This window comes from Trachemys scripta, chromosome 4 (assembly GCF_013100865.1).
Source record: "Trachemys scripta elegans isolate TJP31775 chromosome 4, CAS_Tse_1.0, whole genome shotgun sequence".
Classification (NCBI taxonomy): domain Eukaryota; kingdom Metazoa; phylum Chordata; order Testudines; family Emydidae; genus Trachemys; species Trachemys scripta.
The window spans coordinates 73,735,475-73,879,653 of NC_048301.1; the positions used below are offsets into that span (position 1 = coordinate 73,735,475).

A 144,179-nucleotide genomic window follows, 5' to 3' on the forward strand; every position below is an offset into this window, starting at 1 on the left:
AAAAAAATCCCAGATTGCACATGCTCAGTAGAGGCTTGTTATGGGAAGATAATGGAGCAAGTAATTAAGGAAATCATCTGCAAACACTTGGAAGGTGGTAAGGTGATAGGGAACAGCCAGCATGGATTTGTGAAGAACAAATCATGTCAGACCAATCTGATAGCTTTCTTTGATAGGATAACGAGCCTTGTGGATAAGGGTGAAGCTGAGGATGTGGTATACCTAGACTTTAGTTAGGCATTTGATACGGTCTTGCATGATATTCTTTTCGATAAACTAGGCAAATACAATTTAGATGGGGCTACTATAAGGTGGGTGCATAACTGGCTGGATAACCATACTCAGAGAGTTGTTATTAATGGTTCCCAATCCTGCTGGAAAGGCATAACGAGTGGGGTACCGCAGGGGTCTGTTTTGGGACCGGCTCTGTTCAATATCTTCATCAACGACTTAGATATTGGCATAGAAAGTACGCTTATTAAGTTTGCGGATGATACCAAACTGGGAGGGATTGCAACTGCTTTGGAGGACAGGGTCATAATTCAAAATGATCTGGACAAATTGGAGAAATGGTCTGAGTTAAACAGGATGAAGTTTAACAAAGACAAATGCAAAGTGCTCCACTTAGGAAGAAAAAATCAGTTTCACACATACAGAATGGGAAGAGACTGTCTAGGAAGGAGTATGGCAGAAAGGGATCTAGGGGTTATAGTGGACCACAAGCTAAATATGAGTCAACAGTGTGATGCTGTTGCAAAAAAGGCAAACATGATTCTGGGATGTATTAACAGGTGTGTTGTGAGCAAGACACGAGAAGTCATTCTTCCGCTCTACTCTGCTCTGGTTAGGCCTCAGCTGGAGTATTGTGTCCAGTTCTGGGCACCGCATTTCAAAAAAGATGTGGAGAAATTGGAAAGGGTCCACAGAAGAGCAACAAGAATGATTAAAGGTCTTGAGAACATGACCTATGAAGGAAGGCTGAAAGAATTGGGTTTGTTTAGTTTGGAAAAAAGAAGACTGAGAGGGGACATGATAGCAGTTTTCAGGTATCTAAAAGGGTGTCATAAGGAGGAGGGAGAAAACTTGTTCACCTTAGCCTCTAAGGATAGAACAAGAAGCAATGGGTTTAAACTGCAGCAAGGGAGGTCTAGGTTGGACATTAGGAAAAAGTTTCTAACTGTCAGGGTGGTTAAACACTGGAATAAGTTGCCTAGGGAGGTTGTGGAATCTCCATTTCTGGAGATATTTAAGAGTAGGTTAGATAAATGTCTATCCGGGATGGTCTAGACAGTATTTGGTCCTGCCATGCAGGCAGGGGACTGGACTTGATGACCTCTCGAGGTCCCTTCCAGTCCTAGAATCTATGAATCTATGGTTTGACAGCTAAATTCTCCAAAGGCTCTATCTGCACTGAGCATGCTCCAGTTCAGGGCAAGGCATGGCAAAGAGTATGAGAACTTTCTCTGAAATTGCTGCTGCTGGGGACTGCTGTGATAGTGGCCCCTGAAACTGAGAGTAGGAAGATGGTCTCTCCTGTGCTCTCCATGTTCTCCCTGCTGACACCTAGGCAGAGCGAGGAGGAGAAGGAGGAAACAACTTGACTCAAATGCAAAGATCACAAAAGCTGGATCTTGGGGTGGGGTAGGGAGTAGATTGGGACAAGGAGCCAGAGGGACTGGGGAAAACAATACTGGGACTGGGAATGGACAGTGGAGGGAGGGGAGGAGGACTGGGAGCTGGAGGTGGTGAAACTCGGACTGGCTGGGCAAGGAGTTTGGGACAAGGAGCTTGGGGTGTTTGTGAGGGGGGAAACTGGAATGAGGAGGCCGGGGAGGGATACTGACCAGTATTCAAACCCTGCTCTGAATAAAGAATTAATTATTAATGAATTTATTTTCACAACACCCCTGTGAGATGGGGGGGGGCTGTTGTGATCCCCATTTTACAGAGTGGGAAGTGAGACAGAGAGGAATTAAGGCAACAATTATCCACTAATTTGGGGCGTGCACTTTATATGTTAAAAGCACAGCTCCTGTTTACCTCAGTTAAGCTGTAAGTGCTCAGCCCTTCTGTAAATCAGGCCCCAGGTCTCAAGATTAGTCCTCATTTTTTGGATGCCTCACAGTGGCCACCTGTAATTTGCCTAACATCACACAGGTACTCTACAGTAGAGGTAGGGGTAGAATCCAGTTCTCCAGAGCAGAATTCAACTACCTTAGCCATGAGACCATCCTTTCTCTTCCCACAATCCCGTGCCTCATTCACTACACACCTTTTAACTTCTGTAACAAATGGGCCTGGGGGCCTACAGTTACACAGTCAACAGTCTTCTTCACTAGAAAACACAGATTCATCCCTAAGCAGATCTATCCTATGCACTGAACAAGGCAGGGATCCTGTGGAAAACACTGTATGTGAACATGTAATTAAACACTGTATCATAATACAGTCACAAGGGAACTGAATTAAGATTTCACAAGTAATCTTAAATTCTGGAATGTCCTAACTCTGGAGCATGTGACTTTTTAATCTTAACATACTTTTAATATCTTTTGGGATGCAATTTTATATAATAGGATCTAGCTTTTGCATCTCATGTATTTGTACAGTACCATGTACACCTATAGCATTGTATATATAATATTGATTAATAATCAACTATTAGTGTAAGCTGTAAGAAAAATACTGTTTATCACCTCTGGGTGGCAGCATCTTATAGCTGATATACTCTACAAGTGTTACAGTATCAAACAGATATATCAATAGCTTTTCAGGTTTTTAAAGGTAGTGTGATTAAAAAAGTTAAACGATAAAAGAAATAATCTGGTTTCTTAGCGTTTGTTACTAATCTGGGACATATTTTCCAAGAAGCCTCAGACTCTCTTCCATTTGTGTTTTGAGTGTGAATATCATATCCATATGTTATTTTTGCACAGTTAAATACACATGAATAGTAGGATTTATATGCACAAAACCCTTTATGGTCAGTTTGCTCAAACAAATGATTTGTTTGTGTAAGTTTGATCATCAATGCCTCGTTTTACTGCTCATATTTTTGGCTGAGAAAATAAATTGCATTTTTAATCACATTTTGCTAATAACAAAATGCCTTTTGCTTTACTGTAGATGCTCAGGTTCAAAATTAAACTGTCTTGTTATTTTTAAATGTCATCTGCGATCTGGGCATGGAAAATATTCACAATGAAATGTACAATATTCCCAATTTGATGTCTTCATTTTTATTATGAATGGCAATGTTAAAAAAAAAAAAATCTGTAGAAAAAACTCATTTCCATTTTTTTCCACTTGAAAAAGGGATCTTTTGGATAAAAACCAATAAAAAAAAGATCCAGGAGAAAAGTGCTGATTCTCAAATGAAATGGGGATATTTGGCAGTAAAAATTAGTTCTTTTTGGTGGCTTTGGAGAAAAAACAACAACATTCAAACACTTGCTTTTTTCCAGGTTTCCAATGCAGAAACACTAATTTAGTAGAATTTGGTGGAAAAGCAAATATCTGGGGTGCCCAAATGCCCACAACAATAAAATGAGACCCAATTCAGGAAAATACTTAAGCTTGTGCTTAACTTTAATAGCTATCCTGAATTGGGATGGGCGTAAGCACCTGCTTAACTGCTTTCCTGAAATGGGGCCATGAGACACCTTTGCAACAAACATGTTTTCCCAACTTGCACTCAGCTCTGTCATGAGCCCAGGGTGACTTGTCTTTAGGGTGACCAGATGCCCTGATTTTATAGGGACAGTCCCGATTTTTGGGTCTTTTTCTTATATAGGCTCTTATTACCCCCTACCCCGTCCTGATTTTTCACACTTGCTGTCTGATCACCTTACTTGTCTTTTGGGGGCGCCTAACACTGCAGTGCAAAGATTGCCTCACAAAGCAGCTCTTCCTGTGAAGCGTGGGAGTTACTTTCCTGCTGTACTGTATCCTTATGCTGTGTTAGAAACCTTCTAAAGCATGGCTGACTTCTTCTGTGCAAACACAGATGTCTCTTTTGTTGCTCTCAGTAGAATTGTGATAAAAAAAAAAAGTCTGCCTTACATATTAATGCTTTTATAATCTCCCACGGGCACCTTGTGGGAACAGCAGCTGAGTTTATCACACACTGGATTGGGATTTGGAGCTCTCTCTTGGACATATTTTGGTCATTAAAAAAAAACATTCATGTCAACTCCAATGACTACAGTCATGGCTGCAGCCGTAGCCTCCACACCTGACACACAAATCACATCATTCCTAGTTTTTAGTCCGTTGATCAGCTCACCAATAGAATGGCTTGAAGCCCACATTTCACAGATCAATAGTCTCTGGGGAACATGTGGGACCTTAGCAGGTACTTACAGGTGGTCTTAGGGGGTGACAAGTGGTGGTGGCGGCAGCAGCAACAAACCAGGCTGTTTATTTTGTTTTAAATACGGGAATCAGATGGCTGATATGAAATCAGTGAGACCATGGGGTGGGGTGGGGGAGCAAGGGGGAGAGAAGGGGATTGAAGAAAGTGCCTCTACCCAGGAAATTCTTGTGTGTTCCCTAAGTATATGTCAGAGCAGCGCTAAAGTCATGTTTGCCACACTTTCAGATAATGAGTCACATGACCTCTCCCTGAAACAGCCGCATACTATGAATTTTTTTCTGAGATTCCCAAACCTGGGAGACCCTGTTCTGAGGAAAGGCTAATTTAAAAGTTTTATTGAGAAAAAATAAGCCCTACATCCTTTACATATATCTAACGCTCTCTTTTCACACACTAAATCTTTTTTACCACACCGAGTATATGAGACAGACAAAGGGCCAGATACGCTGCTGGTGTATATCAGTGCAGCTCCCTGGGTTTCAACAGTGCTGCACCATTTTACATCAGCAGGAGAATCGGTCTGAAGGGTCTACACGGCACTCATCATAACCCTGAAGCAATTTTTTCTTGGAACTGATCTCTGCAGTTTGCTTACTTTTTGAAGATCAATCTTTGCTTCTCTCTTAAATCTGTTCATTTTACCGATTTATATCTCAGTGCATAAACAGTGGTTCTGACAAAGATTAGGGGTCAGAATTACCTTCTTTCCACACCCAAATCTCCCTTTGGCTCAGTGACAGTGTGCAGAGACTTCAGGATTGATCCCTACATCTTAATATTCAAATGTTTTTTGGAATATTTCAATGAATTGTTGTATTCTAGTAGTGCTCACAATGCTTTAGGCACGGTTTACATGCACACATAGGAAGATACAGGCCCTGTCCCAAAGAGTTTCCAGTCTTAGAAGACAAACAACATATAAGGGCCTATGGAGAAAGATGCACTCACCATAAACACAAGTTGTTATGTACACTTTTGTTACTTTGATATTTTGTTTGGTGTTAAAGCACAGCAGCTATACCTGCTTGTCCCTCAACTTTAACTTCTCTATGGGCAGGTCTTCACTACGGGGGGGGGGGGGGGGGGGTTTTAAAAACAAAAAAATCCCAGCTATGAGAATAGCATAGCTGAATTTGATGTATTGCAGCCGACTTACCCCGCTGTAGGGACGGCGGCAAAATCGACCTCTGCGGTTTCCCGCCGACGGCGCTTACTCCCACCTCCGCTGGTGGAGTAAGAGCGTCGATTTGGGGATCGATTGTCACGTCCCATCGGGACGCGATAAATCGATTCCCGAGAGTTCGATTTCTACCCGCCGATTCAGGCGGGTAGTGTAGACCTAGCCTATCATTAGCTGGACAATTTCTTATAGGACTCATGAAAAAGTAGTGAGTATGATAGTGCAGCTAACAATTTGCAGGTCAGAATTTGTTACTTACCAGACTATCAAAAACAACACTCCTCGGATACTTTCCTTCTAGCTCTGGACTGAAAGACTGAGTTTCTGTCCTTTAACTGATAACAACAACAACAATACATTCACATGCAACCCAAAAACCCCATACACATAAGGAGTTACTAGCTGCTGTAACGCAATTAGACTTGCAAAAGCCAAAGCTTAAGACATAAAGGAAATGCATTATGCCCCAAGCAGCCAAAAAAAAAGCAAAAAAAAAAAAGCCGCGATCACGATTGCGATCTGCAGCGGCAATTCGGCAGGAGGTCCTTTGCTCCGAACCGGAGTGAGGGACCGTCCGCTGAATTGCCGCCGAATACCTGGACGTGCCACCCCTCTCCGGAGCGGCCACCCCAAGCATCTGCTTGCCAGGCTGGTGCCTGAAGCCAGCCCTGATTATGAAGAAGCAGGACCTTGTAATGCCAAAACTGAAAGATGCTTCCAGCAACACTGTCATAAACATACAGCTACGGGTAGCATAAAATCCCTCTTTACCCTGTAAAGGGTTAATTCCTCTTTTACCTGTAAAGGGTTAAGAAGCTCAGATAAGCTGGGTGGCACCTGACCAAAAGGACCAATAAGGGGAAAAGATACTTTCAAATCTGTGGGGGAAGGTTTTTTGTCTGTGTCTCCCAGAGTCAACAAGGAAGCAGGGCGGGGTAAATATATCTCCCTAAGCCATATCTGAACTAAGCATTAGTCTTGCAAAAATAGTAAGTAATAGCAAAGGAATGCGTTAGGTTACATTTTGTTTTAGCTTTTGAATTTTCCCTGTGCTAAGAGGGAGGTTTATCCCTGTTTTTGTAACTTAAAAGTTTTGCCTAGAGGGGAAATCCTCTGTGTTTTTGAGTCTTTTGTTATTTTGTAAAGTACTTACCATCCTGATTTTACAGAGGTAGTTCTTTTACCTTTTCTTTAATTAAAATTCTTCTTTTAAGAACCCGATTGATTTTTCATTGTTCTTAAGATCCAAGGGTTTGGGTCTGTGTTCACCTGTACCAATTGGTGAGGATATTATTCTCAAGCCTTCCCCAGGAAAGTGGAGTACAGGACTTGGGGGGAATATTTTGGGGGGAATAGGACTCCAAGTGGTCCTTTCCCTGATTCGTTGTCTAAATCACTTGGTGGTGGCAGCATACTGTTCAAGGCAAGATGGAATTTGTGCCTTGGGAAAGTTTTTAACCTAAGCTGGTAAAAATAATCTTAGGGGGTCTTTCATGCGGGTCCCCACATCTGTACCCCAGAGTTCAGAATGGGGAAGGAACCCTGACAAACACATTTTAGTTTAGTAACTGAAATTCTCCTAGAATAATAAAGTCTTGAACAACATAAAAACTGGGCATGTTTACTTTTTAGAAAAGAAATGATAGGGGGACCTAATAACAGTCTTTAAATATACTAAGGGCTGTTATAAAGAGAACGTTGATCAATTGTTCTCCATGTCCACTAAAGGTAGGACAAGAAGTAATGGGCTGAATCTGCTGAAAGGGAGATTTAGGTAACATATTTGAAAAAAAATCCTAACTATAAGGGTAATTAAGCTCTGAACTAGGCTTCAAAGGGGGTTGTGGAATCCCCGTCATTGGAGGTTTTTAAGAACAGGTTGGACAAACACCTGCCAGGGATAGGTTAGGTATACATCATCCTGGCTTAGTGCAGGGGACTGGACTAGATGCCTCTTGAGGTCCCTTCCAGCTCTACATTTCTGTGATTCTACTCCTTGCCACTGATACCAGTATAACTGACACAATTTCTTGGGAATATTAGTCCCTGTGCAAAGTAATGGGGAGCAGCGGAAGGTGCATCCGAAATTGATATTTTGAATGAGTAATTATTCAAAGAAATTATGCATCGCACCTTTAGACTATGATCCTTTTCAGGCTTATCCCCTTTCTGGGTCTTGGCTTCATTGCTAACTCAATAGCAAGGCAATAAAAACACATACCTTAGCTTAAGTATTCTCCCCAAGTTGACTGTTGCAAGGGTTTTCCTGAAGAGACCTTTTCCCCAGACCTTAGTTCCTTCTGTTTGAAGTGCCAATTCCATCTCCTCCTGGCACAATGGCTCAGTATCTCCCCTGCAGTGTTTCAACCCCTGCTAATGGGGTGGGTCAATATAACGAACTTTCTACCCTGTTGTACATAGGCATAAGTGTAACATTTGTGCTAGTGAGGGATTTTGGTAGCTTACTTTGTGGCCGCTAGTGGCAGTGTTAATGCTGCCAAGTTCCTGAGCAGCTTACACTGTTCATTGGGAATTGCAGTAAGTGCCTTTTCTGAGAGGGCACTCGGGGCCTCTCCTTTTGTCCCTCCAGACCCATGAATATGATACAGTTCTGCGGTGACCTAGAATTCTACTTTCGACGTCTCCGACTCAAAGAATATTTCCAACATACCTCTGAACAGCATACTAACCCACAGAATCCTCCCTACCAGCACTACAAAAAAAAAGGATTCTGCATGGACTCCTCCGGACGGTCGAAACAACAGACTGGATTTCTACATAGATTGCTTCCGTCGACGTGCAAAGGCTGAAATTGTGGAAAAGCAACATCACTTGCCACATAACCTCAGCCATGCTGAACACAACGCCATCTACAGCCTCAGAAACAACCCTGACATCATAATCAAAAAGGCTGACAAAGGAGGTGCTGTCGTCATCATGAATAAATTGGAATATGACCAGGAGGCTGCTAGACAGCTCTCTAACACCACATTCTACAGGCCATTATCCTCTGATCCCACTGAGGATTACCTAAAGAAACTACACCATCTGCTAAAAAAACTCCCTGACAAAGCACAGGAACAAATCCGTACAGACACATGCCTAGAACCCCGACCAGGGGTATTCTATTTGCTACCCAAGATCCATAAACCTGGATATCCTGGACGCCCCATCATCTCAGGCATTGGCACCCTAACATCAGGCTTGTCTGGTTATGTAGACTCTGTCCTCAGACCCTACGCTACCAGCACTCCCAGCTATCTTCGAGACACCACTGACTTCCTGAGGAAACTACAATCCATCGGTGATCTTCCAGAAAACACCATCCTGGCCACTATGGACGTAGAAGCCCTCTACACCAATATTCCACACAAAGATGGACTACAAGCTATCAGGAACAGTATCCCTGATAATGTCACAGCTAACCTGGTGGCTGAACTTTGTGATTTTGTCCTCACCCACAACTATTTCACATTTGGGGACAATATATACCTTCAAGTCAGCGGCACTGCTATGGGTACCCACATGGCCCCACAATATGCCAACATTTTTATGGCTGACTTAGAACAACGCTTCCTTAGCTCTCGTCCCCTAACGCCCCTACTCTACTTGCGCTACATTGATGACATCTTCATCATCTGGACCCATGGAAAAGAAGCCCTTGAGGAATTTCACCATGATTTCAATAATTTCCATCCCACCATCAACCTCAGCCTAGATCAATCCACACAAGCGATCCATTTCCTGGACACTACTGTGCTAATAAGCGATGGTCACATCAATACCACCCTATACCGGAAACCTACTGACCGCTACACTTACTTACATGCCTCCAGCTTCCATCCAGGACACACCACACGATCCATTGTCTACAGCCAAGCTCTAAGATATAACCGCATTTGCTCCAATCCCTCGGATAGAGACAAGCACCTACAAGATCTCTATCAAGCATTCTTAAAACTACAATACCCACCTGCTGAAGTGAAAAAACAGATTGACAGAGCCAGACGAGTACCCAGAAGTCACCTCCTACAAGACAGGCCCAACAAAGAAAATAACAGAACACCACTAGCTGTCACCTTCAGCCCCCAACTAAAACCTCTCCAGCGCATCATCAGAGATCTACAACCTATCCTGAAAGATGATCCTTTACTCTCACAGATCTTGGGAGACGGACCTGTCCTCGCTTACAGACAACCCCCCAACCTAAAGCAAATACTCACCAGCAACCACACATCACTGAACAAAACCACTAACCCAGGAACCTATCCTTGTAACAAACCCCGATGCCAACTCTGTCCACATATCTATTCAAGTGACATCATCATAGGACCTAATCACATCAGCCATACCATCAGGGGCTCGTTCACCTGCACATCTACCAATGTGATATATGCCATCATGTGCCAGCAATGCCCCTCTGCCATGTACATTGGCCAAACCAGACAGTCTCTACGCAAAAGAATTAATGGACACAAATCTGACATCAGGAATCAAAATACTCAAAAACCAGTGGGAGAACACTTTAACCTGTCTGGTCATTCAGTGACAGACCTGCGGGTGGCTATATTACAACAGAAAAACTTCAAAAACAGACTCCAAAGAGAGACTGCTGAGCTAGAATTGATATGCAAACTAGACACAATCAACTCCGGTTTGAATAAGGACTGGGAATGGCTGAGCCATTACAAACATTGACTCTATCTCCCCTTGTAAGTACTCTCACACTCATTATCAAACTGTCTGTCCTCGGCTAGCTTGATTTTTCTCAAAAGAAGTTTTTTTTTTTTTTTTTTTCTCTTACTTAATTGGCCTCTCAGAGTTGGTAAGACAACTCCCACCTGTTTATGCTCTCTGTATGTGTGTATATATATCTCCTCAATATATGTTCCATTCTATATGCATCCGAAGAAGTGGGCTGTAGTCCACGAAAGCTTATGCTCTAATAAATTTGTTAGTCTCTAAGGTGCCACAAGTACTCCTGTTCTTCTTTTTGCAGTACAATGCAGTTACTTACAGATCACACAAAAATTTTCTAATGTTTTGTCTCTATTGCACTAGCAAGCAACTAGCAATTATTTCCTTTAATTCAGAGAAGGGCCCTTCCACACTGCTTGATGGACAGAAAGTCTCAAAATGTCACTGGAAGAGCTTAAAGCACCAAAATGGAGTTTTGTAGCACCAAAATATTGTCCAGTGTCTATGTTTTGTCTTTTACCAGGTGTTATCCATATGGGCATATCTGAGGTGACATGAGCTTAAATAAGACTCAGGCTAATGAGGTGCTTAGCTTCTAACATGTACTCCCTCTTGGGCTTGGTGGCCTCTCCACATTAATATAGGACTGGCTTCCCTTGCCTTCTCTGTTTTGCTTATCTCTTTTTACCTTACACCTATATAGATAACTCTCCAAACCTGCACGGTGCACGATCAATTTCTTAGGAGACTGAGGAAGCTAACAGATGGAGTATGAACGGTCTTGTTGAAATGAAGCTTTCTTGATCTATGGTGTCTGTGCCATTCATAACAGAGAGATCTTCTTCTGAACTAGCTGCTGTTTTCTGTGGAGTTTCCAAGGTCTTACTAGTGGCTCTGTCCTTTTCAACATCTCTAAGTTCCCTCGTGGCAGTTCTGTTGTAGGTCAGGGCATGTTTTTCATGCTGACCAGACTTGGATTTCTCTCTCTGTTCTGGTGGTGTCTATTCTCCTTGTTTGGCTCGGTCTGGAGCTCAAGATCATGGACATAGGAACATCTGGAAATTAATGCTGAGCTGATGGAACTTCTATTGATTGCTCCTTATGACCTTTCAAATGCCTTTTGCTTTTACACTGTTCCTTCTGATGGCTTCACTTTGAGTCCAACAGCTGAGGTTGGGAACCTTTGCATTACTTTTGCTTTAGGGCTGTCAAAAGAAGATCAATCTCATTATCTACCAATCCTATTTTTAGTGCAGGAACATCCTCAGGCTTATATTAATGTGCCATTATGCACAGACCTTTGATTGGAATTGAAATATTGTAGTTCACAGCCAACTGGTCTCTCGGTTGTCCCTGTACATTGTCTTCAGTCACGGAGGGAAAAAAAAAATCAGTGGTTAGTGTTATAACAGCAACTAAGTCAATCAATAACATAACACAATTCCATATTTTGGTGAACTATCCCCCTGTCACAGAGTATTGGGGAACTCAGGGCCCTGCACCCCCGGCTTCCTGCGATTCACCATGACTCTCAGCCAGCCAGTAAAGCAGAAGGTTTATTTGGATGACAGGAATACAGTCCAAGACAGGTCTTGCAGGCACNCTGTCAGCATTCACACACCCCAGCAAGAACAGTCCCAGTTCGTCACACCCCCATCATCCCTGAACCCTTGTGACTGGGTATCCCAACACCAGCATTACCATCCCACTTCCCTTCTCAGGCCCCTAACGACTCTAAGACTCTTACCTCCTCATGGCTGATTTATTACAAAAACATAGCATAGATAATCCATAACAAAAGTTCCAATGCAGTCTTTTTGTCACCCACAGCACAAATAGTCCTTAAATCCCATGGCATCAGTCCATCAACACAGAACATACCACACTCCAGCATCTTCCACTACACCTGGGCTCTTTTTTGCTCCTCTCCTGGCTTTCTGTCAGGAGGACCACCCCAGCTCTTCCAGGTGAAGTGCAACCCTGCTCTTCCCAGCAACAACATACACACCCAGCCTCTCTGCTGGAAGTTCATCCTCACTAAGTGAGCATCTATCACACTTCCTCCCATCCCTCTTATGTTAACTTCTTCTCTCAGGGTACGGCTATACTTACCTCCGGGTTCGGCGGTAAGCAATCAATCTTCTGGGATCAATTTATCGCGTCTTGTCTAGACGCGATAAATCGATCCCGGAAGTGCTCGCCGTCGACGCCGGTACTCCTGCTCCACGAGAGGAGTGTGCACAGTTGACGGGGGAGCCTGCCTGCCGCGTATGGACCCGCGGCAAGTACCTTGTATTTCAAACTAAGATACTTCGACTTCAGCTACGTTATTCACGTAGCTGAAGTTGCGTATCTTAGTTCAAACTGGGGGGTTAGTGTGGACCAGCCAGGTCAGCAGCTAGACCCTTCCACTGTTCCCCTGACCCTCAGCCCTCCAGCATGGAAACATCAGGAGTTAAGCCCCTCCACTGCTACTCTCCCTTCAGCCTTCAGCTCTGGCTCACCAACTTGGAAATCAGCAAGCAACTCCCTTTGCTGTCTTCAGCTTTCCCCACAAACCTCACACAGCTTCCTTCAGGGACAGCCTCCTCCTTCTCTGATTCTCCTTGATCCCATATAGCCCTAGGTGCTGCCCCACCCTCTTAACTGGCCAAACTGGGGGCACCTGTACTGGCACAGGGGAGCTGGACCTGCTTCATTTAAAGGGGCCGGTGACCCTGTGACAATCGACATTAGCTTCCAGTGCAGAGAGTTGACCCCCTATTGTGTATAATTGTGGAGTGTCATTTATAGAATTTCTTCTCTCCGGTGAGATTCGCAGAGTGTTAATCTTCTTTTTTAAGGAAACCATGTCTGTTTCACGCTGTCTGATAAAGAGCTACAAATCACTGCCCAGGGTCTGTGCTGACTTCTGCCTTGTCAGAAGTCTCCAGAGGTGCAGGAAAGTCTACTCAGGGGACGAAGTTGTAACAATAGAAAGCTGCCATAAATTGCCATCCACCGGCATCCCCTCAGGGACCAATTGCAGCCAAAAATTTTGTGGCACTGGCTTCAGAGGGTTCACAATCATGCAGCTGGGAGATGAGGCTGACCAGACTTGGATTTACCTCTCTGTTGATTTAAAGTGCAGACATACAGCTGAAACACTTGGCCTCAGTGTTTCATGTGGCCTTAGTGATCCTCTTTCGAAAGGTGGCCAACTTGGTGAAAAATGATGTCATCTTGGACGTCAGTAATGGGGTGCCCATTGTCAGGGGCAATAAGCCAGTTGCTATCCTCTTTTACTGTTGTTTTAACAACCAAACAATTTTCCTCTTTCATGTCAAAACGAACAGTTGATGTTTGTGCAAATACTGCAATTAAATTATGTATCTGCACTATTTGTGTACACCATTGCACACGCGCACTTCTGAAACCTTTGAACACAGTCCCTTATATGGGTTTTTGTACTGCTGATGTCCAGTTTTTTTGCAAGGTTTTTTCCCTCAGCCGAAGGCTGCTGAATGACAATTTCAATTAAAAATGTTATCTTGTACTTTTCACAGTATGTATAGGAGGTGGCAAGAAAACCTTGCTCTTGCCATGTGAATGTACAGAAAACATCACAGAAAAGTATAGTATCAAAGTACCACCTGGAAAACGGATTTTTTTCCCCAGCCTTGCTTCCCCAGTTGATTGTTAACAGTTTTATAAAGTTCTCAGTGGTGCTTGTGTGAAAGGTGTTAAAAAGCTACAACTGATGGGCAGAACTAAATTTCCATTTCAAGTTCCTTTTCATTCAGTTCTGTCCTTGTTGGTATCCCACAGCACTTCTCTGCTCATGGACATGAAGAATGATTCCCAATCACTAAGGCTTTTGATTTGACAGTTGCAGTTTTGTTTAGGACCGTTGGAAGAGGTAAAAGAAAACAGAACATCCTGGGCAATGTTGTTTACCCTGTGCCAGCCTTCCTGCTCATGCACTCCTGTCTTCATGGAGCAGCCCTAGGAACCCCAGGAAACTTCACACATTGTTTAATATGAATGTGAGACAGTGAAAAGAGGAGATCATAAGGAAAGCTTCAAGGACCCATTAGAATTAGGCTTGGTAGAATTTGAATTTTATTTTTATGTAGTTTCGATGGATCATATCGATATTTATTTTTAAGTCTTTATTTCTATTTTTAGCCATTAAAATTCTCAGTTGCACAGAATTGTGGGGTTTCTGCATTTTTTTAAAGTTTGATCAATATGTACAGGGCCAAGTTTGATCTTGGTCCAGTCCTTGCAGGGACAGGTATCCACATTACCGGGGAGGGATAGCTCAGTGGTTTGAGCATTGGCCTGCTAAACCCAGGGTTGTGAGTTCAATCCTTGAGGGGGCCACTTAGGGATCTGGGGCAAAATCAGTACTTGGTCCTGCTAGTGAAGGCAGGGGGCTGGACATGATGACCTTTCAAGGTCCCTTCCAGTTCTAGGAGATGGGATATCTCCATTAATTTATTATTATTACCAAAAACACCCTTGGAGGTGGCACTAATTTTCCCTCTTTATGTCAGTCTCAGCAGAGAGAGCACGGACTGAATGGGACACTGAAAATTAATTGCCCTATCATCCCAAGAGGGGATCCTGCTAGGGATGAGGAATGCTGGCAGGGCAGTAAAGGGAAGCATAACCTGCTGCTGCCCATGTTCTATTCTATTCTTCTCTGCTCTGTTCAGGTTTGTGTGTCACATGTCACTGCAGTACCGGAGATCCTTCCAGTAGGGCATTAAGCAATGTGACTACACATCTGTCGCATGTTTGTTCTCTCCTCAGAGGGAGAAGTGTGTGCACTGGAGTGTCTTGGTTTGGTAGGATTTATATATATATATATATAAAAATAAAATATAATATATATACAGACAGACAGACACACGCACACACACACACAGGATAGATGTGTTTATGTTAAAGCAGGCAGGTCAAACAAATGTGCTTTGCACTTGGAGAAGAAGGTGCTGAGGTTTATGGCGGCCCTTGGTTCCTGGGGTAGTCCATTCTACTGTCTCAGGCTGGCCCCTGAGAAGAACTTCTATCTCCCGCACAAACAAGCTTTGCCCTTATTGTAGAGAGTTCATTGTGCCAGTCTCCAGGGCTGTCAGGTTGGCAGCTTTCATCAACCACTTCATTAACTTTAAGTAAAAAAAACCCTAACCCAATTCCCCCCCCCCCCGCCAAGAATTAAAAACGCAGCCCTCCCAAATCCTGCTAAAGAGCTGATCCAACACTTGGACCTCTCTGTGGGTTAGCCTGCAGGGCCCACCCCTTTCTGCTGACGTCTTCCTTCTATCACACATCAGACTTTTCCCAGTGGAGCTGGAAAACAAGCTTCAATGAAAACTGCCTGCTTGCGGCTGTAAAGGGATTGCAGGCACCACAGCCACTACTACTTCTGCTTTTCCCTGCCTGGCCAGGAACATAAAACCAGAAACTCCATCAGCAGGTTGGAGGGGCTGCCTCATTGCCTGGCAAACCTGGGATAATTTATTTCTCTCTTCAGTCACTTCTTTTCCCTGCTGTTATTGAGGCTCTTTTTCCTACTTCAAAGTGAATGAAACCAGGCTAAACTCTGAAAGGGAATGAATGAAATACATACTGCTTGAGAAGAAGAATCGCATGATTCTTGTGTAACATCTGTACAGCCTGAAACAATGGTTTTGTCTGTCCCAGGTATAGCTCTGGGTGCCACCTTGGGGACTGCAACTAGCATCCTTGCCCTCTGCGGTCTGACCTGCTTGTGCAAATGCAGGCGACCTAGGAAAGGACTCTCGGGAAAGGACCAAGACATGGACACTGAAAACGCTAAGCCCAGTATGCTTCACCCAGTCCAGCAGGTAAACCACCTTCTCTAATTTACTGTGCCACTTTTCTGTAAGTGTAGATGGCAGGAATGCAAAACCCATGCCAGACTGTGGTGGGTGATTTATCACATCCTATTTGTTTGCAGGATTCAGGATGTAGCAACATTTCAGTGGGGGAGGGGAGACTCAGGTGACCTGCAAAATGCACAAAGCAACAGTCAGCTCAGCTGTCATTTTACCAAAGAGGAAGCTCCTGGTGGCAAAAATACAGAAAAACAAGATTTGAAATTCCACTCGAATTGTCAGGCTAGATCCCAGGGGAAATCATTTAGCTAGAACAGAAACTGGACTCTACTAAGAACATAGTTGTATGCAGAGTAGGAGCAGAATATCAGTAGTGTCAGAATCTTTTATAATCTCTCTCTCTCTGCACACACATACACCTATGGCTACTGCAGTATAGTGGAAAGGCTTCTGTGTAAACAGCTGGTTTATTATGAAAACAATCCTCCTCCACATGTGAAACGGATGACGTTTTAGGAAAGTTAAGACATGAAGTTAAAATTAGGTTTATAATATAAATCTAGTAACAACCTTAACTGTGGAGAGTCTACTTTCTCACCATGCCTACTGTGACCTGCTTTTTCTTTTCCTTTACACTTACTATAACAGCTATTTTGAAGTGCTGCAAATGCCAGATATCCCTGGTGATCTGACTTAATTGCTCAAAGGATTCAATCAAAATAGGAGCATAGGGACTGTCAGGCTGGAATAGACTGATGGTCCATTTACTCTTGTGTCCTGTCAGTGGCCAGATGCATCAGCAGTAAAGTGTAACACTTCCCTGATGCACCTAATTATGGACTATTCAATACTGAACCTTGGGGAGAATTGTTTTTTAAAAACTTTTTTCCCTTGGCTGATTATGACCTCAGGTCTGAAACATAAAGCCTGATGGTCACTGAAAGTTTTACCTTAGCTCATGTTACTGTAGACGCTATTCTCATTTATACGGGTCTAATGATTTTTTTCTCATTCTTAGTAAGCCTTAATAATATGTTACATCAGCTAGTTCCAATAGCTGATGATACATTGTATCACAAAGTCTTTATTCATTTGCCTTTAAATTACATGGACTGCTCTATTATTTTTGTATCACTGAAAACTGCAGTAAGAGTCCTAATTGGCTTTCTCTGTGCCATTCATTAGTGCATACTCAGTCCCTGTGTAATGGACTCTCTCTTTCTTTCCAAAGTAAATAGTCCCAGTCTCACCATATTTCTGCCGCAGTTGTTTTGAGACAAGATGGCCAAAGCTGATTATTTGCAGTGTTGTAGCCATGTTGGTCCCAGGATATTAGAGACACAAGGTGGATGAGGTAATATCTTTTATTGGATTGACTTCTGTTGGTGAAAGAGACAAGCTTTCGAGCTACACAGAGCTCTTATTCAGGTCACCTGAGCTGTGTGTAGCTCGAAAGCTTGTCTCTTTCACCAATGGAAGTCAATCCAATAAAAGATATTACCTCACCCATCTTGTCTCTCAAAGATGATAACATTTGTGGTATACACATATAATGGCACCAGGTTTCCATATTATTGATTCTTTTGGACTGCCACTAGGTATTGAGTAGATACCCTTACTTAGATCTTTCCCCCTAGACATTACAGCTATTTCTGAAGCCCTCAGTGAGTAGGGTAGAGTGTGTTTTCCAATGGAGATTTGCCTGTAATTATTCTGAATTTCATCTGTTAATGTGTTGCCCAGTTTCCTAGGTCCTCCTCAGGGTTCTCATTAGCTTTGGCTAACCTAATAGATTATTATCTGCTGATTTTTCCAGTTTACTCTTTGATACAATACTACAACAAGACTGAGATTGTCAAAGTTTACAATTAAAAATGTATCGGAATTAGGTGCCCATGCCCCAAGGCTGCTGTGAAAAATTTCATTCCAAACCTTTATTATGCATCACTTTCACCTGTTTCCAGACTGTTAATATATTGAGCAGCACTATTCACAGAGCACTCCATTATCCACTTCTTCACACAAAGACAATTTCTTTTCTAATGCTACTATTTATTGTTTTAGCTCTAAACCAATTTTTAATTCTTCATACGACTTCACCCTTGGAGTAACCAACTTTCCTGAATAGCCTCTTGAGAAAGACTTTAAGAAAAGCCTTTGGAAAGTATTAATACATTTCTGTAGCTTCTCCCTTAGGGTCCCATCCTGCAAATTGCTAAGCATTCTGATCTACCACTGAAATCAAACTGTGCTCAGGGTGCTCAGAACCTCATAGGTTCAGGCTCTCATAATATTTATTAATTTAGCAAAGCTTGTAATATTTTAATATAGTATGTGACCAATATCTTGTTCAATTATTCACCCAGCTCTTAGTACAACATTAGTCTCCTCCTAGTGCTCCAGGGTAATAATGTTTTGGTCATCAGTTAGTTATTGTGGTTAGCAGCTAATATTTTTTTTGCAAGAATTCCATAAAGATGATGTCTTCAAGATGAACAGAGCATTCTGTCACTGAAGGTGCAAAATGTCCCTACTTCCCATATTCCATATGTTTGCTAGTTCTTTCCAAATTAAAAGGAACCTATTGCCAGGAACATGCACTCCCTAAAATGTCTCTGATTTAAAAGTACTCCATATTCACCATTACACCATTGTAAATCTTCAAATCTAGTTTGTCTGTGAAGTGCTGTACACTCACAGACAAACTGTCTGTTATTATAAATAGTCCTGTCTTTTTTGTTGCTGTTGTCCACTAACAGAAAGCTACTTTAATACGCTGTATGTCCTAGCCAGTGCTTGGAACACTTTATTATTGAGGCTTGTCAATATCAGGGGATTCTGATACACAGAGATGACAAAGAGAGAGGAAGCTAGACTATATTGGATCCACTGTTGTGTTGTTTTCTTTAACACTGACCTAACGTTGTTTAAAATGGGACTACATCAACATGAACTAGTTACCTCTTAGGGTGCGCCAGCCGGGTCTACATGGGGCAGTTAGAGCGCTCTACAAATCACACCTCACTAGTGCACTTTGCCGGAGCTGTGTAGACAAGCTCTATGTTTGCTGTATAGAAAAGCCCCAGGGTTCTGAAAAGCACCTATAACCAGGATTGGGTCTTGTGCAAACAAAGATATATCTACAGAACAAGTAAAACGAGGTGGCTTTTATACTGTCACTTTGAAAAAGCCTCAGAGCATGGGACACAGTAACTACCACAAGTTTGTATTGCTTGTGAGTCAGATACAAGATCAGCCAAGGAAATAATCTAGGCCAGCGTTTTAATGATGTCAAGGAGGAACACAGAAGGGTCAAGAGCAGCGTCCTATCTAATTTGGTCTTATTTCATACAGGATGGATTCAGCTCTCTTGCTCTTCACTTTATTTGAGACTGCTGTAGTTTGATTTGTAAAAGGGACTTTCCGCGGGCAATGCTCAGTAAGAGTATCAGCTGCCAGCACTTGCGAAGCAGAGCTGGCAGCATGAACAATAAACAGAGGCAGATGCAGTTGGAGAAGGGGGTGGATTGGTCCCCACTGGTTTGCATATGTCTCTCATCTCTAATTCTGAAGAGCAGACAGACTAACGTATTATGTAAACCCAGTGGAGCTGTCAGTTGTTGTGTGCTGATGGATTTCCTGACTAAGTGTCTGGCTTTTAGCAAGCAGGGGAAGTGATAGTAATAACAATACTTCATATTTGTATTGCATCTTTCATCTCAAAAGTTCCTCAACTGCTTCACATAGTACAGACTTACACCACTGAAATGCAGCCACCTATGGTCTGGAGGGCAGCAGCCAGGTGGATAGCTACTGCAGAGCACTCTTTGTATAAGAGAGAAGGGAGAGGAGATGTTGGTCACAACCCCCAGAGCATGGGACCTTGTTTTGCAAGATATTGCCCAAAGGGTCCTGCCCACTGCACAGAACACAATTGATTTACTTTGGGAAGAGGAAAGTCTGACCTGACCATGCTGGGATTTGAACCTGTTATTTCAAGGAGTTTAAGTATTTCAGAACTGAGGTTTAAATCTCTAAGGGTAAAATCCCACTCCCTCCTTTTTGCCAGCAACAGGTTTACTCACTGTGCAAGTCCCACTTATGGCCAGGGCTGGTCCTCATCAGAGGGGTGAATTTCTCTCTAAGAGTATAGACCAGAGGTCATAAACTAGAGTGGAGAGAACATGGATAGTGGACTATGGTGAACAATCCTGCACTGGCTACCTGGGGAGATAGAGGCAATGACCTAATGGGACTCTTCCATTGCTAATGGCTATGACACTAGGATTCTGTGGGCATCACATGTAGAGTGTGGTTAAAAACCAAACTATATTATTCTTTTTGCTCTATTGAGCTGCTCCTTGAGGAATGGGAATATTCCCTAAGGACATGGAATCTGGGAGCAAAAGGCTCTAACTCAAGAGACTGCTTCTCCCATGGTACCATCCACATTCATTATTAATATGAATCAAAGTAACTAATGGAAAAACATTAATTACAATTAAGAATATTGTCTTGCTCACTCTCTCTCTCTCAGTCTAAATGTAAAATGAAATAGCTTGACAGTTAATGGGACAATAGATCCTTCCACCACAGCATGCTCCCAATAAAATAGTCTTTTCCACTTCTCCAGCACCGTTCACACAAGATCCTCTAAATGCTTTAGAAGCACAAAAGCAAACTGATCAGAGTTGGGGTAGCTCCTACTCAGTCTCTGTTTTTTCCATGGACAAATCCAAATATATGTTCACACAGAGTGATTTAAATTTCACATAGCTGGGATTTACATTTAGAGTGTAGGTGGGGATGGAATTCAATGTCCCATTGACAGATTTTTTACCTGCCTCGCCTTATCAATGAAGGGTTCCTATGTTGGGTGAGCTATAGCAGCAATCCCACAGCTCTGAGTTCATTGTTGTGCTTTTCGCACTATCCTTCTGTACTCTGTGTTGATTCTTGTGAACCAGCATGGGACTGAAACCATAAAATGAACTCTGACCTATCAGACCAAAATGTCAGACCAGCTAATCAAGGAACTTTTACCTTAATTTGTTGATGCTGTCATCTTGTTTGTTCCCTGGAAAGAGCTCAGACACTATGGTGCTGGATGAGGTATAAACCAGAATCAGTAGCCAATGCCTGATGATTCCAAGAGAAATGGAAAAAACCCATCCTACAGAGGACAGTATTGATAATATTTTCCCATGAAGCTTTGAGAGAAAGGCAGGGCCTGTTGATCTAAAACTGAGATGGACCTGACCCCACTCCAAACTTTGCAACTGGCACCTCTCTGTGTAATCAGCAAAACAAAAAAACAAGATCTGAACAGTTCTGAAACCAAGGCCTGAACTTTGTGACTCAGGCCTGTCTTGAGGTCAAAATCCTTACTGCCAAACTGTTATTATTTATATTACAATAGCACCTGGAGATCCCAGTCAAGATCAAAGCCCCATTGTACTAGACATGACAAATGCATAGTAAGAACCATTACCTGACCTAAAGAGCTTACAGTCTAAATAGAGAAGATGGACAACAGGTGGGAGAGGAAACAGAAGCTCAGAGAGATAATATTATTTGCCCAAGGTTACACAGTTGGTTAGTGACAGAGATTAGAATACAATCTAGGCTTTCCGACTCTTAGTCCAGTGCACTATTCATTAGACCACACTGCTCTCACCATGGACTCTATGTCTTTTTAAAGCTATGCAATTTACTTATTGACAGTCCACTGGATCACCATTCCCCAGGTTTGCCCCTGGACCTCCTCTTGAGCCAGTTACCCTTTAAGCAGTTTCACAGCAATTTTCTTTATAGGAAACATTACATATATTTCCTTTGCTGCTTGTATGAAGTTATTTCGCTGCTCGCTTTCCTGGCTCAATTTAGCTGTCACTCCATTAATTTAGTTTCACAACAGCCAGCAATTTGATTGCAAAATTCCTACTGAAGTTAGGATAAAGCCACTCAGAGGCTAAGCATTAGGATATAGTCAGCAGATAACTCCAACCACAGGAAATATTTAGATGAGAGAGGGTAAATGAATGTTCAGAAGCAGGGAACAGATGTTTAGATAGTTGGCTGTAGATGGGGACAGGAAAGAAGTTTTTCCATTGCTGTCCGGAACACAGAGATAATAAGATTCAATATTTGCAGAGCATGTTGTTGAAAGAACAGTAGACTCTTAGGTCCGGCCTTGTGAGGATGCAATAAGCCTTCCCACTTCTAGCGGCAGTCACAATCCCAGTCCTTGTTTTTCCTGAGTCCAATGACAGGAGAAGTAACACAGCACTGCCAATGGCACTGGACATCCCAAAACATGTGGGGAGGTGTGACTGTCAGGCTGTGGCTGGCAAACCTGTGGGAAATGCATATTACACCTTCCCAAGGAGGCAGTGTGAGCACTAGTCTGCCTGATTGTGTGATCCAAAGGAAGCCAGACATCAGTCACAGCACAGACCCAGCTCCATTCACAGCCTCTTAGCCTAGTGAGGCATTGGCATAGACATATAAAATAGGGGCATATTGCTACTGTGAAGTGGGGCGGGAAATCAACAAATGGGAAAGTTTCCCTTTTCTATTGCAAACAAATGTGTGTTGAGGGGTGAGTCTGAAGAGGACACAAACTGAGAAACTGGGCAACAGGTTTGGCAAGGAGATCTCTTCATGGTAGATCAGCCATGTAACAATGGCATTAGGAATGATTGGATGGATCATTTTTTCCCTTGGTCTGGGCTCAGCTGGTTTTGGGCAAGTTGGTAGCATTAGTCTAAGCTATACAGAATAATGAACAGGCTCTTTATTTCAGTTCAGCGTTAAGAAGACTACTGAACCCATCCAGCCTCGGCCCCTCCTGAAGTTTCCCAACATCTATGGCCCAAAGCCAGTCGTGACTGCCCCAGAAATTGTTAACTATGTGGATTATGCCTTGAAGACAACTGAAGAGCCAACTAGAGGAAAAGATGAAGTTCAGGATCAGAACGGAATGAAGATACAAGTCAATGAGGAGTTATTTGTTCTCCCTCAAAATGGTAGGAGCATTTTCAAGTCCAGTGGAACCATTTCCCCTTCAGACTGGTGACCACTGCTCCAATGCCCAGGTGTCTGATAAACAACATAGGACTAGTACACAGGATTAAAATGCAGTTATAATCAGAATGGTAGATGTAAAAATGACCATTTGGGGCTCCACAGTTCTTCTCTCTCTCAATGATCCCATCACAAATGTGCTCAGTTGGCAAACCACCTGAGGCTTGCTCTGTCCACCATCATTTTAAATGTGGTTGATTAAGATAAAGTCAAGATGGAGCCCATCAGGGGGTTCCATTAGTGAAGCAGAGGCACACACCAGTGGCCTGAATAGTTTTAAATCCAGAGTCCTCTGACCTTAGAGAGTCTAATTCTAACTGTTTGCATCTGGCAGCATTTCATGCTTGTAATAGTTCTGTGCCCATATTGATTTTACTTCCTGAGCTGCCTTTTTAACTGCACAATTGATCCAGGTGGCTATAACATTAATACAGTCTTCCTGGGGATTTTCCAGTGGGAACAATGCATGGTTTATATAGAGATTTATTTTTAATTTGAAAAATCACTTGACAGTTTCTTGGTCTCTTTCTGGGCAGAGGCCCACTCTCCCAACCCCTCGTCACTGGGAAAGAAGGAGGCGGGGGGCATTTAAGCATCAGCCTACAGAGTCAGAAGGAAGGCAATAGGACTGGGCTGCTAAAGCAAGCTGGCTGCACATAGGCTGGCACCAGAGCTTGAGGTGTGTGTATCAATCTCTGTGCACTACCAACTCCACAAGTGCTCTGGCTTCCTGCTGTGCCTGATTCCATAGGTCAAGTGTTATTAAAATAAAACAAGAACTGTTTGCTTTCTCCTCTGTATACCATGTCACACTGATTTTGATTCTGACTGGCATTTGCTTGGGGAATAAGTCCCAGCCCCCTACCATTGCTGCCTTCTGGCACCTGATCCAAACAGATACTGCATGCACCAGTGTTTGGCAATAAAATACCATGGCTTCCTTTTCAGTCCTGCCTGTTACTTTACTTGAAGTAATTAACCTAATATATACCCCCATCCAAACAGCTTCACCACTTTCTACCTAGCCAGGCACTGTGGGAATTAAGGTAACAGTTTCCTTCTGTGTGGGAAAGAGGATCCCCTAAAAAGGATTAATTCCAATTGCTTTAGTAAAATTAGTTAACTATGTAAGTGGGATCAGAGTCAGCTGTGAAGTCCTTACCCCCAAAAACTTACAATCTAATTCAGGGAATATGTGAAAAAGAAATCCAAGAGCAAGAACATGTGTCGTTACCATGGGTGGGTAATGGGGTGAAATGTGTGGCTGGCTTCCTAAAGCCCAGGTAGCACACAGAAAGTGAAGTCTGTCCACATCTGGAAGGAGGTGGAAAGTGAGATGGGGAGGGCAGCGCTACAGAACAGAGTCAGTGAAGCCAGGTGGTGAATTTGGCTTGATGAGGAATGAAGCCTTGTTAACTGGGTTACGTCAGTTCCAGGTGCAGTAAAGGATGTGTGTGTCACTGAGCACCTGAACCCTGAGAAAGCAGCCAGCTGTAACCAGGTCCCTGAACTCCGCTATTCCCTTGGGTATGATCGACAGAAAGCTGAGCTGTGTGTGGCCTTTCTTGAAGGTAAGTGGCTCCCTCTCCTGCATACTTTATATAAACAAGCCTTTATTTGAAAGATACAAGATATCTTCTGACTCAAAGTATTTAATCTCCCACCTAATAATCAACATGTCCCCACAGAACTGAGAGACATTTTATTGGCTATGGGGCTTTCAAACTAGAATTGCCAAGAGATTTCACTGCTTGAAAAGAATGCACCATGGTTTAGCCACAGCTCATGCAGTTCAAAGGCAGTATGAAGGAATTAGAAGGAGTTTGTCCTATTCTACCCATGTTAGAGGTGGGCAGATAAGTATCCTTCTTTCTTACTGTTGTTTTAAGGCGATGCACCCAATGAGGTGACAGGCTCAACATCCCCTTCCTCCTCCTCCCACCCCTCCAGCCAAACATTTTTTTTTTTTTTTTTTTTTTGTTCAGCCCTTCTGTCTGGTCCTGTAAAGCAAATCCAGATGAAGGACAAACAAGCACATGGATTTATGATTCATGTAAGTGACAGGAAAATCTACACAGCTTCCCACAGCTAGACTATCAAAAGAAAGATCTAACACTACATACAACAACCCTCTTACTCAGGCCAAGTTGGAGGAAGAGGTGTTTAAATCACATTCCTCTTATATACCCTGTGGATAAGGTAACTCCCTCCAGCTGAGCCTAGCCATGTGGCTGGGCTCTCTGGCAATCTCACTAAGGACAGACAGTTGAGGGATCCTCCTTACTACTCAGAGATAGAATGCTGTTAACTCTCTCCTTGCTAGTCACAGTCCTCCTGGGAGCATAAAGCAGAGCTGAGTGAGTAATGCAGAGAGAGTACAAGTTCCCCCCGAAAACCAGCCCAGCTATCACCTTCCCAAGCAAGGACTGAAGGGTGTTAAATTGCAGCCACCATCCTGGGCAAGCTGCCTGCAACAAGTCCACAGCCTTGAGTTTCTGAGGTTGAGGTGCATGTTCAGTGAGTGGAGCGCTCATACGCATGCTGTACTCTCCCTGTCAGCTCAGCAGGAGCTCTACTCTCTTAAAGAGACAGAGGAGTCTCCTGGGTAGCAAAGACTTGCCCGCTCACAGCTGCTGAGCCAGTGGGCAAAAGGGCAGCTTTCCACTGACAGACATGCATGCTGACTTTTGCGGTAACAAAGAGGCCTTGTTGCTACATTACCCAGCTGAGGAGTAGAGACATTGCTGCAGCCCTTGGCCTGGAGGGCTGATAGATTCGACACTGTTCATGGAACGTGTGAAATGATACTTTATGTACATTTTTCATTTGAGACCTTTCAGCCTCGGGATGAAAAAGAATAGGAAAATCTGGCGCTGAATATCAGGAGGAAAATCCTACACTAAGCAATTAGACTGTGGAATGGTCTCCCAAAGAAGCCATTTCAAAAAGACTGGACAAAACACTTGGGAATGAACTTTAGGGACATACTGTACTGGTCCCTGGGGGATGGACCAGATGTGCTAAGCAGCCTTGTACACCTCTACCTTCAGTGACTGACCAAGTCCCTTTAATGCATTTTATATGAGGCTCTCTTTCTGATCCAGTGTGAAGATAAATTAAAATCCCCCCTTTCCCCCTGAATATTTCATGTTGTGTCTTCTCAGGCTACTGGTTCAGTGCCCTTGAATGATGCACGTTTACTTGAGTGTGATGCAAAATCTCCCAGACAATAACAATATCCCTGTGCATTTGCTGAAGGACAAGGACAATAATATTCTTGGGTATGTTGAAGGAAAAATAAATAACTTTGGGCCCTGGACTTTGGTCTCTCCAGTGCTAGTTAGAAGGAACAGCAGGTTTTAGCAACATCTTGGATTTCATTTTATGACTATAGTGAGCCAGGCAAAGGCCCCACAGCCTTCTGCCTTTGCATACCTAGCCCTTGTGGTAGGATGTTTCTTTTAATGCAACCTTCCCTCTCCTTGTCCTCCAGCTATGCATGGAAGCATGATAGGGGACCAGGATGCTGGCTGTGACTGCTACATCCTGGGCACTTTGATGAGCAAATCTGGCACCACAGAGGCCCAGACAGTGCTGAAGAAGAAAGTGCACCACATCATCTGGGAGGAAGCTCTGCTGTTCCCGTTAGCTGAGGAGGAGGTGCTAGAAGGGATGCTGACTCTCACCTTGAGGAACTGCGACAGGTTCTCTAGACACAGCATTGTTGGGGAAATTAAACTGAGCCTGGCTAATGTGGGGGAACCCTTCAGAATGGCCCAGTGGGAGAAACTGAAGACCCCTGAGAAGGTATCATGTCAATACTTATCAGTAGCTCAGACAATATAACAAGTTAGTTTCCAAAGTTAGAGACGCTTATTTCAATAGACATGTAATAACCAGGTCTGCATTTACACTGGGCCAGATTCTGAGTGGTGATGAGCCTCCACAACTCCAAAGACTTCAAAAGATCAGCGGCACAACTCAGTATCTGACCATTTCAGCAAGTAATCAAAGTGCTCCAACTCAGCTCCTAACCTTATAGCTCCCAGCACACATCCCTTCCTTCTCTTTGTGTTACCTGATAATCAATCACTGAACTACAGTAAAAACAACAAGGAGTCCTTGTGGCACCTTAGAGACTCACAAATTTATTTGGGCATAAGCTTTCATGGGCTATACCCACTTCATCAGATGCATGGAGTGGAAAATACAGAAAGCAGGTATAAATATACAGCACATGAAAAGATCCGAGTTGCCTTATCAAGTGTGTGTGTGTGTGTGGGGGGGGTCAGTGCTAACTAGGTCAATTCAATCAAGGTGGATGTGGCCCATTTCCCAGCATTTAACAAGAAGGTGTGAGTATCAACAAAGGGAAATTTTTTTTTCTAGTGACCCAGCCACTTCCAGTCTTTATTCAGGTCTAATTTGATGGTGTCAAGTTTGCAAATTAATTCCAGTTCTGCCGTTTCTTGTTGCAGTCTGTTTTTGATTTTTTTTATTGAAAAATGGCCACTTTTAAATCTGTTATTGAGTGTCCAGGGAGATTGAAGTGCTCTCCTACTGGTTTTTGAATGTTACAATTCATGTCATCTGATTTGTGTCCATTTATTCTTTTGCATAGAGACTGTCTGGTTTGGCCAATGTACATGGCAGAGGGGCATTGCTGGGACATGATGGCATATATCACATTGGTAGATGTGCAGATGAATGAGCCCTTGATGGTGTAGCTGATGTGGTTGGGTCCTATGATGGTGTCCCTTGAATAGATATACAGACAGAGTTGGCAACGGGGTTTGTTGCAGGGGTTGGTTCCTGGTTAGTGTTATTGTTGTTTGGTGTGTGGTTGCTGGTGAGTGTTTGCTTCAGGTTGGGGGGCTGTCTGTAAACAAGGACTGGTCTGTCTCCCAAGATCTGCGAGAGAGAGGAATTGTCCTTCAGGATAGGCTGTAGACCCTTGATGATGCACTGGAGAGGTTTTAGTTGGGGGCTGTAGGTGATGGCTAGTGGTGTTCTGTTACTTTCTTTGTTGGGCCTGTCCTGTAGTATGACTTCTGGGTAAAGAAAGTAACAGAACACCACAAGCCATCACCTACAGCCCCCAACTAAAACCTCAGCATGGAGATGCATTGCAGAGCTGTGGGGGGGGTGTGGCAAGCAATGGAATACAGAGAGTGCTGCAAGTTAGGATTGAGTGGAGCTGCATGTTGGAAACATCTGCCTCTATCTTGCATTAATCTAGGCAGTGCTACTATTTTTTGGTTTTTGTGAGTACCGCATGAATTTTGAGCACTTGTGAATTTTTAAAAAAGTAAACCCTGAGCACCAGAATCAAATAGAGACAGGATTGAGACAGAACCCAGGTTCTGGACAGAGCAAACAACACAGCAAGGGACAAGCATTACTGACATTGTTGCTGAAGACTGAAATAAGTAATCATCTGGCCTTGTAATACCTGAGGACTGCACAGTAACTTTATTTGAATCATAGAACTTGGAATCTGCATCACCAGTTTCCCACAATGCTAGTTTACCTGGACAGTACTCAGATACTACAGTGATGAGCACTATAGAAAACCCTGAGATAGACAGATGGATGGTAGGAATTAATGGATGGCTTGGATCAGTTTAGCAGATGGTGTTTATGGCCTTGGCTACAGGGGAAAGTTTTACCAATTACATTGGTAGAACCCCGCCCCCACCCCCACGTGGACACACTTGTTCTAGTATAAGAGTGGCTTTTTTTGGTTTAACTTAACCCCTCCCCACCCAAGCCACACTTCTACTGGAATAAGAGTGTTTACACAGGGGATTAGATCTGTATAATTGTATTGGTCAACATTCACACCTTAGGCTATACCGAAAAAGTTTTTCCATAGAGACGAGACCAAAATCTGCTCCAGTAGCCATTATACAAAAGGTGCCAAGAAGCTCCCTGTATATAGGATTAGGAGACACCAATACATCTTCAAGATGACAGGACCCTAGACATATTGTTCCTTCTGCCATGGTTCGTCTTTACAGCCATTCACTTGATAAGGCAAGACTGATTCCTTTTCTAACCCGCGAGGAGTAGGTTAACATTAACAGTGGCTATGAACAGTGCCCCAGTTTGAGCTGAAAGATGTGCCGTGAAAGCTGTATTTGCGTCATCAGGGACCTGGGCGAACCAATCATTACACAGCCAGCTTAAATACAAGTCATGAATCATTAATTGAGAGCCAGGGCGGGAGGGAATGAGGGAGCAAGAGAGAGAGGATCAGAGATAGGAGCTATTTTTGTCAGCGTACATCCAGGAACAATGTTGCTGGGATTTGTTTAAAGTTGGATATTTCCTTGAAAAGCCGTGAGCTGCAAAAATGTCAAACCCACCCTCTCTGGAATACTCCTACACAAATATAAGAACGGAGATGGGCGCTCACAACTGGCCAGGTAATGTCATTGTTCTTCGGAAACGTGTAGAGTGCTGCCGCTGGTTCAGAGCAACGTTCACCACATTATAAAAACTTCAGATGTTAGACTGGTTCCACTAGTCGTGTCCTCCTCCCCCCCCCCCCACTCGTTTAATGCTCTCTGCTTCCATAGCACTTTCCATCTCAAGATCTCAAAGTGCTTCACACACATTATTAACTGATGAAACCTCACGGTGCGTTGATGTGGCAGGTAGTTAGGGTCCGGCAAATAAGTGATTTTTTTTTTTTAGTTCACTGCAGTTTTGAAAAATTGAAAAAATAATTGGTTCTACCTGAACCAAATCTAAAAATTCAGAAGAATTTTGATGAATCAAAAAAGTCAACCAAAATTTCATTTCCAGTTGAACAAAACATTTCATTCAACCTGAAACAAACGGTTTCATTTAATTTCCAGGTATCTTATAACATTAAAAGCAAAGGAAATGAAGAACTAGATTCACAAAACAGCCAGAGGAGGAGGTTTCACTGGAGCAGGGATTTGAAATTGGGTCTCCCACATTTTAGGAGAGTGTCCTAATTGCAGTGGTGTAGGGTATTTTGGGATAGGGCTTTCTCAATCTTTTCTGTCAAAACTGTTCTATTTTGTATAAAATACTTGGATAGCCAAATAGTCAGTCCTCAATGCTGCAGAGCAAGTCATTGGCTATGTCTTTACTGGGGGGGGGAGAGGAGGGCGGGAGTGCGTGTATGTGTGTGTTTACGGTGAGATAGATAGCTCTCTTGATATGAAATCCTAGTGGAGACAAGTAACAGCAGTTTTTTCCTAGATGTAGCTAGTGGAGGTACCTCAAATAGTTACGCTGAGGTGAGAGCCACCTGTGCCTTATCTCCAGTGGGATTTCACATTAAGAGCGCTATCTTCATGTGTAAATACATAATATTTTCAGTGAAGACATAGCCATTGTCAAGAGTCTGATTAGAATCCATGGCTACTGCCTCTCTTTAGATTAATTTAGATTTAGGACACTTTTTTTTCAGAAGGTGGATGAGTACAAGGTTTTCAATGCTGCCTGCGCACCTTACCCGAGTTCATGAAAAAGTTTTACATTGGCTCCTCTGAGGATTTTGCTTAATCTGAGTTTGGAGTTTCCCTGGTAATGACTTCTTGGCTGGTTTGTGTATGAGTCATTCCAATCAGATAGTTATGAGAGCAACATTTTCTAGAGAGTAAATCTGTTGTTAATGAATGTCTGTTCACATCCACAGCAGCCAGCAAGCAGAAAACTTAATCTGAAATATTTATAGCCTACTTAGAACTGAGAGAGGAAGGCACAAAAAAGGCCTGGATAAGGGATCTCTCTCCTAAAGATTCTAGTCTTTGTTGGGAAGTCCAAAGGGAATCCACTCCATTGAACAGTGGCTTTCAAGGACCTTTCTGGACCATTAACCTCACATTAAAATGGGGTTTCTGTCACAAGTTGGTGCTACTTGAGTGAATGATTACTTCCTCTTTGCTTCCCCCTTTCATATCTCTGTGCACACATATTCTCTCTCTTTCACTCCTCTGACTCCCCACCAGAAAACAATGTCATTTTCAAAGGAAAGATCAGTTGTCAGCGTGATTATTTTCCACTTGTTCTGCCTACAGGTATACATGGGGGCGGGGAAGAGAGAGAGAGAGAGAGGAAGGCCAGAAGGCTAAGAAGCCAATCACTAATGGCAGAAAAGGAATACCTTGCTCATTCAGAGCATCTACCTTAAAGAAACTAGAGCAGGGGTGGGCAAACTTTTTGGCTCAAGGGCCCCATTGGGGTTGCGCAACTGTATGGAGGTCCCAAACAGCCTGGCCTCCACCTCCTCCCACTTCCTGCCCCGACTGCCCCGCTCAGAACTCCCAACCCCTCCCCCCCCCCCCCCCACTCTTTGTCCGCTCACCACCCCCTTCCGGGACCCCCACCCCCATCGAATCCCCCCGCTCCCTGTCACCTAACTGCCCCGACCTCTATCCATACCCCCGTCCCCTGACAACCCCCCCGGGACTCCCACCCCCTATTCAACCGCCTTCTGTTCCTCATCCCCTGACCAGGGCCGGCTCCAGGGTTTTTGCCACCCCAAGTGGTGGGGAAAAAAAAAAGCCACAATCGCGATCGGCGGTAGCTCCACCGCGCCGCTTTCTTCTTCGGCGGCAATTCGGCGGTAGGTCCTTCCCTCTGAGAGGGACCAAGGGACCCTCCGCCGAATTGCCGCCAAAGAGCCCGACGTGCCGCCCCTTCCCCTTGGCCGCCCCAAGCACCTGCTTGCTCAGCTGGTGCCTGGAGCTGGCTCTGCCCCTAACCACCCCACCGGGACTCCCACCCCCTATCCAACAGCCCTCTGCTCCTTGTCCCCTGACCACCCCCTCCCGGGACCTCCATCCCTAACTGCCCCCCAGGATCCCACCCCCTTATTCAACCCCTCTGCTCCCTGACTGCCCTCCCAACCCCTATCCATATCCCCGCCCTCTGACAGGCCCCCTGGGACTCCCACTCCAAACCCTCCTTGTTCCCCATCCCCTGACCACCCCCCCAGAACCTCTGCCCCATCCAACCGCCCCCTCCTCCCTGACTGCCCCCCAGGACCCTCCACTCCCTTACCCAACCCCCCCACTCCCCACCCCCTTACCAGCAGCAGGAACTCACAGCCGCAACACCCAGCCAGAGCCAGCTGCGCTCCCCACGCTGCCCAATGGGAGTGGTGGGCCAGAGCACGGCCTGCACGGTGGCATGGCTGCAGGGGATGGGGGGACAGCAGGGGAGGGGATGGGGACTAGGCTCCCCGGCCGGGAGCTCAAGGGCTGGGCAGGACGGTCCCATGGGCCGGATGTGGCCCATGGGCCGTAGTTTGCCCACATCTGAACTAGAGTTTGGGAAAATAGAAGGAATCACTCTCAGATTTGGCAAAACAAATGGCACACGTGCTGATTTTATACATATATTTTTAAAATACCCTTCCAAGCTTAAGTGACTAGCTCTGGTTCATTCGGTGTATGAGTGTAAGTGTTGTGGTACCCATGGGCATTTTCTTCTCTTTCCCTGGGGATAGCCCATCTGGATTATTTAAAGCCAGGACTTAAAGTTTAGACAGAATGTCCTCACACAAAGGGTAGCTGATATAAAGGAACAAATTACCACCAAAGGAAATAATCAAAGCAAGAGACATGAATTAACTGGAATGGCAGCTGCGGGATAATCTGTCAGAAAAGAATAAAGGCTAAAGGATGCAGCTAAAATTTCTCTGTTTAAATCTTTCTGGTACTGCCCAGCATACTATATCTGTTACATCCCAACTCTCCATTCTCTCGAGTAAATGTCCCACTGAATGATGCTGCTGTTAGGAAACAGTTATTTTCCAGCAGCTATGAAAGGGTTAACCCACAGAGTCAGGTGAATCAGTGAGGAGAGCACTACTGTGAACTTCCTTTCAGCTGAGTTCTGTCCAAGAGCCTCCTCTTTGCTTCGTTCCATCAGACCTCAACTAGTCTAACTGGGGATCCTTGTGTAATAGGGCTAGGATCCAGAGACAACGTGACTTGCTGCATTTGAGAGTTTCTCATTGATCTTTGGCACCACATTGCTCAATGGTATGGACAAGACTGGATTTTGAATTTGCCTCTCTTTCATGTTTTTCTTCTTGACTCTAGGAGCCAGATGCAGGCTATGGGGAGATACTCCTCTCCATCAGCTATCTGCCAGCAGCAAACCGCCTGCTTGTGGTGCTTATAAAAGCCAAGAACCTCCATTCCAAACAGCTGAAAGATCTCCTGGGAAAAGGTGAGTGAAGAACAGCAATAGGGGAACTGGGCAAATTTCTATAGGACACAATGGAACCAGGGTGATCTGATTTATGGTGAGTCAATACAGTAGGGTGACCAGACAGCAAGTGTGAAAAATAGGGACAGAGGATGGGGGGGGGGGTAATAGGAGCCTATATAAGAAAAAGATTGCAAAATCGGGACTGTCCTTATAAAATTGGGACATCTGGTCACCCTACAATACAGTCACAATCTAATCTAATGCCCCTCGTCCCCATATCTAGAAACCCTAGTCATATACTAGGTACACAGTACATAGTCATATATTCACCTGCCTATTCATTGTAACTGTATCATTCTACGACCATTAATGGTCTAATTACAGATAGACGCCAATGGTGGCAAAGACTGCATTGTGTGGTGTGGTTTCAGGACAGGCAAGGAGAGGGTGGAGCAGAGGGGGTTCAGCAAGAGCCAGCAGCCTTGCTACTATATTGCTAAGCAGTGCACAGCAGTTTCAGATGCTTCGCCACACTCTCCTGTGAAAGAAGGAGTTCTGCTTGTGTATAATGATCCTTTCTTGCCCTTGACCCATCTGAAGGCCTTCAAGGAGTAGGGTTGGTAAAGGGAGTCAGTTATATTCTTCCAAGACTTCCCTCCAACCTGCAACCCTGAGGCTACGTTAACTTGCACTGCTTCATCCTCTGCACTGCAGAATGTCCCACCACATCCCCTTATGGGAAGAGTGGGAGAGTCTTTGGAAGCATGCACCTGCAAGACCTGTATAGCCAGGTGGTAGAATGGAGGCAAAGGTCATCACTGTGAATCCTTCTTGCCTCCTGTGATCTCATGGGATCTGTAGGTTGAAGAAGGAATCCATAGGATTCTTTCAACATGGGACGAACCATGTCCACTCTGGCAAAATAATTCATATTAGAATTCAGCAGTTTCCTTTTCCCATTGCAGGTTCTTTCCATGTAGGGAAATGGGACCCATTGCTTTTGTGGATGGAATACTGGATGGAAACCCCAAACTTCGGAGGTGTTCAGAATCCAACCCCATATCTGTGTTCTAAATTCCATCTCTGGCCTTCAGCTCTATCCCAGGGTACACAAAAGCCTTGGATTTAAACTTCCCTGAACGCCAAAGGAGTGTTCTAGATTCAGATGCTGATCTCCGTCTGAATAGATTGTAGCATCTGCTATTTTATAACATCTGCCTGGGCATCTTGGACTTAATAAACTGTGATTAAAAAGCAAAAATAACTAAAATAATTTTAAGAGAGGAAAACAATTAGAAGTTGCTCATATGCTTTTCCTTTGGTCTATAGTCATTAGTTCAGATTCTCTTTTAATGACTGACTGCCCGTGCTCATGACTGTGGTGTCTTTCTTTCCTTCATTTCCCATGCAGATGTATCTGTCAAGGTGACCCTGAAGCACCAGTCTCTGAAACTGAAGAAGAAGCAGACAAAGCGTGCAAAACACAAGATCAACCCAGTCTGGAATGAGATGATCATGTTTGAAGTGCCCCATGAGCTGCTACGCGCCTCCAGCGTGGAGCTAGAAATGCTAAGCCAAGATGGCCTGGGGCAGAGCCAATCACTGGGCAAGTGCAGCCTGGGTCTGCATGCCACAGGCACAGAGAGGAACCACTGGGAGGAGATGCTGAGGAACCCGAGGAGGCAGATAGCCATGTGGCACCAACTTCATATGTAGCCATGCGATCTCTGTCATGACCAGCCAACTGCCTTTCATACTGGGAGGTCTCTGAGTCAGGAGGAGTAAGCCAAGTTATATTTCATCTTGCAGGAATGTGAACCACACCCATCCACAAAATGACCAATCACAGCATTCTGTTATGGACACTGCCTTTTTCGGGTTTCCTGCCACAAGGACTCTCTCAAGCTAGACCAGGCAAAGTCCTGGAGCCTACATTGTAGGGAAGAGTCAGTCCTGAATGCTCTCCTAGGGATGGAATGCATGTCCCCAACAGACCTCTAACTTCTACAAGGACAAGATTCTGACACTGAAAAGCCGCTGGTGAAAATAAATGGGGACTCTCAGATAGGCTTTTGTATGTGTTATATTTAAAGGTGAGCTGAAAAGGGAAAAAATGGGTTTGCGCTATTATTTACTGCTTTATGATGGAGAAAGAAGGCCTGATTTTTATTTATTTAGTTAGTTTTCTGCTTATTTTTTATTTTATATGTTCAGGTCTTATCTACCCTGCTTTCCCTTGAAGACTCTATAGATGACTGGTGAGCTAGCAGGTATACAGCATACTTAATCAGGTTTCCCTTCTATGGTAAGAGGGGAAGTGAGTTTTATTCACAGTGTTCAAACCACTTTGTCTTTTTATTAAGATTTTTAAAATCAAACAGTTGACAAACCATTTAGAAGAAAAATTCTCTTTGTTAAAGGTTTAACACCTCTAGCCCTTCAATTAATGGCAGAGAGAGATCTCCCTGTCTGTCTGTGTCTACCTCTGCTACAGAGACCGCCAGCAAAACCGGGAAGCGCAGATTAACATTTCTAAGGTTAATACATACAAGAAGAATTTTTCTATGAATACAAAATGAAAAAAGGGCATAACCCCCCTTTGTTTGTTTTTGCCACCATAAGTCTCTTTTCAGAAACACTGGATTTCTGAGTTCCTCTTGGGAACGTAGAGTTCAGGCTCAAAACTCAGGCCTTCTCCCATCTCAGAATGTGGTAGCCAAGCTTCTCTAGTGGAAGCAACTGGGCTCTCTGCATGGTTCGACCTCACCAACTTAGAGATGCTAACACACACGCTATCATTTCCACCTGGTATATACTTAAAATCTGTCCCTATACTGTGAAAAAAACAAGTAATGAAAATAGATGGGCCAAAAGGTTATAACTCAGTCCCAGGTTTCTAACCCGTCAACAAACCTTCCTCACCAAAGCCCCCATTGGGGTGGTGGTCTCGGCAATAGTTGTCTTTTGCAGTCAATGTTTTCCATATTGCTTTAGGTGGCCGTATGGAACAAAGAGCAAAAATAAACTGGTTCCTGAGATATGAAAAAGAGAGAAGCTATGTGAAGGGAAAAAGAGGCAGAAACGTAAAAAGACAGTAGAAGAACACAGAGAAAAACAGAGAAAGATGGAGAGAGAGAGTAGATCATATAAAAAGAGCGAGAGAGGCAAAGAAGCAGAGGTATTCTCCTGATAGTGTACTGTACATACCCAGCCTTTGAAGTGAGCACTGCCAAAACCTGTGTCTGGATTCCTTCCTGTTCCTTCGTTGCTGGAGTCTTTGATATCTTGGATTCAGGGTGCTAAAAGCCATTGAAAACATGAAAGCTTCAAGGTCTCTTATCCCAAATCTATATGTGTAAGTAGTGTATCCCTCTTTCTCCCAGTGTTCTTGGGGGAGCTCTCCTCTCTGTCTCTCACATGCAGGTCATGGACATAAGAATGGCCATACTGGGTCAGACCAAAGGTCCATCTAGCTCAGTATCTTGTCTTCCAACAGTGGCCAATGCCAGGGGCCCCAGAGGGAATGAACAGAACAGGAGATCCATCCCACAATTCAGAAAAATCACTGACTGTGTTCTATCCTGTTATTGCCAATGAATTGCCACAAATCCTTCTACTTACTGCCATCCTTTCTGCTTAGAAATAGACTCATTTCTGAAGTGAGCAGGTGTTGGATATTCTGATTATGTTCCAGGAAGCAGATGAGACTGAGTAAATTACATAGGATTGTTTCACCAACAGTTTGGGTTTGATACGGAGGTGCCATATTGAAACCCAATCTTAGTTACCAGCACTGCTTAGAAGAGCAGCCCAGAAGGCTGCCAGGTACTACATCATCTCCGGACTGAATGACTTTCTCTTCACTGGCCCACTAACTCGCCATCACCTTTCTCTTGTGCTTTTGAGATTTGGCATGGCTTAAGTGTAATCATTTACACTCCTTTCCATGTCTGATGATACCCCTTCTGTATCCCAAAAGAGATATTGCTTTGTCCCTATGAGCTCTCTGCTTGTCCTGCCACTCCATTGCAAACAGCGGGCTCACCTTTAAGAGACATGCCTGGGGACAAGGCATTCAAGGGGCTAAAGATATAATCATACTGTCCATAGCTCTGGAATACTTAAGCAATTACCCAATCTCCACCACATTTGGTCACTTTAAACCAGTATTATTCAGTTTGTTCCCTGGCTTACAGAAGATTGCTGCTTAATTAATAAGCAAGAGCCAAAATTCTGAACAAGATGGAAGAAAAGCCCGCACAAGACTCACGGAGATGCTAAAACCATCTATTCGGTTACCAGGGCCGGCTTTAGGCCAATTCCACCAATTCCGGCCCCGCGCCTAAGAGGGCCCCACACCCAGTGGCAGGACCACCCAGAGTGGGGGGCAAGTGGCAGAGAATCCCTTCCCTGGCTAGAGGCGCCTTTTAAATTTTTACTCACCCAGCGGTGCTCCAGGACTTTGGCGGCACTTTGGTGGCAAGTCCTTCAGTGACGCCAAAGACCCAGAGCGAGTGAAGGAACCGCCACCAAAGTCTAGGAGCGCCGCCCAGTGAGTACAAGCCCCACGTGGGTTTTTTTTACGGGGTTTTTTTTTTTTAGTCATCCCTGTGGGGGCCCTGTCAAAACTGTTCGAATCAGGCCCCACACTTCCTAAAGCCGGCCCTGTCTGTTACAATATGTACTGTAACTGTAGGGTGCTGTATCCCAGCTGTGTGGATAATTCTGTTCTCTGTTAGCGCTGAATCAATGTACCAGCGTGGAAGTAAGGGAGGATAGCTGGAAAACATTGTTGGTTATTAAAGTTTCCATGCTATGTTTTGTAAGTCAGTGTTATATTTGGTTTCCTTGCCTAATTCTAATGATGTAGCAGCTATATCCTGTCCTCCCTAAACTGCCCCTGCAATTTCAAACTTCCAGTCCTAAATTGTTCAGTATGTGGCTGTTTCCTGTGTTTGTTATGCAAAGGAATTTCATTTCAGTGATGAATGATCACTATATATCCTCACCAGGGTCAGCATGAGGCTCAGTAAATTGATGGACTCAGTTATGCTTTCACACATTGAAATGCAACTCCATTAAAGTCAATAGACTTGCACCAGTATAAGTGAGAGGAGAATCTGGCCCAATGTTTGGAAAGACTCAGAGGAAAGGAGCTAGAGAAGTGTATGATATTATCACCCATCATCAGGAAGCTGGAACCAGATACAAAGTCCACCCCGCCCCCCAGATGGGAGGAGGTTGTAGTTTGGCTCCATTAGAGAGATAAGCCCAAGAGCTGAAGGCCCTGAATTCAAGTTTCCCCAGTGTTTGCCTGGGATTTGGATCTGAGATGCCAGACTGAGCCCCTCTTTTATCATTAAATGATAACTGAATTTCCTGTGTATCTTACAATTGCAACCAGCATTACTTGATTCCTATTATGACCAGCTGAAGTACATACTGGACTAACTTGTAATTACCTCCACTTCACAATGTAAAGCGTTATTGATTCTCTGTTATGTACTGTGTAGTGCAAGTTGTCAATTGTTATTCACCAGCAAATGCATGATTCATATGTGATTCAATAATGAGGTGGAAAATAGGGTACAATCCACATCAGTAACAGAGGCTAGACTTCAACACAATGACATTTACTAGCACTATGACAAAAATTTAACAAAGGCACTGAACTGATGTGGCTTTGGCCTCATTTCTTGCACTTTTGTGAAGGTCAGTTTAGGTCTAATTAGATCTAATTAAAGAGCTGAGATGGAACATGTTACATGTGTTAAAGTTCAGCTCAATCACAACTGAATTTTGTTCTCTTGAAAGTTAACAGAGTGATGAGCTATCGGAAATAAAAAATACTTAGCAGTCATATAGTTCTTTTCATTGGTAAGTCTCAAAAGGAAGGAAGAATATTGAACAGCGCAGAAAAATGGTGACATGTGGCCTTCCAACAGGAATGACCAAGCTCTTCTGGTTACTCAGCCCCTTTCACTGATGTTTTTATTGTACAGAACCAGCTTTTGGTTGTCTACATTGTACTCACAGTCCAAGGCACAAAAGGAGAGCATGAGACTTGTCAATCGTGTCGGACATTATAGCACAAATGTAAATCTTCAATAGTAAATAAATAATTCCAAACTGTGAACACAGTGTCTGTTTTAATTGTGGTAGGATAAGTCCCCTATGCCTCTAACTCACAAATCAGACATGTAACATTTTTGTGGTGGGTCAGTGGAAATCTGAGGAAGACCTTTTGAGCTATGCCATTGAGTACATAGATATAAGGTTATGTTGTGGCACGAGACAGAGTTCAGGGTCACACCCTTGCCAAGCACAGGAAGATTCCTGCCTTGCTTTTCAGCAAGAAAATGTAAAAGCAGTGCTGGAAAGGCTTTCGTGAAGCTGTGAAGATAAGAATGGACAGATTGGGTCACACCAATGGTCCATCCAGCCCAGTCACCTGTCTTCCAAAAGTGGCCAGTGCCAAATGCTTCAGAGGGCAGAACAGGGAATTATTGAGTGATCCATCCCATCATCCAGTACCAACTAGCAGTCAGTCTAGCAGTCAGAGGTTTAGGTATCCCTAAAAGATCAAGTTGCACCCCTGACCATCTTGGCTAATAACTATTGATGGACCTATCCTCCATGAACTTATCTAATTCTTTTTTTAACTCAGTTATACTTTTGGCCGTCAGAGCATCCCCTGGCAATGAGTACCACTGGTTAACTGTGCATTTTGTGTGAAGAAGTACTGCCTTTTGTTTGTTTTAAACCTGCTGCCTTTTAGTTTCATTGAGTGACCCCTCATGTTTGTGTTATGCAAAAGGGGTAAACAAAACTTCCCTATTCACTTTCTCCACGTGGTTCATGATTTTATAGACCTCTATCATATCCCCCATAGTCACCTCTTTTTTTTTTTTTTAAGATGGACAGTCCTAGGCTTCTTAAACTCTCCTCATATATCAGCTGTTCCATTCCCTTCATCATTTTTGTTGCCCTTCTCAGTACCTTTTGCAAGTCTAATATATCTTTTTTGAGATTGGATGAACAGAACTGCATGCAGTATTCAAGCTATGGGTATATCTTGGATTTATATAATGGCATTATTATATTTTCTGTCTTATTGTATCTCTCTTTCCTAATGGTTCCCAACATAGTTAGATTTTTTGACTACTGCTGCACATTGAGTGGATGTTTTCAGAGAACTATCCATGATGACTGCAAGATGTCTTTCTTGAGTGGTAACAGATAATTTAGATCCCATCATTTTGTATGTATAGTTGGGATTATGTTTTCCAATGCATATTACTTCACCCTTAAAGATGAGAAGGGATGAGCAGATAAGATTTGGAAATTAGGCTTCTTATGGTATTTGGAGCTGACTCTGAATCAAAATTGTAAAGGTGAATTTGGATCTGAATTCCCATCTGAATACCCTAACTGGTGCATGGGATTAGGGGAGCTGCATTTCCAATGTAGTATCTTCTCCTTCCAGAACAGCCAACAGTGGTGTGGATTTGAAGTTCTGGTTTGGGACTGTCCCCAGTTTTAATCCCTTCAGTGCTGACTTCCTCCCAAACATTAGCACTTCAGTGAAATACCAAGTCCATAAGAACACAGGAGGTGTCTTTGTGTCTCAGGGGGTGAGAGCAAAAACAAGAGAGAGGGGAGACAAAAGCATGAAGACTGAGACACAGGAGATTGAGTTCTGAGTCATCCATTTAGAACTGGTGTTCAAGGTTGTAACTAGCATGAGCTGTCACAGAGGGAGAAGAGCAAAAGAGCCAAGGAAATAGCTTTGGGAGAGAAGGTGGGGGAGGCTGTACAGCTCGATTAACAGCAGAGACATTCTGATTAAGATAATTTTAAAACATGGTGGGGAAACGGTATAGTATGTCTCACAGGGGTTCCCACACCCCAGTGCTGGTGTCACAAAGGAGATCAGCAAAATGTTCCCACCTGCAGAAGGCTCAGATGGTCAATCAGGCCAATTCTACTTAATCCCCTTTTTTTACATAAGAGGAAGAGGAGAGGTTCTGAGGATACCCTTACTTCCAAACAAGATTGATGCAATTTGCCATTGGGAATGCCTTCTCACCTATTTGCAGTGGTGTTTATTTTCAGATTAAATTTTTTTTATATATATAAGGAAGCGTCCAGCAAATTTTAATTAAACTGTCATGGAATTCCCAGTCTGCTGCACCAGAGCCTAACAGAATCTAGGGCCCTTGCCATAGATATTGGGACCAACCTGACTCAGAGTACCGGGGGATTTGAAGACTCCTCCTCCCTGCCCACCCAATCCCTAGGAAATTTTGCCCAGGTTACTTCACATTTTCTCATTTAAATCTTGGTGGTTGTGAAAACTGAAGACCAATAGCACTGCCCAGAGCCAGAGAGGGGCTGTGAAATGTCTCTCCAAAGCTCTTGAATCGATATAGGTCTGCTAGTACACCACAACCCAGACCTGCAGCCTACCTGATTCTCCAATCCTGGGCTTTCCAGCACAGCTCTACTGACTCACCAGTCTCTGCACCAACCCCTGCTATTCCAGTCCTTCAGCATCTTCCACAGCTCTGTCAGTGGCACCCTGGCCAATGCAGGACCCAGTGCACCTCAATATTCACCTGCATCACACCCTGCTATAGTATGTCTAATCCCTCATGCACACACCTCTGCTCCTGGCCTGCCCCTCAAACCTGATCTGCAACACTCCATGTGATTGCCAGTCCTGGATCACTTCAGTCCCAACCTGTAGCCCTTTCCCTCTCCTTTTTTGAAGGCCACTCTGCTGAATGTCCCAATCCCTCAGAAATGTGAGGCAGCTGTAAGGAATATGAGGTCAGCAAACTTATTTTTTAACTTGGACTAAAATGGGCTTCAGATCCAGGGCTTCAGAGTGATGAAAAGTCGAGTCACCACATTCTGTTCTACAGCAGCCTTGTGCCTTTGATTTTCTGTCAGATAGATGCTATTTTTAGACACCCCCCACCCTTGTAAATGAATTGCAGCACAATTCATGTGGCAACTGTTCTGTCTGCAAAAACTGGCATCTGCTGCTCTCTCTCGCCCACAGCTCAGTATGTCCATAAGGAGACAGGCACGTGGCACAGCCCACGAAGGCTGCTCTTGCAATTTAACACCCTCGGTGAGGGATCTGTTTATTGAGCCCACTGGGGACAAGTCAGATCATACAGCTGTGTGTTGGGCATGGTGTGCGCCTGCTGGCAAAACCTTCCTTTCAGCCACTGCTTGCCTGAGACATCTTAGGAGGGGGAGGGGAAGAAGGAGACTGATAGGAGAGCAAGGCATCTCCATAGAAACCAATCTGCTTCATTAATAGGAAAGTCACACCATGGTTCCTTGCCTCTCAGCCGCTAACTCATTGAATCAGACACATCATTGCAGACTCAGTCTCCTCATACAGAGCCTGTCCTGAGGTGCCCTGCTGAATTTAAGGAAACTTACAGCATTATAGTCATATCAAAAGGAAATTAACAAGTGAGCTGACTAGGGAAATCTAAGTTTATTAAAGGAAGAAAGAGCTGAGAGAACAGTGTTAACCCATTAACTGCCTCTCTCCCACATAGGCACACACTGCTCCCTTCATTTCACCTATACATTAAAAGAAACAGTTAACAATAGACCCGAAGAAGTGCTGACAGCCTCCCCTGCGTGACTGGGTCAATTTAAAAGCAAGCTGACCCCTTTCCCTCAGTGTGGAATTACAACAGGCCTCATGGGCATATGTAATATTCCTCACCAGGAAGAAACTGCAGGTTTGTTTTTCTGATGCTAGATACCAGCATTTCAGAGCCTCTTGCCAGCAGCAGCCGCCATCTTGATGGACAATGATAATGACACCAACAGAAATAGGAGAGAGTTTGCCAGTGGCTTCAATGCTAATGGAACTATCACAATTATTTCCTCTTTTCCCCCCTTTCGCTGTTTTCATGTACATTTGGTGTTTGTTAAAGACATTAAAATCAGCAGCCCTGGAGACTGAAGTTACCTTTAGTCACAAAGCAGGTAACCAGCAGTGCAAGCTTCCCTTCCACATACTATCTCATCCCCTGTACTCTGCTTCCATGGCCCATGTAGTCCTTGGCCTGAGCTCCCAAGATGGAATTCAATTACAGCTAATTGTGATGGTGATTTTGTGTGCCATGGACACCTGGCTGCCAGGAACTAAACTGAGACTCACCAGTTCAGTTCACATGCTGTACTTGTATTTCACAAATTGGTTTAATAAGCTTGGTTTGAAATGGGGCATTGCACTGGTTCTGCACCACTTCCACAGTATGAAAAGAACCCAGGAGATCAGGGTTCTATTACTGTCCCTTCCACTGACCACTCATGTGACCTTGGACAAGTCACTTAGGCTCTCCGTGTCTTTGTTTTTCCATTTGTAAAATGGAGATAAATATTTACCTACCTCGAAGAGGTGCTGGGTGGCTCATTAATGTTTAAAAAAATCCTTTGAGATGCCTAGGATGAAAGTTTCCAAAGAAGGGCAAATTAATGTAAAACTTGGGTTGCTTGGTGGCCTTGAACAAGTCATTTATGCCAAAATATTCTAAAGTGGCCACTGATTTTGGATGTTTACGATTCTGGGTGCCAAGCTTGAGACACTGTTGGCCCTGATTTCCACAGGTGTTCAGCAGCTGCAACTCCCATTGACTTCAATTAGAAGTGTGGGAGGCCGATGACCTCTGAAAATCAGGCTCCAGAGTGTCTCATGTTGCATACCCCAAAACTGATGCACCCAAAATCAGCAGCCACTTTTGAAAATTTTGGCATTTATTTATTTATGTGGGTAGAGCTTTGCAAATACAAAGCACTAGATAAGTACAATGGGAAAACTACTGACCTGTCAGAATGCAATCACCAGGGAAACAGAATCACACGATTCTTGCTCCTTCATCTGAAATTGGTGGAATTTCCTCAAAGAATTTTGGCCTCCTGATGGCGGCAGTTGTGGGGCAGAGTGGGATCTAGGCCCACCCTGGGCATAAATGCTGCCCTTTGGACTTTCTAGTCAGTTCCTTCTGCTGTGCAGGACATGACGCTCCCAAGATGACAGGACAATTCAAAATGATTAACTAGGACTAAAACAAGAAACAAAAACCAACTCCCTCTCTCCCCAAAAAGCAAGATGCAAGTATTGATACACTTTCAAAGAAGATAATCCCCAAACTCTGAGGGGAGGTGGGTATCCACTTGGAACAGTATCTTTATTGAGGCAGCATTCCAGATAAGTAACTTTCCTTTCTCTAAAGACACCATCCACCAAGATGCTGATTGAGAGGGAGTAAGAAATTAGTCTTCTTCTACACTTAAAAGTAAAGTTAACAAAACTATGTCACAGTCAGGGGTATGAAAAAACTACCCCCCGACTGACATAGCTATGCCGACCTCACCTCCAGTGTAGACGTAGCTATGTTGACAGAAGAATGTTTCCATCGATGTAGCGAACAGGGAGGTGGTGTTCCTACAAGGACGGAAAAACCCCTTGTTGGTGTAGGCTGCACCTATACTACAGGGCTATGTCAGCATAGTTACACCAACATAGCAATGCCGGGACAGTCTCTGTAGTGTACACACAGCCTAAGACAGATATTCAGAAAGAGAACAGGTCCAGACCAATCAGGGCAGCAGTCCATCTAATCTAGGATTTGGCAGTTGTGTAAGAAAGTGTCCCCTTTCAGTAGTTTTACATTTGCTGCTCCTTTGTCTCCATTTGAGTGCCCCTTTTAGTCTTGTATTATAAGATGGGGTAAATACAAGTGCATGAATTACCTGCTCCATACAACTACTTTTTATATGATCTTTATTTGTTTACTCACTAAAATAAATAGTTCCAATCTCTCCTTGTAAAGAAGTCTGTGCAGACCACTGATATGGTCCATCTGTGGACTCTTTCAGATATATCCTGAGACAGGGTGACCAACACAGAATGTAGCATTATGGGTGAGGTTGTATTATTGATTTAAATAATGGCATTATCATTTCTAAACTGTTCTTGGTACATCCTTTTTGTTGCCTTTTTTTGTTAAACTCTTCACAATGATGCCCAGGTCTTTTCACTTGTCCCTAGTCTACCCTACAGAGTTAGTTTAAAAAGTGATTTAAGTTAAACCATTACAAAGCCGTGTGAAAGCACCTATATTGATTTAAAAACTTGAGCAATTGTTTTAACTGATATGAATGTCCACACACAAAGTAGCTCTGGTTTAACTGAACTGGCTTAAAATCATAACTTTAGTTTACCCCGTGCTGCTGTGTGTGTAGATTTGGCCTTAACAAAAATTGCATGCAAAAAATACACCAACTTAAAAGAAGGAGCATCCCAAAATAAAACTTCTTTTGAAGGTGAGAGAGTCTGGTCTCCCCTACCTTGGAAGCATGGAAAGTCCGAAATGGGATTCTGTTCTGCAAGCCAAATCCAACCAATGTTTTGTGAATGTGTGGAGACAGCTGAGCTGGGTATGGTAACACACAGGAAAAGCACCAGTGTGACTGAAACAAAGGTCTCACAATCTAGGTAACTGTAGCAGAAACATTGGAAGGCTGGGGCACTCCATATAAGGAATACAGGAAGACTGTGATAGCTGAAGTGATGCAAGGGCAGAAGGGAGCATCTTTGCTGACCATCCTCAAGAAGCAACAGACTGGATGCAAATTATTGGTGCCCTCCTAGCAAGTTGCCAAAATAGGCCCTTTTTTGGCAGTTTAGGTGTCCCTCCCTTTAGGAAATTAAGTTCTATTAGCCTTAAATAATAAAATAAAGAGAAACTAACCCAATCTGATAAATTTAAATGTTTTTATTAACAATCATCTTACATTACAAGGATAATATGACAAAAGGAAAGTTCTCGTGTACATACTATGATATATCAACATAGCTCTATTCGTATCCAGTGTCCTAGGTCCTTTCACACAGGTACTATAAAGCATAGTCTGCAAAGTAATAACATTTTAACGTTCTCCGAAAGTGTGATATTAACATATTAATACATATGTAATAAAAGACTTCTAGATATTTTTTTCTCTCATTTTGTGTGTGTGTGTGTGTGTGGTTGGAACAAACAGTTCAGCAGGGCTGTGCTTTGGGTGGGGGGAAGGTAGAGACTTTGTTTTCTGTAGGAAGTTAAACAAAAATGTATTGTGTAAAATGGTTGATGAGTCTGAGGAAGCCTGAATGACAGGAACCCTAATAGCCCTCCAATAACATATGGGACGTGGCTCCCCCGCACAGCCCAGTGAGCATTCTGTACATGAGGTGCAGTGTATAAAGGATTCCAATGCCAGGCAGGAAATACTCTATTGGCAGCATGTGGACTGGGGGTTGGTTTGCTAACTGAGTTTAATGTCAGTGGCATTTTCAGGAGAAGGCGAGGGGTGGGGAAACCATCCATGAGGTTCATGAGGAACTGGTACTAGTTTCTCTCTGCTGTATGTGTTTAACTTGGTGCCATTCAGCACAATTGGCAGTCATAGTTCAGAGAGACTCAGGAAAGGCAGGTTTGTGACTGAGGCATATTAGCAGAGTTGTGTGAAGGGAGAGGCCCAGGATAGCAGGGGATTGAGGTTGCATGGGGGAAGTCTGCACAGCATCTGCTAATGCAATACCAGTGTAACTAGTCACTCAACAGTCAGAGCTAAAATGCACCGAACTCTCCCTCCTCCCAAAAGAAATGAAAAATGAAAGCAAACATAAGAAGTTAAGTGGTTGCTAGGCTGACTCTGGAGCTGGAAAGCCAAATCTCCATTCCCTTCCTTTGGCGTTACAACAGCTCTCTCTCAGGGAGGAGCAACAATGAATCCATTACCTTTGAAAGGAAAGCTACTCTTGTCATCCCGTCCTGCCTCACACATGAAAAGCGTCACTATGGAGGCAGGCCAGTGTAATATGCACAGCTCTGTCCACAGCAGCAATTTCGTGTGGAGAGAGGAAGAAGGGAAAGAGGCGCAGACATTAGCACACACTCTGTAAATGTCAATCCATGGAAGCTGTGTCCTGGATCCACCAAGAAGTCCTCAAGTTGGAACTGCCAGTCATAGAAAAATATTTATCTTAGTTTTCTTTTCAAGGGAGGGGGTGAGGTGTTGAGCCCCCTGAATGGCTCAACTCAGCAATCTCAATGCACCTTGTCTATTAGCTTAAGTGTCCATCATGTGTCATTTACAGTGTCCTTCACTTAGCCAAATAATTCTCTTCTCCACCAAGAAAGCCATCTAGATCATCAGTTAACAACTGAGAAATAGCTGCCCTTGGTGAAACACGGCACTCACCGAGGAACATCAGTGCAATTGCACTCATTGGGTCCACTGTAAGGGAAGTGGCCTAACAGCTCAATTTGGTGGAACTGCAGGTATGATTCCCAGTTCAGTATGAACACACACATCTTTATCACTCCTAACTCACGGTCCATTTTCTTTTGTTCTACTCCCTCTCCATACATCATTCCTCCCATCTCTGATTGTACAAGAGCGACTGCACCAACTCTGCATTTTCTCTCGCTCTTGTTTTATTCTAACCCCATCTCTAAAACATTGGCTGATGCTGTGTGTGAAATATACTACATATAAACAAATTCTATTATACTGCGCTGGACTAGTTACTGAAGAGTACTGGTTCCCGCTTACTGCATGTTGGTGGCCACCAAGGAATGCCAACCAGGTGAAGCAGAAAGCCACATCTTCACTGCATTCAGACCCCTGGTCATTGAACATCTCCATGAAGAGAGAGAAAAGTGCATAAAGGGGTGAGATATGTATCAGCCCAAGTGTGAGTACACAGGAGCTATGGTACGCTTATCCAAAAGAAGACAAGGCGTTCATCTTTCTCCATCACCAAGACATAGTCCCAATACTACAGTTCCACAAGCCTTATTTAGCACCTTATTTAACATACAAGGAAAGAACCCCCTTGTCCTGACCACAGCAAAGTCCCTATACACACAAATGTAGACCCCCTCAGCATAAGCTTAAAGCTGTACTGAAGTCCTCAGTCTTCTGTATTACATACCTCTCACTAGAACACAGGGCCAGGGCCAGGTTTATACAAGGGCAATTGATTCTATATTATAGGTTTATATCTATTGAAAACATAGAAATATATAAATATATAGGATTTTATTTATAGATATATAGGCATGTGATTTTTATTTCTTACGCTGTGTGAAAATGTACTGGGATGTGCGTATATACAATATATAGACTGTATGCATAGGTATTGTATACATACACTAGCTTACATGCACACACGTTATACATGTCTCCAAGGGAGACAGGAATTTTGCATAGGCATTACTGGATTGACAGTACAATGGTTGGGGGATCAACGTACCATTTCTTTACTTTTACAACCTCTTTTTATGGGGTTGAGAGAGGAATCTGGCTAAAGCAGATGTTACTGAATGTTTGCCAAGGAAACTGTCCATTGGCCAAGCAAATAGCAATATTAACAAGTTAAGAAAGAAATGTAATTTCAAAGAGCCCCAGTGGCGAACTGGCTGAGTTTGCATTGTGGGATAGAAATGTATTTAGAACCTGAAAAGCATCTGAGAATCCATACCACCAAACATGCAAGGAGTACACCTGCATACCACAGAGATCAATTCATGGTTTAATGCAAAGAACATTCCAGGACAATGCCTTCTTAGGGACACTCTTGCATATTTGGTACATGATTCTTGTAGCATGCATATGTAATCCTTACACTCTTGCTAGTACAGGAAGAGCTTTGGTTTCCTGGGCCATTAGGATTGTCCCTGTTGCGATTAGCCCAGTGGTCAGGAGGCCTAGACTTCATGCAGCTACTGGCAAGCTCTGTAGAAGAAAACATCCGTGTGCTTAGTGGATATCTGCCAACAAGCAGGATAAAGGAGTATAGGAGCCTGAAAGAGGGTAGGATTTCGGCAACCAAAAAACCCAAGGGCTACAAAACCAAGGGTCTTGAGAAGTGCATGTGATTCACGGTCAGCTGCCTTAAAGAAGACGGAAAAGAAAAAAGGCTAAGCTTATTCAAGGAATAACAAACCCATTATTTCTTTGCTCTTGAAGACGTTCAAGATACCATGAACAACACATTCAAAACAATCGCCTGTTGGTTAAAATGGAGCAGGAGGGGAATAATTTAAACCGGATCCCATTAATCTTCCCACCTCAGGAGGAATCTGTCCAAGATGTCTACATCTACCCCATCAGATTTCTGAACGGTAGTACATTATGTGATGCAGCTACAGCTACACTGGAACCCAACCAATGTTGTGAACTGGCACCCTCTGCTGTCCCTCAGTCATCACTACAACCCAGCACATTTCAGCCTCTTTTGCCCGTGAGAGAAACTGGCTAACTAACAGTTAAAAAGATGATAATGAAATAAATCTCCGTAAGTGTGGTTCAGCTAGTTATTGGACTGAACGCTTTTTGCTTTTAACAGCTAAATACTAGGCATCTCTTGCCTTTCCAGTTGACAGAAACAGTAGATCCAGCCACTAGGAGTCACTCATATCACTGATACACAAGTGGGGTATTTTTTGCAAGAGAAGCCCTCGCTGCTTTACAGACAGAATGGGTAGAAAGTAACCCTATACACATTTCATTCTACTGTTGAGAACTCGTTATGAGAGATGTCACCAATGATGAGTTGTGTTTGAGTCACTTTTGAGCCAGTCTCTGGTGGTACTCAATATCGAGGTTGTAAACAGGCTTGTTTGTGGCTTTAACACTGGTTTGAACCAGGACCTAGTGAGCTCTACTATTTAAAAAACTGTTTTGGGGCTGGACCTTTCCAGAAAGACGGCCACGGAGTTTGCAGCTCCAGTTTGAAAAAGGGCCATGTGCCAAATTACTTATTCTACTGCAAATAGAATATACAGATTTTTCATGACGAGGAGTGTGGAACACTCGGATCTTCCAAGTTCTTGTGCTGAGCACAAAAACGGGAGCACAGAAATACAAAAAGGGGAGAGGGGAAAGCTGTCTTTAAAGTCTCCCTCACACTCACAGCCGTCTATATCAAGCACTTTTTCTACTGTTACGATTCACTTTGCAGCAGATTTCCTAGATATTTGTGTGTCATAAGAAAGAGAAATTCCCTGCAGTATGCCCAGTATCCTCCCGCAGTAGCATCCCAGTTCACATTGTCTGGCTATAGCTCAGAGCTCAAGAGTGGCGCAGTGGTTCTTTTGCGGATTTCAATTTTTATCTTCTCACATTTTAATTTAAAAAGATGGCAGAACAGCCCCCAAAAGGAAATTGATCTGATGGTATTGTGACAGTACAATGAGCAGTTTTTTTACTTCCCAGGCCAGTAGGGGCTGTGAACACCTTGGGTCTCTAGCAAGAGCTTCCCCTCTTACAGCTAAGCAATGAGCTGTTTGAGTCTGCCCAATTCCACTGGGCCTCTGGTCTAGAGCTCTCCTCATTTGGGAGGATGGGTCGTCCTGTTGCAAGGCTTTGTTGGGAGTGAAGGGGATTTCAGCAGTTTATTACCATTATTCACTTGCCAGGTATTACATTGCCTTCCCCTGTGCTGATATGGAACAGTGTCATGACCTGACTCACTTGTTGATTTCTAAGGGATTCCAGGGGGAAACATGCCAGTTCCTGATTCTTAATGGTGATTTTGATGTACACTAGACATTACCTATCAAGCTCACTCTGGCACGTCTGCACTAGCACACTCATTCCATATACTGTATGGGGAATGGCAGGGGCAGAAAGGAAGAAGTTAAGTGCTGCAAATTGTATTGCTTTCCTCCCACACTTCACTATTTGAATTCAGAGGTTCCTTGGTCTATTGTAACCCTTTCAAAAGTGACCAGCTAAACATCCTTGCTATATAGTATGTGTGGCAGGATTAGGGTAAGGAACATAGGAAGTCATCACAATTAATGCTTCAAACAGTATCCAACTCCACTCCTCAACACACCCCATAAGGGGTAATGTATGGATAGACAGGATGCACTTTCAAACCCATCAGACATACAAGTTCTGCCGTTTCCCTTGGGCTTAGGAGCTGAGCCGGAATGTGGTGGCTCAGCCACATGCCTCCACATGACCTGTGTGCTGCTGTTCAGCACAAATTAGTTTGGACGGTGCGGCGGGATCCAGGCAGTGGTGTGTGTTTTGTTGGGGAAGACAGTGAGCGAACCCTGGCAGTAGAAGTGACTCCAAGAGAGATAGATTTAAAACATGCTACATCACCATTAAAAACAAAAAAAGTTTAAAAATAAAATAATTATATATATATATATATATTTATATAAATGAAAAACTATCAACTAGCAGCAACGGTTCTAGAGATATCTTAGCACCAAGACCAAGGGCGGAGGGTAGCAGTAGAAAGGAAAGGTTCAGTGTTGCTGACATCACCATCATGTTTCCAAACAACACAGCTTGGCACAAGACGTTTCCCTCTGGGAATTGGGAACATGCCAGCCTGATTCTTCTGGACAACACGGTCTCAACTCCCGTGATGCTCTGGTCAGATTGGTGCTGCCCATACACATCAGAAAGGCAAGGCACTAGCATCTGGGGAGTTTTTGCACCTTTTTTTTCTTTTCTAACCTGAAGCGATAATTGTGTGAACGTGTGAGTCTGTTAAAAAAAAACACTCATTTGCGATTCAAGGTGAAAGTGCTACTTCCACATTTCTGCTGGACTTCGCGCCCTTTCAAGGAGGGACAAAATATTTCACAGGAAGTACAGCATTCTTCATCCTTTTGTCGCCATTCTGCCATGCTGTGAAACATGTCACCTTGGTCACAAGAGAATACATGAACCTTTAAAAATACATCATCACACCATTATAACCCAAGATAGATCTTGCATTGATATTCCCTGCCACGGAATTAGAGCAGGTGTTTTTTCACTCATTCAAGAAAATAAAACCAAAACCACAACAATCTATGATTATAAAGACAGAGTATAAATAATGTAAATCAGAATATAATTTTTAAGCCCTGAAATCTCCACCCTCTGATGGGTCTTGACTCATTGGCTGTCTCACTTCCACAGCAGCCCTGGTTCTGAATGAACAGTTGTATAATTTTTTTAAATCTCCTACAATATAAAAATATAAATGCAAAAAACTCCCCATGCCTTCTCCATTATACTATCTTACAGTCTGCACATGACATTGTTATAATATGTCTGAACGGTAATGGGGTTATCACCAGGGGACCTGAAAGCTTTGCCTTACTCTACAGCCCACCAGTGGGGAGGACTGAGAAACGGGCATCACAGTTTAGCTGATATATTTGTTCTTAAAATAGGGAAAAAAAAATAACCAACACCCTGTATAAGTGAATAAAGCTTCCACTTCTAAACAAGAAAACAAGGTGAAGTTGGGGAACTGGGGAGGGATCCCAATACACATGCACAAGTCACTCTGTTGGAAATCAGACAGCCATCAGTGAATGGCTCAAATGGCTCATAACTAGACTAAACAATGAAAAGAAAGGCAGGGGGTACCCCTCGTCCCCACCGCCACCACACACGCGCACAAACACACAAGGAAAACAACTGTAAGGAGGAGGCTGACAGAGACCCGTCATCTAGCTTATAGATTGATTGTTAGGTTTGAACATGTAGAGTATGGCCCCAGCACATGCTTCTGAGAAATGAAATGTTGCCACCTACGCTGCAGCTGCCATGTTTGGAGAAATCAGTAAATTTCGAATATTGTCTCTTTCTTAAAATTCCACTTAGCTTCTACCAGACGCATATCGCCTTAACTTTTTAATTTTCAGTGTGAGTTTTTTATATATATATAATATATATATTTTATATAATATATCAAAGTTTAGAGTATAGACTAAAAAAATTATTCAACAGCTTTCAGAATTTGAGGCATTCCTTCCTAAATATCGGGGTAAAATTCAGAGCCGTGGTCCATGCTCTGCAACATTGGCTTCTGATCAAGGGAGGACATCCTGCTCAGCATTTCTGCTGACAGCGCATAACTATTGCCTGACTTCTCCTCAAACCAACTATCTAGTGCCCTCTTGGCATCGAAGTTGGCAATGGGTGGCCCATTAACGGCAATCGTCAAAAGATCACTGAGCTGTTCCAGAGTAAGCCGAGAGCGGTTGTTTTTGCGCACTCTCTGCAGGGCGTTGCGCCCCTTCTCGCAGCAGGCTGTTGAGGTGGGAAGGACTTTGAGGATCTGAACTATTTTATTTAAGAGTGGGAATCTCTGTTTGTATTTACAGATGTGACTGATTAAGTCTTTAAAACCATTTTTGGTATAATAATCCACCTTGAGTTCTCTCCATTCCATCAGCAAACTCCCTCTGGTGTCCATTCCCTCTCTGCAAACTTCTCTTGAAAATGATGGAACAGCTTCCAGGTGCTCAAATATTTGTACCATATCCTCCTTTCCATAGTTCATGAGCTCCTCTGTGTTTCTGGGCCAAGTTGCAAGATCAAACACCTGACACGCTTTCACAAATGTTCGGCTACGGGAATCGAACCTTTGGGCCAGGATTACCTGGGTCTTCTGGCAGATCTTTTCTCTGATTGACTGGAATTTGGCTTCAGCCACCCGCAGGTTTTTCACAGCCACTCCATTAAAGCTTTCACGGAAGTTCTCTTCAAATTCCTGCAAGTACTCTCCAGGCGAGTCTGCCAGCCTACTGATCTCCTGGATAGCCTCCTCTATTTTGTCATCCACTTGTGACACAAGGAGGTATTCACCTTGGAAGATGTAGGCGAGGCGCGAAAGCACAGCAATCACATCCAGCAAGAAGTAGATCAGTTTAATTGACTGGTAGTCCATAAGGAACTGCAAGAGAGCCAAGGCAATAGCAGAAGCATCTGCCCGTTGTGTCTGACCACTGACATCTTTGAGATGGGCCACGACTTCAAGGTAATCCTTGATCAGCGCATTGAGGACATTCTGCTCCCCTATGATCCACTTCACTGCTCGGATATCTCCCAAGAACTCTGTCTCTTCACAAAGAGTGGCAGCAGTGACTCTCAGCTCACACATCAGCCTGGGAGAGTAACGATAAAAGCTAAGCAATTGCTTCAAATTGTTTTCTAGCTCCTCCAGACATGGAAGCTCTTTCCCACTGATGGCATCCAAAATTTCCAAGTGGGGCCTGTGTACCATAAAGGGTAAGCAAAGCAACCAAGGCAGAGTCTTTCTGATTGTCATGAACAAGTTGGCTCTCAGGCTGGCAGTAATGTTAGCACCATCTACTCCCAAGCCGATAGTTGGTTTCTCATCCTGCAATCTTATTCCCAAACTGGAAAAAGCCCTGTCTAATGCTTGGAGGTAACTATCTGTTGTACAAAAGCCCAGCTCTTGAAGAGACAGGAATTCAGTTGCTGGAGGTCCATCGCTGCTCGTGTACTGAACGTAAACCGCTACTGTGTCGGCAAGCAAGTCGTCACTCTGCCCATCCAGAATGATGCTGAGAAAGGGAGACTGCCTGATACGTTCTACCAGATCCTCTCGCAGAGCCCGGGCGATATGATGGATTAAGATTTGGCAGTCTCCCTCGTTCATGTACTGATCCACCACTTTGAGTTCACACTTTCTCAGTAGTTCTGCAAGAGGCCTAAAGTCAAAGTAGGGCCTGCCTTCTAGAGCTAAGTGATAGGCTGTGTTGAAGAGCAGGGTCATATTTCGGCACATCTCTTCTGTCTTCTCTGGATGCATCCTGAGCTTGTAGAGCTGCAGGCACTTCTTGTGGAGGTTGCTCTGGCTGTGAAGCTTTATAGTGTGTATCTTAAACTGCTTAGAGCCAATGATAAAGGCTGAAGTCCGAGAGGATTGCACCGTGTACTGCCTGCAGACATGGCACCACATTTCATTCAACGTAGGGGAGTACCGAAGAAACCAAAACTTTTTAAGCCACTCTTGCTTGAAGCGTCGAATCCTCCTGCCAGTTGCAGAAGACATCTTTGAAGGCTCATCTGTCGCAGCTATCATGTCATTGGAAACTGATTCATCAGCAGAGTCCACCTCCTGGTCATCATCCTCCATGATTGTGGGAACAGAGATGATGCTTTCAGAAGCTTAAAAGAAAAAGAAAAGATATTTACAAAGTTCAGAGATGCAGCAAACATTCAAAAGATAACTCAGAATATTGTCTAAACAACTGGCCCAAATTCTACCCTTCATTGGTTGTAGTAGAGTTTGGTCCTCTGAATACAAATTTTCAAAGAAAAATCAACATAATTCTCATAAAAATCTTACACATCAGGCCACCTTGGACAAAAAGAAATGGTATGACATTTTGGCCACTAGCACAATGCATAAGGTACACCACGTACTGCTTTGGGAGAGAAAGTCACTAAGTTCCTGGAGGAAATGAAACATCTTCAGAAAGGGACACATGCTTCCATTAAGGGCATAGAGTGAACAATGAATGCTTCCAGAGGAGGCAAAGTATTCATTATTCTTTATATACATGCAGTGAGCTAGTATATTTCAGACTCAGCATTTCAAGTCATTCAGACTTTCAAGCAGAGCTTCCTGATGCTTCTGCTGAAAAAAAAAAAGAATGCGTCAAGAATACAGCAAACAAACCAGCTGCAATGGAATTCTGTTTTTTTTATTGACAGTGTATTGATTACAATAGAAACAAATAGAGCACGTCATCATTACAGAATCTTCCCCAAACCATGTCTTCTATTCTACTCACAGCAACTGCTTCTGCCCCCTGCAAAACCTAGTCAGCAGGCTTCCATAAAACAAGGCCTTCCTCAGAATATTCAGGGTAAAACATTTTAGATATACACAGCAGATAGTAACTCCATTACTCTCCTTAAGCAGGGTTTGAAGAACATTCTAATTCTGCATGACTTACCTGTGGGGTCAGACAACTCTTGGAGCTCGGGTACCTGAGGTGGTACAAGAGGTGGCTCAGGTAACTTTCCAGATCTCAACATGTCTAGTTCAGCCTGCAGCTCACGGATCTTCTTCTTCAACCGTATGCAGTTGGGACAGAAGGAAGTTGTGGGGATTTCATGTGAGTTGCCTTGAGTCGATGCTAGCGATAGCTCAGTCGGGCTGTCTGCCGTGAGTGACAGAGGCTCTTCGTCTTCATCTTCCAGGAGGCCCATCTCTTTGGCCGCACTGTAAGAGGAACCATGGGGGACCTTCCATTCACCTTCATTTTGGTTTCTGCTGAAGTTTGGGGAGCTATGCTGAATGGCAGCTCCACACCTTTCAAAGATGTCTTCGGCCTGGTATTTGGATGCCTTTCTAATGGAAAGGGGTGTGCTTGTTGTTAGCTGGTGCTCTTGCCGCTTTGCTGATTCTAGGGAAGCCTCCAGCACATCTTTGAAGATGAGATCTATCTTCTTTTTCTTCATCTGGGTGTGGGATTCCCCCTCATCACAGCTGCGCTTGTAGGGGCTCTTCCCTTGCTTTAACGTGGTGAGCTGGAGGGGGCCTCTCATATCCTCTTGATTTTCCACATTTTTTTCTGACTTTTCTCTCTGTAATTTTTTATCTCCTAGAAAGGAAAGTGAGGGGTGTGGATCATCAAAGAGAACTATGAAATATTCCTCAATCCAAAACTAAAAAGAAAAGAAAAAAGCAGGACAAATCCCTGCATATGTGTTTATTGTGTTACAAATAAGGGAACTAAAAGAATTCAGTGGAAATCAAGACTCAGAAGAAGAGGAGCTCTACTAATGGGCAAGCCTTCAACATGGAGAGACAGTATCTAGGTAGCCATACAGGAGTAGGACCCATACATTTTTAAGAGAAGAAAAACTATAGGCAAGTTGCCGAACATAACAGGTATAACCAACCTGTGCTGGAATGAGACTACAGAATTAATTACTGATCACAGTGGAACCCAGAGCCCTGTGCCCAAATACCTATTTCCCTTCTGGAAGTACAGTGACTACTTTGACTTGGTAAAAGGTATCAGGTGAACAACACATGAAGCTTGAGATTCAGAGTTTTCCATCAGAACCCCAGAGTCTGCCCATTTCACAACAGAAAGCTTGGAAGCCTTTTCATTCTGTTTCAGTTTGGAGGCTCTTTCAGAGATGAGAGCGCAAAGAGATCAAAGACTTGCAGTCTTAATCCGTATGGTACATGTTGCCAACTCAGCTAGAACTGGTGAATGCCCTCCAAGGTTGGGACAGCTATCTTGTCCCAATGGATTCTAACAATGTGGCCACTATTCAAAATTAAAAAATAAAAGCAACATTATATAAATGATTAATTGCTTAAAACAAAGGGAATAGCCAGATTTCCTTACCTGGATATTCAAAGGATGATAGGTTTGGTTCAATTTCCATCTTTCTTCTATCTTGTAAATAACTTCAAGTATTGGTGACTTCCCAAACAAGAGGTTGCTTTATGCTGATTTTTTGTTTTTAAAACATATTCATGCTTTCGTAAGTTACAGTGTAGGAGTTACTAGGGTCTTTCTGAGGACAGCAATGCTAAGAATGCAGAAAAGATGCAAGACTCAAAACACTCAGGGTATGCCACTATATGGAGGGCTGGATCGGACAACCAATTTCATGCTGGGCTGTTAGGGTAGGGTTGTATCCCACTTGCCATCTTGTATGAACCAAAACAACAGCCTGTGTTTCAACACATTTCATCAGGGCGTTTCTAAGGGCTTGAATATTTTACCTTATTTTTTTCCCTTTAGTGGAGGACTGCAGCCATGGATAAAGGAACTGACTTAAGACTGATCCTACTTCTTTTATAATTAAATAAATGGTTCAGCCCCATAGAAAGATATCAAACCACGTTAAAAACCCTTATATAATAGGTTTTAAGGCAGAAACTCTGATGATAAAAAACAAAATGAAAAATAATAGCAGCTTTGTTACTTATTGGGACTTTACAAAGTCTGTCTTTTTACTTGGCAGGCTGTAGCGGACTGTGCATGCTTCGGGTATGCGTCTAAATATAATATTATTTAACAGATTTCTATTTTCTACTGATCAGCAAGGTGAAGCACCTTCCAGAGCCACCCTCAGAGCAGATGCTGTAAAATCTGGGAATTCTAAACAAAATCTGCAAGTGATGCTCAGAGCTTGTCTATACTTACCGGGGGATTGACGAGCGGCGATTGATGCATCAGCGGTCGATTTAACGGGTCTACTGAAGAGCCGCTAGATTGACCGCAGATCACTCTCCTGTCGACTCCTGTACTCCACCGGATCGAGAAGAGTAGGGGTAGTCGATGGGAGAGCATATCCCATCGACATCATGTAGTGTGGACCCTGCGGTAAGTAGATCTAAGCTACGTCGACTTGAGTTACGCTATTCACATAACTCAAATTGCGTAGCTTAGATCGAATTTCCCCTGTAGTGTAGACAAGGCCTCAGTATTTGCAACGTCTCCATTTCTGTTTTGCAATACCGAGCCCACTGCAGAGAGTGACTGGCTCCCAGAGATACCTGCAGGTTTCTCGGTAGGCCTTTTCAACCATCTCAATTTCTCCTAAAACAAGATCATGCAGCAGGATTTTGTTGATCCTAGTGAGACACAGACCCAGTTCTTCACTACACATATAGCTTCACTCTGGTCCAATGTGCACTGTGACTTAATCTCTGAATTCATACAAACCCAAAGTCTAAATGCAAGTGTGGTGTTTGTGTGGCAGGGCTATTGATTTCCAGAACCTGTGTCATGGGCACCCAGGCTCAGACCAGCATTGGGGCATACCACTTAACTGCCAGCTGACATGTGGGACACCCAGGACATATTCTTTCCCTTTAGTATCTTCTGAAGGTTTCAAAATATTTGAGCAATTGACGCATGTGTGGGATAAAGCAAATCCCCTAAAGCCTGTATACAGTTTATTAATATAATTGTTCATGGAATAAGTGCATATTCACCAAATATTATCATTGATATATCATATTTCCAATGCGTTAAAACCAGGGTGACAGAATAAACAGATCTTCCAGGAGGTCCTGCCCTACCCATGTTTTAACAGAAGACACCTTTTACCAAGTCAAGGCAGCAGCTGTGCAATAATACACATAGGGTTTTTAATTATAAAATTGTATTTAGTTTGGCGGCCTCTCAGAGGCCCTGCCATTCTGTGGCTGGGCTTGCAAAGAAATTCCCTTGGTCCCCTTTGTGTCATTGCATTGTACAGACAATCAGGTGCATTGAAGGTTTTGTGTTTTGTTTTGTTTTTGTCATCCTCTAAATCTCCCTTATTGGCAACTGAATGCTGGTCCAAAGGACAAATGGATTTGTTCCAGTGTGGCTATTCCTACAGTAAGACAACAATACTAATCCAAGGAAAAAACAATCTGATTCCACTGCCAATTACAAAGCCTGCCATATGCATTACAAGCCATGTAAAGCTGTATGTTTGATGAGTCTCTAGCCAATGCAGTGATATTCCCAAATTAACTCACTGAAGATAGAGAGAAATTATGTCAGGAAATCAGACATATACAAAACACACCAAGGAAACATCCCTTTCACACGCATACAGAACCATCCAAATACTAGATGATCACAATGGTCCCTTCTGATCTTGTAATCTATGGTCTTCAGGGGAGCCATCGACTCAGCAGCCTTCACAACAGAGAGCCTTGTAGAGGGGAAGTTCTGAGATCCCAGTGCTTTGTTTCAATTTCTTACAGTACATAAAGTGAAAATGCCCTTCTGTGATCCTTCATTCCAAAACGTGGGGGTTTTTTACTCATATCTATCCCAGGGAACCAGGCAGGAGGGACTTTGCACTCAGTGGGCTTTGGTTATAGACGTTCAGAACTCCGTATAGAGGTTGAGAATTATTTATTTATATTATGCCTTTGATCGAAAGCACTTGGTGCACAAAGCTTGATCACAGAAAGGGAAAAAAGGGATGATGGGAAGGAAGGAACTCACCTCTTGTGAGGTTTCTGTTGATGGTCTCCTGGGACATACTATGCAACCGCTTCATGTAATCCTCACTGTACCAGACTCTCAGCCTCTCTCCAGGCCGGATGTCCCGACAGGCTCGGAAGTAAATCCTCTCACTATGCTGAAAGGCCATCAGGTTCTGCTCCCTCTCTTCTCGGGATATGACCACATACCTAAGGGTGAGGATAAGGCAGGCTTGAATCACAAACTTCAGTGGGAGTGTGCTCCCTCCCTTTCTTATCAAAGTCAACTGAGACACACCCACAGTCATGCCAGAATGATCTTCAAAGACAGCCACAGAAACGGCAAGATTGGATAGCACTGAATTATGAACAATGATATGCCAGTGTATAGATACAAGAACATGAACAAGGATACTTAAGGACTATTAAACAGGTTCTTGGGTCTGTGGTAACTGTTTCTGCCTGGGAAGGGAGGTTACTACTTCTATTACTGTAACAACATATATGCCATCTTAAGGACTATCAGTATCAGTGCTTGTGACGCGCACACTCACCTTTGACATTTTTCTTGCCTAAAATGTGTTAAACAGAATTGGTGACTTCCTGGACTCTGGACTTCCTGGAATCTGCTACTGCCTGTTCCACCCCAGGAGTCCCTCTCATTCCTGGAAATGACGGAACCTTCTGGCCTCCCACCAACAGCTGCTCAAACACCATTTGACCCTTCAAGATGAGCCGTATTTCTTAGCCTCTCCCTTGCTGGTTAAGCAGTACCTGGATACTCAAAACGGGGACGATCATGGTAGCTGATGATGAGTGCATGAGCCAAACATTTTTAACTGCAGTCTAGGAAACTGAGGGATCATCTACACTGGTGGCTTTTGCACTTGTGCAATTTCATTGGTATCCAGTACAAAAAAAATAGTGTAGACAAACTGTAAATGCTTGAAATCCAATAACACAGGCTAACGATCTGCTAATGACTTTTGACTGAAAGATCGAAGTTCAACAATGAGATTTTTTCCCCCCCTGTTCTCAAGAAGCCCAATTTCAGCACAGTGGGAACACGGAAATTAATCTTGCTAGTCAGCCAATCCTCTACATGCATCTCGATAATATACAGATTTAGAGGTAGACATATAATAGTCAGGCTAGTGCCTCCTTTTCTTTGTCTTGGAGGAGGAAAGAAAGGCATCCTGTAAGCCATAAGGGTCCCATCCATTGCTGCTTAACCATCTTTTGTAGTCCTATAGGACTAGAAGCAAAACCCGAAAACTATGCATATAAAACTGGTTGATGCTATTTAAAAACTATATATTATATATTTTATAATTTACATCTTCTCTCCTTTTTACTCCTCTTCTCTTCAGCTTTAAAGGCTCCATGTCACAATGACCCCAATGTCAGTATGGGAGAGCAGCCAATATGCCTCCTTCTACAGTCTCCTACTATTGTGGTTTGTATGAATCATTGTTAATTCAAAGCACAACTTCTCTTTGGATAGAGAAATGTGTGTATTTTTCTTTGAATTCACATTCTCTCTCTCTTACACACACATGTGTACACACACACACACACACACACACACAAAATTGCAGGGGGAAAAAGTTCACAAACTTGATCAAGTTTTGCAAATACAAGAAACAGGTTTGCAAAGCCTCCGGCAGCATGAGCTTCAATCAGCTCTGGTTTTAATGTTAACCAACTGCCCGTTTGACTGTAATCAGCTATGTTTTATGTACTATTGTGCTATACACAGTACCCACAATGTTCTATAGTCATCAGTAATTATGCAAACACTTTATCACTCCCACCAGCAAAATAATCCAAACAGCCTACGAGACTTTTTAACTAGCCTTTTATAAATGCTAGAAAAACTGAGCCCTCATTCACAGCAATGTAACACTGGGAAGAAGGATACTAGGGTTTGTGCTTGTGCATCAGATGTCACTTCTGTGTTGACCTATTCAGGCATTCAAAAAACAATGCCTAGAACACTCAGGAGATATGCTGCTTTGCTATGATCTGTTCAGTGGTTAGTCCACCTGAGCAGGATAAGTAAGTGCAGGGAATGTTTGCCCCAGCACAAGCAAAGTTACAGAAATGTTCCAGTGACAGTTAAGACCTGATTCTCCAGCTACTCTTCATCCCCAGCTTCCCAGTTCCATGGGAACGTTGATGAGATCAGTCTGCTCCTCTATACAAGCACAATTACTTTTAGATATTTAACATCTCCCACAAAGGCATTCATCCTTTACAGAATGCGTACAGTTCAACCCAGTAGCCAACAACACTGGTATTTATAGGATAGTATCTTGTAGGGCAGGATAATCTTGTATGTGCCCAATAACTAGATTTGTCATAGAGATTTTGAGAATTCAATAAGGTTCAGCTTTGTGTGAGAGTGAACTGGTAACATTATCTATTAGGTCCCTCAAGAACAAGATAATGTTAAAGCCCCGTATTCCTGTTACACGGCTTACTATGCCCGCCAACCCCCCAAACCTCTCAAATTTTCTGCCTGATCCTTAGATACACTAAGGACCCACAATTCCCACTTTATGATTCCCACCCATTTTTCTTTTGCCAGCCTGGCTTTCCCTCCCAGGTACAGTGCTGGCTGCACACTGTTTCTTCCCAGCCACAGCTTCCAGTATAACCTACCTTGTCTGCCACTTCCTGACCTTCCATCACACCAGGAACTAGTGGTGTGTGTTTGAAATACAGAGAAATACAGCAAATGCTATTGTGGATCCAATCAGTGGTGGATCTAATTCAGGCTGTCTGACAGTGGCCAATGCTGGATTCTTCAGAGGAAGGATCAAGAAACCCCATAATGGACAGTTCTGGGATAATCTGCCCATAGGTAAATTTCTTCCTAGCCTGGGGCAATTAGTGGTTGGTTTTGTATTTGCATTTTGTAAAGAAGCATTTCCTTTCACCGGTTTAAAATTACATTGTCACTGAATGTCCCCTTGAGGTGTGAACCATGAGAGGAGGGGGGGAAAACACGAGAACTGGGAGCATGTTTAAATGGCAAGGCAGATTCCTGGAAAAATAATGGAACAAATAATCAATCAATTTGTAAGTACCTAGCAAGTAACAGTCAACATGGATTTGTCAAGAATAAATCATGTCAAACCAACCTAGTATCCTTCTTTGACAAGGTAACAAGCCTTGTGGATGGGGGAGAAGCAGAAGATGTGATATATCCCAATTTATTAAGGCTTTGGATACTGTCTCATATGATCTTCTCATAAGCAAACTACGGAAATGTAGCCTTGACGAATCTGCTACAAGGTGGGTGCACAATTATTTGGAAAACCATACTCGGCATTTATCAATGGTTCAGTCAAGCTGGAAGGGCATATCCAGTGGGGTCCCGCAGGGATCTGTCCTGGGTCTGGCTCTATTCAATATCTTCATCAATGATTTGGATAATGGCATAGACAGTACTGTTATAAAGTCTGCAGATGATACCAAGCTGGGAGAGGTTACAAGTGCTTTGGAGGACAGGATTAGAATTCAGAATGATCTACCGGGAGAAACAGTCTGAAATAAATAGGATGAAATTAAATAAGAACAAATGCAAAGTACTTCACTTAGGATGGAATAATCAACTGCACATATACAAAATAGGAAATGATTGCCTAGGAAGGAGTACTGCAGAAACAGATCTGGGGGTTATAGTGGATCACAAACTAAATGAGACTCAACAATGTAATACTGTTGCCAAAGAAAGCAAACATATTTCTGGGATGTATTAGCAGGAGTGTTGAAAGCAAGACATGAGAAGTAATTCTTCTGCTCTATTCAGCACTGATAAGGCCTCAGCTGGAGTTCTGGGCACCACACTTTGGGAAAGATGTGGACAAATTGGAAAAAGTGCAGAGGAGAGCAACAAAAATGATTACAGGTCTAGAAAACATGGCCTACAAGGAAAGATTGAAAAAACTTGGGTTTGTTTTGTCTGGAGAAGAGACATGATAACAGTCAAATACGTAAAAGTACAGTAAAAAGGTTACTATAAAGAGGAAGGTGACAGATTGTTCTCCTTATCCCCTGACAGGACAGGACAAGAAGCAATGGACTTATATTGCAGAAAGGGAGATTTACGTTAGACATTAGAAAAAAACTTCCTAACTGTCAGGGTAGTTAAGCACTGTATCCAATTACCTAGGGAGGTTGGGGAATCTCCATCATTGGAGGTTTGTGAGAACAAGTCAGACGAACACCTGTCAGGGATGGTCTAGATAATACTTAGTTCTTCCTTGATGCGGGGGACTGAATTAGATAATCTCTTGAGCTCCTTTCCATTCCTACATTACTATGATCAGAGAATTCCTGGCTGAGAAGAAAGGCCAGGTGATCTGCATTTTCCCAGTAGACCTTACCCAAGCCAATCTCCCAGCAGCCAAAAACATTCCCTGTTCCTTTGTAGACAGCTCTCTAGTGGCCCCTGCCTACTCTGGAAAGTGGTTAGTTCCCAGCTGTTAACCACCTAGCATTTAGCCAGTGTCTTTGGCCTGGTCTACACATACAAATTACATTGTTTTAGCCAATATGCCATCATCACTTGACTCCATGGTTATCACTGCTTTGTCTGTTTCGATTTCACATAATGCATCTCCTGCATTTACAGTTTCACCTGGCTCAGGATAATCAGAGGATTGACAGCCCTGGAGACTACAATCCTCTGATTATCCTGAGCCAGGTGAAACTGTAAATGCAGGAGTTGCATTATGTGAAATCGAAATTACATTGGTGTAATTCAACCTGTTTAGGAACTGGTGTAGTTAAGATCAGTACAATCCCATTGTGTAGGGATTTCTGAATTTGTTTAAGAGCGCCTTTTAACCGTACTGAATTATCTTAAAACTGATGGAAGGCTACATCTACACTGCAGTGGCCCAGCTATGGCACTGCAGCTGTAGCACCGTACTGCAGACATTTGCTACGGCAGCGGTTTTTCCATCACTGTAGCTAGGTGGTAGCTAGGCTGACAGAATTCTTCTATCAATCTAGTGGTGTCTACACCAAGGCTTAAGTTAGCTTAACTACATCTCTCATGGGGGCAAATTTTTTCACATCCGTGGGTGATGCAGAATGGTCAACCTACGTTTTAGGTGTAGACACTGCCTAACGTGCTCAAATCAATTTAAGACTGTCTACATGAGAGGGCGGAAGCAATTTAACTATATCTACACTAAAAAGTTAGGTTGACCCAGCTATTTTGCTCAGAGGTGTGAAAAATCCACCCCCCGTGTGACATAGTTGAGCCAACCTAATCCCCGGTGTTGACCTAGCTAGCACCTCTTGGGGAGATGGAGTAACTACAGTGACGGGAGAACTCTTGTCATGGTAGTGAGCGTCCACACTAAAGTGCTATGGGAGTGCAGCTGTAGTGCTGCAACATTTCTAGTGACGACGTAGACACTGGTACAACTTCTGACAAGACCTTAAGGCTGTTTCCCAGCAATATTCCTAAGTGAGGTGAGGTTCCAAAAGGAGAGAGATACTGGTGACCATGGACATGCGACTCAGTCAAACCCATCCATCTGCAATAGTTTCGGGTTCTTAAGAGGTACCTGCAGATTACTGAGTAAAGTGAAAATAATGAATTTTAGCTTTCACATGGGTGATAAAGTCTCTCAGCTGTCCCATGCCCTAGGACAGAGAAGCTAAGGTGTAAAGTCATAGCAAATCCCTCTTCAAATGCTGACAAGGACTTTGCCCAGTCTGTTCCGACCCAGTGAAATGCCAGGTCTCAGATCAACAGCACTGTTCAGATATTACACTGCTCAGAGACATGGGAGCCTGCTGCTCTTGTTGGTGTGTATTGACTGGAATTGATTCCTTAGCTGTCGGAGAGGCAAATAGGCACCAGCAGTGATCCTAGCTATGCAGAAGCTGGCCCTGCAGTATGTGCTTTCCATTTAGTGGCTGAATACTGTTCTGTATTCCCTTTACCCTGCTTCTCTCTTACAGCTGACTCAGGACTCCCAGTGACCAAGAAGCTCTCAGCGTCTCCCTGCTCAGGGGTGGTTGGTGTAGTTATGTCTCTCACACTTCAGAAGTAAGGGAGATCTGGGGGGAACAAGGGGGACCTAGTGGAGATTCAAGTATTGGAGAGCGCCACAGGCCACTGGAGGGTAGGGTGTGTGTGTGTTGTGGGACAGTTGGGAAGCCCAGGAAAAGGTTTGTTGTGGCGGAGCCTCAGTCATTCTGCCCCTCTCCCAGTCAGCCTCCCTAATTCTGTCCTCTTTTCTCCCCCCATTTACATGAACTATCTCCTCCCTCGGGGCTCTGTGCTGGTCTGGTGCCAGTAGAAGCCAAGGGGAGGAAAGAGAGAAGCCCACCTGGCTGCCTGAAGGCATGTGCCACAGCAGATCCAGGAGGAACATCTGCAGCTTGCTGCCTCCATTTCAATGACCACAGGAGATGCCTGCCTGCAGCCCAGCCGCAAGTGACAGGGCTGTCACTTGCGGCTGGGCTGTGGGTCACTCCAGGTTTGTGACACTTGGCAGCCCTGGGATGTCTGGGAATGTCAGACAGCAAATGGATGTGGCTGTTGAGACGGCTGCGTACGCTAGATCTTTAACTTTAGCTCCCTGGCACAAATCCACGCGGAGATGGAGTAGGAAGGACAAATGACCCAACAAGCATGTGTGTTAAAAGTGTTATATATTTATTGTAATTTATTTAACAAAATACTTTTAAAGAAATATTTTTCCAGCATATACAAGAAATGGAAATACTGGCATAAGCACAGCAGTATGCTTCAATATGGGCACTTTGTTTATCAGACTTCAATCACCAGTCAGTGTGATGTGCACAGGAGGAAGTGCCCTTTGCAAGACAGTACAAAGCAACCGTTTCACTGAGGGTCTACACAGGGCAGACAATTCTCCCCGGGAACCAAGCCCCATCTGTAATACCCCACAGAGGAAATTATATATATAAAACTTAATCTAGTCATTGGATTTTATAATACATGGTCCTTTCTTGTCGCCAATCCCCCAAGCCCTGGGTTTGCGCTTTAGACTGTCCCATTAGCAGAACAGAAAACAGGGTCATCAGTGGTGGCTCCAGGCATAAAAAGACTAAGCAAATGCTTAGGGCCCCAAGCAGCTCAAGGGGGCCCCTGATTTAGTATTACCCCCAAAATACTATTTGTCTTATTTAATGTGGAGATTTTAACAAGCATATTAGTATGTGATGTGTTGGTACATCAGAAATAATGCAGTTAGTATTTTTAGGGAGTGGGTAAGGGGTAATGGAGGGCCCCTAAATAATTCTTGCTTAGGTCCCCCAAAGGACTACCACCTCTGAGGGTCATCACTCTTTAAGTGCCTCTGTACATTAAGGGCTTAATCCTAAAACCTTCTGAGTACCCATAACTACCATAAAAGCCACTGGGAACTGTGGATGCTTACCAGCTGCAGCGGTTAGGCCTCCATTGTCTAGCTCTGAGAGTTCCCACGGCAGCTCTCCGAAGACAACATAATCAGGGGGGCTAATCTTGTAGTTATATCAACAAGACATCAGCATGGACCAAATATTATAATAAATATGAACTAAGAATGTTACTAATAATATCCAGCAGTAGCACCATATTTACTCATACAAGCTTTTTAAAACATTTGCCATTTCTCAGTTTCTCCTTAAGCCACATTACAAAAGTTTCTCCAACCTCTGACCAAATACATTCCCCCACCAAAAAAACCAAAAAGAGTATTTTTCTACAGAATACAAATATTGCAACTGAAGCAAAATGGCAGACTAATAGAAAGGAAAGCGAGCATTGCCCTGCTCTGGCCTTGATGCTCTGGGGAAATTCCTCTATGAGAATCCAAAGTTGATTAATTCCTAGAAGAAAGGAGGTTTTCTCCTCACCAGACCTTGGCTTTCTTGAACTAGAGCCCTTTCTCAAGCAATTAAAATTTTACCTATTTGTATTAGGACAGTCAAATAAAAATATACACACCAGGAATGGCTCAACCACTGCAGTAACACTGAACTGAAGTATTTTAGACAATTATCACAGTATATTTTAGAAGAGAAATGGCAAACAGCTGAAAGAAGAAAAGACTCTTAACAGTTTCAGAACAGTAAAGTAGGTCTCACATATTGTGCTGTCTGAATTCCCTGTCCACTAAGGCTTTGCCTACACAACCTTTAGCTGAATTTGCAATTGGCTTGTGACAAGGCTGGCTCTAAACTGGATTTGTGTTCACAAACCCAACATGGTTAGTACTTGGCTAGTAACTGTGGCAGCTTTGTTTCACCATTTCAAGAGATCTAGGATAACACGTGCTGTCTCCGTGCAACCAGGTAGTAACACTTGTGTGTAGATGTGAACCCCCCAACTCTGTTTGTGTCTCCAATTTGGATAATCCTCCTGTTACCCAGCTCTATGAAAAGAAGGACATCCCAGAGAGCACAGGCTCACAAGCTGCTGGTGTCACTCTGCGTGAATGTCCTCTTGGCACACAGGGACAACTGCCCAGATTTTTCTACAGTCTGAGGTGGCATGACAGATGAGGATGTGCAAACCAGGGTAACACCCAGTGGTATTGTGAAAAAGCTGCTGTGCGGATTCAACTCAACAATGTGTGTTGTAGCCAGGTCAGATGAAGGTATTAAAACCTAGTTTCAAAATCAAGATTATACATGTAAAGGCAGATGGAGCCTATGACAACAACAAAGTTTAAAATGCTGAAACATAGTTCTCTCTTGTCTGGACAGAAACAAAGTGTTTGAGGTTTTAGTTTAGATATCTATCAGGAAATTTAGATTGTAAGCTCTTCAGGGCAGAGACCATGCCTCAAATTCTGCCCTAGGATACCCCAGTGTAAATAACTCCACTGAAGTCAATAGAATTATACTGATGTAAAACTAGTGTACATGAGATCAGAATCAGGCACGATGTCTTTACTTGTTTCTGTAGAGTACCTAGCACATTTTTTGGTGTACAAAAACAATAGAGGTTATAACACGCCAGAAAAGAACATGGTACAACCCTGTTTGGCCACAATCATATTACAAAAAACTAGCCATGTTTAACCCTGACTGTGACGTGCAGACAGAGCCTCAGATACACTCAAGGAAATTGATGGATTAGACCCTGCAGTGCAAGTGCGTACAATACCGCAGGGTTCTGGGTAAGTGCAACACCACATCTTTGAGGGTTTAATGGAATCATAGAAATGTAGGGAGGACAGAGTGGTCATCTAGTCCATCCTCCCATGCTAAGGAAGGATTAAGTATACCTAGGCCATCCCAGATAGGTGTTCATCCAACCTTTTCTTAAAAACCTCCAGTGATGGGGATTCCACTATCTCTCAAGCCTGTTCAAGTGCTTAGCTATCCTTATAGTTAAGAAGTTTTCCCTAATATCTAAGTTAAATTTTCCTCTGCTGCAAACTAAACTGGATTACTTCTTATCCTACTCTCAGTGGACACTGAGAACCATCCTCTGTGTCAAACAGTGCCTGGACAGTCTCTTCCAAGTTGCAGTGGGTGGGAGGTTCTCTCTGCATCTACTTTCTCCCCATCTCGGCATTTGCACTTTTATATCCCCATTCCCAAAGCTGCATATAATTATTACAGTAAACCCTGGTCTCCCATTATTGCAGAGCACAAGATGAACTAATGAGCAATTACAGCCTTTAAAGCTATAATGATGCATCACTTAGTTAAGAATCTGCACGGCACATATGCCAATTTGCAGGATAATGGTGGGAGGGCAGAGGCTGGGATATTTTGTGGTTTGGTTTTTAAAGGAAGTTTGCAAATATGTTGCCCTAACAGTGTTTCACAGGCATTCTCCAAGATCAAAGAAATCAATCTAATTGCATCTCTCAGGCCTTGGCTACACTTACCCGGTAGTTCGACGGCTGGAAATCGAACTTCTGGGTTCGACTTATCGCGTCTAGTCTGGACGTGATAAGTCGAACCCGGAAGTGCTCGCCGTCGACTGCGGTACTCCAGCTCGCCGAGAGGAGTACCGCGGAGTCGACGGGGGAGCCTGCCTGCCGCGTGTGGACCAAGGTAAGTTCGAACTAATTCGAACTAAGGTACTTCGAACTTCAGCTACGTTATTCACGTAGCTGAAGTTGCGTACCTTAGTTCGAATTAGGGGGGTAGTGTAGACCAAGCCTTAGTCTCTAGAGCACTTACGCACAGGGGGCCATGATGGCTCGAAATAGCTACAAGACAAAAAGAGTTGAGGTTTAACTTCCCCGCAATCCAGGTTCTAAAAGGCTTGAGACACCTGTTTGTCAGAATATCGCGCAAGGCCTACTACTCAGCTGCCATAACTCATACTGCTTTACAGGTAAGGGGGGCCTGCTGCTCCTCCCCATGTAATACTGATCCTTGGGTGGCAGCCCTGTGAATTCGCAACAGCTCAGGATGGGCCTCCCTTCTTTTATTTAACATGAAGCAGATTAAAAATGGTGTTTTCTCTTTTGTGACCTGGTAGTCCGTGCAGGAGCAGTCTGCTTTGGGGGGCTTTGGTTGGACTCTGCATGGGGCTCAGATGGGTTCCTTGAGCAGGGTGCCTGCAGGACAGTTCTAGAGGTGGCATTAGGGTCCTGCACCCTATGAAAAGCCTGGACCCCATCACGGATTTCTGTCAGGGTCTGGCACATCTGGCTGACTTGCCCAGTCAGGTCAGCCATCCTCTGGCCAATCACATGCATGCTGTCCGCCATGTCTCTATGGATAGCCACCAGCTCCTGGCAGAACTGCCTGAACAGGTCTGTCTGCTGGGTGTGGGAATGGAGTAGTTGCCGATCGAAGCTAGAAAGGGGTGGACTCCTGGTGCGTGGGTGAGGGGGTTTGTAGGATGACTGGGCATGTGGGGACAAGTGCTGCACTTCCTGCCTTTGGTTGGTAGCTTCTGATTGATCAGATGAAGAAGAAGTGCGGAGGAGAGAAGGCCCAGAGAGCTGGCTGGCTTCTTCACCATCCCTCTGCAGTGATGAGAAGTGGTGCTCCTGCGAGGGGCCTGGCATTTCCTCATCTTCATCATCTTTAAACAGAACAAGAAGTGCAAATTATTATGGCAAAACTTTCTCTCCAATGACTTGTTTCAAGAGATCTTAGAGCAGCTGGAAAGCTTTCTCTTCACTATCCTAGCATTAGAGACAAGCCTCCAGATACAGTTTTTGGTGCATAACTTAAACATGCTTGCCCATGTAAAGCAAATATTAGCACCTGAGCAACAAATGTTGTGATTCAGGCATTGAGAGTGAAGGAACCCAATCAGCTGAGGAGGGATCCAACCTGAGAGGGTATTCAGTATAACCACATGGGTCAGGATTTGTTACCAGAAACTAAAATAATTTTAAACAATAGTGGTGACCTACCTTCTCCAAAAGCATGGTTAAGTAAAAAAATTGCATGTTCTGGTTAAATTAAGACAGCTGGCCTTCAGGCTAGTGTCAAAACTCACCAGAGATGTGCAGCTATCTGATGACAAACACCTGGTCATGTACTATTGTTTACATTATATTTTATATAATGGCACCTGGTCCTTGCCAAATTTGACTTGCACTGCAATATTTTTGGTTTGGTGCCAAGGGATGTAATTTGGTAATGCTGCTTTAAAACAACAGGACCTCAAGTTAACTAGGTATGCTAGACTGATGCAAGGAGAAAAGGCCACACAAATAAAACCCCATTTCAATGCAATGACACTGACTGCAATAAAAATGTAGTGATAATCCTGTTCATAGGCATAGGTACATCAAATACAATGATAATTCCTTATACTCCTAGCTACTTACTGATATCCTGACACAGACATAGTAACTATTTTGAAAAAGGCTATAAGTTCAGACCTCAATCGCTGGATGATAAAGACTAGAAACCCTGTATAAATGTGCACATTACCCTTCTGATTCTGAAAGATAAATTACTGATTTCCAAAGGTAGGCGCAAGGAGTTGTCTAAGGGCATGTCTGTCGATCTTGCAAAAAAAAAAAAACAGAGATCATCCCCCTCACAGGATTTCAGAGCCCAAGCTCCACCCCAAGCGGAAATGTCTACACTGATATTTTTAGCCCCACAGCCTGAGGCTTGTGAGCCTGAGTCACTAGATCCAGGTTCTGAGACACGGCATCATGGTTTTTTCTCTGCAGTATAGACATACCCTAACTGAGCCCCACTTTGCCAGTGCTAGTAGAATTCTGTCCTTGCATTTCTGTTAACAACGTTAACTGGTAGAGTACTAAGGGAAGAGACACAACATGGTGGGAGAAGACCAAGAGTGAAACTATACTTAGTCCACTTTCCAGAATAACAGATATCCCTCCTTCTCTACTTCATCTCTCCAAAGGCTTATTGCAAAATAAGTTCCACATCCACACAGAAAAATTCATAAGTAAAGGCAAAAAATCAAACCAAACCAACACAGAATAGAAAGGAGCTTAGGCCTACAGAGCTGGAAGGGGTTAGTGAGTTTCACTATAAGAAGTGTAACTAAAAAGCAGAGTCAATCTTCTGTTTCAGGAAAAAAAAAAAATCATCAACATGCCCTTTCTATTGATATTACTTACACTGAACACTCAAACCACTAGATAAGAAGCCCACAATGGCCTGAGCACAAGTGTCAGTGGTCACCACAAAAAGAGGACCTTGTTGAAGCTGGTTACAGTGCAGCGGATCCATTAGTAATGGGACTTGGTGCAAATCTCCTCCCTACTGGGTTGCATCTTTGGGAACCCTCCCTAGTCCTTCATAACTACCTTTCCACTGACTGGAAGTAGTTGCATCCAGTTCCCCATACCTGGTTGGCTTGGGTAAGGCTTTGATAGCTGCTGCCCACCCCTTAAAAAGGCAGAACCTTATTACTGTCCAGTCATAGGAGGGGCGAGAGACAATAGGGCAAAAGGCTGGGAGAAGTGGACGCTGAATAAAATTTTAATTTGGGATGGGGGAAACTCGCTTCCATCTCACTTCACCATGATCAACAGAGACCTATTAGTGACCAACACCACAGTGAGCAGGAAGGCAACACAATACCTCGTATCATACACAAATGACACCGCTGTGTCAAAACTGAGATATGGGAGCATAAAACAGAGGTTAATGTAGAGATACTTACAGCTCGTTGATGGGCTGTCAACCACGTCCAGATCCGCTCTCCGGAAGCCGTGCATCTGGTGTGACGAATGCAGCGTCGACTCGATGGCTCTCTCGTGGGCGGTCAGGACGATGGCCGAGGGCCGCCCCGTGCTGCCAGGGCTGGAGAGCGACCTCTGCATGAATGCCAGTTTGTCCTTGGTCCTTCTCTTCATGTCGTCCCATCTGTGCTTAATGTCTTTTACAGACCTGGGGACCTGGCTGACTGATGTGATTTTCCTGGCTATGCCTTCCCAGATCTTGTCCCTGTCAGCATGGGATAGACGCATTGTCTCCCTCCCAAACAGCATGGCTTCGTTCCGGGTCACCTCAGTGACCAGAATGTCCAGCTCTTCCTTGGAAAACTTGGGCTTCCTCTTTCGTTCAGTCATATTCCTTGGGTTGAACATCCCACAAAGCACAATTGGGTAAAAAGAAATCAACGCCAAGTACCACACCCCCCACATTCAACCACATGGCCAGTGCTGCACTGGGGCTGATCTCCAGCAAGAGAGAGTTGGTGGGGACCAATTCCGCCCACACCCACAACAAGCTTTCAATATTCCTCAGTTGAGACAGAAAAGGGCAGCCATTTTGTTTTTTAAAACGTAACTTTCAAGCTTGAAACTGGGACTATTACGGAGGTGCTAGTTTGAGCCCCACAATTAAGGTTGAGTTGAGTTCAAAGCAGGGATTCAAAGCCTTTGTTACGTATGAACATTTCAGCATATCCTCACCAATACACTGAGTAGTGAATGAATGTTGTGAGAATTTACAAAGTCCATTAATTAGCTTATGAATTAACAATTTAAAAATGGGACCTTTAAAAAAACCCTTAGTATGCTGTGTCAGATCTTACTTGTGTGTTCTAAATTATTTTAATAAGGGAACACAATGCAGGCTCAATTTCCCTTAAAGTTAAAACTCACTAAAATCTTATCCACAGGCTACCATATGAATACTTTTTTAAAATTTAAGAACTGATTAATGGTAATTTTTTTACTTTATTATCTTAAGTGAAAGTTTCTTCTTTGGTGTAGTTAATGAATACTATTCTTCAGAGAATTCCAACAAACAGCCGTACAGTACACTGAGTAGTGCTGGGTCACTACGCCACTCATCCAAGTTTGGCCCGGTTGCCCCTCTGCCATAGTGAGCAGCAACACGATGAGAACTGGTCCTGGCAGATCCACAACATAGCCAGCCCAGCCATGGCAAGTGTACTTTATAGCTGTTTGTTATTCATGTGCAGAGAGGGGCCCAGAAGTGTATGTTTACGTAGGGCCCAGTGATGGGTTAATCTGGCCCTGGCGGGTGCAGGAGAATGGAAGACTGGAGGGGCAGGGGAAACAGGTGTGCACTGAGAATGCAAAGCACCTGTAAACCCAGCTTACCGAACCAGTATGTTCAGGGTGCTTTGTGTTATTCCAGAGCAGAGTAAAGCAGTCAGAACACATAGGTGACTCTGGCCCCAAAATTTCAAATAAATATGATTTAAGGATGATACTACACATCTTCCAATCATTAAAAATATATGATAATGTTTTCTTTGGGTTTCCTGTTTAGCATTGATGTATGAAGTCTCTGATCATTTAAAAAAGGAAATTCTCACACAAAATCTACATCAAGATGGAGTAACGTTTGAAAGTATATATCTGTAATTTAAGGTAAAAACAAATCAGTGATGATGTAACTAACCCCAAAATCAACAATTACAAACCCAGGAAATTCAGACATATGCTAAAAATTAAAAAAAATCCAAACATATTAAGTATGGAAATGTCCAGTTAGAGCATCCAAACCACCTTAACTCTGTGCCATAGTAGCACCATGGTGGCAGGGGGAAAATGAAAAAAAATCTAACTTGTCTTTAAAAATCAGTTTAATCTAATCTAATCTGGCACCACACATTAAAATGCCTAATTATAATTATATTGTTACTGCTTGGTGTCACTACATGTTCAACCAGAAGTTACAGTCAATGTCATGCAGTTGGGCGGGGGAGTGTTAGTTGAAGGAGATCTTAAACAAAAAGTCCTGTCTGCGCTGCATGGACACTAAAGATCCCAAGATACATTTTAAGGGGTAGGTAATATGTCCCATTTTTTTGTAATCTGCACTAGTTATCAGGAGGTGGCTGCCTCCCAGTGCTGAGAGCTTTGGGATACATTGGCATGAAAGGCACTAGACAAATGTAAACTATGACAAAAACTTATGAAAAAATAAGTGGACTCCTTTCAGGTGTATTTGTTTGTTTTCCTTAGTACTGTTACGTTGAGGGAGGGGCAAAACTTCACTGAAGGCACAACAGCGGCCTTGTTTAGGATCAAGGTAAGAAGCAGCTAAGTTCCTTTACAAAACAGATATCTGAAACAATAGGAGCCACTGTCCAAAACACAGGCCACATAAAAGGCTGGTTAGGAGCTGGGCTATGTGGGCTGAGGGGTTTTACTGGAGGCTGAATGCAAATACCGAGGGGGGGGGATTGTTCTGGTGGAGAGGGTGTGTGTGTGTGTGTGTGTGTGTGTGTTTGTGTGTACCTGCCTGCGCACAGATGATTCCAGAAACACCTCAGAAGCACTCAGAGAAGGCAGCAGAAAGCGGACAGCCAGAGCAGCACATGTAGCGTGATCCTGAGAGACAGCTAAGAGAGAGCTTTGGGGGCAGAATGCTAGCTGGGAAAAGAGGATTGGAATATTTGCAAGGAAACTGTCTCCTGTATGATTCCTACTGCGTTCAGGGAAACTGGACTTTATGCACATTCTTTGTAAATAAGCAGAATTGTATCAAACAGATACCTGACGACATCATCAATTTCTCCTTCTAACTGAAACAACTGGCAAGATTTCCAGTACAGGCTAACTGTTCTGGTCAAAAGGGGTTACAGTATGATAATCTCTCTATAACCGGAAAGCAGGTGAGATTTTAACAGAGAATTCGCTTGGGAGTTGCTCTGAGCAAGGTAAGGTGACAGTGTTAACAAGACTGAGCCCTGTCTACATTACAGCTTCCACGACATCTATCATTGTTGGAGCTGCACCAGTGGTGAATTATGGGTCCCAAATTTGCCATTGCAGCTAATGCCGTACAGGGAATTGCACAGACGCACTTAATCACAGTTTCAGGTCCTAGGGGCTCATACCAATTTTTTCTTCTGAGTCTGTGCATCAAAGTGGAATTTTTCTTTCAGTTTGCCATTTAAGAGAATCCAAACACCCAAAAAACAAAACTCTACCAAAACTGGGAAGTCTGGCCTGATTTTAAGACAAAACATGAAGCCAGCAAGTGTCAGGTTCCCAGCAGACATGGTTTGCACAGACTTGTGACAGGCTCGTGTGGTGTAGTGATAGTTATCAGGAGCCTGGAATGAGTTTTGGGTTGGTATTAAAACCTAGCATTTTGCCCTTTAGAGATTCTTCAGGTCTCTAGTTTTGGCACCTATTGGGTGAATGGAAGGAGAAGGCTTTAACTTTCAAGGTGTTGTGGCCCACGCAGAATGAAATGTGGGATGTTGCCAGGCCCTGCCCACAGGAGCCATAACAGCCTATCCATAGTTTTGAATTCACTCCTCAGCTCAGAAGGGGCAGGTCCCCAGAGACAGCTTAAAGCTGTACAACCTTCACTTTCAGATGCAAAGGAGTATTTGAGACTTGCTAATGTGTGATATACAGAACCATTCTGAACACAAAGCCACCTACACTCTACACTGCTTCTGAGGAGCATATGCACAATGGCCTCAGAGTGCTGTTTGCAGGGAGCTTGTGGTTCCATCAGAGTTTCAGAGTGATACTGCAATATATTACTTCTTACTCCTTCACAGCAATTCACTGAAACAGGAGGACCCATAAGAGCACTCAGGACCCACATGCTGAGAGCTAACAGAAATGGATGTATGCCACCCAACTAAATTAAATGAGCATGGGCACTGAAGCCAGGTATCCATCCCTGGTCATCCCCAAAGGGCTGAAGAAAGTAAGATAGTGCTATTACAAACCCATCCCAACTGTGTGCATATGCGGCCATCATAAACCTGGTAGGAAAATGTTCCCAAGGAGTTGCACCAACAATGCAAAACTTAAAAAAGAAAACACAGAGACATTTCCATGCACATATGTGCATATGGTGAGGTAAATTAAGACTTTCCTATCCCAAGGGTGGGGATTTGGACCAGGTGATACGGTTTTGAGAATTCGAGTGCTCTTTTCTAGCAACAGCTTGGAGACTGTAACCTGCCACAGGAATTCTAAGGGTATGTCTACACCCAGCCGCTAATTCGGCGGCTGGCAATCGAAGTTCTGGGTTCGACTTATCGCGTCTTGTCTGGACACGATAAGTCGAACCAGGAAGTGCTCGCCATCGACTGCGGTACTCCAGCTAGACGAGAGGAGTACCACAGAGTCGACGGGGGAGCCTGCCTGCCGCGTGTGGACCGAGGTAAGTTCGAACTAAGGTACTTCGAACTTCAGCTACGTTATTCACGTAGCTGAAGTTGTGTACCTTAGTTCAATTTGGGGGTTTAGTGTAGACCAAGCCTAGGACTCTCACGTTTGAGACACCACACTGTGATAATCCCCTTAGACACTGCTGCAACTCCAGATGCTTCCCTTCACCATCTTCCAATGAAGACAATGGTGAGTCACCCAGAAGGGTTTCCTAAGGCTCCCTGCCCTATTTCAAAGGCAGTTCTCTTTTCCAGACGTATCCCCTGCCTCATCCCTTATGACAAAGAGTCACCAAGAGCTGTATGAAGTGTCTCCTCCACATCCCAAAAGTAACCCAATACAATCAGGCCGGTTCTCGGTTTTGCGCGAGCCCTTGTAAGATTCGGGATTGGGGTAGATTCATGTTTTTTTTATTAAAGCTGGAGGCAACATAGCCATTTTGACTGAGGTTTGAGTTTAGTCAGGGCATTTGTTCAAAGCCAGTCCCTATGTGAAGTGAGACCGAGATCGTTCACACAAATCCCTACAAACAAACCACTACGTTCCACGCAGTACTAGAGACAACAACCCTTCATGCGAAGAGGAGACTGTTACAGTGACTGGTTCTTGGATCAGTGGCCATCTCAACATGCAGCCCAGCTCCAACAGGTTCTCAGAGACAAAGCATGAGGAGAAGGAAAAATGCAACATTGTATGTGTCATCTGACAGCTGCTCGTCACTTGCCATGTCTTGTGTTCTTCCCTTCCTCCTATCCACTGCGCTAGGTAAAGAGGATGTGGATTCCCCAAAGAGTAAGAACTGGAAGGTGCCAAATTCCACCATTAGGAATATAAAGATGATCAGATTTGGTGGGTCAAACACACATAAAATGACACATAACACAATACAAAGTGAATCAGCTCAGGCTGCTGTCCACGTATTACCCTACACCAGTGAGCAGACCCACTCTGTTCCCAGAGAGAATGCTTTGCAATAGCAAGGAGACAGCTACTCTTTTTTCAGGTGCTGCTACAGCATTCCTAGCAGTATAGCTTTTGAGGGGTAAGATGCTAAGGCAGGACCCTGAATGCCTACCCAAATCTGCAAGTTTCTGAATTCACAAAAACTTTCCCCATCAATCCTTTCTAGTAACACCATGTTTGTTAGCGTGAATACAGTCATAGTCCCCACACTACTACTGTGGGAAGCACTTTTTCCAGGCTGTATGTGGAAGGATCAGAAAGATTTCACTCCATGTAGTGAAACAGGTCAGTTTCCACATGCTGATAAACAACCCCTAAAGGAGTCTGGTGACCTTCTTGCACCTTATCTCCATTGTTGTCCCATTTCTCTCCATCCAACCTTCTATAGTCTACTTACTCTACCAGGCTGAGCAGAACAGATTGGCCATTCCATCAGGACATAACCAAGGCAAATGCTGGTTTATGAAAAGGTTCCTGTGAAGTCATTCTGTCCTATGGTGCTGTACTGGTAACTGGTCCTGGATAGGGCCACTATGAAATTGGTAGTGGTAGGGCCATGCAAGTCAAATCCAGGAGGAAGATATTATTATAAGGTTCTCATTTCATGGGACCATGTTTTCTCTACTCCCACTTTTGCCCCTGATTGGGTTACAAGAAGAGGTAACAATGGCAGAAAAATCTCTCCATGGCTTCTAATCATGAAAATCTCGACTATGGCTTCTGATCTTTGAAATCTTTGCTGTAAGAGCTACATCCAAATATCCATCCATTCCTCCTCCCACCCGTTCTCTTTTCCATGAATTACATAACTCCAGACTAGAGACCAGTCCTACTGGAGTAAAGGTTTCTCACACACAGAAGAGCACATGACAGTATTAAGATCTCCAACCTTTCTTGCCTCATTGGCTGAACATCCTGGATACAAGTGTCAGGATACCCTCCATTCATCAAGCAGACAAAAAGGAAGAGCAGTGCCAGAATATAGGCTGGATTGGCTGCCTTTGTAGTGTCTCCACACATGTTCCACACTATGCCTCTTTCCTTGGTGAAGTTAATAAGGGAAATGTTCATTTGGACCAACAATCCAATTAACCTCAAAGTTATTTTGTTCTTGTCTGGAATGCTTTCCTGACACCAACTATCTAGCTCTTCAAAAATCCACCACTGAAGGCAGTGTTCTTGATTGGTAAGAACACAGAAGTAGCAAGAAACCCACAAGTTCTCATGCCCTCTGTTAACTCTACTACTGATACATCCGTGGCACCTCCTTGGAGGAGCTTCTCCATTTATACAAGGTAAATGCTATCTGCTTATAATATCACAGGGGGCTGCAAAGAGTACATCAATACTTGTAAAGAACTCTGAAACTAAAGAGTGCTGTATAAATGCTAAACATCTTCATTTCTCACTGCTCCATTCAAGAACCAGATCCACTTTTTGTCCAGTACCTACACTGCTCTGTGTTCTGATGCTATGAAGCCACTCAGCCAGTAGAGTTCAATAACAAGTGCTGTACCTATATAATCAATCAGACTAGTGATACATCAAGAAAACAAACAGAAGAGCCCCGTAGCAGATTTTGCTCCATTAGAAACATAAGGAAAAAGTCTCTCTCTCTCTCCCAATGTCTGGAAAATGGGAAAGGATAAAATCAATATGGAATATTTTCTGCAAGATTATTTGCAAACACTGGAAAGTAAAATGAGGGGGGGGGGAATCAAAGAAAACGGGAGTGAGACTTGTTAATGTTTGTAAAAAGGGGGAAGCATATATCTGTTCACTATTTTTACTGTGCTTGCTCATCACAAAGAACAGCCATTCTCTGCACACACCTCTCTGTTGGAGCCGACCATTCAATCTGACAGCAGAGGACTCTCACAAGAGCACATAATGGAAGAACACAAGAGTTGAACCCTGTAAGAAAGGGCCTCTTTTGTAACAGTCATACTGAAGGATGAGAAGCGCATCCTGCCTTTTCTCTGGCTCATAAGCCCCTTCCAGGGTAGTTAGAAGAGAGCCGGACTCACCTCATCCAATTTGCTTTGGTTTCATCTGTCCCATCTATAGATTTGTAGCGGTTGTTCTTATCAACAATCTGTAGAATAATAAAATAAAAGTAACAGGAAGACTGGCTGGCTCTGAGGGAATCACGGAATACAGAACTCTTCACCTCTAGATCATATTTCCATTCTAGCCCCTGGTCAGACGGTCCTGGGATATAAAGCATTTTGCCTCTTTAGGTCATGGTTTCAAATCTATCCTGGACCAGTTGAGTGTCTAGCTTGCTCCCACTGGATATGTATTTGCAGTCTCCTCTGTGAAATGAGCTTGGTGGTATCAGTCCATTGCCCAGAGTACACATATCCACATCACAAACCTATCGCTTCAGCTGGCACTATTTTGTGCATTGCTGACAGCTAAGATGCTAGAGACTGAATTCCCCTCTTCCTCTTCCCCCCCAGAACTGAGACATATCCCCATTTTGCAGATGACTAGACTGAGGCACAGATATAAGGGCTTGGGTCAAGGTCACAAAGCATATCAACAGCAGAGCTGTGAGCAGAACTTGGGAGTCCTCCAGTTCTGTGCTTTAACCTTTAACTGTGGTAGTGGAGCTGCTCCCTGTAGCCCATAGGATTATTTTGCTTACTATTATATCCTACTAATCCAGCCAGCTGTATCAAATAATATGTTTCTCTTTCTGAATTAATCCATTTCATTCTTATATCATATTATATATTCTTTATCAGTATTAATTCCTATGAAATTAGGATGTGTTGAGGAATATGATATATGTTTCCTAATAATTATACATAGAAGAAGTTTTGCTGAAATGCAAGAAGCCTACCAGCCTGTATCCACTAAGATCTGCTAAATAGCTAAAAGTATAATCAGTTAAGAGTAAGTCAGCATAAAAGCTGGCAACCTTTGGCACAGATAGGACTGGTCCCTGAACTTTGGGGAACCAAAGGGAGGAACTATACACAACACTGAACAGGTTAATCCAGCATCTGCAACTGGTTGGTAACCGCAGGGTATACTACAAACCTGGGAGTCGCCAAGAGAGCCTAGGTTGGCAGTTTTGGAGTGAGATAATATGTAGAGAGTAAGTGTCATAATCCACTAACCTATAAGATAAGAGTACCCATAAATTTCGTAGGGTGCGGAAATAAGATTTGGGTATAGTAGTTGGGCCTGAATTGCATAGGGTCAGGATCCTATAAAATACCTTGTAAGGATATCATAGGAGGCTTTTAGTTCTTTCTTTTCTTAGTCTATAGAATATAGTAGGACAATTTTTTATCTACCTATCATTCTATTTTCTATCACGCTATCAGCTCAGCTTGTGTAATATCGTATAACTACTCAACATTCCTAACTATTGGGGAAGCCAGAACCATCGTGTTATCGGGCATGCCAGGAGTAAGGCTGGTCCTTCACCTCCTATTATCGGGTCCTCAAGGAAGGGTGTGAATATGTTAAGTTAAGGTACTTATAATAGGAATGTTACCACCAGGAGTTTTGGAATTCTTTTACTGTTTTGCATTTATAAGTTTCACAGCATTTTTTATTCTTTTGTTAATCTCAATAAAGTTTTTATCAATTTGGTATTGTCCTCAGTGTAAGTGTTTTTGCCAACCACCCTGAGAGTCCTCTCCTGATATAGAACTCTGAGTTCTCGGACCCTGTAGTCTGAATTGGACAAGAACCTATACATCTTCTGGTCGGATGCGATCAGTGGTGAGCCATAACAATTAACCCATAAAATTCAGGTCAACATCCTGGTGGATGACAGATTTAGGAGGTGCTGGGACTGTTGAATCCTGGTTGGTGGACTTCTCCCTCCTTCGCACTTCACAGTGCTCTGCTTCAGGGGAGTGGGAAGTGCTGTTTCAAGAGGCCATGGAAACAGTTCTGTAATCTCCAGAAGTAATCCTCCTCAACTCTTAGAGTCAAGGAAGAAACATTAAGGAGCTTCCTTGGGATTGGCTGGAGGGCATGCCAGAGAGAACAGCAAGAGGCAGAGGAGAGGGAGTAAGCTATTCATTCATTCCTTCTAAGTTCCAGTGACTGTCAGACTTCGAAGGTTTCTCAGCCGGTAGGCTGTGACCCAGAGGGCACCCCCCTTTGTGGACCACTTGTGGGTTTTGTCCCACCAGTTGAGAAGTCCTGCATTAGCCCACATTCCCTCCCAGATCTGAGAATACAATCCAGGAATCTTGACTCCCAGCCCCCTTCTCTAATCTGTATCCCTAAAAAAAAATAATAATTACAATAGGTGGACCTGGAGCTGCTGCACATTTAAATCAACAGAAAGGCACCCATTCTTTTAGCAGAGCTAGCACCATCACCCCGTAACTCACTGCTCTAGGCTGTGTGGTTGGATCGTCATAATTAGGGAGGCAGTTAGGACACTCACCAGCCAAGAGAAGAATCCTGCTGACTTGTCCTGGCTGGAGATCTGCCCCTCATACGGCCCGAAGACATGACCTTTGGGGATAACCTCGTTCACACAGCGTACGTCATTCTCCCCGCTGGGTTCTTTCATTACCTCCATGCCAGGCGGGATGGTCAGTGCTGCCCGGTCAGGGATCCCAACGGGTACCGGAGTGTCTGACACAAACACGGGGGGACCATGGTTTGGACATTCATCCACGAAATACTCCTGGCAGGACTCACAAACTGGAGGAAACAGGAATTAACTTGTGAGCTGAAACTTCCACTGGCAGAAATGCCAACCTCTGAAAGCAATTATTAGCTCAGGGGTCAGCAACCTTTCAGAAGTATGTAATAAGAAAAGCCAAAGAGGAATTTGAAGAACGGCTAGCCAAAAACTCCAAAGGTAATAACAAAATGTTTTTTAAGTACATCAGAAGCAGGAAGCCTGCTAAACAACCAGTGGGGCCCCTTGATGATCGAGATACAAAAGGAGCGCTTAAAGACGATAAAGTCATTGCGGAGAAACTAAATGGATTCTTTGCTTCAGTCTTCACGGCTGAGGATGTTAGGGAGATTCCCAAACCTGAGCTGGCTTTTGTAGGTGACAAATCTGAGGAACTGTCACGGATTGAAGTGTCACGAGAGGAGGTTTTGGAATTAATTAATAAACTTAACATTAACAAGTCACCGGGACCAGATGGAATTCACCCAAGAGTCCTGAAAGAACTCAAATGTGAAGTTGTGGAACTGTTAACTAAGGTTTGTAACCTGTCCTTTAAATCGGCTTCTGTACCCAATGACTGGAAGTTAGCTAATGTAACGCCAATATTTAAAAAGGGCTCTAGAGGTGATCCCGGCAATTACAGACCGGTAAGTCTAACGTCTGTACCGGGCAAATTAGTCGAGACAATAGTTAAGAATAAAATTGTCCAACACATAGAAAAACAAACTGTTAAGTAATAGTCAACATGGTTTCTGTAAAGGGAAATCGTGTCTTATTAATCTATTAGAATTCTTTGAAGGGGTCAACAAACATGTGGACAAGGGGGATCCAGTGGACATAGTGTACTTAGATTTCCAGAAAGCCTTTGACAAGGTCCCTCACCAAAGGCTTTTATGTAAATTAAACTGTCATGGGATAAAAGGAAAGGTCCTTTCATGGATTGAGAACTGGTTAAAAGACAGGGAACAAAGGGTAGGAATTAATGGTAAATTCTCAGAATGGAGAGGGGTAACTAGTGGTGTTCCCCAAGGGTCAGTCCTCGGACCAATCCTATTCAACTTATTCATAAATGATCTGGAGACAGGGGTAAACAGTGAGGTGGCAAAGTTTGCAGATGATACTAAACTGCTAAAGATAGTTAAGTCCAAAGCAGACTGTGAAGAACTTCGAAAAGATCTCACAAAACTAAGTGATTGGGCAACAAAATGGCAAATGAAATTTAATGTGGATAAATGTAAAGTAATGCACATTGGAAAAAATAACCCCAACTATACATACAATATGATGTGGGCTAATTTAGCTACAACAAGTCAGGAAAAAGATCTTGGAGTCATCGTGGATAGTTCTCTGAAGATGTCCACGCAGTGTGCAGAGGCGGTCAAAAAAGCAAACAGGATGTTAAGAATCATTAAAAAGGGGATAGAGAATAAGACTGAGAATATGTTATTGCCCTTATATAAATCAATGGTACGCCCTCATCTCGAATACTGCTTACAGATGTGGTCTCCTCATCTCAAAAAAGATATACTGGCACTAGAAAAGGTTCAGAAAAGGGCAACTAAAATGATTAAGGGTTTGGAACAGGTCCCATATGAGGAGAGATTAAAGAGGCTAGGACTCTTCAGCTTGGAAAAGAGGAGACTAAGGGGGGATATGATAGAGGTATATAAAATCATGAGTGATGTGGAGAAAGTGGATAAGGAAAAGTTATTTACTTATTCCCATAATACAAGAACTAGGGGTCATCAAATGAAATTAATAGGCAGCAGGTTTAAAACAAATAAAAGGAAGTTCTTCTTCACGCAGCGCACAGTCAACTTGTGGAACTCCTTACCTGAGGAGGTTGTTAAGGCTAGGACTATAACAGAGTTTAAAAGAGAACTGGATAAATTCATGGTGGTTAAGTCCATTAATGGCTATTAGCCAGGACGGGTAAGGAATGGTGTCCCTAGCCTCTGTCTGTCAGAGGGTGGAGATGGATGGCAGGAGAGAGATCACTTGATCATTGCCTGTTAGGTTCACTCCCTCTGGGGCACCTGGCATTGGCCACTGTCGGTAGACAGGATACTGGGCTAGATGGACCTTGGGTCTGACCTGGTACGGCCTTTCTTATGTTCTTATGTTCTTAAGTGGTGTGCCGAGTCTTCATTTATTCACCCTAATTTAAGGTTTCGCGTGCCAGTAATACATTTTAACATTTTTAGAAGGTCTCTTTCCGTAAGTCTATAATATATAACTAAACTATCATTGTATGTAAAGTAAATAAGGTTTTAAAAATACTTAAGAAGCTTAGTTTAAAAATTAAATTAAAATGCAGAGCCCCCCCGACCGGTGGCCAGTGTGAGGAGTTACCCATGCAATGCTCCCTTGCCTGAGGATGATGGTTCCAAAACTCCTAAATCTGAACTTTGTAGGCTCTCTATTGGGCTGCCAGGCCTACTCCACGGTTACCCAATCCTTATGCTTCAGAGCCTCTAGAACATTTTCCACCTATTTCCCCACAAAGCCCCACTACAAATCCAGAACTTTGGAGACGGACTGTCACGAATCCCTGCCTGACAGCTTCATCACCAAGTATTTCAGCATCCTCAGGAGTTTAACTAAAGTGACGGGTTTACAAGTAAACTCTGTCCCAGAACCTCCTTTCCTATCCAGGGGGAACAGGTGGACTGGGAGAGGAGGAGAATTCTATCTAGGTGGAGGTGTCTATTCCCTCCAGTGATAAGACACTTACACCAGAAATCCACTTGCTGAAAGCTCTTGGTCATGATCAAATCCCGCTTCCCTTTCAGTTTCTTAGGCTCCACTTCCATGGATTGAGAGTCAGCCCTCCCAGAGCTGGGGAGAGAAAGAAAGAGAATAAAGAACTTAAGAATGTGATATGCTGGAGAAAGAATAGAAAGGAACAGACCATGAGACAAAAGGTGTGTGAACAGCCATAACCTACTTCCCCAGCCTAAAGTGTCAAGCTTGATTTTGCCATCTAAGTTGCTGATACATAGTGCCCCAGGCTGTCCTGCCAGAACAAGGTGCTCCAATGGCATCAAGTGATTACTGCTTACATGGCCTGGGAGCTTTCGGTGGAGAACCACCATGTCTGGCAGAAATCTGCCATGTCTGCTGTGGGTCAGGGAGACTCAAGGGGATCACCATCAATCCAACCCATCTTAAACCTATGGCTGAAATGGAGACAAGATGAAGGAACATATTAGGCAGAGGTACAGTCTCTTACCAGGGTTGCCCATACTCCTGGTCCCGGCACGGAGAGCAGGCCTCAGTCTTTATTGTCACCATCTCCCCTAAGGAAGTGTGGGTCTGGATCAAACAGTCCTTCAGGTTTTCACTCATGTTCTGAAAGAGAATGAAAAAATAGGGACAGGGAGAGAATTATATATCCCGCCACTAGAAACACTTATCTGGGGCACAAACAAAAATCCCTTCTTGGACCAAGAGGCAATAGTAATTCTATCACAGGGCAGGCCTAGGTGCAAGATACAGGGCACTGGGAATAAGGATGCAAGGCAGGAAGACTATGCTACACAAAATCTGCAGAAAAAAAAGCTAATACAGGGCTACACGCTTTGAGATCATCAGATGGAAGACACTACAGTAGTGCAGAGTATGATTATATAACCAAAGACTTGTTTTTAAATAATACTTAGAAACAGAAGGGCAATGAGCCATGACTTATCTAGGTGTATGGATGCACCATATCCCAGTGTGCCACAGAGGGTGGATATGGGCTCAATGAGGATATGGGCTCACTGAAGTCCTCATATGCTTTGGGCACTATGACACAAAGTCACGTGTCCTCAGTGCCAAAGGCATGCAGGAATCCAATAGAACGGCATTATGCCTAGCAGTCATTTCTCTCTCTGCCCTGTGTGATTAACGTGGATCACTTATCACCACCCTCTTAGAGGCGTACTGTTTTAATTAAAATGCTGCTCCCTGTCTCAGCACAAGAATAAGGGAATATTCAATTAAATTAAAAGGTAGCTAATTCAAATGCTTTTCCACACAGCCCATTATCACAGGATCCCACTGAGGAAGATTCACAAAGACACTGGATATTCATATTGATGTCAAGTATATTCAGAGTTGTTATAATTAATGCTAACAAAATTTTTGGAAGGGGGATTAAACTTCATGCTTCAGGACTTCAGCCAATATGTAACTATTAGGGATCAGGATTACCCCACATATGCCTACTGTGGGGTTCTTACACTTTCCTCTGATACATCTGGTGCTGGCCACTATCAGAGAAAGGAGACTGGACTAGACAGAACTCAGTTCTGAGCCAACATGGCAATTCTTTTACATCACAGATTGATATCATCGCACTCATGTCACACTCGGGGCATGTCTACACTACACTATCTTAAATCGACCTAAGTTAGGTCAACTTACAGCCACTGCAATAATTACTGCGGTGGCTGACGTCCACACTACCTTCCTTCTGTCGGTGGTGCACATCCTCACCAGGAGCCCTTCTACCGACTGAAGAGTGGCAGTGTAGGGGATTGAGAGCCAGAATTCTCAGCTCCGCAGCTCACCACCAGGAGCCCAGCTGCCCCCTGGGCTTCTCGCCTCCAGCGGGGAGATCCACGCCTGGAGTCTGGTCGGCAACCATGCTCCCTGCAGGGAACTGAGAGCCCCGGGCGGGGTGGGGAGACCTAGGCTCCGAGCCGGGAGCCTCAGTGCAGCTGGGCTCCTTGCTGGGAGTGAGGAGCCAGGACCCCGGGGGGCAGCGCAAGCCATCAGGCAGTAGCTGGGGAGCTGAGCTCCAGCAGAGCCACGAAATTGACAAGACAGCCAACAGCTGATGTAAGTAATGCAGTGTCTACATTGCCGCTGTGTCACCCTAACTACACCAACATGAGCCCTACACATCTCCAGGAAGTGGAGTTATGTCGACGTAGTGGGGCACTTACATCAACAGGACAAGGCTGTAGTGTGTACACTGACGTAGTTAGGTCAACATAAGCTGTCTTATGTCAACCTAACTGTGTAGGGCAAACCAGGGCTCAGAACACTGGACATCTGCACACAGAATATTCAATAGTCAATCAGAACCCTTCTTTCAGAAGTGCCCACCAAGGAACAGTGGTTTGAGCACAGAATCAGAAACAAGACTCCTGGGTCTTATTCAAGATTACAATGTAAGAATCCAGAACCTAAACGCTTTTCCATAACACGGCACAATGGGATTCTGGTCTAAAACTGGGGTCTGTGTGTGGTACTGCAATACAAATAAATAATAGTATTTCTAGCTTTAAGAGATATTCTTTGTAACTCTGAGGAAGTCACAATCCTTCAGCTTCAATTTCACACCTGTCAATCTAAATTGGAGGAAACATTGATTCGTATTGAGAATTCATGAGTTAATACTCAGTGGATTCTGAAGGTGAAGCCACAATGTAAGTGCTATAATGCACACATGCAACTTTAGGCACAGATACTTTTGTTTCTTTATAAAACATTGCCAATCCCAAACCAACAAAAGAGAGACCTTCCTTCAAGACCTCTGAGCTAATTCCAGGGAAAGCACGACATTGCAAGTCACTGCCCTCAATGGGCTTGGATATTTCTTGGGGCTCAGAGCTCTGTCTGCACATCCACACACAAAGAGGGGAAAGAATTCTAATAACCAACTCTAGGTACCTGGGCTGAAGACAGAGGGTACCAGCCTTCTCCAGAGAAAGAGAAAATATTTTGCCTGAAGAGCTTACTTTAAAAATTCATCAGAGCAAAAAGAAAAAGCAGAACTAATGGGGAGGAAGCAGAGGGCTCTGAGCTCTTTCCCACAAAGCCTCCCTGAGGGGAGGCATGTGCTGCTGTTGGCACTGGGGCAGACATTCAACTTAACTTTCCAGCGATTGCATGCAAGAGGAAGCCCTGAGGAAAGGTCAACACCCACAACTCCAAAGCCCCTCAGCGGGAAAAATTTCAGACTGCCTGCTCTCATGGACCGAGCAGACATATGGCTGCGTGAACAGATATTGTCTTGTCTTTTTCTTTCCACTTCAAGGAGGGATTTGAAGTTCCTTCTCAGATCCAGGATAACTATATGAAGACCTGGCATGTAAACAAAGGAAGCCAGTTTTCTAGTAAGTGCTGTATACCAGCCCTCAGTAACGTGCTGCAGTCACTTGGGTGCACTCAGCAGCACCTTCTTCATGCTGCTTTCCAATGGCTTGTGATCAGACTGCACATCCACCTTGTGCCAATGGTGAAATTGTTCCATTTCAAAGAGCACTGCCAGTAGCTCCTTTTCTATCTGAGCGCATTCCCTTTCTGCGTCTGGCAGGGCTCTACTAGCAAATGTTGTGGGCTGCTCCTAAGCCTCCTTCTGAGGCATCTCTCTAGCTCTTGCTGCTCTGCGGGGTTGTGGTACTTTAGAACTAATGCTTTGCTTAGGATTTTCTTTGCCCTTTCCAATGCCTGTTCTTGGGTCTCTGACCATTCCCGTGTTGTATCATTGCATGTTAGCTGTCTCAAGGGTTTCCAATGGGTGTGTGTAGATTCTGGAAAGATAACTGGCTATTCATATAAGCCACTGGACTCCCTTCAGATCCTTTAGTTTAGGCATTTCCTTAGTGGCGCTCAGTTTTTCAGGGGCTGGCTGGAGACAGCTGAGAAGACTGGGAGAGATTTAAATTACTTGTCCAAAATCATAGTTATTTAAGTAGGGAAGGCAGGAACAGAACTCAGGAGTCCTGAGACTTGCTCCATCCACTGCACCAACATGCCACCTCCTTGGTGTTAGTCCTGGCATCACAGTCAATCACATTCTGCAAACTTTAGATTCCTCTTGTAGTTAAAACTGGATACAAGGTTCATCCTCACTGTCAGTCCTAAGCTGTTATCTATTGTGCTGTGCTGCTGAGCACCTGCCACATCGACCACAGGGCTAGATTTATTTCAGTAAGGGATTAAATAATTCCTGAACGAATTTTTAAGCATCTCTCTCATTACACCCAGGATGGTTCTAGGTAGAGTTGCGTGTGCTGTTGACTTTATGGGATTTGGTACAAAATCCTACATCCTGGTTGACCCATAGCATTTGCTTCCCATTCCTGGCTGACCATAGGCTCCTGCAAGCAGGATTTTTTTATGCATCTCACTTTTAGTGCATTATAGTGCAGCTTTTCTATAGTAAGAGTTGAGGCAGAACACGACTGCACTGCTGTATTCATTTAGAATCTAAATTTTAGATGGACTATATAGGCACAGAGTCAAAGTGTTAACATGACCCAGAAAATGTCCAACATTCAACAGTTTTAAGCAAGGTTTGGTATACAGAGTCCTCAGACTATTTCATACCATGGTGGCAAACACATTAGGAAATTCATGCCAAAGGTTAGAAATGGATTAACTGAAACATACAAAAGGAAAAGAATTAAAATAAGGCAAAAAGCATTGCAATTGAAATTGAGTGATTAAGCAAAACAAACAATTAAAACCTATTAAAAATCGGGGTTTGGAGCGTTTTTTTGAGAGGATGAATATTGCTTTAAAATCTCTTTTTCTGTCAAACAGTCGCCCTTGGTGTGGAAGATGCGTTTAGTTGTGTTGTTTGAGTTGAGAATAATAGTCACTTTCCTGCTTTTGACAAAACAGACACGGAAGGGAGAAAAGAGGTAGGATAGTAAAGACGGGAGAAATACCACTTTTGTTGATGTTTTCAGGATACAGGGCAGCTTGACAATCATGGATGGATGCTTTGGGCTGGCAAGTTGGCCAATGACAGCTATTGCTCTGCACCCTGGCTTGCCTCCCGGGACAGGAACATTATTTGATTGGTTTGGTCAGGTCCCTCTTCTTTACTGGTCCTTTTTAGACCGGGCAGAGTTGGATGGGCGGTCTTATTTCACTATGCTGATGCTATGTAGTGCAGTTGAAAAGCCAAGAGAGAGAGAGAAAAGAGGAAGATAGTGGAGGATGGAAAGGGACACATGAGGGAGGGGAAGACAGAGCAGGATCTCACGTGTATTAGGCTGGGGTCATTGCAACGATGATTGTCAAGCATTCCTACTAGTGTATGGATGTTTGAGGTCACAGCAAAAATCCTTCCTCCACAGCTGTAGTGATGGTAAAAGTTCCTTCCCTCCCCCTCAACCATGCTTTTTTTTTTTTTAAAGAACCCCAAAAAGGGATAATGGGTGGAATGGTCCTCTTATTACTCTGTCTACCACTTAGGCCTAGTTTGTGAAGCACCAATTTTGGTTTATTAATTTTCAATTCCTTACTTCTTTTGTTTACCAGTCATAATTTTAATACAGTCCTAGTTGGATAATATTAGAAAATCCTCTTTGTTTAAATTAGTTTTGTTTTTTGTTTCTTTGAATTTATTTTTTTAAACAACTTTATATAACAGGCTATTGTGATAGTTCGTGGACCTTTACCTACTTTCCACTGGTTAGGCTCACAGTTAAGATAGGCCTTCAACAGACCTGAGCTACTGAAACAGAACACAGGGATGCAGACAAGATAGAGCTCCAGCCAAACAGTCCTTTAAGGTGGTACCATATTCTGTAAATGGAAAAGAGCTGCTCATTGCAGGTGATAGGATTGAGATTTAAAATTTTTTGCCCTTCCAGTATTAAATTTAAACCCTGAACTCACAAGCTGCAAACCGTAGCACTTTGTGTATTCCATCCTGCCCCATATACACTGATCTTGTCTCATTACTTTATTAAGCTAAGAGTCACTGTATCTCAAAGCAGCCCTCTGTGCTTTTTACCTGCCTCAAGGGCAAGCAAGAGGTGGAGAGGAGCAAGCAGGGGGCAGGACTCAGGGGAAGAGGCGGAGCGAGGGTGGAGCCTTATGGGGAAGAGGTGGGGTGGGGCTATAGTTCGGGTGCCAATGGCCCCCCGACTTCTGGGCAGCTTCTGGTGATCTTGCGGCTGAGCATGCCCTGTCCTGAGCACAGCTGCACACAGCTTTGTTTATCTGTAGGACCCACACTACTATATAGTGTCGATTTTAGTTTTACAAATTCCTGAAAAACAACACATGCCTCCCTTACTCCTGCTACCACACACATTGCAGTCCCTGTAGATGGTAATATACACACAATTAGTCAAAGGGAAGTTATGTTTGGGGTCTGTAAGGGCCAGATTTTCAAAAGAGCTGGAATCCAAGAGGCTCAGCTTGTTTGAAAATCTTGTCCTACTAGTCTTTATACTGCTCCACATACCTCCTGCAACACTTGCCAATTTTAATCTTGGTGAGTCCAGGCAGTTCTCACTCATAAAATGTAATGTCTTCAAAATGGGTTTTACATTTTGGTCCTAAGCTAAAAGTTTTCTCCTGACCACCTCCTCTATGAACCATTGTCAAGGCTCAAAGTTCCTTAGCATCAACAGCATTCTCACCTGTGGGGTTTGTGTTTGTTTGTTTTGGGAAGATGGGGCAGGGGAGATTGAGGCCAGAATCAGGGAATGCCTGGTACCAGTACCCTGGGCTAGAGTAATGGATTTCTCTTGTCTAGATTCTTACACTAGGTGTTGGGGTAGGGGAAGGGAGGGCACCCGAGTGCCTTTAGCATTTTATACCACACACGTCAAGTCCAAAAGGCTCCATCAGCCAACCTAGCTGTGAATCTAGGACCCTGCCACATAACACCCAATAAGTTACAGGCCAGGATCAAACTGCTTCCCTGACCCTCAAATGAAATTTCCAATGCATTTCAAAGGCATTTTCATGCAGGTTCTAAACATTCACCCAGTGTGCACTTTTTCTGGCTAGCCAGTGAAATGTCCTAGATAAGTGACACCAGTTCTTGATGTATTTCAACATCTACCCCAAAACAAAGAGTGTGGGCAGGAAGCAGACCCCAGAGATGGAATTTTAAATAGCAGATGTGGCTATCCCAGCTAGTAAACTGCCATTTTAATTTCTTACCCACAGAGATGGGAAGTGATTCATGAAAATCAACAGGAAAGAATTAGCTAGAAGGCACAGAGATAATTCATATGGCCCAACTGTCATGGACAGAACTGCCCGCAGTATCAGCACTCCCTGGTATCTCAACCTCCAGTGCCCATCAGAAGGACACCCAGCCAATGATCAAGATTTCATATGTATTAGTCCCTCTGAAGAGCATATCAGTATTACAAAGAGGTAGCCTTTCACTCTTTCCGTATCTAGAAGTTCAAGCCATTCATTACTTTACCAATAATATTTTCTTTTCCCTTATTTAGTTGAACGTTGAGTGCTGATGAAAGGGATGGACAGAGCACAGGTGAGAGACAAGTGAAGCATTGGCAGATTCTGTGAAAACTTCCCACATAGAGCTTGATCAATTCACTCTATCCATCTTGCTGCTCCGACAATGTACTTCAATGCAGCCTCCCCAGATGTACCACTGCTGGGATCCCACACAATTTTGACAATGTACATAGCCCTGAGTGTACCCTATTTTTTCAGTCTTTGGCTTCTCTTAAGTAGATTGATGATCTTATCGGACTGTGTAGTGGTTTGCCACTAGGGACGAAGTAGAGACTAAGTACAAAACTAACTTCCATTCATGATCCAACCCTCATGTGAAATCAGGTCTCTAGGGGTAGACTATATTATTTACCTATTGCAACCTCAAGCCCTTCATCTTAAAAAGGTGGGGGAGTAGGAAGAGATCTCAGGTCACTTACACAACCATCTACAGGTGCAGAGTTAGTCATACCAATAGACACACAGATATAGAGAAGGGCAGTTCTCAAACACCCAAATCAAAAGTGTACTGTAGGAAAAAATTCTCAGATTTAAAATTTTTTGCAGCAGGGACCATTTCTACTTCGGTTCATACAGCACCTCATGCAGCAGGCTCCCAATCCAATTCAGGCTTCTGGGCACTACTGTAATATAAATATTGAACAACACTACTGGCTCCAGAGAGATTGACTGAGTAGGATCCAACAGAGCTTTTTCGTCTCTGACTTCTAGGATGATGATACTTGATGGGCTCTTTACAGTTATTATAGAGAAAAACCACTATCAATATTACAGGATGTTACATATCATGTAGCTGCCTCCTTTCCAGAGATTTAGGGCTTGTCTACACTTAAAATGCTAAAGCACCACAGCTGCGTAGCTTCAGTGTAGACACTACCTATGTTGATGGGAGGGATTCTCCTGTCATCGTAGGTAATCCATCTCCCTGAGAGGTGGTAGCTAGACTGACGAAACAATTCTTCTGTCAAACTAGTGCAGTGTTTCTCAAAGTTTTTTTTTTACTGCTGACCCCTTTGACATAGCAAGCCTCTGAGTGCGACCCCCCTTATAAATTAAAAACAACTTTTAAACATATTTAACACCATTATAAATGCTGGAGGCAAAGTGGGGTTGGGGTGGAGGTAGACAGCTCATGATCCCCCATGTAATAACCTCATGACCCCCTGAGGGGTCCCGACCCCCAGTTTGAGGACCCCTGAACTAGTGCCTTCACACCCCTGACCTACATAGTTAAACTAACCTAATTTTCTAGTGTTGAGCAGGCCCTAGCATCATTCTCCAAATGAATGGGGGAGGTGTAGCTTTAGAAAGGAAGAGGGCAAAAATAACCAAAACTCCTGACATAACTGACATGAATTTCGAAAATTCTAAGAAACTCACTCAGCTCTATAAAAGCATAACAATAGCAAATAAATTGTTCTATAAAATGGAAACCAAAGCAAGAGTCATATTTGTTCTTCCTCATTTGTACCTTCTTGCAGGCCATTAGGAAGATAAGATCTCACAGTACAACAGACATTATTCAGAGCTGGTAAATCTGCCTGTACGTTAGGGGTTCATGTTACACAGCTTGCATCCGTACTGCCTGAGTGTGGTCATTTTGAACGCCTTTTCCTCAGCGTAGGCTGCAAGCCAGCTACTCCTGGGATCAAATCTGCCAAGAAATCAGATATCCGTGTGCTGAATTCATCAACGCTATAATTCTATCTGCACATTCCCTTCTATATAGAGATGGGGAAGTTTGGGCACTGCATACCCTAACCCAGTTACTCTAATTGCACAGAGCCTCTCACAGAGACAGGGCACTTCTGAAATTATATTCCCTCATACCTCTGCTCTGAGAGTGCATTCTATCCCCAAAGCAAGCAGTTTAAGCAAGAATAGCTGCAGCTAAATTTAAAGAACACACACTAGAGCAAACAAAAACAAAAAAAAGACTCAAAGGGCTTAATCCAATTCATAGCAAAGTTAATGAAAAACCTTACAATACTTCAGAAGAACAAACTATCCCATTGACCACAGAAACCCACATGCTAGCCCAGAATATCCAGAAAAGCCTTTCAAACACATGGCCACAGAATAATCCTACTCAACAAATATCAGCAAAGTCCACAGAATCATGAAGGAAATAGCATTGATTTCCTTGGCGCTAACTCTCAATGCCACAAAGAAAGCAATCCAGCAAGTAGTTACAGCCTCTGGATGTACAAGATAAAGAGAGCACAGCCCCTGCAATTGCTCCATATTGAGCAGACCCTATAGCATTGGAATCCTATCAGTTTCTTTTCCTATACATTTCCACAGTGTACAGTACAGATTTCTCAAGGAACAAAGCAACCCACCACGCACATAGGGATATTTAACCATATATGAATGATGGCTCTGGAGGGATAAAGAATGCATAAGGCTTGAAGAATTCATAAAGTTCCCAATGGCCCAAGGACTTTGCCTACTAGCCAGGATTATGAAAGCTACTTTTGCACTACCACACCCCTTCCCTCCAAAACCTATAAGAAGCAGAAGCCTGGATACCATCAAAATTCAGGTAGACATCAATGCATTGGGTTACATGCTATTCACATTTGGAAGTTTTCTTTATAACCGTAAGTGACAGAAACTCAGTAGTAAAAAAAACTGAAAGCTTAGATTCTGCCAAAGTTGATGGTACCTATTCAGGGATGCTTCCTACTTGCCTAGGAAAGTGGATTTTTCAAGCCCTCATGGGACAAGTACATGTGCAGTCTCTAATATATATTTATATAATGAGAATATATTATGATGAATGAGTAGAATCAATCACCAATATTGATTTCTGTGGAGGTCAGTTTTCCAAGTTTATTGACAGAGTTCAGTAATTGCTTCTTGAGGTGGTTTAAAAGGCCAATCGCTAACTGCAGCCATATCTAACATCTGTCCTGGTACCTTCCAAGCAAAATGTCTCTTTCAAAGAAAATAGCAGACTACAATAAGGAGACAGGCTGCACAGACTGGGTGTAAAAGAGAAGCCAGCAATCAAAGGAGCATTTTGGGAACCCAGAGTGAAAGGTACAAATGATTTTAGAATTTTCATCCTTAAAACAATTGCAACTGAAAACATATTTTCTCCCTTGCATATTCCTCTCTTATTAGTTTCTTATTATTAGTTATTTATTCCTGTCTTATTAGTTATTATTTGATTCTGCAACTATATTTATTTAACTTAATACAGCAGTTTAAGATACAGTTTCTATGAAAGGTGATCAAAATAAAGCTTCATTGTACTGAAAGAGAATGTGCTATACAATGTTTCAGCTGTTGCCTTAAATTGTCAGCATGGAAACATTTGATGTCCCCTAGCAATAATAGCTCCAATTACTGACCTTGAGTGGGTGAACTTAGAAATAGGACTCATCAGGAACTTGTAAAAGTTTCAGGTCTGTAACACTCCTGTTTATTGTTCACAAGTGTGGGATTCCCAAACATATATCTGTGCCCTGGCTCATGAATTCGGATAGGAGTGAAAATAAATAGGTTCACTTTGCTTTATGCTAGTGTAATACGAACAGAAATGTGTGTGGCTTTCAGTGGAAGGTAAGAAAAAATGCCTAAATATGAGATAGTGTTTCATACCATCAGCTCATGCATTGTCACCATGCATCACCCTAGTTACACACAGTTGAGCCTTCAGTGACTTTGGCAATTAATTTGAGAGCTAAGCCAACCACAGGGGCTGCCCAAAATCAGGATCCACAAAACTACAGGCACTCAGCTTTGCCAGTGCAGATTATTTCTGACCCACAGTACCCCCTGCTATACAAGTCTTGGGTTCCCTTCACACACCTCGGATGATGCCCCTAAGTAATGACAGACAGCACAGCATGCCTTTCTATTTTAGTCCTGCTCGCCAATCCATTTGGGAGATCAGCACTTCATATGTGACATACCTGGCACATTAGTTAGCACCCAAGTGGTCACAACATTGTGACTACAAGGGCTAATCCAACTGTCAAGACTACTCTGAAGCTTTAGTTAATGCAGAATATGGCTCTCTACTTGCTCAGCTGGGCATCTTGCCAAGGGGACTGCCATGTGCTCTATGAACTACACCGACTTTCTGTTAAATGTGAGGTGTAAGTCAAACTGCTGGTTTAACTGATAAAGCCTGTTATGATTTGGGTCCCGTGTATCATAGGGTATTTCTATATAGGAACTAGACACCTACGGCTGGCCTGTGCCAGCTGACTCGGGCGAGCAGGGTTTGGGCTGTTTCACTGCTGTGTAAACATCTGGGCTTGGGCTGGCCAGTGGGCTCTACGACCCTGTGAGGTGGGACGATACCAGAACTCGGGCTCCAGCCCCGCAGCCATGAGCCCGAGTCCACAGGCTCGGGCCAGCTGCGGGATTTTCTTTGCTGTGTAGACTAGGGATATAAAATATTAAACGGTTAAACAGTTAACCAATAAGTATTAGCTTACCATTAATATATTGCAGTTAATGTTTAAAACAGATTGGCAGCAGCCTGGACCCTAGACCTCACCGTGTGGGGCCAGGCAACGGCCCCCAACCTCGTCATGTTAACAATCAAATGGTTAACTGATAGAATTGTAATAGTTTAAATGGGTACTTTTTAAAACCATATTTACATCCCTAGTGTAGATATACCCTAAGAAATCTGCCTCTCGCTCCATGTTATACCTCCAGCTGAGGTACTGGAGAAGAGAGGGGACAGGGACATGATGTACTTGGTAGAGAACCTTGATTCTGGAATTTGCTTCCCATCTTGGTCCAACACAACTTCAATTCATTGGCATCCAAGGCAATCCATTGCCAGACCTCTATAGTCTTTTACCAAGGCTTTTAATGAGACAGGGAAGATCTTAGCTCTGTAGGTTAACACTGCGCCAACTTTAATTCCTTTACTGATAGGTTTTTATTAAGAGTTCAAAAGCTTACAACATTTCTGTCAGGCACACTGTATAAACTGACATTACAAATAAATACCATTGTATGGGGCATGCTGTGGTTTGCCTAATAGCAGCTGTAAAATGGTTGGGCTATGTTGCTGATGCAGTCAGACAATTGAAGTAAAATTGTCATCTAAGAAACAGCAGCATAATGAGAGAGGGGTGGAGAAGCTAGTCCTTTTGTGTATGCCCACACAACAGCTGAGAAGTATGGTTCCCAGCTCACACAGACCCATACACTCTAGTTCAGCTCAGGCTAGTGTGCTAAAAATAGTGAGTGGCCACAGCACAAGAGTGGAGGCTCAGGCTAGCTCCCTGAGTAGGCACCCAAGGGATCAGGTGGGATTGTGCTCAGGCAGCTAACCTGAGTCATTGCCTGTACTGCCACGCTACACAACTATTTTTAGCATGCTAGTTCAAGCAGAGCTAGTGTATGTCTACACGAGCTGTGGAGCATACCTCCCAGCTGCTGTGTAGGCGTGCCTTTTGTGTGAAGTGTACTTAAATTAGATGTATGCACCTAGATACCCTGGCGATGGGCACATTATAAAAATGATAGCTATTTGTGACCTATGGGCTGCACTGAGATGGTAGCCTGTAGTATATTTCATTGACATTTCTTTGGAGACCATCAGTTTCCAAAGATTTTAGCTTTCATTACAAAAAAAAATGTTTTCACCTTCTGAATGCAAAGAAAATGTTTTGAATGTGAAACACTTGGAATGTTGTCTTCTGGAGGCTGAAGACACAAAGCTTTTAAGCAATAGTTCTGATAAATGTGAAGTGTGAGACTGGCAGAGACCTGGAGGGTTTTTTGCCTTCTTCTGCAGCATAGGGCGCAGGTCACTTGCTGGTTTAAACTAGTGTAAATGCTGGATTCTCTGTATCTTGACCTCTTTAAATCATGATTTCAGGACTTCAGTAACTCAGCCAGAGGTTATGGGTCTATTACAGGACAGGGTGGGCAAGGTTCTGTGGCTTGCATGTGCAGGAGGTCAGACTAGATAATCATGATGGGCCCTTTTGGCCTTAATGTCTGAGAGACCCATTCCTCACAATGAGGTGTTGACTCTGAAGCCTAAGGGTAACAGTTTAAGCATCAGCATTCTGAACAGCCTCATTCTTTCAGCCAAAAGAACTTGAGATTTTGGGAGTTCAAATACCTTCTCTTTCCCCCCACACTGCCCCTGGCTGTAGCCTGAATCACTTAATGAGCAGTCTGAAGTGTGAAAACTGTTCACAGACCAGTTTCCATGTGTCTACATTATATACAAAGTATTTCCAAATGGTAAATATTTGCACATGCAGCACCTCAGAATTACCACCTTTTCCTTTCCCACTCTCTCACCTACCCAATCTTTCCTATTTTTAATACAGTGCTTGACATGAAATAGGCACTTTGCAGAACAAATAAAACATATGTTCCCTGCCTTGGAAAGCTTTTCTCTTTTTCTCCCTGTTATTCTTTCACCCACCTCTCTGTTCTCACCCTTTCCCTCCAGAGGCCACATGCAAAGCTTTTCTGTGTTCTTTATTTGGCCTTTTCAGTCTGCAGTGTGATTGCTCTCTTGGGGATCGCCTCTATTCTGAAGATTCTCCCAGCATATTCTCCTCTCTGACTTTTCTAGGCAGTGGAATCAAGTGACCAGCCCCCAACCTTCCCTCCATGAGCTCAACCAACAGGGATTCCTTAAACACGACATTGCACTGGGCCAATGTTGTGCCAAAATGGGACCATCGGTATAGAAGGAACTTTTCCACTTGGGGGGGGGGGGAAGCCTTCAGCAGCAAAGAGAAAATGGGGAAGAGAGCCAAAGCCTGTAAAATGAGCACCCACTTGCCCCATTACTAGGGCAAAGGCCAGTGCTAAGGGAGACGCTACAGCCTCCTACAACTGTGCAGGAGTCATTGGTCCATGAAACCGTATGCTTCTCATTCCAAAAGCCAGGGCTGCAGAGGTGACCTTCTTATTTTTCAAGCAAAAACTAGTTAGTGCCCTTTTTGGTGGAATGTGTTGCAAATGTAAATTTAATGAGAAAGAGGGTAGACTGGGATTAGGTGCAGAAAAGCTAAGCAGCCCAACCAAAGCCAGCACAGTCTAGATAGGGCACTGGACTGGGAGTCAGATGACCTGGGTTCTATTCCCCGATCTAACACAGACCTTTCTATGACTCTGTTTCTCCTCCAAGCCCTTGTCTGTCAGGTTGATTTAGCTTGTAAGCACTTTGGGGCAGACACATTCTCTTATTTTGTGTCTGTACAGAGCTTAGCAAAATGAGGGGGCACTAGTCTAATAAATATTACCATGTGGTAATGTTTCTGTGGTTTGCCTAATAATGGCAGTTGCTGAATGCACAGACTGCCTTTATAACAGACAAGGTGCCTTTGGAAGGCACATACCTGGACTCAGAAGAACCTGTACTCACTGCGCCTGACGTTAACCAAAGGGCAAGTATCTGAGACAAGAGAACTCCAATTTTGCACTGGGAAAGCATGTGAATTACATCTAGACAAATGGCAAACAGAATATAAGGGACTACCAACTTCTTAAGATTCCAAAGAGCTGCACTACATATTCAGCAAAATGTCTTTTTGCTTATTTTGGCTTCTCTTGTGAAAGCAATAGATTTTTCTATGTGTTAGATACATGCACCCCCTCATGTGATGCATATGGGCTAAGTTTAGCTTCTCCAGGCAAATCTTCTGGAGAAGATTTTAAGAAGTTCCTTCATTTTATTGCTGGGTATAAAAAACAAATAAAAGTAAAAAATCTCAACAAAAAAACCTTGCATTACTACATTAAATGACAAGCAATAAAATAATTAACTGCAGGAAATCAAGTTTTCTTAAAACTAGAGTTCAATGCAAAAGTGACCGTCACCAAAATCCTTCCTACTGAACTATCCAAAAAGCAAGTGATTGTTGCCAGCCCTAGAGCAGCTAAGTGACTCAGAATCAGAAAGATAAAGAGCAACCCATGAAATGTCAAGACAATAATGTGCTTGATATATGTGTGTGTGAACTATATTTCAGGGAAATGCTGGACTGTTGTTTGTAGGCCAGTAGAGAATAGTGTCTTAGGTAGAAGTGTCCTTTGCCTGAAAATAAATATATATCCTAATACTATGTTTTGTTTCAGATCATAATCTTCAATTTAAAGCAAAAATGCTCTGTCCTAATTTTTATATGTCATTAAGGAGCTTAAAAAATAGAGCCACTTCCATCCCTGCTTTCATTGCTTTGTAACATTTCACTCCATACCAAGATAACATTTAGGGTCTAATTCTGTCAGGTGCCAAGTACCCTTAAGTTCTACTGACTCTAGTGGGAGTTGAAGTTGTTCTTTACTTCCCAGGAACTGCTTAGCAGGTTGGATCCTTAGACTGTAAGCTTTTTGGGGCAGGGATGAATTTTTTTTTTTAAGTACACTGCACCTAATGTAAAACACTCTATGCAGTCACAGTGCTAGAGGAACAATGGTTTGCTGTGATAGGTTTTAGGTTGGTTTTTTTAAGTCAGTCCTTTTTTCTCTTCAATTTATATAAGATCCTAGTCATTGAAAAGAGAAGGGAACACAGGGCCCAACTGTTTTGCGTAGAGGCTGAACTACAGCTTTCCTAATTCAACAAGCCAGGGTTCTACCACTGTTTGATGAAGTTATCTCACTTCGCCAACCGGAATGCCTGGAGAATCAAAGGAATTGATTTCCTCCCAAACTGAGGTCTGGTCTATACTACCCGCCTAAATCGGCGGGTAGAAATTGACCTCTCGGGGATCGATTTATCGCGTCCCGTCGGGACGCGACAATCGATCCCCAAATCGGCGCTCTAACTCCACCAGCGGAGGTGGTAGTAAGCGCCGCCGACAAAAAGCGGCAGAAGTCGATTTTGCCGCCGTCCTCACAACGGGGTAAGTCGGCTGCAATATGTCGAATTCAGCTACGCTATTCACGTAGCTGAATTTGCGTATCTTAAATCGACTCCCCGCTGTAGTGTAGATGTACCCTGAGAAGCCGTATTCCTCACTTCTTGGGGAGGGGGGGTGGAGAGGGGGGTTCAGAAGGAGGCACCAAGGATTTAATAACAAAACTAAAAGGAATTTCACTGCTCATATCAACAATATGCATTCAGCTCAAACAATTTCTACATGGTAAATTACTTCAGCAAAGCACTGCAACAACTTTTCTATTTCCACTGTGTGGAGGACGTAGGGCAGGGGAAAGAGTGTTTCTCAGTTTTAATTTTAAAACCAGACAACATGAACCTTACTAACATTAATACTGGCTAAATGAATATGCAGAGACCAGCTTTGACTCAAAATGGAAAATGCAGATCTTATTCTTTTACATAAGTAGATCCCTGGATAGTACAAGTTTTGGTTCCTCCCAAGGAAATATACTCCACATGGACTTAGCTTTTAGCAAACATATTACAAACCTTGAGGGCTCATCTGTCCAGACAACAGCATAACTCCTAATTCTTGTAGCAAGAGTCAGTTATTTGTTAAAATATTTATCGTGTTTAAATTATTTCAAAATACAGCTGATATAAAAAACAATGTTACGTTGCACTACGTAGCTCTTTGTCTTCTCTCATCCACTCTTACTTTAAATACTATCAAAAACCTTCTTAATCCTAAACAATATTTCACACCTTCCAATTCTGACTTCAAGCCACTCTTCTTTTTTTCTGTATGCAACACAGGATGACCAAGTTCAAAGTTTTTAACCTTGTATTTTGGCCCACCATCGTTTAAATAACTTCTATTTTTTTTAATACGTATATGGAGATATACCTATCTCATAGAACTGGAAGGGACCCCGAAAGGCCATTGAGTCCAGCCCCCTACCTTCACTTGCAGGCCCAAGTACTGATTTTGCCCCAGATCCCTAAGTGGCCCCCTCAAGGATTGAACTCACAACCCTGGGTTTAGCACGCCAATGCTCAAACCATTGAGCTATCCCTCCCCACTAGATATGGATCTAGGGTGACCAGATGTCCCGATTTTATAGGGACAGTCCTGATATTTGGGGCTTTTTCTTATATAGGCACCTATTGCCCCCCCATCCCAATTTTTCACATTTGTTATCTGGTCACCCTATATGGATGGATCAGAATCCAACAGATTGAACTTGGAGCCGGGATCTAACAAATTCTAATCCTGGCTGCTCTGGTGCTGACTTGCTATGAGATCTCGAGTTAGTGACTTCACCTCTGAAACTTGTTTCTCTTAGTAGGGGATAGTGCTTAATTACCTACTGAGGATATGGGGTGGTGAGGCTTACTTTGTAAAATGTAAATTATTTCTAAATGCTAAATCCAGGCACCACACTAACAGGCACTATAAAAGCATGTAGCTAGGCCTTCTTGAATTATTCACTGCAACTATTTTATTGTTAAAGATTTCACACTTTTTCTGGCTTCAAATCATTCACAACCAAATTGTGATTTCTGCAAATCTGTTATTTGGAAGTATCTGACCACTGACTTATGAGAATAAGTTTCAGCCTCTGGGGTGTTTGTGAGCAGCTAATTGGGGCTCTATGCATGATGTGTGGTTTGTCACACAAACCACATGATACTGTGTCTGTTTCCTGAGTAGCAACAAATTGTTTACGCAGAAGTATAAATGAATGATCAATAGCAAATAGTATAGCCAATTGCTGTCTGAATGATCATTTGTAAAAAGTTTGGGATTTGCAGTGGCTGTCTGAATACTCGGGAACACTACATATAACTCCACAAAAACAAAAAAACACTTAACTTTTTATTTGAGAATTTCTCTCTGTGCTATCTATTTGTAACAGTGGTTATTTTGGGAACAAAGAAGTGATGGTACACTACTCACGGCCCATCTATAATCTCAAACCAGCCTAAAGTTTTTGTTAAAACAATAAGCAATAGAGTAATTACTGCCGACATTTAAACGGACATCCTTAGGCTTCAGAGTCAATGACACATTTACACAAATGGGACCATTTCACACCTCTCCGAGTTCGCTATGTCAGTGTAACTACACTTACATAAGATGTTTGTTCACATTCACAGGTTTGCTTTGCAGTGCTAGCTATAATTATTTAACAGAATCTTAAATTCTGCAATAGCTGACAAGGCCAGCTGAGAAAAGCTGGCAAGGCATGACACTACTCAGTGGTGCATCCCAGAATCTTGGGGATGGGCAGGCTCAGCACAGAAAGGTCCTTATCAAGCAAGGACAATGCAGAGCCAACCCAGAGTATCATTCTGAGTTACACCTTTAGCTCAAGGGGATTAGGGGAAGACACTGATGGGCACGGTATAAGAACCTGAACAGAAATTAACCAGAGGACGTACTGGCTGCGGTGAGGGAGAGTGTAACACACTCCCTCGTCTAACACACAGTCTCATCCCCTCTCTCCCAACATATAACTATCAGGGGGTAGCCGTGTTAGTCTGTATCTACAAAAACAACAAGGAGTCTGGTGGCACCTTAAAGACTAACAGATTTATTTGGGCATGAGCTTTCGTGAGTAAAAACCTCACTTCTTGGGATGCATATAACTATGTTCAGCATCCCCCCCACCATAACATACAGTTACTGCCCCACCAAACCAGCACCTCACCTCCTCTCACCGCACCCCCCCCCCATCCTTTAGCGGCCTCACGGCCCCACCCCCGCGTTCCAATCTCGAACGCTCACTGCCCTCCCCCACCGCCCATTGGCCCGCTGCCTCGTCACTCACCGGATACAATGTAACAACTAGGGGAGGAAGGGGCGGCGCGGAAAAAAGGCAACATCGGAGCGGGCGGGAGCGGAGGGGGCCGAGCCCAGCGCCCGCCCGGGGGAAAGGGAGGGGGAGGCACCTACCTGCCAGCCCGCGGACCCCGGGGCAGGCCGGCCGGTGGGTGGGGGGAGGCCCCTTCACCCAGCGCCCTCTCCGCAAGGAGCCCCGGCTCCCCGCCCCGCGCGGCTCCGGCCCCGCAGCCCGCCCCCCTCCGCCCCCGCGCTCCGCAGCCATTTTCGTGGCCACCTTGGCTACCAAAGGGGCTGACTCACCTCGGCGCTGCGGGCTCGGGGCCCCCGCCTCGGCGTGGGGGAGGGCGCTCCGCCCGGGGGCCCCCGGCTCGCTGCCCCCTCCCTTCCCACCGGCCCGGCCAGGCCGGCTCGCTAGTCCCAGGCGAGGACGGGTCCCGTGGCCGGGCCGGGCTCGGCGGAGGCGGCGGCGGCTCCCTCCCTCCCGGCCGTGACCACCATCTTATTAGCACAGGAAATGACATGGAGAACGGAAGAGAGGGGCGTTCGGGGGCCGAGCCCGGGGACCCCCCGAACCGGGGGAGGGAGGCGCAGCCGGCCGGGGATCTCCCAGTGCCCCTGAGCTCCCCCCTTCCCTCCGAATAGCCTCCCAGACCGGAGCCCAGAACCTAATTGCCACCCCTTCCTGATCCTGCACTTGCAGCAGAAAAGGGCATGAAAACTAGGAAAAGGAGGAGGACATGAAAAGGGTTAAAAACACCCAAATTGTGTGTGTGAAAAAAGCAACTTTGGGGAAAGAAAAAAAAATTGCAAAGCCAAGTTGCTGGACTTTTTTTCTGGCTTCTTTCTCTTCCCCTCGGGCTCCACATTTCATTTACTCCCCTGATGTCTGCAGTTGCCTGCTGCCTTACAAATGCATCCCACTTTTGACTTCTAAAAAAATATTCACAATCACATGTGACTTTTGGGGGGGAGGTGTCTTCGATCAGTGACTATTTGAAATAATAAAGTTTGCAGAAAAGATAAATGCCCCCCCCCCATTGCACTTTATTGTTTTAGGTGCTGATCCTGCAAAGTCTTACAATAGATGCCTTTAACTTTCTGCACTGAGAGTGCTTATTGAAGTCATTGGGACTACTTGTGAGCATAAAATTAAGCAGGTGTGTTTGGAGGACTGAGGCCATTGATTTTAAAATTGGATTTCCTTACATATGTAAAGTTATTTCCCTGCAAAGGCATTTGCATAGTTGGGTCCTATTAATGCTATTGAAGGAAAGTTGGTAGAAATCCCAACACTCTTGACATTCTTAAAGAAAACTGGACAAAGCACTAGGAAATATCCCTTAGCTCCCATACCAGTCAGCATATGCTGCCCTATCAAGCCAGCCATCTGGAAGAAGGTTATTTTAAGTGTCTAATTGAAACATGAAAATCCTTTGTCACCTGAAGGAAGTATTTTTTTAAATGGCCTCAAGGTGAATCCAAAAGTGAGGAATCTTCCTCCAAGTAGCAAGACTCAGCAAGTCTAGGACATGTACATACAGTCCCTCACTAATTCCCATGATTCTTTGGAATCTTCTTCAGCTTGGAAAAATGAACTTTGTAGTGATATAGCAGTGCATAGCTGGTATTCAAAGCTGATAAAAAAAGATTTGAAGTGTTATATGGCCAGGAGCTCTGTGTACAAATTAAGGACAATATGATGAAGGAAAGAGAACTAGGCATAATTTAATAATCACATGAAGCACATTTTGTCAATAAAATAAACATTCCAGCTAAAGCCATCTACAAACATTAAATTTTAAACTAAACAATGCAGATTGCCTGGCTGCTGTGCCAAGTGGGACATAGTGAGGATGAAGGGAAGGACAGATGACTAGTTTTCCAGTTCCTGGGCTGACCACAGGCTTGTATGTGAACAGCGCTATGATGACAATACAAACACTGGCATACCTCCCTTTTTGCTGTCCTGATAAATTAGATTCTTTTCCATTATGGAATATCCCCAGATGTGTGTTGGAAAAAGGATGGGCTGAGTTGAGAAACAAAGAAAGTATGTGGAAAAAGGGAATAAAGAAGTGTACTCTGACAAAAATAAAAGCCCAATTCTGTACCTTTTGCACCCCACGGATTTCAATGGGAATTTAGGGTGTGCATGGTTGGTAGAATCACCCCAATATGTTGCTCAAATGTATAAAACAGCTGTCTGACAATATAATCAGGAGGTAATCAACTGAGTTCCAAAAAGAGATTAATTTACAAAACAAGGCCTATGTGGATCAAATTGCTATATTGAAGTCCAAATGTATATCACTTTGAGGTCTCCCCGATTGTGGGTATGCTTTGTGCTCCCCATTTCCAGCCATTCAGGAATATGCTCCTACATAGAGGATAATTCTTCTGTATAATTTTATCCCCAACTTCTGATGACAATTAAATAACTTTAAGGCAGTTGCATAAATAAGCATGGGAAAGAAATACCATGAGCTATCAGCACCTTCAAACTCTTCAGAAATATATCAGATCCCAGTGTAGGCTGCCTCTGGTTGTCAATTTCTGTTTATGTGTTGAGGAGTGTATGGTGTGTGTGTGAATACAATTTGCATCATATACAATATTGGGTTTGTAAAGATGATTAACAAACAGCACAGGGAGCGGCACTTGATGACTTTTTGCGGTCCTTTCTAGCTCTACATTTCTATGATTCTATTAAATTAGCTGAAAGGAAAAAGTAATAATGAAAAACTTCCCCCAAAATATGGAATTAATAAAGATTGCTGCTAAATGGCACTGCCCATTTTTGTGCTTCGTGTCTCATTGCCACTTGCCCCTTTCCCTCTGTGTTGCCTGTTCAGATTGTAAAATCCTTGTGGCAGAGATCTTGTCTCCTTTCCTGTCTAGAAAATAATCATCATAATAATCATTATAGGAGGAATGCAGTGGAAATTTGAGCAACACCTTCAAAAAGCCTCCTCTCCCTGCTGAAGAGAAAACCCCCTCTTCCAATCCATTTCCCCCTCACTTATTACTAAGCTCATGTTAATTTTTTTAAATGATTCCCTAGGCAGTCTTCCCCACCATCTCATGGATTCCCTAGTGTTCTGAAGTGCCGCAGTATACCTCCCAGTGCCATTGTTTCTTCTGTGCTCTCAGAAAAGCTTTGCAAACAACAGCCCTCATTAGGGTCCAGGTAGAAAAGACCTTGCAGTATTAAGAACAGGAGTACTTGTGGCACCTTAGAGACTAACAAATTTATTAGAGCATAAGCTTTGGTGGACTACAGCCCACTTCTTCGGATGCATATAGAGTGGAATGCATATGAAGAAGTGGGCTGTAGTCCACGAAAGCTTATGCTCTAATAAATTTGTTAGTCTCTAAGGTGCCACAAGTACTCCTGTTCTTTTTGCGGATACAGACTAACACGGCTGCTACTCTGAAACTTGCAGTATTAGATTATCAACTCCATTGCCCTGCAGGAGCAGGACAGTCTCCCAACAGAGGATGTATTAGATATTAAAGGGTTCTTTTACTGAAACTTAGCTTTGGGGCTGCAGAAGAAAACAGTTTGCATACTGAAATAAACACAAAAGAACCTAACAACAATTATGTTTGAACAGCTTTCAGGGCCGACAGTGGGAGGTGACAAGTACCCTCAGCTCTGAATGAAGTCCGGGTTAAGGGCACTCATTACCTCCCAAAAGCTATGCAGCATCTTGAAGGCCCAAACTTTCAGAACACAAAGGAATAGATCGTATTTTCTCTGAAGTCAGTGGGAGCAGAATCAAGTACCAAATGGAAAACAGAGAAAAAAGCATCACTTTAATGAGTGAGTGTGCATGGCAGTGTGCGTTCATCTGAGGTATGAGAGCCTAGGCAACTTTGTGACATGCTTACTTACACTGATTGTACAATGCTCACAAAATTTCCACTTACAGACTGTTTCAGAATTATTTATACATGATTCAGTACAGATTTAAAGATCCTATAATGGTTGTAACCGGATTACCCATGCTAACCCCAAAAGACTCATGTCCAATTTGGATGATTTACATTCTGCTGGCCTAAAGATTACCCTGCAGAATTCCTCACTCCCCGCTCTGAACTGTTGGAAAGCATTGCTGTGAACTCTTTCACAGTCCCTCCCTAAAGATGGCTGAATCTCAATGGTAGGTGTGATCTCTGTGTATATAAAGGGACTAGGCTTGCTCCCACTGAAATCAATAGTAGAACTTCCACTGACTTGAACGAAAACAGGTTCAGCTATAAGGTTAACCTGCATTGATCCTTTGCTAGCATGCCAATTATATGCACTATTGGGGGTAAATGAGGTTGTTCTACCTTCTAACAGCATTACTTGGCAGAACTGAAATAATTCAGGGTGCTGGTTATGGCTGAGAGGTTTTTCACTTCTAGGTCACCAGCATAAATCAAGCACTAGACTGATATTTACTGATAAGCCATCACAATGGTAATGACTGTGAAATAAGTTGGGGTCAGAGGTGGAGTGGGAGGGTCTCAAGGTATGTCCACACTATGGATACTACCGTATGCTGTCCAACAGAATGTCCAACAAAAGGGATTTTTCTGTCAGTGCAAGATCACCACCTCCCTGAACGAGGATAGCTATGTTGACAGAAGCCTTCTTCCATTTATATAGCTGTTGGGGGTTATTTCAGCATAACTACATCAGTCAGGGTGTGTTTTTTCACACGCCTCACCAACTTTTCAGTGTAGCGTAGATCCAAGTGGATATTTGTCCACAGCACAGACTTACATGTTAACCCTATTGGTTGCTGCATTCACAAACAAGGCAAAGACAGAATGATTTCTTGGAGGTGAATCACCTTCTTTCTCTCACAGTGGTCTCTCCAGCTTACGGATGGGGCTACTATAAGGTGGGTGCATAACTGGCTGGATAACCGTACTCAGAGAGTTGTTATTAATGGTTCCCAATCCTGCTGGAAAGGCATAACGAGTGGGGTACCGCAGGGGTCTGTTTTGGGACCGGCGCTGTTCAATATCTTCATCAACGACTTAGATATTGGCATAGAAAGTACGCTTATTAAGTTTGCGGATGATGCCAAACTGGGAGGGATTGCAACTGCTTTGCAGGACAGGGTCATAATTCAAAATGATCTGGACAAATTGGAGAAATGGGCTAAGGTAAACAGGATGACGTTTAACAAAGACAAATGCAAAGTGCTCCACTTAGGAAGGAAAAATCAGTTTCACACATACAGAATGGGAAGACACTGTCTAGGAAGGAGTACGGCAGAAAGGGATCTAGGGGTTATAGTGGACCACAAGCTAAATATGAGTCAACAGTGTGATGCTGTTGCAAAAAAAGCAAACATGATTCTGGGATGTATTAACAGGTGTGTTGTGAGCAAGACACGAGAAGTCATTCTTCCGCTCTACTCTGCTCTGGTTAGGCCTCAGCTGGAGTATTGTGTCCAGTTCTGGGCACCGCATTTTAAAAAAGATGTGGAGAAATTGGAAAGGGTCCAGAGAAGAGCAACAAGAATGATTAAAGGTCTTGAGAACATGACCTATGAAGGAAGGCTGAAAGAATTGGGTTTGTTTAGTTTGGAAAAGAGAAGACTGAGAGGGGACATGATAGCAGTTTTCAGGTATCTAAAAGGGTGTCATAAGGAGGAGGGAGAAAACTTGTTCACCTTAGCCTCTAAGGATAGAACCAGAAGCAATGGGTTTAAGCTGCAGCAAGGGAGGTCTAGGTTGGACATTAGGAAAAAGTTCCTAACTGTCAGGGTGGTTAAACGCTGGAATAAATTGCCTAGGGAGGTTGTGGAATCTCCATCTCTGGAGATATTTAAGAGTAGGTTAGATAAATGTCTATCAGGGATGGTCTAGACGGTATTTGGTCCTGCCATGCGGGCAGGGGACCGGACTCGATGACCTCTCGAGGTCCCTTCCAGTCCTAGAATCTATGAAATTGTATCATTATTACCTGGCCTATATCCATTCTGGGTACAAAGAGAAGATTAAAATCTTCACTGCTATCAAGTTGGCAGCCCACAATCCCCCTCGGGACCCAGACCTCCGACTCGCGTTGAGCGGAGTAGTCTGGCCCCATCTGCGCTTGCCTCTCTGGCAGTGAGGATGACATCGACGCCGGAGGCAGCTCAGGCAGCACATGATATCCTCGTCCTGCTGGTGCCGGGCGTGCTGCCTGAGTCGGGCCCCCAGTCCCGAGGGAAGCTGCCGCTGGGCGCTCACCAGCCCTCCCCTGCCAGGTCGGAGGTTGAGGCCCCGTCTCGATCTGCGGGGCCTTCCTGAGGCCCGCGGCAGATCTCCACTCCGTTGACTGGGTCGCCTGAGACCGAGTCTCCAGAGTCTTCCTCTGCCCAGAGGGGTTGCAGGCGCCGGGACAGAAAGCGTTGACGCTCCTCTTCCACTCGGAGTGATAGCAGGTCTCGACGCCATCAGCACTGCCGCTCATACCACAGCACTCGCCATACTTGGAGTGCATCCCGACCGGCACCGGCACCAAGGCATTGTAGCCACGGTCGCCGAAGGGATTCCAGACATAGCTCCTCCGACGTGTACATCTCCTCGTCGTGGAGGTCCAAATCCCGGGGTCGGAGCTGACATGGCCGGGACCGGTCCAGCCGCTCATATGGCACTGTGCGCTCCTCGGTAACTTCAGCCTCGGGTCCCAGCCGTCCCTTCCTGGGCCGCATCATCCCTCAAGAGCAAGCAGATCTTCTAGGACGTCAGACGGCTCAGTGGCAAGGGGCGCCCTGGCAAGGATAGTGGTGCCAGTGGGCATCATGGCCCCAAGTGCCCGCACCGGCGAGGCCCCGTTCAGTGGCTGGGGCGTCCCAGGTCCACTCGGCATCCCCGTCTTGGCACCGAGAGCAGTCCTCGGGTACCGAACCACCGGCACTGCGCCCGGACCCAGACGTGGAGTGCAACCCGATGGTACCACCCGAAGCCCTAGGGGCGGTACCGGTTGTCTTGTCGGCACCGGACGAGTCCATAGCGGCACCGCCCCCTCCTTCTCAGGAGGATTTTAAGGCTCATCAAGAGCTTCTCCAACGCGTAGCCATAAAAGTCTCCAGCTCCAGGCTGAGGAGATGGAGGAGCCATCAGACACTTTGTTTAATGTCCTGTCCTCCTCGGCACCGGGCTGTGTGGCCCTGCCGCTTCACCAAGGGGTAGCCAATATTTCTGTCGGGCTCTGGCAAACCCCTGCCTCTCTGCCGCCCATTTCAAAGAAGGCAGAGTGGAAGTACTTTGTGCCAACGAAGGGGCATGAGTACTTGTACACTTATCCTGCCCTGAACTCACTGGTCGTGGAGTCCGTCAACCACCGTGAAAGACACGGCTAGCCCGCACCCACCCACAACGATAAAGATGCCAGGAGACTAGACACTTTTGGGAAAAAAGTTTATTCTTCTGCAAGTTTCCAGCTCAGGGTGGCAAACCATCAAGCACTCCTGAGCAGGTATGATTTTAACTTGTGGGGGTCTCTGCCGAAATTCGAGCTTTCCCTCCAAGAAAAGGACAGGAAGGAATTCAAGGCTCTAGTTGACGAAGGTGAGACAGCGGCGAAAGTGGCCCTCCAGGCAATGTCAGACACGGCCGACACAGTGGCTCGTTCGATGGCCTCGGCTATCTCCATGCAGTGGGCATCGTGGTTCTCGCTGTCGGGGCTGTCCGTGGAATCCCAGTCCCTCATGCAGGACCTGCCCTTTGACGGAAAGGCCCTGTTTGCGGACCAAATGGACACTTGTCTGCACGGGATGAAGGACTCCCACACCACCCTGCAGACTCTCGGCCTGTATGTCCGCCAGCCAAGGACAAACCCAGGCCGCAGCGCTCGGCTCCTCCCGTAAGGGGCAGATATGAGCCCCCACCTAAGAGGCCTAGGGACCAGAGGTGCAGGTCACAGCGCCAGTCCCGTTAGGCCCCATGCCCCTGCCCCTCGAAGGGCAAGAGGCAGGGGAAGAGACCTTTTTGACTCTTTGTGGGGGGCCACCGGGCCTGTTGCCAGGGAAGTCCCGCAGTTAATAAAGTTGTTTTTTTGGCAACCGTTTATCTGCCTTCCAAGTGCAATGGTCTCATATAACGTCAGACCGGTGGGTCCTCAGTACCATCTCCCAGGGGTACATGCTGCAGTTTGATTCACCCCCACCCCACCATCCTCCGTCCCGCGATGTCCCCGGAGACCCGGAACACGCCCTCCTTCTAAATCAGGAGGTGACGTGCCTCCTCACCCTGGGCGCGGTGGAGAGGGTACCTCACGAATTCCAGGGCAAAGGGTTTTACTCCCGGTATTTCCTGATCCTGAAGGCGAAAGGTGGGCTCAGGCCCATCCTTGACCTGCAGAATCTCAACCAGTTTCTGATCCACTGCAAATTCCATATGGTGTCCCTGGCCTCTATTGTTCCGTCCCTAGACCCGGGGGATTGGTTCGCAGCCTTGGACCTCCAGGATACGTACTTCCATATCCATATTTTCAAGGGCAACAGGCGCTTCCTCCGCTTCCTGGTAGGGAGAGACCACTATCAGTTTACGGTCCTTCCCTTTGGCCTTTCCACGGCCCCCAGGGTTTTTACCAAATGTATGGTGGTAGTGGCAGCCCACCTCAGGAGGAACGGGTTGCAGATCTTCCCCTACCTGGAAGTTTGGCTGCTCAAGGGCAGGTCTCAGTCCCAGGTGCAGGCGCAGATGAAATTCCTGCTCAATACCTGCACGAGTCTAGGCCTACTGGTAAACGAGGACAAGTCCACATTAGTCCCGGTTCAGTGCATACACTTTATAGGGGCACTGTTAGACTCGGTGGGGGCCATGGCCTCCCTTCCCCGGGACAGGTTCAAGACCCTCAAAGATCTTATCGCCTCGGTCACGGCCTTCCCTGTGATGATGGCACGGGTGTGCCTTCAAATCCTAGGCCATATGGCAGCATGCACCTCAGTGGTGCGACATGCCAGGCTCAGGATGAGGGCCCTCCAACTCTGGCTGGCCTCCCAGTACTCCTAGGCCAGGTACAGCCTGGACAAGGTCATCACATTGCCACCCAATGTAGTGGCCGACCTGCAATGGTGGTCCCTCCCGAGCAACATGCTTCACGGTAGCAGGAAACCGTCCACATGATGAACCTACCTGGCCAAATGGTATCGGTTTTCCATGTGGGCAAGGGAGAGGGGCTCCTCCCCCTCCATCCAGCTCATCCTCGATTACCTCCTGTCCCTCAGGAGCCAAGGGCTGGCGCCCTCCTCGGTCAGGGTACACCTTGCGGCCATTTCGGCTTTCCACCCCCCGGTGCATGGTCCCTTGGTGTTTTCCCACCACATGACATCCCGGTTTTCAAAAGGGCTGGATCGGGCCTTCCCTTATGCCAGACCTCTGGTCCCGCTCTGGGACCTGAACCTAGTGCTCTTCCTCCTCATAGGCCCCCCCCTTTGAGCCCTTGGCCACGTGTTCCTGGTCCCACTTATCATGGAAAGTGGCGTTCCTGGTGGCTATCACCTCAGCCCGCGGGTCTCGGAGCTTAGGGCCCTGACCTCTGAACCCCCATATATGGTCTTCCATAGGGATAAGGCCCAGCTCCGTCCATACCCGGCTTTTCTGCTGAAGGTAGTCTCGGCTTTTCACATTGATCAGGACATTTTCCTCCCAGTCCTCTGTCCTAAGCCCCATTTCTCCAATGAGGAACGACACATGCACATGCTAGATGTGGGTAGAGCACTGGCTTTTTACCTAGACCGAACCAGGCCATTCCGGAAATCCCCTCAGCTTTTCATTGCATCGGCCGAGCGCATGAGGGGGCAACTGGTTTCCACCCAGTGGATCTCCCGCTGGATCACCTCGTGCATACGCACATGTTACGACCTGGCAGGGGTTTCCCCGGCTCTTATCGTGAAGGCTCATTCGACGAGAGCTCAGGCCTCATCGGCTGCCTACGTGGCTCATGTCCCCATTCAGGACATCTGTAGGGCTGCTACATGGTCCTCTGTCCACACCTTTTCATCGCACTATGCGATCGTCTCCCAAACGCGGGATGACGCCGTGTTTGGTAGGGCGGTACTCCGCCCTGTTAACCCTTAAACTCCTACCCACCTCCATCAGGTATAGCTTGGAGTCACCTACTGTGGAATACACATGAGCAATCACTCAAAGAAGAAAGGACAGTTACCTTTTCTGTAACTGGTGTTCTTCGAGATGTGTTGCTCATGTCCATTCCACATCCCGCCCTCCTTCCCCACTGTCGGCATTGTCTGGCAAGAAGGAACTGAGGGTGGGGGGAGTGCGCAGCCCCATTTATAGCGCAATATAAAGGCCCCACTCCAGGGGTTGCAGTGGTGCTCCCCCACTACGGGTACTGCTAAGGGAAAAACTTCTGGCACCGGTGCACGTGGCGAGCACGCACACCTACTGTGGAATACACCTGAGCAACACCTCTCGAAGAACGCCAGTTACGGAACAGGTAACTGTCCTTTAGAAAAGGACAACAAAGTATTAGGGACTGGAGGTATGCTTATTATTATTTTATAATAGGACTGATGACGGCCTTCTATACAGCAATACTGTAATTCTGGTCTATCTCCATTACTGAGTGTCTTTCTTTGTAAATGAGAGATGAATAATAACCCTTTAAAATTATACATTAGTAGCTTCTATGTGAGGGCCTGAAAGAGTTTTACAGATGCCAGGAGATAGGCATCCAGACAGCTAGAGGGAGGAAGCAGTGCCCATGGCCAGAGGCAGAAACTTATGTACCTAGGGAACTTTTATTGCAAAAATTTGGTCACAGAGTTTAGTGGCAGCCAACTGTAGGTTTTGTAGATTGTAATGAAGCCTAAAACTGAGATTTAGGTATCTAAATCTGGGATTTAGGTCGGTGCCTAAATAGCTTTGTGGATCTGGGCTAAAGTGATCTGCTCATAGTCAAATCTAAATCCTTTTACTCACTTCTGGACTGGGTGAGGTCTGTGATTGTCATATAAAAATAGGTGCATACTCTTCTTAAAATACCAAGAGTAGAGAATCCAAGCGGCTGTTTGTATAAGAAGTTTCGTTACCAAAACTTCTTTTTAAGGTCTCGACAGTTAGCCACTAAGCTCTGAGGTGGTTATGCTTATAATCACAACTACTTAAATATTAAGATGCCTCAGGCAGTTTGTTTCTAGAAATCTGTAACATGTCAGATGGAGACATATAACCAAGGACAAGCCAATTCTCAATATATCATTTTATTCTGGAACGTGTTTTGTACTCAAGAAGTGTTAATACAATACATTCAGTTCAGACATAAATTAAAAACAACAGATAAATTAATCTCTCAGCATAAAAGTAACTGCATGAGCAGGCTAGAGAGCTGGAACATTCTCTAAGAAGAAGAAACTGGTTTTGGAAGGTTTTCACAGACAACTCTAATCATACTGTGCTCTACAAAGGGTATTAAATTACAAGCATATGATAGCAAAATCTCAGAATTGTCTCTTCTAAATTAGAGACATGTAGGTCAAATTTAGCTCCGAATTTAGGTTTTGTTTAAATCAAAAAAACAAATCTACAACCAATAAATATGCTTTAATGTATTTTGAAAATTCCAGCAGAAATAGATTTTCGAAGTAAATAAATGTTCTCCTGTAATGTTTGCAATCCAAACAGCTCCACATTGCACTACTGCATAAGAGTCTGAAGTGATATTACTAGAAGCTAATTATAAACAACCAGGAAACTGGCTAGTCTAATCTCATTGTCCACATTGAAAGAAACATAAAAAGTAAACCAGAATAAGTAGAGAAAAGAAAATTGGATGTTTAAAAATCTTTAATTTTTATCAATCTCAGGTGTTGTTAATGACACAAGTATGGAGTGTTTTTTTTAACCCAATAGTGTCTTTTTTGCAGTCTACAGTTACAACTCCAGTATCAAATAACTATGAAATTGCAGCTTTTTGTTTTGTAGTAAAAAAGCAGGACCTAAAAATAATACAGGGGCACACAAATCATGCACTGTTCTCAACCCTTATGAGACTTGATATTTTCCTTAAAGCCTCTGATTGCTTTCTTTCTTACTTTAAAAAAAAAAAGTTTCTAGCCCTGATAGTTGCAGAGAAAAACTTGAAAATATTAACTAACTGTACCTTAAAGACTCAGAAACCAGAAGATGCATGAAAATATCTCACATTTTATTAATTTTTAAAACGTGATTTTTTTAAAGCCAGTTTCATGATGTTTTGGAGTGTGACTCCTGATTTTTGAACTCTTGTGGTTGGCAGTACTTTGTCTTATACTTAGATTGTGAGCCCTTTGGGCCAGGGACTGTCATTTTGTTCTGTGTACAGCATGAGGACAATGGACTCATGGGCACTATGGTAATACAAATTATTTATTATGATTAATTATTATTATATTATTTATTGAGGAATTTTTAAAAACATCTTCTGACTTCTTTAGAAGCATGGCCACTGAGGAGCCTGCTTGTATAATCCCTTACTCAAGATGGTAAGTACCTACTTGTACAAGTAGTTCCATCCATTGACCTGCTTATAATATGACTAACTCTGGGAGTAAAAGTTGCATCGGGCCTTAAATATTAAACAACTCCTGAAATATCTTGTGTTGTTCCCTAAAGTCAGTACTGCATTCTCTGCCTGCAGGGGCGGCCAGTCCATATCGGTGAACTAGGTGGTTGCCGGGTGCCAAGTTAAATGGGGCACCAAATTCAAGGGAAAAAATCAAATGAAAAAAAAATGAAAAAGATGAAAAAATACACATAAAATAACGAAGATGTCATTATTTCAATTCTCGTGCGCGTATGGAGGGAATATGAATTATAATTCATTTCTCTACATTTCTGAGAATGTATTAATATGTCAAATCTTTTATTTACTGCAAAAAATAATATTTTAGCAAAAAAAAATTTCAATTTGCGACGTAGGGTCAAGATGACCCTCTGCAATTTTGATAAGCAATAACTCAGCCACAATGAAACACATCCACTAGCAGCAAGAGCTACAATGCTAGTGACACCTAACTTGAATATACATCAAGGTCGCATAGCCAGAAATTAATGTAGAGCGGAGATATCGCGAGTTGATACATGTCAAATGGTCACTTTAACACACGTCGCAGGTAGATGGTTAAGAATCGAGCGAATACTGTGGAAAATTGTGTTTCTTGGTGCCAAAGAATAAAGAATAACATCTTTCAGCATTATAAATCCAAAATCTGAGTATCTTTAAGCGTTATTAAACCTTAGCGTTATTATCGGGCTGTATAATTATGAACTTTTCTTTGTTATAACTGGTTCACATGTAATAAATAAGGTCCATAAAAGAAACGTAACAGCGTTAACGCTTAATAGACTACGAAAGTGATGACGTCACACTCCAAGTTGATAACCGTGAGGAAGGGGATCACTTTCCAAATAACCGGTGTCGGGTTAAAGCATCGAAACAGGTCATTTTGTTTTCATGTAAACTCTGTAACTAACTGTTTTAATAGGCAAGAGAGTGCATGTTACTAATCACTGAATGTCTTTAAGTAGAAAAGATGTGTTGGGATGGCTGCAGTGTGGTTTAAATCGCCAACCATTTGGTGGGTGTGTCAGCCATCCTTAATGCTATAATGCTTGCAGTCGGGAGCACAGTATATAACAATATTCAAATGCCCCATGGCAGAAAGAGGAAAAAGAAAACCCTCAGGAGCAGAGTATCATAAACGAAAGGCTGAGAAGGAAAAGGACCAAGCAAAACAGCAGGGATCCTTTCTGAAATATCTTCTCTTTAATCCAAATAAAGATGGAAGCAGTTCACAGCATCCAGATGAAGGAATTTTACTCGGGGAGGAGGTTAGTTCACATCTGCATGGAAGCAGTTTGGAACATCAAGATGAAGGTATATTACTTCGAGATGAGAGTAGCCTCACATCCACAAAAAAGCAGTTTGGAAACTCAAGATGATGGAAAGTTACTTCTAGATGAAGGCAGCTCACAGCATCAGACTGGTATGGAAATGGAGAAAATGTATTCATCTTCAGAGACACATGCAGAAATTGAAGTAAATGAAGTAGAAGGAAGAAAGGATGAAGAAGTTACAAACAAGTTACAGTATGGGGACCCAGCTTCATGGCCCAGATGTGATGACAGTGCGCAGCAAATTCTCGTGGAACATGGACCCGAACAAGTTCATGAATTTCCCTTCCCTCAGGATGGAAATAAAAGAAAATTCTCTGCTCAGCATTACAAGAAGAAACTCATTAATGGGGAAGAAATTCATCGAAACTGGTTACAATATTCAGTGTCGAAGGACTCTGTATTTTGCTTTTGCTGCAAGTTGTTTAGAAATCAAGCAATTGGTACATCACTTACTGAAAATAGTTCGAAGGACTGGAAAAACATATCTTCAATTCTTTCTTCACATGAAAGAAGTACAGAACATTTGAAATGTTTTCAAAATTGGAAAGAACTTGAATTACGATTGAAAAAAAGGAAAAACTATTGATGGAGAAAATTTATGTGTGATCAAGGAAAAGAAGAATACTGGCAACAAATATTAGAGTGTCTGATTGATTTAGTGAGAGTTCTTGGTGGGCAAAATTTAGCATTCTGCAGCCACGTTAGAAATGAAAAATTATACACTCCAGGTAATGGAAACTTTTAAAAATTTGTTGAATACTTAGCTTTGTTTGATCCAGTCATGATGGAGCATCTATGTAAAATAACTGATCATGAATCTGAAGAAGTGGGCTGTAGCCCACGAAAGCTTATGCTCTAATAAATTTGTTAGTCTCTAAGGTGCCACAAGGACTCCTGTTCTTCATGAAACACAGGTTCATTACTTAGGAAAAAATATGCAGAATGAACTGATTCAAATCCTAGCAAATGCCATTAAAAAGAAAATTGTAGAAGCTGCCCATTCTGCAAAATACTTTTCAATAATACTGGACTGTACACTAGATGTGAGTCATGTTGAACAAATGAGGATGATCGTTCGTTTTGTGTATATGGAAAAGTCTGCAGATGAAGATAATGTTGAAGTGCTCATAAAGGAACATTTTTTGGGTTTTGTACCACTGAAGGAGACGACTGGAGCATTTATGACTGAAACTATTCTACAAGAGCTTGAAACAATGTCATTATCTGTTGAAAACGTACGTGGCCAAGGCTATGATAATGGGAGTAATATGAAGGGTAAAGACAGTGTTGTGCAAAGGAGAATGATGGAAATCAATCCTATGGCCTTTTTCGTTCCTTGCAGTGCTCATTCTCTGAATTAGGTTGTCAATGATGCTGCTAGGTGCTGTTTGGAGGCAAGCAGTTTCTTTGACCTGGTGCAGCATGTTTGTGTGTTTTTCTCAGGCTCAACACGCTGTTGGGAGATTCTGACTCACCATGTGAATTCTCTACCTGTGAAACCACTTAGTCAGACAAGATGGGAGAGTTGCATTGATGCTTTGAAGCCTCCTCGCTATGAACTTGGAAACATTTATGATGCCCTAATTGAAATTTCTGATGATACTACCTTTATTGGATAATCTGGCAATATGGCACGTTCAGATGCAGAAGCTCTTGCAAATGGCCTTTCCACGTTCAAATTTGTGACTTCACTCATTTTGTGGTATAATATCCTTTTTGAGATCAACCTCACTAGTAAGCAGCTTCAGGAAAATAACTTGAACATACATTCTGCTATTCAAAAACTGCAGCAAACTAAAAATATTCTGGAGGAATTCAGAAGTGATGAAGGGTTTGAAAGAACACTGGTAGAGTCTCTCGAGCTTGCTGAAGAAATAAACTTTCCGATAGAATTTGAACCAGAGCCAGTTCGCATTCAGCAAAAGAAACAGCAGTTTTCATATGAAGGACGAGACATACCCATTCAGAACCCAAAACAAAGGTGCAAAGTGAATTTCTACTTCGCAGTCCTTGATACTGCTATTCACTTGGTTGACGAAAGATTTCAACATATGCAGCAGATAGAGTCAGTATTTGGCTTTCTATATGATATCCACAGCTTGCAAAAGAAAACAGTAAAACAGATAAGAGAATTTTGTATAAAACTGGAGTTGGCTTTAATCATGAAAATTCAAAAGACATTGATGGTACAGATTTGTGTAGTGAGCTTCAGTCTTTTTCAATACGACTTAAGAAACATTCCACTCCTGAAGAAGTACTGAAGTTTGTTTGTGAAAATAAACTCACGGTTTTCCAAACATTTTTATAGCTCTACGCATTCTTTTAACTTTGCCAGTTTCTTTAGCTAGTGGGGAACGTAGCTTCTCAAAGTTAAAATTGATAAAAACATATCTGAATTCAACAATGGTGCAAGAGAGACTTGTTGGACTTGCCACAATGTCAATAAAGCATGAAATAGCTGGAAAGCTGGATCTAAAAGAACTAGTGACTGAATTTTCAAAACTTAAAAGCAAGAAAAGTCATGTTTTAAGAGCCCAGTGTGTTTTTTATTTGGCGTGTTTTGTAAATACAGGTTAAAGTTCATTGAAGAGTTTTCTTATTTCTTTCTATATTGGATGTGGTGGTAATGGCAGTTAAAGCAGGATAGCGTAATGGATGATTTTGGATTTGTAATAAAAATTATAATTAACATTTTTAATGCATTTTTATTTGAAATCAGACTGATTTCATCTAGCTGTTGTATACAAGCTGAATATCATCTAGCTGTTGTATACAAATCTGAAAATTTTGTGTCTCTATTTTATCTGATCTCAGAATAGGGTGACCAGACGTCCCGATTTTGTTGGGACTGTCCCGATATTTGCTCGTTTGTCCCGCGTCCCGACCAATGTTTGGTCGGGACACTGGACAAACAAGCAATTTTTGCCCTCCGCTCTGGCTCGCGCCCCCTCCCTCGCCCCAACTCCGCCCCCTCCTTCCCCCATTGGATAGCTCCCCAAATCCTCACCCTGGCCCCACCCCCTCAACTGCCCCATTGGATCCCTCCCCAAATCCCCGCCTCTTTCCGAAGCACGCCGCATTCCTCCTCCCTCCCAGGCAAGCGCTGGAGGGAGGTGGCCCGGGGACAGCGGGGTGAGTCCGGCCTGGCCCTGGCCCAATCGCAGGCAGGAGGGCGGGGGGTACCTGCGGGGGGGCAGCCCCGGGTCCAGCCTGGGGAACCGGCTCCCTACGCGCCCGTGGGTGGGGGGGCAGCAGCTGTCCGCGTGGGGACTCTGGTTCCTCGGGGCTTTACCTCCGCCACGTGCGCTCCGGCCCCGGAGGGGTGTAGTTGGCGCTGGGTGCCAGGCAGATGCCTCTGCCTGACACGCGGCGAGGGAGAGGCGGAGTAGCAGCTGGAAGGGCCGGTCGGGCTGCGGCTCCGCCGCGGTGCTGGGGATAATTAGAGTCTGTCTGCCTCCGGGGGGCAGGGCGGGGGGAGCAGTGCATGCCTGGCTGGGTGTGCGACCCTAGGTGAGGCGATCCCGTCCCGCGATGCTTGGGCGAGTCCCGGCCTGGGGGCCGCGGCAAGGTCCCGCTTCTCCAGCGGGGTGTAGCCCAGTGGCGCGAAGGTAGCTACAGCTCTGCACTCCCGGGCCCGCGGGGAGCTGAAGCCTGCCAGGGAAGGGGCTGCCACACGCTGGCGCGCCCGCGGCCAGCCCAGGACGGTCTCTGCGCAGGGACTTGGCGGGGGTGCTCCCCCTGTCCGTGCCCATCTCTGCGGCATCGGGCTCCGGGCGGGGGTTGTTGCATCCCGGGACCCGGGGGCCGCTGTTTACCGGCACCAGCCTAGGCGCTTCCCGCTTGTTCGTGCTTTTTTTTTTTTCTCCCTACCGGCTTTTTTATTTTTTGGCTCCGCCCCCTCCCCTCCCCCCCCCCCGCATCCCGATATTTCGCCTCTCTGATCTGGTCACCCTAAAGCTGAAACACAGATGTAACCCCTTTGGGGTTTAGAGAGCATGGCCCTTTAAATCTTTCTCCNCAGCCTAGGCACTTCCCGCTTGTTCGTGCTTTTTTTTTTTTTCTCCCCACCCGCTTTTTTTTTTTTTTGGCCCCCCCCCCCCCCCCCCCCCCCCCCGCGTCCCGATATTTCGCCTCTCTGATCTGGTCACCCTATCTCAGAAACATTGGTTGGTTGACAGACGAACAGATGGACAAACCGAATAATTAAGTTTCTGTTTAAAAAAAAAAAACATTAAAAGGAAAAAAGCGGCAAAATGTTTCCCAGTTTACCAAAAACCTCAGCCTAGATCTGCCCTTGGTGTTTGGGGGTGGGGGAGCCGATTGCATGGTTTGCCTAGGGCCCCAGTTGCTGGCAGCTAGTCTAGGGCCACCCCTGTCTGCCTGTATCTTAAAACAAAAACCAAACCAAACAAAAAAGCATGCTCAGAGGAGGATGAGGTAAAGCAATGTGATTTTTTTTTCAAATGAAAGGTATTGTGGTTGAAAAATGGTCCTTTAAATTGAACAATTTAATTTTTCACAAAAAAATGCTTTTAAAAATAATTGTTATTGGAAATATTGAAAAAGTTTGTTTACCAAAAACCAGGTGTTTGGTCAATGAAAAATTCTGATAATGTTTTCAATAGCCATTTTGATAACATTTTTTGAAAATATAATTGAAAAATTCATGAAAAGTTTTGAAAAAAAGAAAAATATGTTCACTTTTAATACTTGAGCACAAAAAAATCTTCAACATCTTTGACATATCTCACACAAATTGTTTTTCATTTGCCAATCAGTTCCAGGGAGAAAGGGTACTGCTTTAGAGTGCGTGGTGGATTCAATAAAGAGTCCCCATACTTGCATATGTTGTGTGTTTCTTTTTAAAGTGGCAACACCAACTGAAGTCCAGACTTGTCTGAACAATTTTTGTCTGATATTTTTACAGATAACCCCTAGAATCAGAGCAACAATGTTTTTTCAGTTTACTTTGTGCATTTGTTAGCACATTACGAATACCCATTTTTGCTGTTTCCTCCGCATTGTCCAACAGACTATTTCCCCTATTCATCTAGGTCTTTTATTATAGCAACAAGAAATAAGTAAATGTGGTCACAAAACCACAGATGCAGGTGCAGGACTATTTTAGACTCTTTTTAAAACTGAGTAGATTTCAAACTGACTATGCCCTTTTAACTGTATGAGGTTCTCTAGCATTTAAACTTCCCATATTTTGTTGAACTACAGAGGCCCTATCTGCATTAGAGTTCAAACTGTGGCCCCTATCTTGCAAACAGATCCAAGTGGGTGAATCTCCATTCAAGTCAATAGGGATCAGTGCAGGCACAAGAGTCTACCTGTTCAGACCCAGTTGCAGGATCAGGGCTCGAAGTAACCAGAACCTTGTCCTTGATTAAACATGGCTAGCATAAACCAACTCTAGGACACGCTGGGTCGATAGCACAATTTATCCCTGCCTACTCCACTGGCCAGGAATGGGTCTAGCAAGAACCATGTTAACATAAGGATCTGGCCTAAGAGTGTGAATTCTTGCATATATAATCCCTTTATGACTCAGGTATATAATGCTATGTCCCTTAGAAACAATTGTTCTTCAAGCTGCCAGGAGGAAAAGGCACCAGTGGACAGATAGTTCTTCCTCAAGGTTTTGGATAGATCATATCATTCCTCTTCCCTGCAGGAGGGACTCAAGCCTCAGCATTCAGACCTGATTTGAAACACTCAAAAAGTTGGGGTATGATTGGACCTGGGGGATTGATTTAGGTCTATCTCTGCCTCAGATCTGATCATCTGACATGAGGCCTCTCTTTTGTGTTATCAAGCTCCCACTTCCTCTGCAGGTGTGTCTTTGTGTGACTGGGTCATTGTGCATGTTGTGATCAAATGTTGTATATTTCTCATTTTACCAAGAATCTCTCTGTAGCTTTCCTTAGATGTGCGCATGCTGGGCAGGGGGTGTGTTTTAAATGAGGTCTCTTGGGAAGGTTCATCTTTGCTTAAATTCAAAATGTTTGCAGGAATCAAACTGAGCATAGGCAGAATTCCAGGCACTCCAATGGGATGTAATGATTCCTTCCCCTCATGGACATTTGTGTTATTATAGTTTACACTGATGGCATGCAGGGAAGGTGCCGGCATGCAAAACAGAGGGGAATGGCAAGCAAAGAGTGTTCCTAGAAAGCAGCTTTGTGGGTAGGGCTTAGAGAAAAGCATGGGGGGCAAAGGCAGGACTGCCCCGGGGGGGGGGGGGCAAGTGGGGCAATTTGCCCCAGGCTCCCACGAGAATATACTATTCTATAGTATTGCAACTTTTTTTATGGAAGGGGCCCCCGAAATTGCTTTGCCCCAGGCCCCCTGAATCCTCTGGCGGCTCTGGGCAAAGGGAGGCCTAAATTAGTCCAGGGGGGGTGTCAATCCTTGGACAAGTATTCATTGACTTTTAAAGTCTCAGTTGCAGAGCCTTTGCCCGACTCCAGGATATTTTCTTATGAGGAATAATAATTCTCACTGTTTGAGGCTTATATATTCTCCTCTCATTTGTCTGGCTTTTTGCACGTCTCCCTGTCTGTGAAGGAAGCATTGAATTGGTTGATGGGAAGAGGACAGGACAACCTAACAAGTTTTTACCATCTCTAACTTCTAGGACATAATTCATAATACAATGCATACTTTTGTTTATTTGGAGAGCCAATGGGTTAACCTGACAAGCATCTCACCTCCACATGCCATTAACACACATGGGAATCCCAGAAGCCTTTCACAAACAGAAGCATTTGGCACAGAGAACTGTGCCAAAGAAGCTGCTCTAACACGTCAGTCTTCTGTATTGTCCCATGCTCAGTACAGTATTGGAGCTTAAATAAATAACAGGAATGGTTTGCGTTTTTTTGGTTCAAAATATGAACATAATTCTCTCTAATTTCTGCCTTTGTGTGTCTGTGACAGAACTGCGCAGAGAAAAAATCTGATTCTCTGGCAGCATTTTGGGTGTGTGGCTCGTCTGCTGTACTGCAGGGCGTGCTTTATCTCTAGCACATACTTATTATGATATGTTCCTTACATATTATATTACCAAATAACTTAGACACAACCTCCCTCCCCCGACCTTCAGAAATTTGCTGACTTGAAACATTTAATAGAACAGGAATCTCTGTCAGATTCTAAATATTTCCTTTTTGGATTATTGTTTGTTTGTAGCCAGGGTTGTGAATCATCATATTTAGATGTACTTTTTCTCCCCTACACTCTTCCTCCTCAATCCTCTTTCATGTATATTTTCTGGATACATGTTTTGATTATTTAAGGACCTGATAAGAGAGAAAATCTACCGATTCCTTGTAGAATGCTCTCGGTCTTTAAAATTTGATGTATTTCCAGTGTCAAAAACATGCTGCTGCTTTTAACATCGAAAAAGCATGAATAAGTAAAACAACATTGAACAATTAATTAGCCACTGTTTATGCAAGACCTAGATTGAAATTAGTTTTGTGCTGTTGCAGTGGGAGCAGAATTCGTTAACAATTCCCTTTGCACTACTTTGTTTCCAGCGTTACAGATAGAAAAGCATAAAGGAAGAAGTGAAATTTTAAAAGCCAAGTTCACTCACTGTATGTGCCATTAGGAACACAAATTCAATTGCAAACAACCAGAGTCACGTTTGCCAGATGGAAAAGGACTAGGCAGGAGAAAATAGGCTATTTTCAGGCTTTAAAAAGTGTGTCAAAGCACTAATGCAATCAGTCTATGGCATCAAGAAGATGACATTCAATAAAGACAAGTGCAACATACTATACTTAGGAAGGAAAAATCAAATGCACAATGACAAACAGGTAGACAGTAGTGCCGCTAAAAGCATCTGGGGGTTCTAGTGGATCTTAAATTGAATATGAATCAACAATATCATTCTGGGGTTTATTAACAGGAGTGCTATATGTAAGACACAGGAAGTAATTGTTCCGCTTTACCCTGGCGAAGCCTCCGCTGGAAAGATGAGATAAAAAAAGATGTGGACAAACTGGAGAGAGTCCAGAGGAGAGCCACAAAAATGATCAAAGGTTTAGAAAACATGAGCTATGAGGAAAGGTTAAAAAAACTGGGCATGTTTAGTCCTGAGAATTGAAGAGTGAGAGGGAACTTATAGCAGTCTTCAAATATGCTAAGGGCTGTTAAGAATGGTGATCAATTGTTCTCCATGTCCACTGAAGGCAGAAGGAGTAATGGACTTAATCTGCAGCAAGGGAGATTTAGGTTAGACATTAGGAAAAACTTTCTAACTGTAAGGCTAGTTAGACTCTGGACTAGGCTTCTAAGAGAGGCTGCAGAACCCCTCTCAACACATGCCAGGGATAGTCTAGGACAGGGGTTGGCAATGTTTGGCATGCGGCTCGCCAGGGTAAGTACCCTGGCGGGCCTGACCAGTTAATTTACCTGCTGACGAGGCAGGTTCGGCTGATCGCGGCCCCCCACTGGCCGCGGTTCGCTGTCCCGGGCCAATGGGGGCGGCGGGAAGCTGCGGCCAGCACATCCCTCACCCACACCGCTTCCTGCCGCCCCCATTGGCCCAGGATGACGAACTGCGGTGAGTGGGGGCCGTGATCGGCCAAACCTGCCGCGTCAGCAGGTAAATAAACTGGCCCGGCCTGCTAGGGTGCTTACCCTGGCGAGCCGCGTGCCGAACGTTGCCGACCCCTGGTCTAGGAGATGTACTTGTCCTGCCTCAGCACAGAGGCCTGGACTAGATGACCTCTCAAGGTCCCTTCCAGCCCTACATTTTTATGATTCTATGATTTATCTACCTCAGCACTTACATGGTGCCCCATCACTGTAGTATCTGAGCATAGTCTTCCCACAACTAATTACACCTTCTTTTGTACAGATGATTAAACAGCAGATATGGTCACTGATTAATTATAAATCCCTCCAAGTGGCCAGACCAAGCAGGGAGCTCTGTCTGCTCTATTCAACAGGCTAAATTCAGTTTACTGTATGCCAAGGAAGGTATCAAGTTGAAGAGGGGAGGGGAGGAGCCATCAGAGAGAGGAGTTTGGAGAATGTATAAGGGCTAGGACACATTACAGAAGGGAGAGAAGCCTGGGGGGCAGGGTGTAGCATAGGGGTGGGCAAATTTTTTAGCCCAAGGGCCACATCTGGGTGAGGAAATTGCATGCAGGGCCATGAATGTAGGGCTGGGGCAGAAGGTTGGGGTGTAGGAGGAAATGTGGGGTGTGGGAGGGGGTGCGATGTGCAGAAAGGGGCTCAGGGCAAGAGGTTGGGGCAGAGGAGGGGTGTGAGGTGTATGAGGGGGCTCAGGGAAGGGGTGCAGGGAGGAGTGCGCAGGGGATTGGGGTACAGGAGAGGGTGTGGAGTGAGGGAAGGGGCTCAGGGCAGGGGGTTGGGGTGTGGCAGGGGGCTTGGGTGCAGGAGGGGTGTGGCAGGGGGCTCAGGGCAGGAGGTTGGGGTGCAGGAGGGGTTTGGGGTGTGGGCTCCGGGCTGGTGCCACTTACCTGGAGCAGCTCTGGGGTGGCAGAGGTGTGCACCGGGGCCAGGGCAGGCTCCCTGCCTGCCCTCGCCCCATGCTGCTCCCAGAAGCAGCCGGCACCACGTCCCTGCGGCCCCTGGCGGAGGGTGGCGCAGAGTGCTCTGCGCACTGCCCTCGCCTGCCAGTACCTCCCCTGAAGCTCCCATTGGCCATGGTTTCCCATTCCCAGCCAATGGGAGCTGCGGGGGGTGGTGCCTACAGGCGAGGGCAGTGCACTGAGCCCTCTGCCCCCCAATCCCAGGGGCCGCAGGGACGTGGTGCCGGCCGCTTCTGGGAGTGAGGCGGGGCCCACGGTGCCATGGTAGTGGCAATCCTGCGTAGTTTGCCCACCCCTGGTGTAGTATGAAAAGAAGCAATAGAGGGGAATGAAGAGGGCACTGGATGCTGTTGGGGAACAAAGTAACACAGAACCAGGTGAAGTAAACCTGACTAGCCACATTTCACTGAGTTTTAATGGATATCAACACAAACTCTGAGTAATCCATGAATACGTGAACCAGGAACCTACATCTGTCTTCAGTTGTGGCAACCATATAATTGAAATCGGCTACATCTGTAATTATTTGATATTGTCATGTTTGACATGTAGATGCTACAAACCAAGATCGGATGACTTTCTAAAAAAATGTGCTCTCATTCTACCCAGTTACCGCTCTCTATGCAGGAACTGTGTGATGAAACTCTATGGCCTGCATTATGCAGTAGATCAGACTAGATGACCATAAATGATCCCTTCTGGCTTTAAAATCTAAGAATACATACTATATTTCATCAAACGCATTTGGGCAAAGCATGGTAATGATGTCTTTCCCTTGTCCATACTATTTTAAATGTCCCTTTGTCATGCATTAAGAGTAAAGGATCCCTGTCCACTGGAGTATAGACCCATGATACACTTTGCTTTCTCACAATCCTGAACCAACATTTATGACCTGGTAGCATCTGGAGCATTGTCATTGCACTGTTTCTCCACCAAGGGGCATAGGAGGCCTTTGGTTGAAAATAGCTGCCTCACTATTTTCATAGCTCCATTGATTCTTTGCAGGGCTGTTTCTTGAGGTTCAGAGGAGTACCCTGTTCTAGGTGATTGTGAGCAGCTTGGATAAAATAAATACCCACTATTGTCTGGACAACCCTTCCTCCTCATTTGGCCTAGAAATGGCTTTTAGATCTGGAGTAGATGAAAAAAAGATAAATGTTACATTTTCATTGCTGTTAATACAAACATAGCCCTCATAGATGCTTGTGATGGTTTCACATGTTAGATTTCCACAACTGTGCACCGTGCAATGTAATTTCACAAACACCAGCAATAAAGTAACATATGATTCTATACCATTTCTCATTTTACTTTACACACCATGGGCTGATTTCTTTCTGGCACCTGGAAACAGCCACAGTTCCTCTCAAACAGGCAAGTATATCCCCTGCCAAAGCCTTGATATGGTGTGTTCATATTCTGGACAAGACCAGTCCAAAATGCAGTCTTCTTCTGTACTCTAAGGGGTGGATGTTTCAGTGGTGTTACATCAGGGAGGAATTTAGCCTAACAGGTACAGGGGCCATTACCAGAAAATTATATGCATGTGCAAGCTACCAGCTGACCACTTAGAAAAGCACCATGATCCCTTCAGTGATGTATGTAGCGGAGGACCTGCAAAATGGTCTCTCCTTGAGATTCTCCAGGAGACAGAATTAGGCCAGAAAGTTTCTTCTCTGCAACTGTGCTATTGGCTGCAGGTTTCTTGGCAGGTGCCGATTTAGATCACTGCTGGAACTTGGGCCTCTGTGCAAGAATCACTGTGTCCTCTAGAGGAGCTTCACATAGGGGGAATAGGGAGAAGTACAGGGGCACTGGGAAAGTTCTGATCCAAGATATGGTCTACGAGTTTGTACTCCCAAAGGAAGGGAACCAGCAAACGTTGGGGTAAAGGAACAGCTGAATTGCACAAAACCTAGGAAACTTCCTCTGTAATCTGGCTTATTTTTCAAACAAGATGCACTATTCCCTGCAAACTTCAGAGAACAAAGTTTTTGGCATGAACGACGGATATTTAGCTAAGTGGTCAATGGGTGCCCATGCTTGGGGCAGAGTGAATTCTACTCTGCTCTTGGCATGACTGGGACTTTTCCTTACTGGCTCCTCTGTACCACATATTGCTTCCCAGAATGGAAGCAAAACACACTCTGAGAAAGGAGGAAGAGTTCCTGAAGGTTATTTCTATTACAGTAGCACCATTGTGCCAGGAGCTGTACAAACACCTAGTGAGAGACAGTCCCTGCTCCAAAGAGTTTACCACTTAAACAGACATGCCAGACAAAGGCTGGAGGGGAAAGAGGCACAGAGAGGTGAAGGGATTTGCCTACAGTTACACAGCAGACCAGTGGCAGAGCTGGGACTTTTTACTGAGTCCCAGTCTGGTGCCCCAGGCATTAGACCAGCGGTCCCCAAACTTTTGAGGATTGTGCCCCCCCGCCCCTGTCTGTACCCCTCTCCCCAGAGCTGGGAGCGGGGCCACAGCTCCAGGGGGGAAGCAGCCCAGGGTAAGGGGGCCAAGGCTGGGTCTGGGTCTACAGCTGGGAGTGGGACTGCAGCCAGGGACTGAGGCTCAGGAGGGATTAAAGCCGCAGCCAGGGGCCAACAGCCGGGCCTGCAACAGATGTGGCTTTGTTCCCGGCCTTGCCCCCAGGCTCAGCCCCGGGCTAGTAATGGAGCCGCAGCTGGGGGCTGGCATGGGGCTGTCAGTGTAGCCATGGCGAGGCTGGGGACAGCACCAGGCACAAGGCCGGGAGCTGGGGACGCGGCTTGGGGCAGAACCAGAGCAGGGCTGGGGGCGGGGAGGAGCTGGGTGGTGCTCCCTCAGACCTTGCCGCCTCCTGCCCCCAGACATTTGGAGTGCTCCAGATTTTGGGGGACCTCTGCACTAGACCACACTGCCTGCCTTGATGAATGGCTCCTGCTATAAACTTCACCTGCCCTTTCTCATGATAGGGAAAGGGTTTCCTCATTTCAGCCTTCTCTCTGTCCCACACAAACTTGCCATCCCAGTGTTTACTGTTATGTTCCCAGCCACAAAAGTAAAATCTGCACTTTCAATCTAAAATTACTTATTTTAGCTGAAGAACACAAGAAAGAACAAATGCTAAGTCTCCAGGACACAAAGCACGTATGTGACTGGGTCCTCTGTTATGTGTTTAATCCTGAGTGACTCTCAGGATTAAATGTATGCTGTCTCTGCACTCAGGCAGAGTTCTTAGAAAAAGATGCATTGCAGTTTTCATAGCTACGTATTGTATCTTCTTTTTCCTTGTGCTAATCCCATGAAATGGGTCTGGTCTACAAGTCTTCCACCCTCTAAAGAGTTCTATTCAATTCCATATCCTCTCTCACACTACATGCTAGCATGTTTTTCTTTATGACATCCCACCACCACTTCTTGGGTCAGCCTCTCTGTCTTTTCCTTCAGTCTTGATCTGCTGGATTCTCTTACACGCACAGTTATCAGAACTGCGCTTTACATGACCAAACCATCTTAATCTGCACGCCTTTGGATTTTCATTGATGGGTGTTACTTTCAGCATGTCTTTATGCGGTGAGGTAGCTGCCCCACACAGGGAGGAAGGGTTAAAACAGGCCAGAGAGAGCCTGCACAGAACCCTCCAATTAGAGGAGGGCTCACTAAGCAAGCCAATTGGGAGGTGGCTTGTTGCAGTGGCCAATCAGGGCCATCAGAGGCCATATATCAAGGGCTGCTCAACAGAGCAGAGGGCAGTCTCTCCTTGGCCTGCTAGGAAGAAGGATTGGCTGTATAGGAGCACCATGGCTAGTCCAGAGCTGGGCAGGGAGTAGAGCAGAAGGAGCTTCTGGCTGACCGCTGCCAGACTGAGGCTCTGGAGGAAGGGCAGATAAGGTGCTAGGGCTGCCCCCACATGCCCCGAAGGAAGTGGCCAACACAGACTGCAGTTTGCCCCTGGAGCAAGGGACTCAACTGGCCAGTGACTGCAGAAGGCCACTGAGGCGAGTGGCTCGACTATAGACTGCCGGTTCCCCCAAAATGTGGGAGACAGTGGAGCGGGGCACAGCTGGAGGGCTGTGCCCAGAAGAGGACGCTGGGGTCCAGGGAGCGTCACAGAGTGGTGGAGTGAGCAAAGCGGGAGTAATGGCGAGTGAGACACCACTGGAGGAGGGTGCCCGGCGGAAGAACTTGAGCTAATTCCAGAATGGCCAGCAGGAGGAGCCACGATGGTGGGTCTCGCTCTGTCACACTTTAACATACACATGCCTCACGTGGTCTTTCTTGCTTACACCACTCATCCACTCACTCTGCCATAGTTGGTCCTGTGTTGGGTTGAAAAAGGAAGGGGGTTGGCATCAGGTTGGCAGCTGGTCATAAAAATTTGCCATAAACTGATAACTGAGTCCTCAAGTGAAGTAACATACTTTGTGGGTACAGTTAAAATTCTGATTACTGAAATCAGAATTGCTGAATCACATGAAACTGAAGTGGCAAATTCTGGGATGAACACCATTTTTTGTGTGCGCGTGTGTGGCAATCTCCTACTATGATGTCCTATCAGAAACCTTTGATTCTGCCCTCAGTCCAACTGTAATAATTTCATGAAATGGCTCCACCTGCTAAATGACTTAATCATCTGTGGGGATACTGAATACATTCTGTCCTCTTCCCCCAGCACTTGGCCACTGGACTATGAGTCAACCTGACATACAGGTGTCTACTGATCCAACTGTTGAAATGGCTTTAATCAAAAGCCTACTGAGCTGTGGCCACATGTGTGATTTACCAAAGCAATTGCCGAGTGATGAGATCCAGTGCAAAGAGGGGTTATGGTGACAGAGTGGGGTTCATACCTGAATGAGCTTCATCTCCCCACATATCAAGCTGATTGTCAGTTACTTAAGTGGGACACCTTTCTAACTTTGCCAGAGTGTTTTTTTTTTTTCCAAGAACCTGGATTTTTGTTGCTCACTGAAATTGTTTATTCTGGACATTTGTTGTTTAACGCTCAGTAACTGCTTCCATATAATCTTTCCATCAAAAGCTGGCAAAGATTTTCCCTGAGACCATTTGTCTCTGCCTGGAGAGCTGATCTAATGGTTAGATAATCCGTGGCCAGGTGAGAGATGGAAAACTTCATTCAAAGGAAAAGCTGCATATAAAGCTTGACAAGAGCAAGAATCAAAAGCATTTAAACAAGGAAAGCAAGGATTCACTTTTCATAGTAACTCGCACAGAATACTTACTTGCATCCTTCTCTGGTGTCCGAAAAATGTTGTCATCTCATCAAGATCACCACTTTTGACACTGTGTATGTGAGTACATTTATATACATCTACAGTACATGCAGCCTTTTCAAGTGACAAGGAGCTCTCAACAAATTGATGTGGTTACCCAGAAAGGGCTTTTCATTGCATGATGGAATAATGAGAGTAGGACCTTTTTCATGACTAAATAGATGCGCTAGTTAGCTAATTTGTTGCAGGTCTTGGGGAGGAACTTGAATGAAGAGAGGAGAGGGAGGGTTGTGGATCAGGTCCAGGAAGGTATTCCAGGCAGAAGATGTGGCATGGAAGAAAGCTTGAGGACAGATGTTCAGGGGAGAAGGGAACAAATGGGACACAAAGGCTGGAGTCAGTGGGGGACCTGAGAGCAGTAAGTGTAATGGGGAAAGGTACAAATACTAAGGCCTTGTCAGGTGTGTGTGGGTGTTTCTCAAGGCCACATCTGCCAAAGGGGAAGGAACAATGCACAGAAGCATGATTGTTATATTACCAGAGGTGTATTTTACAGAAATGTTTAAATGCTGTGTGTGAATTTAACAATCACTTTCTCACTGACCCTTGGCAAGCAGACATCTTGGCGAACACCCAAAGCATGGTGAGTGTTGGCTGGGGAAGGGTGGTCTACATGGGGGGAAAAGAGCATTCAACAAAGGTTGCAGTGCAGCTGACTAGGGGGAAAAAAAATCTAAAATTCTCCCACACTTTTCCATAGGAGGGGATCATTGTAGCAGATATCTCACTGCTGAGGGTGAGCAGGGAAGCGAGGGTACATCTACTACACACTTGTGGCTTCTGCCATTGTCCCTATGCTGCTCACCTGTGTGCCGCTTTGGTTCCTGCACAAATGATTGCTGAATGGTGAAGGAAAGTTTCCTACAATGGAGGAAGGAACAAAGCTGCTTTGCCAAGGACCCTTTGGCAGAGGATTACCGATTACCTCCAGGAAACTTTCCTAGAGAACTCTCCGGAGGATTCCTGAGATCTCGGTGTGCATCAACACCCAGTTCCACTGTACTGATTAGCTGCACAGGCAAATGTCTAGCACACAGAAACACAGTCAGCCTTGTAATTTCTATACCCTGAACCCACCTCCAGGGCCAGCTCCAGGGTTTTGGATGCCCCAAGCTGCCAAAAAAAAAAAAAAAAAAAGCCGCGATTGCGATCTGTGGCGGCAATTCGGCGGGAGGTCCTTCGCTCCGAGCCGGAGTGAGGGACCGTCCGCCGAATTGCTGCCAAATAGCTGGACGTGCCGCCCCCCTCCGGAGTGGCCGCCCCAAGCACCTGCTTGACAAGCTGGTGCCTGAAGCCAGTCCTGCCCACCTCTGCACTACACAAACCACAGCCACTTATCAGGCATCTCCTCTCCTGCTTCTTGCTTGTCGGAGAGCAGCTGCTGAGACTGGCTAGACACCTCCGGGGTGATGAACTGTTCTGGGCTGCCTGTCCCACCGGGTGACCCTGCTGGGAGATCCACATAGTCTAACTCCACCTCTTCATCGATGACTTCATCCTCAGAATTAAGTCCTCTTTCCACCACCTCCAGGCCTGCCAAAGTATCTATGGGGCTGTTGGCAGTGGAAGAGGGGTCGCCACCAAGGATAGAGTCCAGCTCCTTATAGAACTTAGGCAAGTCTTAGAAGCAGCACCAGAGTGATGGGTTTGCCTCCCTTGCTTTATGGTACGCCTGTCTTAGCTCCTTTATCTTTGCTCTGGACTGCAACGTGTCCTGATCATAGCCCTTTTCGCACAAGCCTCAAGAAATCGGCCCGTAGGTCTCAAAATTCCTACAGCTCAAGCACAGCTGGGACTGCACAGCCTCCTCTCCCCATATCCTGAGCAGATCCAGTAGCTCCGCAGTGGTCCAAGTGGGAGAGCATTTGCTGAGATAAGCCACCATGGTCACCTGGGAGGATGCACTGAGACCTCTCCATGCCAAGCCAATAGGAAATGGAATTTCAAAAATTCCTGGGGTTTCTAAGTGGGAGGGGTAGATGGTTGTTTACTTGGCTGCAGAGCAGTGGAGTTCAAACTGCTGATCAGAGTGGTCAGGATGGTCATTGTGGGACAAATCCTGGAGGCCAATTAAAGCGATAAAATCAAGCATGGTGTCTACATTGGCACTTTGACAAATTTTGCACAAAAAACCTTGTGTCTCTCGTCGGGGTGGTTTTATTTTGTCACCAAAACTAGGCATTTTTGCCACTAAAAGTCACATCACAGTGGTGTATGCATCCACTGTTTTGTGGACAAAAGCTGCCTTTTGTCAACAAAACTCTGTAGTGTAGACAAGACCTAAGGGAGAGTGCCTTGACAGCCTGCCAATTTCAGAAGCCAGGATAAGCCCAAACCTGGAAGTGCGAATATGGAAGTAAACTTTTCATAGTTCCCGGGGTGTTTGGATGTAGGTTTTTGATCAATCAATTTCTAGCCAATAGGGACTATGGATTTTAACTTGCGCTGTTTAGCTTTTGTCCCAGATAATGAAAAACTGAAGCCCAACCAGTCAGCATACAAGTCAAAGGTTAACAGTTACCATTATCATCCACATTTGTAATCTCATCAAATAACATTATCAACTTTGTTTGGCATCTATTTTTTATGAACCATGCTGATTGGTATGAATTATGTTACCATCCGTGAGTTCTTTGTTGACTTCATCCTGTAGTAGCTGTTCCTTTATTTTGCTCAGGATTGATGTAAGGCTAATAGGCCTATAATTGCCTACATCAGCCCCATTTATACTTTGAAAGTATTAGCCAATATTATGCTTTCTTCCAGTCTTCTGGGACTTCCCAGGTTGTCCAAGATTTATTAAAAAAAATCCTCAAACAACTCTTAAACCTTTTTGAGCATTATCTGGACCTGCTGATTTTAAAAATATCTAATTTTAGTAGATGCTGCTTAACATCCTCCTTAATATTTTAATGGAAAGTATTTCATCATCACATGATATTTGTATAGAACAGAAATATTTATCGAACACTTTTGCCTTTTCTGCTTCATTATCAACAATTTTACCATCTCCATTTAATAATGGACCTGTACTATGTTTAGGTTTCCTTTTGTTCTTGATGTATTTTTAAAAAATCAATTTATTTTCCTTAACCCTGTTGACCCATAGAGTTTCCTTTTATACTGTGGAAGCAGAGAAAGAACTGACAGGAAGGAACTGCTTCCACAACACCTTTGGCTTCCTTAATCAATTACCTGCATTTCTTTATTGCCATCAGCCTCTCCTTTTCTCCCTTTGTTGTATATATTTCTTTTTAAAATTGTTTTCCTATCTCCTCTTAACCAGGATGACTTTTTAACTCAAATAGTCTTTCATGACCGAGGAATTGTGGCTTTTGGAGTATCTAATAAATTATTCTTAAATAACTCCCAATTTTTCCTCCTCCCAATCAGTTTTGAGAAATTGTCCCTTTTAAAAGCACCATATATATGTATTCACTGATTATATGCATGCTGAATTCGCTCCTAAAGAACATAACCAGGTCATCATTTGTAACTTGGGACCCTCTAATTTTTAAGTTCAGTGATCAGTTCATCTTTATTTGCCAGACTGAGTCTAATATTGAATTATTCCATGTTGGGTGCAATAAAAGGATAAAGTGTCTGGTTGGACCAGTGAGTTAATACTTTAGCTTTTCATGTCTGAATATGTAGGGTAACACTGCAAAGAAACACCTGTGGCAGAATCACAGAGCCAAGGTCTACAGACTTGGGCTCCTACTATAGGGCTAAAAATAGCAGTGTAGAGTTCCTGCTTGGGCTCCAGATATTTTTAACATGAGCCCACATTTGTAGACCTGGGCTCTGAAACTCACTGCTATGGTGTTTTGTTTTGTGTCTCTGTGTGTGCGCACAAGTAGGGCAAAATGTAAACAGTTGCAGCAAACAACTGGATGTTCTCTTTGTCTTGGCTTCCATAAGATTTAGCTTCAAACTAAAGGAATTCCTTTATCTCTGGGACCAGGTGAGATAGACAGATAGAAATGGTCAGAGCCTACCCCACCGACCTCTGTGTGGAAAATTAAATTCCAAGTTATGTGACCAGGGTCAGAGCTCACTGCAAAGGGTAAAAAAAGAATGAAGAGCTCTTGCAACACCTGCCCCCTGTTAAACCAGCACCAGAGAGGAAATGAGCCAGCTAAAAAAAAATCTCTCTCTTGGGAAGGATTTAGCCAAACTCTAGGACCTGCCACTCTGCGTGTCACCGTCAAGAAACATTATCATCTGGACTTCCATTTTTAGCTCAGTTTTCTCTCTCAAAGAGGAATGAAGAGACTTAGAGTGACAGGTTCATTATTTCACTGTGTTTTGGGTGGATGAATCAAAAGTGCCATCATCCTAGGCCAGGGACTCCAGAATTCATCCGACGTTGCTGCACATAGAGAAAGTGGCAGCAGCCCCCGTAGCTTTATGGTAATACAGAATGTGATGCTGTGTCGTGGGTAGCAGCTCCAGAGACTTTAGAGATTAATTTAGTATATAGTGAGAATATATCTAAAATGTCATTGTATGTTTCAAAATTTTCACTGCACACCACTGTGCATTGGTGTGTCACTGCATAGCACTGTGTGTCCATGTGTCACTTCATCTCCATACATCATTGTGTTTCCACGTCACTACACATTCCTATAAATGTGTGATTGCATGTTACTGCACATCCATGCATCCCTCCTTATGCAGCTGTGCTCATTCTAGCCCCATCTCATTTCACATCTCCAGGGTTTGTAAAAAGGTCACTTGTTAACTTGCATATAGCACACTTTTGTATTCTACCATCCACTGGGATAGGAGAGCAGGCAGACTTTATAGAGAGGCAGTGCAGTGGTTGGGGTTGGCTCTCCATTCTGGTGTTTCTATAAGAATGCCAGGACAGGCATCAGCAGAAGAAATCCTGTAGCTGTCTGTCCATGACATCTTGAGATCAGAAATGTTGGATATTGACTTGGTCCTTCTCCCATCATCCCTGTGCTTCCCTGTAGGAACGCTATACTCATTGCAGCTTAGTGTTTAATGGCTGTTTTCCTTCACTGATATTTGTGGTTCTTCCACTGAGCAGGCAAGCAGATCAATTTCTCTCTAAGAGACAAGTTCAATCCAAGAGTTTTACAATTGCCCCGTTCTCTAGAAAGCCTTTTGCTTTTCAGGGGTATGTGTGGCAAGTTGATGTAAACACGAAATGGGGACTGCCCTGTGACAAAGGTGACAACACACACACACACAGAGAAGCACTTTCTAATACTGAACAAAGAATTTCATTAGGACAAAGAACACTATTATCGCTAAAACTGTTCTGTCTCTGTGCTCTCTGTTTCACAACAGAGCTTCTACCTGTCCTAAAGCCTTTGCCTGTTCCTCTCCTGCCTGGCTTTCTGTGATGGATTTTTTTTAAAAAGCAAGATGCATTCTCACACAGACCTCAAAGGAACGTTCCTTTATTATGCTGCAGCTGTAAAGAAGACTCCTTTCTATCTTTCCCAAAAGAAACTGAGCTATTCAGACTACTATCCTCTTCTAACTGCTTCTGAGCACTCAGCCCTCAAAAAGTAGAGTTAGTACTGGCTGAGCCAGGCCAAAAACATGCAAGATAACAGCCAGGCCTGGGTTAGGAAGGGTGGAGAACAAAGACAGGCACAGTATCACTGTGACGGTGCTGCCCCTGGGAGCCAGCTGAGGTCACTCAATTAGGGTGAACTGCAAACAAAACGGGGCAGACAAACCCCAAACGCTGGTGGATATTCCAATGCTTAGATTTACCAAGCCAGCACAAAACAGCTTCTATAGTACCTCACTGGTTACTTAGAAGTCCAAACAATGTAGTTCCCTTAAAGTACCCAGTCTCAGGCCTCTAGCCAGACACACATGTCAGATATGATGATGAGGATTACTGAAAATCTTATCTCATCATATAAAAAGGAAAGGTTCTTCCAACCCCAAAGGGTCAGCCACATACCCAGGTCCAATGATAACTTAGATCTTACCCAAAATAGATGCTATAGTCAATTCTTATTAACTAAGCTAAAATTTATTAAAAAAGAAAAGAGAGAGAGTGTTGGTTAAAAGATCAATATACATACAGACTTGAATTCAATTCTTGAAGTTTAGATACATAGCAAAGGTGAGCTTGTAGTTGCCAAAAGTCCTTTTAGAAATAGTCCATAGGTTATAGTTCAATGTCCATGCTCAGGTTGACTCCAGTCAGTGACTCAATCCTTATGGCCTAAGGTTCCCCCTCTTGAAACCCAAAGCAGATCTGAGATGCAGAAGGATCGTGTCCCAAGGTTTTTATACATTTCCATCAGCCTTTTGGCCTGAGAAAACAATAGGCTTAACTTTCCTTCTCCCAAACACCCTGGCAATTAGCAGAGGGTAATTTATCCATTAAACAGTTCAGATGCAGGTTACCACAACCTTCGAAGAGACATAGAAACAATAATACTATTTCCCTCAAGTGTCTTCCTAAATACTGATACTCCTTTTTTGATCTTTGAATCAAAGCTATAGCAATAGACAAGACTTGTTTGCTTACATCACAAACCCTGAGCAAACATCAACCCTTTTACCTCTAACAATGCAGACTTGCATTTCAAAGCTCTTTTCATTTACAGATCTTCCTAACAAGTCTCTAAAGTTCAGCCATGGGTCAGGTCAGTCTGTGAGTTAATTAACTCTTTCTCAAAAAGAACAGGTGTACTTGTGGCACCTTAGAGACTAACAAATTTATTAGAGCATAAGCTTTCGTGGACTACAGCCCACTTCTTCGGATGCATATTTATGCTCTAATAAATTTGTTAATCTCTAAGGTGCCACAAGTACTCCTGTTCTTTTTGCGGATACAGACTAACATGGCTGCTACTCTGAAACCTGTTAACTCTTTCTGGCCCTGTCACCTTTCAATGAGATATTACAGTAACTCCTCACTTAACGTTGTAGTTATGTTCCTGAAAAATGCAACTTTAAGTGAAACAATGTTAAACAGATCCAATTTTCCCATAAGATTTAATGTAAATGTGGGTGGTTAGGTTCCAAGGAATTTTTTTGGGGGGCAGATAAAAGGCATTATATACTGTACAGTTCTGTGGAGGTGCCCCTGGCTTACCCCTGGGGCTCAGGGCTGGGGGTGTGGGGTCTGGGAGGGAGTAAGGGTGTGGGAGGGTGCTCAGGGTGGGGTGCGCGAGGAGGCTGAGGCAGGCAGGAGGTGCAGAGCACTTACCTGGAGCAGCTCCTGTTTGGTGCAGGGGGTGTGCAGGTGGCTCTGCACTGCATGGCACCACCCCCATGGCCGCGATTCTGGGAGCCGTGATTCTGGGAGTTGACTGACACCCTCCCTCCCCCCAGCAGGCAGGGCCACCCGGAACGCAGGGGCTTTAGGAACTGCAGGGCCCTGGGCCTGCAGTTTTAAAGCCCCTTTCGGAATGGAGCCCTGCGAGCACGGGCCAGAGGACTCAGAAGGAGCAAGGGTAGCCGCGCAGCCAGCTGCTGGAGAGAAGTGGTGCTTTCCCCTTCAAAGCTCCGCTTCTCTCCAGCTGGCTTTGAAGGGGAAAGCGCCGCTGGCTGCACGGCTGCCCCTGCTTCTCCTGAGTCCTCTGGCCCATGCTCGCAGGGCCACATTCCAAAAGGGGCTTTAAAGCTGCAGGCCGTGGCCCCCTGAGCCCAGGGCCCTGCAGCCCCTAAAGCCCCAGTGTTCCGGGTGGCCCTGCCTGCTGGGAGGAGTGAGGGGGGCAGCTTCCCCACTCGCTCGCTCCCTCCCTCCCAGAAAGTCCTAAGTGCCACCGAACAGCTGTTTGGCGGCGAGGGGAAGCACTGGGAGGAAGAGGAGGCAGAGAAGAGGAACTTGTGCAATGCTCCCTTGTAAAATCAGCCAAACGACATTATAAGGGAGCATTGCACAACTTTAAATGAGTATGTTCTCTAATGGAGCAGCGACGTAACTTCAAAACAATGTTAAGCGGGAGGATGTTAAGTGAGGAGTTACTGTATATTATCCTCATAACGTCACAATCACCTATAGATTGATTTCAAATGGAGTGCAGTGAAATGGTTAGCAATGAAGGTACTTACAGGTTTGAATGGAAGATGCATATGATGAGAGGTTGTATAATGAACTGGCTATCTTTCTACCCACTTTTATGGCTCCCTGTCTCTGTAGTACACCTCTACCCCGATATAACGCTGTCCTCGGGAGCCAAAAAAATCTTACCGTGTTATAGGTGAAACCGTGTTATATCGAAGTTGCTTTGATCCGCCGGAGTGCGCAGCCCTGCCCCCCCCCCTCGGAACACTGCTTTACCACGTTACATCTGAATTCGTGTTATATTGGGTCACGTTATATCGGGGTAGAGATGTATTTGAGCTCCTTGCAAACATTTAATGCATTTATTTATACAACCCCCTGTGAAGGTGGGAAGTGCTATTATCCCCACTGTACAGATAGGGAACAGAGGCAAAGAGATTAAGTGATTAAGCTGGTAATTGATCCCAGAACTACTGAGTCCTAGTCCAGTGCTACGTGACCATCCTTTGTAATGTGCTATGTTTGCATGTATGTGCTATCACCTAATGGATGGAATCAGAACTGATCGCCATGTCATAGGCTCTACTGATGGCAGTTAAAGGAGATTCTCCTTTTACTCAAGTGGCAGGTGCCTTTTGCTTTTGGAGCAGGAGGATCGGAGTTGCTGCTGCTGTGAAGCAGAATGAAACTGGAGAAGTCTGATGTGGCTATGGATTTGTTACAGTTGTAAAAAGTGGGATTATTTCGCATGAAAAGGAGACAGAGCCCTAAAAATGTGGCTGAATTATTGAAAATTAGGAAGGGTATAACAAAAAGAGAGCAGTTTCTTCCTGCCCTATGGTCGTTCATCGAAATGTATAGCTGATTAAAACAGGAGCTAATAAAAGAAATGCCCTTATCATGTACAATTCTCTTCACAGGAGGGTCATAAACAGGGGTGTCATTTGCTAGGGGATAAGGGGGGAAGTTGCCCCATCCAGACCTTGTTCCCCATCCCTGAATTTTCATAGGTCTATATGCTCCACTCTCTCCTCTCCCCTGACTTCAAGATATATTATAATCACATATAATGTTCTACATTCTGACACAACTTTGCTCCACCCCCCAAAAAAATTTCTGACATGACGCCTCTAGTCAGAGGCTCGAACACTATGGCTGGATTTTAAAAAGAGCTTGGTATTTTATGTCCAATAACAATACTTGTACTTATGCCCTAGGCTAAGCGTAGTCACATAACATGCATCTGGGGAGAGGAACTAAACATGGGGCCAGCCTTAAAAATAGGATGAGGGGCCTATCCAGGGCCAAGGTGGTTCAAAAGAGCACAGCAGGGATGGACCACGTCAGCAATGATACAGTCCAGTTTCAGGAATGCACGGGGAGATCATATATGGTTTTAACTGCTCTCCGGAGAAGTACTAGGGTTTAGTGTTGGTATAATTCTGACATTGGTGCTCATGAGCCGGGTGGGTCCTTGGGGGGGTGAAGGGGAGGAGGAGGAGGGAGGTAGTGCTGTCTGTTGTGCTGAAAGTAGCAGGGGTACTAGGAAGCAGGCAGACAGCAACTGGTGAGAATATCCATGTGCTTTGCCCTCTCAGAGCACCTTTCATCCCAATGGACCACCGAGTGCTTTACTCACTATGGGCTCAGTTGTGCTAACCTTACCCACACAAGTAGTCTCATTGACTCTAATGGGAGTAGATGTGTGAATACCTGTTTACCAACATGAATTGAGGGTTGCACAATTGGGCCTTAATTAAATAAGTCTCGATGCTCTGAGATGAAGATAAAGGATTTATAGGAATTTATTTCACCAGCTGCAACTAACATGCAAGCCCTTTGGAGTAGCACACAGCAGCGATTTAACAGTACACAACAGCATTAAACTACAGCTGAGAACAGAAAGTGAGTAAGAATCCCGTATGCAGTTGAAACTATAAGTGGAAGCAGAATGCAATTCCTTGAGCTGGAAATCAGCCAGGATTCTAATACTTCAAAAAATAAATCCATGAGCTCTTTGATGACTCATTGGTCAAGACCTTTCTTGAGATATTCAAAGCAGTCCACGGATTTAGTTATATATCTTCCCACGGGCACCCCCAGA

The 144,179-nt window shown here is 44.2% G+C and overlaps 2 protein-coding genes across 3 annotated transcripts; one reads left to right on the top strand and one right to left on the bottom strand.

Moving 5' to 3' along the window:
- The first annotated feature begins 15,614 nt into the window (after positions 1 to 15,614).
- On the top strand, positions 15,615 to 37,672 carry SYT13 (synaptotagmin 13). Its single transcript, XM_034769769.1, has 6 exons — positions 15,615 to 16,108; positions 22,905 to 23,127; positions 24,616 to 24,756; positions 26,679 to 26,992; positions 33,274 to 33,403; positions 34,797 to 37,672. Exons 1-6 carry the CDS (start codon positions 15,926 to 15,928, stop codon positions 35,099 to 35,101), a joined length of 1,296 nt encoding a protein of 431 aa, XP_034625660.1. The 5' UTR covers positions 15,615 to 15,925; the 3' UTR covers positions 35,102 to 37,672.
- An 8,513-nt stretch (positions 37,673 to 46,185) lies between these two features.
- PRDM11 (PR/SET domain 11) lies at positions 46,186 to 105,822 on the bottom strand. 2 transcript variants are annotated; one of them, XM_034769580.1, is made up of 8 exons: positions 105,623 to 105,822; positions 86,641 to 86,759; positions 86,143 to 86,246; positions 83,166 to 83,428; positions 80,773 to 80,840; positions 60,232 to 60,419; positions 56,209 to 56,859; positions 46,186 to 55,414 (listed from the first exon to the last, which is right to left on the bottom strand). In XM_034769580.1, exons 2-8 carry the CDS (start codon positions 86,754 to 86,756, stop codon positions 53,250 to 53,252), a joined length of 3,555 nt encoding a protein of 1,184 aa, XP_034625471.1. In that variant the 5' UTR covers positions 86,757 to 86,759; positions 105,623 to 105,822; the 3' UTR covers positions 46,186 to 53,249. The 2 variants fall into 2 exon arrangements, with proteins under 2 accessions (XP_034625471.1, XP_034625472.1); XM_034769581.1 differs by lacking the exon at positions 56,209 to 56,859.
- Positions 105,823 to 144,179: the final 38,357 nt, after the last annotated feature.

Bases quoted from the DNA above. Each gene is read 5' to 3' on its own strand.
- SYT13 (XM_034769769.1), top strand. From the start codon at position 15,926: ATGGTTTTGTCTGTCCCAGGTATAGCTCTGGGTGCCACCTTGGGGACT. The intron at 16,109-22,904 runs GTAAACCACCTT...TCTTTATTTCAG, and splicing joins TGCTTCACCCAGTCCAGCAG to TTCAGCGTTAAGAAGACTAC. The intron at 26,993-33,273 runs GTATCATGTCAA...TCTTGACTCTAG, and splicing joins AACTGAAGACCCCTGAGAAG to GAGCCAGATGCAGGCTATGG.
- PRDM11 (XM_034769580.1), bottom strand. From the start codon at position 86,756: ATGAGTGAAAACCTGAAGGACTGTTTGATCCAGACCCACACTTCCTTA. The intron at 86,247-86,640 runs GTAAGAGACTGT...TTCTCTCCCCAG, and splicing joins CAGGAGTATGGGCAACCCTG to CTCTGGGAGGGCTGACTCTC. The intron at 60,420-80,772 runs GTGAGTCCGGCT...CCTCACCCTTAG, and splicing joins ACCAAAGCAAATTGGATGAG to GTATGTGGTCATATCCCGAG.